The following is a 144,179-nucleotide window of genomic DNA, read 5'->3' as shown; positions in this document are numbered from 1 at the left end:
TCTAATTTAAGGTTTCGCGTGCCAGTAATACATTTTAACATTTTTAGAAGGTCTATAATATATAACTAAACTATTGTTGTATGTAAAGTAAATAAGGTTTTTAAAATGTTTAAGAAGCTTAATTTAAAATGAAATTAAAATGCAGAGCCCCCCAGACTAGTGGCCAGGACCCAGGCAGTGTGAGTGCCACTGAAAATCAGCTCGCGTGCCATAGGTTGCCTACCTCTGGTGTAAAGCATCCTCTCTGGGCATTTCATTGAATACACTTAGAGATTTACCACTTAATTTTGCAATCAGGGTAAGAACTCTCTTGGCATCAGGGATTTCATGCACTGCACACAGCCTTTCAAAGGTAGTCAGATATTCAGCAATATCATCTGTCTCCTTGTACACAGGACATAAACCGTCCCAATTGTGGACGTTTGGAGTGGTGGGAATCGTTGGGGTCAGTGGGTTCTGGTTCTGCTTCTCTAGCAGGTCCAGTTGGTGTTTTCGCTCTCTCTCTCTCTCTTTCTTCCTGCTTCTCCTTTATCGGCAGTTCTTTCAGTTGCAATAGTCTCTAGTGCTCCCTCTCTTTTTCTGCAACCTGCAGTCTAAAAATCTCCAACTTCGCAATGGCTTCACTGCTTTCAGTCATTTTCCTGCTTTTCTGTCCCTACTTCCCTTTCCCGAAATAAGCAAACAGAAAATAACAAACCGATAGCCTCCTCCTGACTGTCCTTAGCCGCCAGGCTTAAAGCCTCACTTAATATCTTTACACGAGTGTATGAAGTGCAAATCTTGCTCAGTACAAGCTGTGTATTTTACCCTGCTTGCTGCGCCACTGTGATGGGATCCCCAGGGTGCAGCCTTGGACTGTGGGACCGCTGTGCCCCCTTAACTTTCTCCAGCCTGGGCTGTCTCTCACAATGCCTTGCTAGTGACCAGCAGCAAACCCCTCCAGGAGCTGTGATCACTCAGCACAACAGCATGTGGAGCCCCACACACCCAGCTAGGTTGCATGAATGCTCCCAGAGCCACTCATGAATCTCACAGAGAAAGGCACCAGAGCCAAATCCCCCCGCACTGTACTTCAGGAATATACGGTCTTGCACTGCTCAAGATGAGCAATGCAGGTTTATTAATTAGTTTACCAATTCATCAATGGAAAGTGGATATACACCAGTCTTTGCAAAACCTGAACAGATTTGCCACACACTTCATGCAAATTCACTGGTAAAGATACACAGTAAAACATTTATTGACTACAAAAGATAGATTTTAAGAGATATTAAGTGATAGGCAAAAAGTCAGAGTTAGTTACCAAAAGAAACAAAATATAAGCATGCGCTCTAAACTCTCAAGCCAATTAGACTGGGCAACAACTAAACTAAGCAGTTTTTCTCACCTCACTGGATATTGCAGTCCTTAATATACGGATTTCATCCTTGAAATCTGGGCCAGTCCCCTCAGTTGGAGGGTAAAGCATAGGTGGGTAAAGGAGAAAGGCCCAGCATGTGGCCACTGTGTCTGCTTGGAAAAAACACAAGTCCAGACATGTCTGGGGGCATTGCAAGGTTGAGCAATTCCCCTAGTGTGGCCTCATGCAGGTGAGTCATTAAATTGTAGCTGCCAACTTGGACAATGGCTGTTGATGGGTTGTTTAACACCCCGCCCAGGTGTTGGTTACTTTCCTTGCTGTTGCCTCTGGGGAGCTAATATCTGGCTGATTCCCCAACTTACAGCATCTTTCAGTGATAACCATACAACACAATTCTCATATGCATTAATGATATACATACATGGATAGAAAAATGACTTTCAGTAGATCATAACCTTTCCCCTGATACCTTACAAGGCTCGCTTTATATGTAAGATCACGATTACATAAAAATGAGGAATATGGGGGTTCCAGGATGCTCCCCCAAGGTATAGAATGCCACACATATCTCCACTGCTACAATGATCAATACCCCCCATAACATATCTTTCAAGATCCATGGGTCCTACACATGGCTATCACAACATGCGGTGTACCTCTTTCAGTGCACTAAATGTCCCAACAACAACAATATGGGTGAAACCAGACAATCACTATGCTCTTGAATGAACTCACACAGAAAAATGATAAAAAGACAAAAACACCATATCACCCATGGGCAAACACTTTTCACAAAATGGTCAGTCCGAATCTGACCTCTCAGTCCTCATCCTCCAAGGATGCACAACACCTGCTAAAGATAGGCCTGGGAACTTAAATTCATAACTTTGCTAGACTCTAAAAATCATGGTCTTAAACCATAAATCCAGTGTTTTTATTATTACAATCATCTGTAACCCTCTAACCCCACCCTTTATTATCCTATGACTATGGAGGTGTTTATAGGCCACTTCACCTTGAATGGTCTCAGAATATGAGCGAGACAAGGTGGGTGAAGCAATATCTTTTACTGGACCAACTTCTGTTGGTGAAACAGACAAGCTTTCCAGCTGCCCAAAACTTGTCTCTTTCACCAACAGAAGTTGGTTCAGTTAAAGTTATAGCCTCAACCACCTTGTCTCTCTGATATGCTGAGACCAGTACAGCTGCAACAGCACTGCAAACTAACTTTGAATATGTTTTAATTACTTCTGCTAAACAACCTGTTCCACTTTGTATTTAGCTGTGACACGGAGTGCCTTTCCCAGACCGGAAGAAGAGCTCTGTGTAGATCAAAAGCTGGTCTCTTACCAACAGAAGTCAGTCCAGTAAAAGGTATTACCTCACCCACATTGTGGGTTGTCTCTCTAACATCATGGGATCAACATGGCTACAACACTACTGCAAACAACAAATTTACAACCACGCACAGCTAAACACAAGTCTCATAACAGTTACAGAGCTAAGAAAAATAGTGTCAGCCATTGAATTGAGAAGCTGCAAAATACTCCTACATATGGATTTTCTCAGTTAAATAAAATTCACTATTGGATATATTGAGCTTTGCAGGATTGACATGAGTCTGCATATCTAGCAAGATGTGAGGTGTCCGGAAAGGCACAGTAAAACAAAGTACCAAACTAATGTGCAAACATGGAATCTGGTGGGAACACAAAGACATTACAGAAAACACAGCTCAGAACAGAGTCCTATGGGGCTCCATAATGATCTTGAATATGATTATTAATAGGCACATGAAAATCACGTTACAAATTAGTACTGAGAAGATGAGTCATTTGTTGCTTGTTTACCACCAATATCAGAAAACGCCACCAAATGCTTCAATCATTGGAAAAGGTCTCAAGGCTTATCCAGTGTTATTAAACAGATGACAAATGTATAAAGCTAAAACATCAGAACTGTTTAGACCTGAAGAGAATTATCTCAGTGCTGTGATACCTAAAACTGAACTGCAATGTATCTTCTAAATACGGTTCAAAGTGACAGGACTGGAACCTGCACAACACTTTCAAAAGATGAGTCTGGGAACTTAAATTCATAACTTTGTTAGACACTAACAATCATGGACTGAACAGAAACACACGATATATGGCGTTTAATAACAATCTGTAACCCACTAACAACCCCCCCAACAGCTTCCTCCCCCTTTCCTCCCTATGACTGGAGAAGTGTTAACGGGACACTTCACCTTGAATGGTCTCTTGAAATATGCCTTAACTATTTATGCTAAACAATCTGTTCAAGCCTTGTATTTAGCAATGACACTGTTTTCCAGACCTGAAGAAGAGTTCTGAGTAAGCTTGAAAGCTTGTCTCTCTCACCAACAGAAGTTGGTCCAGTAAAAGATATTAGCTCACCCACCTTGTTTCTCTGGATTTCAATAACATTTTCCAAATCTTTTGAATAGTGTGTGACCTGAATTATTTGCAAAACAACACACAAAGGTTATACTCCACACACAAAGTATCACTAATAAGTCATGTAATGAAAAGAGATACAGGGGCCGTGAAGTTCACAAACATATAAAGGACACAACACAGGAAGCAATTGTATGTTTATTTTTAAACATCAAAGTCGCTGCCAAGAGGAACTTTAAAACTAAATATCACAGTTGGAATCAGAAAGTTGAGGCCTGCAGTATTGTCACGTGGCTCACCCTCTAGGCACAACAATCTTCAAAGTGCAGCAGAGAACTTTTATACACGGGAGCAGGGTCCACGCGGACAGTTAGCGTTTGACATGTTAGTCTGAGGTAGATTTACACCCTAGCTAGGTACACACTAACTGTTCACCTGGACAAGCCCTAAGTGATTTAGAAATGCACACATATTGGAACCACCGCAGAGCAACTGCAAACTCCACAGAAAGAGCACCAGTGCTAGAACTTTGAACACAGAAGCCTGAAATCATTCCAAATTGGGCAGCAATTGCAGCACCTGGCAGTAAAGGAACAGGAGAACACAAAGGGTACGTCTATACTTACCTCCGGGTCCGGCGGTAAGCAATCGATCTTCTGGGATCGATTTATTGCGTCTTGTCTAGACGCGATAAATCGATCCCGGAAGTGCTCGCCGTCGACGCCGGTACTCCTGCTCTGCGAGAGGAGTACGCGCAGTCGACGGGGGAGCCTGCCTGCCGCGTCTGGACCCGCGGTAAGTTTGAACTAAGGTACTTCGACTTCAGCTACGTTATTCACGTCGCTGAAGTTGCGTATCTTAGTTCGAAGTGGGGGGTTAGTGTGGACCAGCCCAAAGTGTTTCTCCGGTTTATATTTCACAAAACAAATTGCTCTGAAAGAAGCACCATGCCAGGAACCCATGTTCTCAGCAATACTACAAACACCACTGAGATAGGATATGTGAGCTCCTGGCACCAGCAGAGAACAAGAGAAAGCTGGCAGTAATCAAGGCTGGAATTTTCCTGCGCTGAGTTTCCATTCATGCATATGGTAGGATTTGTTTTCCTATTGCTAGATGGTGACAACTGGTTTATACAGTATTATTCTGCAAGATGGTACCATAGTCCCCTTCCCCACCCCCACAGCTATTCATAAGAGAACATTATCTTTTACCTTTCCAAGAATCAGTGCCCCTCCTCAAAGCTGTAGCACAGGAAGTGATCACCTGAGAAAATTCGTATCCTGTCCTACCTTACTGATCTTAGCAGAGGAGATTGCCAGTGTACCTACATGTCATTTAGTTTGTGTATATTTAGGGCCTGACTATGCTAACTCTAGTTACCAGAGACAGTGGTTATTACAATGGGTAAGTCCCATAAGAGTCAGTAGAACTACACATCCTAATAAATTCTGGAGCCAGCAGTAAGCAATTGTTGCAGGACTAAGCCCTTATTGCCTATGTTTTGAGCATCGATTATGTATTCATCATCTCCCCCTTCCTGTTCACAAAAAAACATTTGAAACGAGATAACTAATTCTAAAACCAAACAACGCTCTTTTTGCATCTCCATCTACAAAATGTGTTATTAAATTTGTGCTTTTGTTCGTGGGGGAGAAAGAGGCAAGATAGTTTACTTAAAACATAAGAAGAACAAATTAAAATTAAGGGTTCCTGACTTGAAACCAAAAGACACTACTAGAGATGGGTCGAGCCACGAAGTTAGTCTCTGGATGCGAATCTGAACTTTACTGAAGTTCAGAAGTCACTTGGGATCCAGTGATTTGGGTTAGCATATTAGAAAGATAAGGGACACCTGCAAATTTCAGATCCAGAGCTTAAAATCTTTCCCAATATTTGAAAGTGTTTGGATTTGACCCATCTCTATTCATTACCATCTGCAGATTGTTCAGTGCCTACGTGAAATAAGTTGTTTGCTTCTGTACAATTCCTAGAAGATAAGGAAAACATAAAGAGGGAAGAAACAAAAGGGAATGGGAGACTGGGATGAGAAAGAAGAACAACCATTTTAAATTAAATTTTAAATTGGAAACTTTTACAAAATTAAAAGAAAGAATCCTTTGATAATTTTACACAACTGCGCTTTACAACAGCCTCGTTGAATATACAGAGTGTGTTCATTTCCAGGACCACAGGGTGGGGTCAATACATATTGTCATTTTGACCCATTTCTTTAATCAGGAAATTTCATTTTTAAAAATAATATAATGAACTCTAACAACTATTCTGAAAATCCAAAATTTAGCTTCAGACTGATTTAACTGAGGCTCTCCAAAACGGGCTAAGGAATGCGTTAAAAACTTCAGGAATTAAACTCTAAAAATAAAGTCAATTCAAGTTTAGTCAAGATAAATATGAAATATAGAATGGTCACTTTGTTATAATTGCTAATGCTGTCAGAAAATATAATTTCATCAGATAAAGACTTATATGCCTCAGTCAACACACACATTGATTTAATTTATTGGAGCATGACACAAATATTATATTTCATTAGTACAAGAGTGAAAATCTCAGCCAATAGGAAGACATTAGTTTATGAGATTTTGACAAATTACACATTAAGCAGTAAGCCACAATAATGAGATTTTGTAGTTCCTCAAGTTTCACTGGGTAGTACACATCTAGCATGGAATCCTGTAGCACTTATTACCAAAAATTTACTTCATATTTGCCAGATTGTATCCTACTGTCAGTACTTGAAATCATCACAAATTGGAAGCACAGATTTCTGCCAGATCTTAGATCTATCATACACTTTAAATGAGCAGTCTATATGAAGGCAAATAAATCACTACGCTTTAGAGACATTCCATTGCTTAACAGGGAGGATTCACTGCTCAACAAGAAGATGGAATGAGTGAGTTTTACATTACTTTTAGGCATTTAACATATACATGTTTTATATCTCAGTAGGTGAGCTCATCTAACGTATTTTAAATATTTACTCTCAGCTATTGTATTTGATTTCATTCCAATCAACATTCTTGTCAGTGTCAACTCAACGCCAGGGGTTATCTTGTGGGAAATCCTGGTCCCACTGTCAATGAGTTTTGCAATTGACTTCAAACAATAGGACCAGGATTTCACCACTGGCATATGTGCATCATTTAAAATCAAAAGCTCCATAAACCAAGTAGCATAATTTAAACACTATGCTACTGATCAGATCTATTGAGTTTGTATTTAATACCATGTTTAGCAGAGAGTCTGAGAACTTAGAAGGAGGAGGAATAGCAGTTAATATGGGCACTGGAATTAAAAGCTATCAATAAAGGAACGTATAGCTAGAGATAAAGAAAATAATTTGTATCTTCTTCCTAAACAGTTGAAGGTCCGTCGCATCTTACGCGCATTTAACATGCGCGATTTCAGCTTTACGCAGTTGGCAAAAACAAACAAAACAAAAAAAGAGAAAAATAACAATTTTAATACTGTACTTGTAATGTGGGCGATTCCGCCCGCCATTCAACTCAATGTAATTTTGACTATACGCAGTTTTCGCTTTACGCGCTAACCGCGGAACGGAACCCCCGCATAAGATGAGACTCGCCTGTATACAGCAGAACAACTGCCTGAGGGATGAACACATGTACTTGTTACTAGGTATCAGAAGTTATTTTACACATCACTCAGCAGGGTGATGGCTTGGAGTTTCTAAGAATTTCAAGAATGAGAACATGGCTACTATTGTTCCTGCCAATTGGAACTTTTGGGTGGGAAAGCAAAATATTCTGGTAATATGCAAAGACCTAGCTTAACTAGTTATTTAGATTTAAGCCTTGAGTCAAGATCAGATAGCTCCCTAGACATTCAGTACAGTAGCTCTGAACTTAAGTGCTGACACATACATCCCATCTTACTGAAAAAATCAATGCCATAAAGTGTAGTGCCTTAATGGATTGGACTATTGCATCAGTTGACAACACATGTGCAACAGAGTTACATGGTGCAGCCACTTACGCAGAATTCTCTTCCTTTTCCCATTTTAAGGTGTCTAAAGAGAGTGCAATAACACTCCTCCAGCACTGAATTCAAAAGATGCTACAACCACAGAGAAGTTTATACACTCAATTAAAATGTCTGCTGCCCCGCACAGGCAAGATGATATTATCATCTATATTATGGTATCACATAGTGGCCCCAGTCATAATGGACCTCACTACGCAGGGTGCTGAACAAACACAGATGAAGAGACTCTTGCTCCCAGAGAGTTTATGCCATTTTACTGATCCTTTGTGTAGGCAGAAACTTTTCATAAATGCACCACATTATTCATCTGAGGCATTAATCCCAGTGATAGAGGGTACAGGAGTCCTACCCATGCACCAGCACAGAAAGAGTTAACTCCCTGCTCCACACTCTCATGTCCCACACAAGATAACAAACCAGGTCTGGTGGCTAAGGGTCCAATTAGCCCAAACAGCTTTGTGGTCATATGGAGAAATCAAGCGCTGCTTCCCCCCAGAACTACAGGACTACATTTTATTGCTGACCAAGCTGAGCTCTTGTTGCAAGTTGGCCAAGTCTCAGCTTACACCTCTCTCTCTCATTTTAAAAGAAAAGGGACAAATTTGGGAGTGGAAAAATTAAGAAAACATATTTTTTCTAACATTTACTAGCATTTACCCTAGTCATAAAATACCAGTGAGGTAAAAGTGTGCTTCACACTGCTTGCAGGAAACTATTTCTGTATAGCGTTCACTTTCAAAAGTCAACGCTAGCCAGATATCTCCAGCATCATGCCTGAAAATTAAACTGATAAAAATCCAACAACAGCTTTTGACCAACGTTTTGCAGGCTAGCTCGATCACTGAAAAATAATCCATCAAACCAGACTCTGATATTAATTTTCCTAATTAGCTACAGAAAGGGCATTTTTTTAAAAAATGTGTGATTTAGTGCTCTGTTACATAACTGTCCAGTATTAGAGCAGATCTGGAGAAGCTGCAATTTGGTACAAGTCCAGATTCAGACTGATTCAAATCTCCCTCCTCCATAAACACAGCCACACTAGACAGCTGGGCAAAGAGAAAACCTGACAGAGGAGCAAAAACACTCCCTGCCATTTTCTGAGCAGCATCTATTTATAAATTCATTTAGGGCACCAGGAAAATATAAATAGAATCTCCATTTCTCTGCATAACAAGGGCTCTTCTGCATGGGCCTTTGGAGAAAGGAGCTTCCCACAGCTGTGCCCTCATAACATGATTTTTCGTTTCAAAAACTGGTCTCTATTTGTATTGCTTTCCTATCACTGTTGTCTCTGTGACTCAGCATGTCAGCTGTTGACAAGGGAAGGATTCTGTTTATAACTTCATCACTGTTCAATCCATATTGCTGAGGCCATGAAAATGCCAGCATCCCATCTCTGTCCAAAAATGAAGTGATTTACACAGGTTCTTTCCACTTTCTCTGCTAAAGCAACTTCAGTGATGCAAATACAATAGTTATACCCTACAGACAGCCTGAGATTAGTGATCACCACAAAGAACTAGTCTAAAAAGCTGTCCAAAGGGATCAATTTCACTTTTACCTTTAGGAGTACTAAGAAATAATAAATCACTGGAGAATATAGATGTGTTATCAGAAAGGAGACAAACACACCAGTGATATAGATCACAAGGTAAAGTTAAAGGAAAAAATACCCCTACATCTGACCCTAGTTGCACATATTGTTTTTGTTGTTTTTAATAATATTTTCCTCAATCACCTCTTCACCAACTACGTAAGAGTCACTAAACAAGCAACCAAAATGAGCTTCTCCATGCTAATATAAAAAAACACTTCCAATAGGTCTTATTTCTACAGAGTTTTCCAACTTCACTTTGTCTTATTTCCAATATCTCACTTGGATGGGGATGTACATAAACCTATTAAACAATGAATTTGTAAGCACATGGAAGAAAGTAGGGTTATAAGAAACAGACAGCCCGGTTATTTGTCAAGAACAAATCATGCCAAACCAATCTACTTTCCTTCTTTGACAGGGTTAATAGCCTAGTGGATACGGGGAAGCAGTAAATGTGATATATCTTCATTTTAGTAAGACTTTTGAGACAGTCCCACATAACATTCTCATAAGCAAACTAGGGAAATGTGATCTAGATTAAATTATTGCAAGGTGGGTGCACACCTGGTTGAAAGACCATACTCAAAGAGTAGTTATCAATGGTTCACAGTCAAACTGGGTGGACCTATCTAGTGGGGTCCCTGCAGGGGGTCAGACCTGGATCTGGTACTAATCAATACACCTCTACCCCGATATAACGCGACCCGACATAACACGAATTCGGATATAATGCGGTAAAGCAGCACTCCGGGGGGGGGGGGGGGGGCAGGGCTGCGCGCTCCAGCGGATCAAAGCAAGTTCAATATAATGCGTTTTCACCTATAACAGTACGATTTTTTGGCTCCCGAGGACAGCATTATATCGGGGTAGAGGTGTATTTTCATTAATGACTTGGATAATGGAGAGGACAGTATGAATATAAAATTTGCAGATGACATCAAACTTGGAGGGAGTTGCAAGCACTTTGGAAGACAGGATTAGAATTCAAAAGGGCATTGACAAATTGGAGAATTGGTCTGAGTTCAACAAGATGAAATTCAATAAAGACAAGTGCAGAGTACTTCACCTAGGAAGGAAAAATCAAATGCAGAACTACAAATTGGGGAATAATTTGCTAGGTTAGTAGTACTGCTGAAAAGGATCTGGGGGTTATAGTGGATCACAAACTGAATACGAGTCAACAATATGATGCAGCTAATATCATGCTGGGGTGTATTAACAAGGAGTATCATATGTAAGACACAGGAGCCAATTGCCCCACTCTTCTCGGCACTACTGAAGCCTCAGATGGAGTACTGTGTCCAGTTCTGGGTACCACACTTTAGGAAAGATGTGGACAAATGGGAGAGTCCAGAGGACAGCAACAAAAATGATAAAAGCTTTAGAAAATTTGTCCTATGAGGAAAGGTTTAAAAACTGGGCAAGTTTAGTTTTGAAAACTGAAGACTGACGGAGGACCTGGTAATCTTCAAATACACTGAAGGCAGTTATAAAGACAGCGGTGATCAAATTGTTCTCCATGTCCACTGAAGGTAGGACAAGAAGTAATGAGCATAATTTGCAGCAAGGGAGATTTAGGTTAGATATTAGGGGGGAAATTCTAACTATAGAGGTAGTTAAGCTCTGGAATACGCTTCCAACAGAGGTTGTGGAATCCCCATCGTTGGAAGTTTTTTAACAACAGATTGGACAAATACCTGTCAGGAATGATAGGTTATCTTTGTTCTGCAGCACCATACTGTAGAAGCTTCCTATATTGACAGAAGGGTTTTTTCCATCAATTTAGATAATCCATCTCTCTGAGAGGAGGCAGATAGGTCAACAGAAGAGCAATCTAGGGCTATCAACTTTGATTGTCTCAACTGCCAACCCACTGCCACAGGACAATGGACTCTCTGCACAGAAGCTTGGTTGGAGGAAGGGCCTGGAATTTCCCAGCTGGAGAACATGGGCAAAAAGGGACACAGAATGTATTTAGGGAGGGGATTCTCTGAGCCAGGGGGCCAACCGCTGCCACATGCCAGAAGACCATGCTGGGAAGACAGAGAAGGCAGGAGGGACTCTGCCTTGTCTGAAATGCTGACCAGCCCTTGGACTCACAACAGGTTTGAGATCAGACTCAATGGGTGCATCTCAGGACTGTATTATGTTGCAAAGATCGGAAACTCTGTGCTTTCTTAACAGTAAAAGTGACTGTGGTTAAAAAAAATCCTTTGCTAAACCTGTATTCCTTGCTTGCCTGCCACATTTTCCCAGAAGGGGTTAATCGAGAAGCTCTGAGTGCCCGCGGTCAGGTGGAACTCAGAGGGAAAGTGCATACACAACTGGGGGGCTTGGAAAGGCTGAGGTACTGATTTCAGGGTCTAACACAACTGGGTTGCAGAGCCCCACATCCCAAGGAAGGGAGGCAGATAGGAGGTCTGCCACTGAGAGTGTGCCTTTGGGCATACAGCTAGGAAGGAACCTTTGCTCTGCACAGAGCCAGGTAGCTTAAGAGCACATCGAATCCATCGATTGCATCCACTCACAACAAACAGGTTTCCTTCCAGAGGGGGACTCATCCAGGTTGTGACAGTCCCAACTTGAGAGGCATTTGAACAAGAGGTTCCCGAAATAGAGCCTCCTTAAAATCACCTAGTGCTTCTAACTTTTTTTTGTCCACACTTGGGGCTCAAACTCTGATTCCGATCCTCCCCAAACTGATATCAGCATTTATCTCAGCTAGTGCACGGCACCCACTGCCCCTTTGGAGAAGTTATATTTCCAAAGTTGTTGAGGGTAAAGTTTGGAACTGCAGGTCACCAGGAGCTAAACTGTGCCTAAAAGAGTGAAATGTGTATGTCCAGCAAGGTCAGGGTTTTATGGAATCCAAAGGATTTGTAGGCAGTCTGTTGTCCCAGAACTGGGTGACTCAAGGTGACATGCACTGAGTTCGAGCCCTAGCCTTTGGCAGCACATGAATTGTTCTCTGCCAGCATTCTACAGGAAGTTTTGCCCCAAGACCAACATTTTTGCTTTAAGAGGGATACTTTAAAGTGCTCTAAAATCCACATGCAGACTTCTCCCCATCCCCCTAGTGCCCCTACAAAAAAAATGAAACCATCACCCTTCACAGTTCCTCCTCGTGGACACGTGTTTGTCTAACTTGTTTTTAAAAACCTCCACGGATGAGGATTCTACAACCTCCCTTAGTAACCTCTTCTAGTGCATAACTATCTTTATATTTAGAAAACATTTCCTAATATCTAATCTAAATTCCTCTTGCAGAGTAAGCTATCCCTGTCTCCCCTTCAAAAAAATGTCCCCACTGATTCTATGCTAGTCCCTGCACTGTTCCTGCATTCTCTCCTCAACCTGTTGGTTCCATTCCGATATCCATGTCTTTGTGAAGAAGTGGAGTGAGGAGGTAGAACTGTGCTGTGCTGGTCAAGCAGAGTGATGGGAGAGGAGGAGAGGATACAAGGACAGTGAAGCTTCTTAATTCTTTGGCTGAGGTAATCATTGCCAAGGAACCAGAGGCAGTAGAGGTGGTAAATTGGGTTGTGGTATGCTGGTTATTTATTTATTTATTTTAAAAAAAACAAGGAAATTAAATGCCCAAAAACTTTGATGACACAGAGTTAAGGCTGCCCAATGATACCACGAGCCCTTCTAAAAAATCAAGTTGACCTATATTCATACCTATGAAAATCAGGAAATGAAAAGTTAAGGCATCGCAAGCTTTATCTTCTGAACTTAAAACTTCAGACTTCAACTCAGATTGCATGTTGGTCTATCCGACGAAGGATGCAGAATAAAGAAAAACAGGAAGCTCATGACATGTCGGGGATCCACGCTGCTGAGATCAATGCAGTGGGGGGATCGATTTAGCGGGTCTAGTGAAGACCCGCTAAATCAAACACAGAGCATGCTCCAGTCCTCCACCGGAATGAGAAGAGTAAGGTAAGTCGACGGGAGAGCATCTGTGTAGACACCGCAGTAAGTCCACCTAAGCTATGTCGACTCCAGCTACAATATTCACGTAGCTGGAGTAGTGAAACTTAGGTCGACTTACCCCGGTAGTGTAGACAACGCCTATGTCATTAAACCACAAGTCACATCAATACAGCAATGTGAAGAGAGACTACTGTTGAAGATATATGAACCACCTACCCAGCCTGCACAGCAGATGAGACAGTGACCTTGAGAGAATTAGAGATAATCTTTACACAAGGATGAACTGTCAAATTTTCTCCCAGTAGTGTCAGCACATAAGGATTTTCACCTAAAAGAGGTACAGAGGGCTTCTTGTGCTAAAAGTTATTGTGGCCAATGTAGTTTTTCCCTCCAATACCATATTATATTGTGACAGTCATAGAACTTAATACTAGATCATGTTCCAAACACTGAGCATTTCATGTAGAATTTTTTTTTACACTTCAAAACTCAAGTGTCACAAAGTCTCATTAGAATTTAGCAGCTCTACCCACCAGTATCAAAATCATTTAGTGAGGAAAATATTTTCCTCTTCCTGACAACCAAATAGCCACATTCTACAATTTCCAGTGACCACTGCAGGTTTTCAGACATCAACTGGCAATATAGCGCCAGCAGACTTTTTGCAGTTAGTTCTTCTGCGGTATACAAATTAAGCCAACTTCTGCAAAATTTGGCTGTTTATAAACACATGGGCTTGTTTCTATGTGGCGGAAAGCATTTAGGCAAAAGCCTTCCAAGATTTATGCAGTACTTAGCTTTAAGCAGATGACAAGTCCCACTGAACTCCAGGGGACTACTTGGATCAGAGCCTAGGTCTGCACATGCTGATATGATAAAAAGAAAACCCCCTTATGTATACCTGATTCCACACCTGAGTACACAATAACTTAAGTTCGTAATATTTTTCAAAAAGCAAAAGCACTCTCTTGACATCAGAAATTGTCCACATCAACAAAAGGGAAAATTAGCTACGGCACATGAATATCTATGATCAAGACTGTGACTTCAAATACAGGCTTTCCACAAAGACTTGCCAGGCTATTACCCCTAGTTACCATCAAATTCCAACATAGCTGCCCTAGACTACCAATACAGCAAAAGTTGTACCCTGCTCAGATAACTGTGCCATATTACCATCAGTGATTTAGGCTTGCGACAGACATTTAAATGTTTTTGAATTCTTAGAAAAACTAGTATTTATGAAACAATCTTTTCTTATACCAGCACATTCAGAGCTGCATCAAATACATAAAGTGCCTAGCACACTGGGGTTCCAGCTAACATTTGATAGTGCTGTTGATATGTAATTGTTTCTCTTTTAAACATGTGAGATTCATGAACATTTCAGTACAAGCTCAGTAATAACTTTCCCCATAAAAAAATCCTACGTTATGCTTAATTTACCTGATCTTCTCTTTAATACTTTTACTTGGTTTGTGATCAGTCATTACCTCAGATCATACTTTAGCCATTACAACTTTGTTCACCAGAATAACTTCTAAACAGTCACACTCAGCAGTGGCATCTAAAGACAGCTAACCTAAAGGATAACGTTGTATTTCCTGGGTTCTCTTCATTGGCTTTACCATCTCATAAAAACAGTCAATGTCAGTCAGAACCCGCTGTTAAAAATCCTTTATTCTGCTCATAACTTGTGATGCCAGTACCAGCACACATGCTTTAAAACCACAGTGGGATCTGAAGGAAGTCACATGCAACAAAATTGTTTACCACATATTGAATCTGAGACTCTTTCTCATGGAACTTACTCAGCTAAGGAAATATCATCGATTACATGAAAAGAAAATATGCCTTCAAGTACTTTCTTTGTAAGTCATGTGTTTGAATGAGTGGATGGGTCATTACACAAAGTAAAAACTATTCCCCCATGCTAATTTTCCCCCTACTGTTACTCACACCTTCTTGTCAACTGTTGGAAATAAGCCACCCTGATTATCACTTCAAAAGTTTTTTTTTCTCCTGCTGATAATAGCCCACCTTAATTGATTAGTCTCATTATAGTTGGTATGGCAACACCCATTTTTTCATGTTCTCTGTGTATAGATATCTTCCTACTGTATTTTCCACTGCATTCATCCGATGAAGTGGGTTTTAGCCCACGAAAGCTTATGCCCAAATAAATTTGTTAGTCTCTAAGGTGCCACAAGTACTTCTCGTTCTTTTTGCTGACACAGACTAACACGGCTACCACTCTGAAACTGTCACAAACTATGTAAATATTCATAGCACACCAACATCCTATCTCAATGTTTATTACTAGGGCCCTGCCAAGGTCCATTTTGGTCAATTTCATGGCCAGAGGGTTTTAAAATTGGTAAATTTCACATTGTCAGATGTTTACATACTAAATGTCAGGGTGTTAATAAAATAATAATAATATAATATATGGAGATATACCTATCTCATAGAATTGGAAGGGACCCTGAAAGGTCATCGAGTCCAGCCCCCTGCCTTCACTAGCAGGACCAAGTACTGATTTTGCCCCAGATCCCTAGGTGGCCCCCTTAAGGATTGAACTCACAACCCTGGGTTTAGCAGGCCAATGCTCAAACCACTGAGCTATCCCTGTGGTCCTGACCCAAAAGAGGGTCATGGGGGGGGGGGGGTCGCAAAGATGTTGGGGGGGGGGAGGAGACCACAGGATTGCCACCCTCACTTCTGTGCTGCCTTCATAGCTGGGCTCTGAAGACAGCAGCCGCGGAGCTTCCTGCAGCAGGGGAGGTTTCTGGAGGTGGAGGCGAGTTTGCCAACTCTCCAGGCTTGTCCTGGAGTCTCCCGGAAATAAAGATTAATTTTCAATTAAAGATTATGTCATGCGATGAAACCTCCAGGAATACGTCCAACCAAAATTGGCAACCCTACTGATCTCCCCATGCTGCTGGGAGTGCCCTAGCCAGGGGCTTCTAGCTGCTAATCCCATCCGGGCTGGGGAGGGACAGGACTTGCTCTTCCCCTGCATGGTCCTCAGGGGGCGATCAGACCCACCTTTGGGTACCTCCTCTGGCTGCAGGCAGGTCCGCGGCTGCGCTGCCTTCAGAGCCCAGCTTCCTGTAGCTGGGGGAGGTACCCAGAGATGGGTCTGATTTCCCTCCCTCCCCCCAAGAGTGGCCATACAGAGGAAAAGGAAGTCCCATCCCTCCCCAGCCAGGTGGATTAGCAGCTGGAGACTGGTGAATAGTAGGAGCTCCCAGCTGTGGCATCCCCAGTCCTGTCCCTCTCCCTTCCCTCCAATAGCTAGATTTCACAAGGGAGGTCCGATTTCACGGTCCGTGACATGTTTTTCACGGATGTGAATTTGGTAGGGCCCTACTTATTACCCAAACATCACATTCCCCAGTACAACAGCCTCCTTAGCTCCACAATAAATTCTCTTTTGAGTTGTCATATGACCAAACACCACATATATGACCAATCCTTCACAATTAAACAACCTGAACTGTGACCACAGCCAGATTAAGATAGAATTACCTACAGACACACTTGCAGTGGAAAAGTATCAACTGTATTGTTTACATGAAGTCAGAGGCAAGGTTGGGCATTTTAGTAAGACTTCCAGGAATCAACACATAAAACTGTAATGAGGAAAGGGACTGAGGGCATGTGGAGGAACTGGAATATGCAGCTATGGAGGAAGCACATGACTGACAGCTGTGCAGGTGACGGGGGCAAGCAGGGAGAAATAACGAGCTAAGGCACCTGGGTGGAGAGGGAAGCAAGGCTGGAGAGGAATTTCCCTATAGCAAATCTGTGATTCCACTCCTGACACACTAGGCTCAGTAAGGACTACAATTTGCGACACACACTACCCTGGGTGGTGAAGAGAAAAGCCCTGCTGCAGCATTCTGGTTGTGGCTTGCAGCCTCTTTCCCAGTAAGCCATAGCAAGTCTGCTGGGTAGAGAAGACAGGGAAACACTAGTGCAGGGGTTCTCAAACTGGGAGTCGGGATCCCTCAGGGGGTCGTGAGGTTATTACATGGGGGGTCGTGAGCTGTCGGCCTCCACCCGAAATCCCGCTTTGCCTCCAGCATATATAATGGTGTTAGATATATAAAAAAGTGTTTTTAATTTATAAGGGGGGGGGGGTTGCCCTCAGAGGCTTGCTATGTGAAAGGGGTCACCAGTACAAAAGTTTGAGAACCACTGCACTAGTGCTTCCTTGCTGCTGCCTTCTCCTCCTGCCACCATAACCCTATTTCTCCAGGCACACACAGCCACTAACTCCCAGTTCCCTATCACATCCTTACTAACCCCATATGTCCTCCCGTAACTCACCAAAGCCCCCTGGTCGCCCATTGGGGTGGTGAGGCAAAGAGGCATTCTTGGCAGAATGGGAAAACAGAAATAGTTGGTGGAATTTGATAGTTCCATCAGCTTGTCTTTGTGGAGCTAAATGAGTTTGGGAGGACAGAGGACAATAACTCATTTTGTATTTAAGTTAAACATTTGAACTGTGTCTTACAACCAAGTTTTATAATATGTGGATGAAGTTTGGAGTTTGTAGGGACTATGGTTCCTTAGTCAAATAAATTATGGAAAAAACAATTCACCTTAAAAGTGAGTGTGTTAAATTTGGAGATTAAATTCAGTCTTTTTAAAAAGTGAATTAGAGAGATTTTAATCCTGCTAAGTACAAATCTTAAATTACTCCTGACAGAATTCTGCGCTGATGCGGGAGCACAGAATTCATATGGACCACATATTTCTGTGCCCCCGGCGCAGAAAAACGCAAAAGAAATCTGCGCAGGGACACATGTCTCTTTCCCGGCAGCCCAGGCAGCGCGTCTGTTCCAGCCTGCCTGGACCAACTTCAGAGATGCAAATCACTGCGGGGGTAAGGAGGCTCGGCGTGGATGCCTGTGGGGGAGACGGTGATCACCATCAGGGGCGGGGCTGGCCAACAAGGGAGAGAGACTCTGTCCCTCTCTTTGATACTGTGGCTCGAGGGGCGTGAAGGAGGGTAGGTCTTTTTGTTATGCAGGAGAAAGGCTCTGTCCCTGAGGCAGAAGTGTAGCAGCCTGCCTGCCTAGTAAAATGTAACTTCTTGAGAATTGAAAAAACACTTAATTAAATATTAGTATCATGTTACCGAAAATTGTTTGTTTTTAAGTTAAAGAAAATAGCTTTTGTAAAAAACAAAAAAAAACCACATTTTGTTAATGTTGCTGGTTAATTGATCTCATTCTCTGAGGCAGAAATATAGCAACCTGTCTGCATAGTAACATTGTTAATTATTCTCTTGTTAGTTAACTGTTCCCATTCTCAGTCAATTCCCCCAGGAGCATAAAAACCTGTAGACATTTTAAGGCCCCTACATTGCCAGAGTGATGTAAAGTTTTATAAATGACAGTAAGGGAATCAGCTATGTGCTTTCTCACTTTTTTCCTGTGCCAAAGTGGCACAATGGGGTTAGATTTTTACTTACCCATTTAAAGAAAAAGACTTTTGAGGGCAAATAAAACATTTACCAACCAGTTAATAAAATGTCAGGACAATCAGAACCAAGCACTTCCCAAAGTACCAGCTAGGTCCAGGACAATGATTAGCAAAACTGTACGATTTCATGTGTGAAAGTCTGAGCAATTAAAAATGACATTCCATTTTTTTTTCTGTTTTGTGTTCTGTAATGTAATTTAAATAAAAATCCAAGATTATAACTGGAAGGCAGGGTATTAGTTACCAAGTATTTGTAACCTAACTTTCATGTGTTTGCTAAATGCTAAAAATAGTTATTGTGACTTTTTTCTGTATTGTAGTTTAAATAACTTACCAAAACAATTGAAACCGGTGTGATTATATTGCATTATTTTGACAAATAAAATTTGCAGAATTTTGCAGAATTTTTATATTTTTTGGTGCACAATCCCCCTAGGAGTACTTAATGCAGCCCTAACTGTGAGGCCAGTAGCATGCTTTCATAATGTACCAATTCTTGCCTGACAGACTAGAATGTGTGCAATATCTTCCAAAGGAAAGTGACTCAGAATCACATTACTGACTAGACACACCTTTAAAAGGTACAGCAGGCATGACATCAACAGTGATAAATGAAAACATGAAAAGGAAATCACAGTTCTAAACAAAGGAGAGAACTAAATTACGAAATCAATACCACATCTGAAAGAACCTTTAAGACATAGGGATGTTCAAAGCAATCAAAGTGAAGCAATAGCAAAAAAATGGTTGGACAAGTGGAGAGAATGGGAAATGGAAAAGCTGCCACATAGTCCATATCAGGCACCATCTCCACAATAACTGAGTCAAGGGTCTCTGTTGCCACACTGTTGTCGTATGACTACATTACACTTTAAAAACAAAATAAAAAACATATGGTATTAGCGCTGACCTACTGGTGCAGCAGCAATGCACTGAATTACTATGTACTATACACAGCTTCTGATTATATAGGGTTATCAGACAGTTCTTTATCCTTTTTGTTCTGAAAATTGAGTCAGAGCCATCTCCATTGTAGTGGTGTATGGAGAAGGAGTTTGGCTCAACATTTATATATACCTATTAAAATTGGAGGAGATACCATCCACGGGATAAGATCAGTGTCTTCATCTCTGCAGATGACATTTTAATCACCATTTATAATCACTACTCTGATTATATCCACTCAAAATCATAATGATTTTTCCTGAAGAATTTCAGGATGAATGAAGTAAACTGAGAACAACTCCATCTTTTCTGAATGAGTTGTTTAAACTTAATTTAGGAAAGTTCAAATTCTGTAACATGTTGGGAGGGCAGACAATATCCTTCAGTTTTGTGCCATACACACATTGTTTGGTTTTTTGTTTTCTTTTCCTAAAGAGTAAAATATACATTTTAAGGGTCTCCATCAGCTACTTGAAGTAAAAATGCAAGGGTTTTGGTAAATAAAATACAGAAGTATACAATATTAATAAAAATATTTTACTTTAAGTTCAACTGAAAGAGTTCTGTTTGCACTTAAATATTTCCTTTCAATGTTTCCAAATCAAATAGTGCAGCATTGCATTAGTGCACGAGAATCAGAATGTGACACTCCCTACTTTGTTGTCCAAGCAAGGACAAGTACTATAAGTAATATAAATGGTTATTGGCAAATTAGATATTTAAATTTTTAAATTGTAATAATGTAAGATGTTATTAGTAACAGGTAAATATATTTAAAATTGTACTATTAAGCTCACATTGTCCCTATAGGATTTTGTATCTAGTATACTCTAAGTCATTCCCATTTTTTAAAAATATGTTTAATACATTATAACTATCAAGAAAAAGCTATTTCGGAGTATATAACTGTAAATGGAGATCAGACCAATTTACCTAGGTGTAAATTATACCACGCCATAGAACCTCAATTCGATTTGACATTTAAACCATAAAGTAGTTTGGGGAATGATATTCGAGTTAAACATTAGCATTTCTATCTAAGTGATTTAACGCTCCCTTCAATGTAGTACTCATATAATTTGGAAAATTGTCAAGCAATAAGTTTAGTGTAAATTAGGTGTCAAGAGATTTGTATCTAGGAAAGCTTTTGCATTTGGAATAACTCCAAATTGGCAAAGGAAGGATCATGGGTCAGAACAGTTTCTAGGAAGGATGGTAATTAGAGTTATACCAAAAATATGAGTGGCTTGGTCAGCGTTTGATAGATGAATACACAAGGAATAATCTAAAGAAACATAGTAAGGTTATTTAAAGTGTGAGGAGGAATGTGATGCATACACTAGACACTTCCACAGAAAACTTATCTGCTCTAGTTTCAGTGCTTGAACAGACAGGTATGGATCATATGCATAGTAACTGGTACAATTAAATTTCAGTCTACACCACTGCAATGGAGACTTACCCAATTACATACTAGTAATCTCAGAAAATAATGAAATACAAGTCTGCCATAGAATACAACCAAAGGCTACATGACCTGAAGATAGGTTAGAGGAAGTGTAGAATAGCGGAAACTGGTGGGGGTGAAGGGAGATCACAAGAGGAGTAAAAAAAACTACATCTATGACCTGTATATTAGACTAATTAGGTATGCTGCACTAATGGGAGAAGTACTAGAAAAGGAAGATACCATTTTATACTGTACTGATATTTCACTATGTTACAACTGAATCCGTAGAAAAATTCCATAAATACTCCAATTTTAAAGAGAAATATACAAACATGTTAGGGTTATACATAAAACATTCAGTGTTTCAGGGTTAGCTTTTTGAGTAGCTTCATTTTAAGATCAAAAGAAGTTAGTTCTAAAAAGGTGAAATGAAACAACTTTTTTTTTTAAATTTCAATAGATCACAAACCACTTACAGAGTTTATGTTTACACTTAAACATTAAAAATAATGCCACCAGTCCAAATCCAGTCAAGTCAATAATGACCAACACTCGTTACCATCTGAGAACTCTCTGGTATCCAAAAGAAATGAGTGTGATGTTCTGTCCTCTGAGAACTGGACTCTGATGTTCACGTCAAAAGAAGTACCACAATAACTGGTACTAACCGACAACATGGATGGCACTTTCAGCAAAAAGGCCAAGGAATGAATGGGCATGAGATTGAATTACCTTCTTTACCTATAGAAATGCTCTCTTCATATCTAGGTTAGTCATACTACATAGCAGTATTAAGAAACTTGCATGGCCACTGCCTTGCTGTACTTGCACTGTAGATATGCAGAGAACTTCAATGTCCAAGACTACCAATCAAACACCATTCACAGGCACTAAAAATTCACACAAATTAGAAAAACCTATTTCAAGTCAAAAGTAACTCTTGCAATGTTTTTTTGAATTCTCAACTGAGGTCTTACCAGGTGAAAAAGAAGTGGATCTTCACACACCTCTCTCAACTGCCAAGACCTGAGTTAAGGACTAAGTTAATTGCCAAATGACATCCCAAACACTGAAGCCCCATGTTTCTCTTCTCTGCTTTAGTTGTTAGCAGTGTCATTAATTCTTGCAGGGGAAATACAGAATCTCCAAATCAGGTCTTGGTATAAAAGTGTAAGGAGCTGATTTAAAACCTTTTTTAAATATAAAAATTAAATTGATTCCTCCCCACCACCATCACCCCTAACTTCTCAAATTCTATTACAGACTTAGGCTCTTAAACAGATTCCTCTCCCCCTCCAAAAAAAGCTTTCAAGTTCACCTATAAGGGAAAGGCTGATGAGATAACTGAACTGACTCACTCTGCAAACAGCTATGAGCCAATGTCCTGCTTACAGATCCTTCCAGGTTTGGGCGGGAGAACCTAGACAGTGGTGAATGCATCTGTCTGTTAATCCTTGGTTTATAGATATAGGAAGTGGAAATCTCTTCTTTTGTATCAGTGTTACTGATTTAGCACTGAGCCATCTGCAGTGCTGTAATGGGATTAGTTGGCACTTCTAGCATTTAACAAGGCAGGAAGAGAAAATAAAGGGTTATATTGAGCAGACAGCTATACTGGGCCAGCATTAGAATTGAGAAACTGAAGCTATTCAAGGAAAGGATGTGATCTTGTGGCATTAACTGATCACCTATCCTTCAGAGTTATTAGAGGCGTAATCCATTAATGTTTGTAAAGCAACTGGAATATGGAAAACTGATAAATGGTTTGTTAGGCTTAAAAAAAAAAAAGAGAGAGAGAGAGAGAGAGAATGTACATATGTAAAGAGAAACAGTTTGTTACATTAGTTAGAAACCAAGAAAAAGATTGCACTTTCCCAAATGTCTTTTTACAAACTTGGGAGTAAATCCTGAGGACTTCCCTCATTTTTACTCAGAGAAAACTTTCATTACAGTAAAATCTGTAATAAAACACAAATGTATGTGTATAGTGTTATGCAAAATAGATTACTGAAGTCTAATGCAAGAACAGCAGTGCAGCAAATCCTGGCTATTAAATTACTTTAACTTCAGAGGTGACGTTGAGCAAAGTTGCTGTTGGGCTCATGAGAAGAAGTGAACCTTTAAAAACAAGAAACACGTAACTTTTTGCCACACATTTGAGCTCAATTACAGCAACTAACAGATAGTATCAATTCAGAACAATAAGACACAGTCACCTGGGACATGCTAAATTCTGAGTCATAGAGGAACAGCCTGTCTAGATTTTTATAAAACACATGCTAGTGCACGCTCTACTCATCTCAGCTCATTATCTTGGTAATCCCCAGAACTAAGTTTTAAAAAATGGGGTCAGACGACAAGGAAAGACACACATCACCCGTAATACCTTGGCCTGAGCCCCAGCATATTGAGGATCTATCCCCATTATTCTTTCCATCCTCAGTGGTACGTTCCTTCTGCTCCCAACTACTAATTTTTTTAATATTATGCCATTTATTCTAGCTGCCAATTTTTACCTGGTTTATTTTAATCTGATGACCCATTTGCACTGGCATGTAAAAATAAGTGTAAGACAAAGGCTGATTCAGTCTCACTGCCTTTCACCTGAAGATACGTAGACCCTGTGTACATGGAGACTTGAAACTGCATTTGCAGCCTGTCATAGGGTGCAGGGGCCTCTACTGAATACCAGCAGGCAGTGTTAAATCCCCATGTAGCTCTCCCACACGTGTACAGGGTAGAGGAGTGAAGCAGGGCTGGGGCTGACAGCCCAGCCATGCACTCTGAGAAACATCAGGCAACCTTATAAAAGCAGCTCCCAGGTAGAGTAAGGAGCTGCTTTTATAGGGTTACCTGAAGGAACCTTGTGGAGGCAGAGCTCTCCACCTATTTGCTGGAGGACTTTTTCCGTGTAACACCTTTGTTCTGTTTAAAACATCTTGTTTTGTCTCCTATGATCTTAAGAGCTCCACGCCTTGATAAAGCCCCGAGGATCAAAATGCGCTTAGTTATACACTTTGTTGCTGCACCTAGAAGCACACTCCACTAGCTGACTGCACCTTGTTTAGCTAAATTTCAGTGTTAATGAGTGGAGTTACTCCAGTTTAAACCAGCATAAACTGGAATGAGATTCTAGTCCACAGAGCCTAAGAGGGTCTTATAAATTAGGAAGAGTAGCAGCGATCCTCAGAGCTTCACACTGCATTAGAAGTGACTATTTAAAAAAATAATAATAATCTGTTTGGATTCCCAATCCATTTCTTTCAGTGCCATATTTCAATAAATGATTCTATTCCTTTTCCTCACAAATACTGTATATTCAGCTACTACCACCAAGTCAATATTGCTTTGCCTTCCAATATCTAAGGTTGCTGTGGCATGAAGCCCATTATAATTAACAGATGATAAAAAACAATATTACACACTGACATTCAACATGTGCTTAGGTTTCTTTTTGAAAAACTATGAGCGATTTAAAAAGAAACAGACAAAAAAAAAAAAAAAAAGAGACCCTGTCCCAAACAATGAAACCATCATCTGACATATTTGGAAGAATCTTGTTTATATTACCAGTCTGGATCAGTATAAATCAAAACTAAATTTACATTAAGCCTTGGTACAAACACAAAGAAACTGTATATCCATATCAAAAGGTTTCAACTGTATTAAAACTAAGAGCATGAAACAAGGCAACATATTACACTTACTTTAACGTACATATAGTCTAAACCATCTACCATCACCCAGTACCTCTGGTGGTACAAACTTCCAGCACCTTGAGAGTCAGTCATGGTTTCCTTTACATGTGAAACAGATTTAGTCTGAGTGAAGAATAAATATTTCCACGTTGTTTGCACTTGGTCTGCAGTAACACCTAGGCCAGCCCCAGCTTCTCTCTCTCTCTCACCTTTGCAGCATAACGACTAAGGTCATCTTCTTTTAAAACTATGCATTAATAACCCATGAAAATCTGCAAGGATAACGTGTGACAAGCCATGCTGGGGCAATGAATTCCCTCATTGTTAAAGTGATTCACAATATTTTAGCTTATTTCTCCAGCGGCACAAAGAGTGAGAGTGTTTTAATTTAAGTCACTAAAAATAATGGCAGAACCCCACTGTCTTGTGATAATCAAATGGAAAAACTGAAAAACATAAGTAATTCCAGTAGCAACGAATTATTTATTTGTCTTATCCACAGGGGCAGCTCTATGTATTTTGCCACCCCAAGCACGGCAGTGAGGCAGCCTTCAGCGGCATGCCTACGGGAGGTCCGCCGGTCCCGCGCCTTCAGCGTACCCACCGCCGAATGGCCGCTGAAGTCACGGGACCAGTGGACCTCCCGCAGGCATGCCACCGAAGGCAGCCTGACTGCCGCCCTCACGGTGACTGGCAGGCCGCCCCCCGCGGCTTGCTGCCCCAGGCACGCGCTTGGTGCGCTGGTGCCTGGAGCCACCCCTGCTTATCCGCTTTCAATAAGGAGCCCATATGCAAATCTCTCAAATCTTATAGCAAATACGGATGTTGCATTTTCCCTATTTAAAACTACCACATAAACTCAGTTTTCATTTACCTACATTGAAAACATGGATACCGTAGGGACCTTCACATGGCAAGATAACTGGAGTCTGTTACCTGAAATTGGGCCAGCTAGTAAGCTTAGGAAGGACTAATGACCCACCAGAGTTTGGCAGAAAGCAGCACGTTTATTATACTGATAGCTAAGCTCAAAAGAAGGGGGGGGGGGTGTCACACTCACATACTCACGCTCCCAGGACAGGCACGGCACTGGAGATGTCAGGATCCTTCAAGATAAGTGTCCCCCGGCGCAGCGATGGATGGTGTGATGATGGTAAGTCTTCCCGAGGTACGATGGAACACAACGTGGCGAATCACTGGCCAGGCAGTCCGGGTGAAGGGTCTTTACATGAGGTACAATCTTGTGAGTGCACCACTGAGCACATGGTCCCTTCCCCTTTTAAGGACCTGCTCCTCGTGGCCTGCGACTAGAGATGACTTGGCATCTGGTTGGTCGCACTCCACCTCCGACAGTGTCCATGCAGTATCCAGGCATTGGGTGTGTGATCGCTGCCTAATTAGAGTTCCAGACACCTTGTCTACCTGGGAGCTCTTCTGATCTTCCAGCTGTTCAAGCAGCCCACTCATCCCACAAGCATTCCAGGAGGGAGGGGGAGGGGGAAAGCCACTTCACAGGTATTCAAAGAGGGAGAGGAGACAGAAGGGTGATGGGGGGGGAGTGTAACAGACCTTTTGAGCATACAGGTTATACATAGCATACAGAACAGAGTCTCATTTTTCCCCCTCACCTGTTCCACTGAAGAATAAAGCAAGGTATGAGATATACAGTAGCATTGCTTTCACTTTGCATTTAATTTTGTAATCCAGACCATCATTAGACCAGGAGAATAAGTAGTTTGGAAGGGTCTCTATTGTACAAGTTGTGTTTATGCCATTCATCTCCCCCATCTCTCAAAAACTAAGCTAACTCCATAAGCCAATTATCCTATTAATTATTTGTGGCAGTCTTTGTTCCATCTCAATTAATTAATGTGCCAGCCGTAGGTCTAGCCATAGCTGAGGTCACTATTTCATGGGAGGTTAAAAGCCAACTGAAGGTGAGAGACTTGATAAGCAACCTGGGAGAAATAAGGAAGGTGTTAAAAGAATTCATTAAAAACACTTTTACCAAATAGCATGATGATAACACACTTGAATATACACCTCTACCCCGATATAACACTGTCCTCGGGAGCCAAAAAATCTTACCGCGTTATAGGTGAAACCGTGTTATATCGAACTTGCTTTGATCCGCCGGAATGCGCAGCCCCGCCCCCCCGGAGCGCTGCTTTACTGCATTATATCCGAATTCGTGTTATATCGGGTCGCGTTATATCGGGGTAGAGGTGTATTACTGCAATTACACCTGGATTAGACCTGTTCTGGTCCATATCTGTCCCCTCATTCTCAAGCCTATATAAGGAGTGTACAATGTGAGGCCTGCAACCCAGAAGTATATACAATTCAACATGTGGCCACGTAGATTTTAGAGGGGTAGCCTGAGAAGACTCTGCTCCTACTTTGTAAGCAACTATAATGGATCACAACCCACATTAAAAGGGGGGGCAAATGCAAGTCAGGTGCTGTCCTCAACTCCTCTTAAGTTACCAATGAACTCCACAGCCAAGCAAAGTTTCAGCTTCCCTACTCTTACACCATTGCCTTTTATGCTTCAGTCCTTCCAACACCTGCTACCATTGGCAGGCACAGATATCATTTCAGTAGTTAGTGATGGCGGCTGTTTTCAACACAACTCTGTAGTGCTTTTCCCCCAAGGGTAGCAAAGCACTTTAGAAGCATTAATTAGGCCTTAGAATATCTCCCTGAGATATACATTACTGCACCCATTTTACAGATAGGAAAAACAGAAAGAGAGAGATGAAATTACTTGCCCTAGGTCACACAGCAAGTTAGCTGAGAACAGAATTCAGGAGTCTTGACTACTAATCTCCTGATTTAAACCACTAGATACTGCTCTTGTTTTCTCATTGATACATGGCTCTTTGGACTTATGTTACTGTCTTGTTTCCTCCACTAATAAACTTGAAGGAGCTGTAGCCGAAGCACCAAGACATGATTACTATTACCACAGAACTTCTCTTGGAGTCTCTTTCTCTGTTTAATTTGGGCCAGTATGTAAAACCTGCATCATTGGCCAACCATATGGCATGTTCCTGGAGCTCCTACTAGCTGCCCTGCTATCCCTAGGAATTAGCCAAATTTATCCTCTCCAGAACCAGCTTTACCATGTGTGGGTCCTCAGATAGGTATTCACGTTTAGGATTTGCAGTCCATAGGCATACAGTAGAGCCAAATCCTTAGACCTCTCTGGCAATATGAAAACCTGGCCTAATGTTTGTGTGTGTGATAGCCATTTGGTGCAATTACAGTACAAAAACACTCCTCTTGTTGACTACTGGACCCTAAGCAGTCACCTGCCTTGTTTGAGCCTCAGGCCATCTCTGATCCTCTCATTTTCAGATTTTCTCACACAGATATGACAAGAAACAGCAACAAAACTAAATGATGGTGTCAAATGAGAACACACAAAGATTAAATATTTTTCCAATTGAAAGGCCTTAGAAAAAATCCAGGTGGCAGGTTGCTCCTGTGCCTCAAGCGTGTAGTAACTAGATGCATCAAGATCACCAGCTCAAAAGCTCTGGATGCTTTTGTGTTGGCAAGTAATTGAGGCATTCAGTGTCTCACAAAGTCCTGATTGACAGTGTGTGCCACACAAGGCTGCTGCTTGCACTCAGAGTGCAATTCAAAGAGTGGTCTGTGTTATCAGTAGCTGAGCCCATTAATTATGTGATTGACTCAATGGGCTGTCTGAAAAATCGGACACCACTCTCCAAAATGAACTGGTTTTGCTATAAATATTAAATACATTTAAATAGTCAGAGCCCTTCCTGGCAGCAGCAGCAATGTATTTACACACATGCTACTCACCATTAAGGAATTTATCAAGGAAACATTTTCATTTGTTTCCCATGTAAATTATGCCAGGTGAATGGGGACCGCAAAGTTATCCCCCTAAAATTAAACAAAATACAAATTAAGGCCCTGATCCTTACACGCATGCTTAACTTTACACACTGTAATTACTTCCACTGAGGCAGTGAATAAAGTTAAGCATGTGTTTAAGTCTTTGCAGGATAAGGGCCTAAGCAATGTCAAACAATACCCTGAGAATAAGGTGTATTTTCAAATAGCTGGAGATCACACAGCCTTGAGCCCAATGACAGCAACAGTATATATTAAGGTCCCAATCCTGCACTGTTAAAGTCAATGGGAGCTTTGCTATTAACTTCGATGAGCATATGATCAAGCCCTAAGAACCCAAACATGCCAACTTCCATATTGGGTGCAGGTCCAATGTGAAATCAGCAGAAGCGATAGAAAAGTTGTCCAATCCCACAAACACAGAGGGGTATATTGCTTACTACTGTAAGATCAGTGGTTTGAGCATTGGCCTGCTAAGCCCAGGGTTGTGAGTTCAAGCCTTGAGGGGGCCATTTAGGGATCTGCAGATTGGTCCTACTTTGAGCAGGGGGTTGGACTAGATGACCTACTGAGGTTCCTTCCAACCCTGATATTCTATGATATCCCAAATTTTTAACAAATAATTTTTTAAAGAAATTACTCACAGTAACTAGCAAACATTATCCCATAGTGAGTGTTTGCAGGACTGGATCTGAGGTAACCTCCAATTTTTTTCAAACATGCAAACAACAACAAAAGTAAAGTAAAGAAGCCCTGGAGTTCATGGTCTGCCCTTCCCAAGCGCACACACAAGCTAAATCGCTAACTAATCAGGAGAGTTCCTGATTTCCGGAAGCTTTCGGGGTTCACAGTGAACTGGTTCAAATACTGCTGTTACCGCCATTCACCCACGGGAAAGTCCCAAGACACCAAAAGTCAGGGATTAAGGGAGGGCTGGGAGGGAACAAAACACACCACAGAATCCATGACTTCTGTAAGAAACATATATCTCCTGACTACACCAATGGCGGACCAACCAGAGCACCTGCTCGGCCAGATTTTGCTTCTCAAAGTGAACTGCCTGTACACATGCCTATGTTCCTGTTAGGTTCCAGTGTTCAGGACATAAGTAAGGATGCAAACAGTTCTATTAAGATTAGGTTTTGCAAATTAAAAAGAGCACACACACACTAAACTAAGTTCCATCACTGTCCCTTTAAAACAGTTATTAAATGACTGGCACCTCTTAAGTCCACTGAAGAAGCTATCATGGCAAAAAAAACAAAAAAACAAAAAAAAAAGTCTAACAGCCATAGGGGATAGCCATCCCTGTGGGGTAGCCTTTTCTTTACAGGAAACAATTGTCAGTTATGCACTATTTCACACATACAGGGAAAATCATGCTGTCTACATACAATATTACTGTCACCTTTGACTTTTTGTGGAAGTCAACTGCACTAACACATAAAGCTGGTGAAATATATTTGAGGAACCAGACCACCACATATAGGAATACTGTTTTAATATTGTGAACCACTGCTTTGATACAAGCAGTTCAGTGTGTAATTTTTAGTAGCAAAAGTGATTCAATGGCGCATTAGAGATATACATGGAGATTGATATTAGTGACATGACCACTGTTAGAGATTTGCAGTCCTATTGAGGAGACCCTGAAAACCAGGTAGGTTTGCCGGATTTGCTTCCCCTATGCCTCACCCCTTAACATGGAGCATTTTGTGGTGGAAGGAGCAGTACTGACTCTTATTCACACTTACTTGTGTAGGGCCCAGTAACTCGTCAACTAGAAAAGCTATGATTTATCTAGCTAAAAAAATACTAACTAATTATCTAATCCCATCTGGTGCGCATTACAGAGTCACTGCAGCAGAAACACACATGATAACTTGGAACAGCTAAATATATAGACATTATTATTTTGCAAGGATTTCTGGTGATGCGTGGGGGGAAGGGAACCCACCGCACTCCAATAATACTATTAAAGGGTAAATTTTTTAATACTGTGGATGAGGAATTAGATAAACAAAACCAATTATTAATAGGGGCTTCATGCTTAGTCCCCACATGCGACAAAGGAAATGTACCCTCCCCCAAGATTAGGTCTGAAGCAGCAATGAATAATTTCCTTTTCACTACAGAGCTGCTTAAAAAAAAAAAACCGCTTCCAATGATGCTACAGTTCTTCAGTTTGCATTAGGCTTGCATAATACATCCTCTCAAAGCCTATTTGTGGAATGAGAAGAAGCTTTCACAAACCGATTGCTACCTCCCAGACCACACAGAGCCCTACCCAGGATGTCGTCATTTCCTCCCTGGAACAAACTCAGTGTTAAAATGAACAGTTCTGACTTAAGAGGTCTTGGTTTAATACTCTTTCTGGTCTTCAAGCACAGAATACAACTTCATACTTACTCATACACTAATAAAAAAGACTAACAAATCTTGCTTGGAGGGCTTCAAATTTTCTATTAACAAGAATGGTAAAATCCTGACATATATAATAGATATAAATTGCTTACAGAAAGATGAGACTTTTTCAGTTTAATTGGCCACAAATGTAACATCCAACCATAGAAAAAGATTACAAGAGAGAATGCATAATAAATTAATTGTTTAAGGCAGCGTTTCCCAAACTTGGGATGACGCTTGTGTAGTACGTCCCTCGGCCCGCACCGCTTCCAGCAGCTCCCATTGGCCTGGAGCAGCGAACCGCAGCCATTGGGAGACGCGATCGGCCGGACCTGCGGACGGGGCAGGTAAACAAACCAGCCCGGCCCGCCAGGGGCTTTCCCTACACAAGCGGCATCCCAAGTTTGGGAAACACTGGTTTAGGGCATAACCATACACTGATATACAACAGGTAATGCTATATTACGTGCCTTTATTTTGAAGACAACAGCAATAAAGTCAACTGCTCAGAATTTTGCATAGCACTTACCCATAACGTTTTTATTACTTCTATTTTAATAATACAGCAGTCTCTTAAGCAGAAATGAAGCTAAAATATTTCCTCTTCTGTTTGCAATTAATTTTTGGCAAGAAGACAAGAACATAAGATACGTTTAGCAAATACAAAATAAGAGACACCTTGCCAACTTACACATGTGTCTGCTTAAATCAACAGCAATAGTATATGTTTAATCTCCCTAATAACCTCCCTATTCAGAGCTGCAGTGATCCTACACAGAAACGAGCTTGAATACTAAGTATCTCTCTCTTCCTGGTCCAAGAAGCACACTGCACAATTTGTATGTTGAATGACTACCACCACTCTATTATTCAGTAGTACAACCCTGTCAGAAAACTTTTTTTTCTGAGAACAATTAGTTGTTGTTTAATTTTTAGAAAGCTCCAAAACAACACACAGTGATTCATAGCAGCAAAATGAATGTCTTTTTAATTTAGCCAGCTAAAGGATTTCTCCAGGCTTAAGGCAAACAAAATTATCACATTTTTTTTTTAAAAGTGAGCAAATTTTCAAATCACCTTTCACTATTATGCTATTTGTTTGCTATTTTACATTTGTCTTATCTTGAACCATTAAAATATACTAACTAGATAGTTTCTAGTCATTTTCACTTTCATAGTCTCAGCATATTAGCATAGTGTTGTGTTTGGGTTGGAAACATTGCAAGGGGATCTTTGTTTATTTTAACTAAGGCCCTGCCCCTGCCCAGAGAACTGTAGTGGCAGACCCAGAGCCTGCACTGACCCCCACTGAAACAATGGGGTTCTTGAAGTACCACGGTCTGCTCATGCAGTTATCAATACAGGATAAGGGCCTGATGTTTCTTTTTTAAATTCATAAAAACATTTTTATTTATCTTGGGAAATTATTTTTACAAATAGTACATACAGGGTGAAATTTCAACAAGCAAAGAGAGTTCTGGACCCAAAGCAAATCAGGACACCTCATTCCACAAAAACAAGTGAGGTAAGTGCACACAATGAAAAGAGCCAAGTAATGAAAAGAGCCAAGTAACAAAATATGCACTAAAACAAAGAACTTTGAATTGAAACAAAGAAGTTACTTCCATTACTATGTAGTTTCCCAAATACCACTAGAAGTGAAGGCATTTCGGGTTACTGCTTGCAAAACCCAAAGCTGAGAAGCTCCAAGGAGAAGCTGGCAGAGTTTAAGGTCAACACTGCGTGCAGAGTCACATGATCTAAAACTGAAGCTATCTACGGAAAGACCCAATATAACTTCCACTGAAATCAATGGGAGTCTTTTCATTTACTTTAATAGAAACTGGATTGGACCCGAGGTCAGCAGCACTAGCTACTTGAAAGGTGGGAGACTCGGGAAAGGGAGGCAAGAGAAACAAGAAGTCCCCAAAAGGCAACACTAAATGCTCTGAGAAAACAAAGGTTCTATCTTGGAATATCTTTTTCTCCACCTTTATTAATAATCTGGTCATGGGTGGTTACAAACAACACAAATTTTTTGAAAACCACAGTCCCCAACGTAAAAAAAAAAAGTGTTTTTGTTATGTGACTGTGAAGATGTACACAAGTAACTGTACAGATAAGGAAGTGTCTCAATCATACAAAAAAGAAAAAAAAAAGAAAAAAAGAAGGGGTAGAAGAAGGGGGACAAAAAAAAGTTCCTAATGTAAGCTCTTCATTTCAGTTTTAAAAGAAAAGGAGCAGAAGACAATTTCTAACCTGCTTTGTGAATTTCCATATGTAAAAACTAATTTTTTGTGCAGTTTTATAGATATTCACAAATTTGGCAGAAAGAAAATTTCTAAAAACACCTGGGGCAATGCTGACATCCAACACTGAAAATGGTTTTTCATTTGATGGAGATGAGGTCAGATGAGTGCTACATCCACGACAAAGTGTGCTCACTTGCCCTCTACTTCAAGCAAGCATAAACCTTGATTAACTCAACCGATGTAAAACCCAGCTTGCCCTTGTTGACTCTTAGGGTATGTCCACACAGGGAATAAAAAATCCTGGCTGGTCTGGGTCAGTTGCTTGGGCTCGCGGGCTGAAGAGCTGAAAAATCACTGTGTAAGATGTTCAGGCTTGAGCTGGAACCTGCGAGGATGGAGGGTGCCAGAGCCTGGGTTCCAGCCCGAGACTGAATGTCTACACTGCAATTTTTAAGCCCTGCAGCCTGAGCCCAAGTCAGCTGATCCAGGCCAGCCGCAGCCATGACACAGATCTTTTATCTCTGCACTGGTGATGTACCCTTAAGGGCCAGCACCAGTGCAGCTACACCAATTGCTGGCAACCAATTGCTGAATCAGGGCTATCCCTGAGTCTAGATAAAGACAAAAGGAGAATCCTTTCACTTGTAAGGTGTATTATCAGGGCCGGCTCCAGGCACCAGCAAACCAAGCAGGTGCTTGGGGCGGCCAATGGAAAGGGGCGGCACGTCCAGGTCTTCGGTGGCAATTCGGCGGCTGATCCCTCAGTCGCCGAATTGCCGCCAAAGAATGAAACGGTGTGGTAGAGCTGCCGCCGAAGTGCCACCGATTGTGGCTTTATCTTTTTTTTCTTCTTTTTTTTTTTTGCTTTGCCGCTTGGGGCGGCAAAGAAGCTGGAGCCAGCCCTGTGTATTATGCCTTAAATGCCGCGCCCCACCCCCAAGTAACATGTCAAAGAACCAACATTTCCACAATTCATTTACGGCAGAATACTACTTCCATGTCATTGATGGATTTCTGATTGCACCAGTAAAACAAAGATCATGTATACATTAAACTTCTAAAAAAATCCCACACCTGTCAATGGTACCCAGGAAACAGTTTTTAAACTAAATAGGGCCTCCAGGGGGAAGATAATACCTTAAAGCAGAATTTGCAGTTGACCCCTCACTGGTGCAGAAATACAAAACATGGCATAGCTCAAACATTCTTCACACTTAACAAGTTATCATTTTCTTGTTTTACAGTCACTCAAACAAATCCAAAGTTTTGTTAACCACAAAAGCATATAGTAATGTCTATACAGGTCACAGTGTCTAAAAACAAACCAACATGTGGATAAACAAAGTAGATTTTTCAACAGCAGCGATCACAAAATGAATGGAAGCTTAACTTTGCACAGTGGAATTACCCCCATAAGATTCTATAACTTAGTATGATAACTTGAGTCATCATAGTATTCTAGCTTTGCTGCAAACAGATATGAATTTACAAACAATTGTTTCTATGGTGTGTTTTGCAGGGAAGTGGGAGCCATTGACAGTCTAAAATATGAAGAGATAATTTAGAAATATGGCCCAGCGTCAGCCTGAGTGGGGAAAAAAGGTAGCTATTTTACAGCCTTGCAGCCCAAGCCCCGTGAGCTTGAGTCAGCTGACCTGGGCCAGCCATAGGTGTTGAATTACTGTGTAGATGTACCGTAAGCCTCCTACCAGGGTGTTGCCCCAGGATAATATGGCATTCAGTCCTTTGTATCAGCCTTTTAGAGGTGTCTAGTGAAATTTTCAAGCCCTGCTACAAAGAGTGTGAAGAGTTTGTATTGACTATTTATCTTCAAAGCAATGCCCCTTATATCTCTGTTTGTGGGTGGATACCTCAAACAAGGTAAAAGATTTCAGCCCATCCAAAAAACAAATTTGCTGTTCCATTTCATTCTCCCTCCTTAAGCAAAGAACTAGATTGATCATCATCAAATATGTTCAAAAGTGACCCCAGATTCAAGATTGGGCATCTTTCAAAAAGACATGATTTAGCTCAACCAGAAGTTAGAGACTTAATGCAGGAATCACTTGGTGAAATCCTATGGCCTGTGTTCTGCAGGAGATCAGATTAGATTACCACAATGGTCCCGGTCACCCTTAAATAAAGTAAACTGTGGAGCATAAATTTTACCAGGTTTTATTTTTTAACATGCTCTCTCTCTCACTCTCTAATTTATTGTTAATACATAACATGTCCATTTCAACAGACCTTAATTTGCAATCTTTCCTGTCATCAAAATCTACATACTGCTTTCACACTGATCTTTCCAATGCATGAACTGATGAGATACCAAATTACAGGACCTAAAAACATTAGAAGATGATGTCTGCTTGACTAGTGTACCCTACTAAAAAAAGTAGTCTACTGCCTCACTGCTGGCACTAGAGATTCTGAATCAAATCCAAGAGTCAATATAATCTAAATGTGAAGTGTCACCAAAAAAGTTAATTTTAATCAGTGGTGCTGAAACTAGGGGTACTGCCACACCCCCTGGCTTGAAGTAGTAATAACAAACACCAATACATGGTTTCCATCAGCAGCATTCCCACTATAAAATTTGTTTCAGCACCCCTGGTTTTAATACTAGAGAGCCTTCTACCTTGTATGTTTCAGCAGAAGGTTTTAAGGAATTGGACAATATTTTTAGAAACTATGATGATAGCTGAACAAAACAGACCAATGTAAATCAATAAAAGTCATTTTAAAAATAACCAAGGCCACATACCTAGAGTATTGATTGTTCAACTATGCTGAAATGGTTGTTCTAATGTGGTTTGTGCTATGTCTGATATGGGAAGGCTATAAGCAGAATTTACGTAAAAAAATCACCAGTATGAATCTCAGAGCCTGACTTATTGACAATGGAGCATCAAGGTGACTAATGCCTCTTCCTGTGAAATCCAGGTTTATATCTGTCTCTTCACTCCATTAGCATAACCTAACTATCCACTGCCTCCATATCCTTACAGAAGAACAGAAACAGAGGATGAAAATCCATGTATCTCCTAAACTGCAATTCTTTAGCTAGCATGTGGAGTAAAACAAAAGCCATCAGATTATAATCAAGTCAGTGTGACATCCTTAGCCAGTGAAAATATATTAGAAAGTAACTGTTCAAGCAAACATGCAATGGAGATTATGAATATTAGTCCTTTTTAAACAGCCGTGTATCCATATTGGGAAGGAACAAGGTAAGAAGAGGTGGCCGTGTGCATGATAAGGAAATGTCCACAATGCTACATACACCGATGCTATCCCTTCCTCTTCCTGAGCCCTTTCACTTTCAGGTCAGAAAAGGGGCACAGACGAAGTGGGAAAGATGCTGCTGGAACGGCTCATTAGCGAGGTTCACTCCCTAGCTCCGTCACTTCCTGGCTGCCCAGCGCTGCAGAGCCGCTGGTGTGCTGTCCACGGGGCTGCATGAAGGACAATCACTGCCCCCGGCGAGTCACTGAGATAGGGAGAGTCAGGAGGAAGTGGACAGACGTCCGCTCGCCTCTTCCCCCACCCTCGGAGCCCCCCATTTGCCTGCCAGCCCCCCCCCTTCCAGGGGCCGGCCGCCACCCCTCCCCCACCCTTTTAATTCATTCATTCATTCCCCCGCCAGCCCCGGGCGGATGGGGAGGCTGGTGCCCGCCGCCGGGGGCTCTCTCCCCGCCACCCCCTCCCCGGCCGCAGCGCGGGGAGCCCGGTCCTTACCTTTGTGTAGAGCTCGGAGACTGCCATCGCGCTGCCGCCCTCGGCTCCCGTGCGCGGCTCGGCGGCCAGGCAGGCGCAGCCGCTCCCTGCCCCGCCCTGGCCGCCCGCACCGGCTGTGAGGCAGCGGGGGGATGCTCAGAGCGCCGGCCCGGCTCGGCTCGCCATGTTGTTAGTTACCTGTAATGCGGGGATGGGGCTCGGGCTGCTCCGCTCTGTGCATTGTGGGTATGAGGGATGGGACGGGAGCAGACAGCCCCGGCTCAGCCTCTGTCAGACGGGCCACTGCAGCCGCGGCTGCTGCTCGGTACGCCCTGCCTCCCGCCGGCTGCACAGGGGCGGGGGGCCACGCAGCTGCTGTACGGGGGAGAGGGCTGGAGGCTGAGAGAGCAGCCAGCTGCGGCAGAGGCGAGGGGGACCAGGTCCAGGGAGCAGCCAGACCTTCAAGCTAAAGGATGACCAGTGGAAACAAGGATTGGCCTTCATTTCATTTTTCTAATTAATTTTGTCCAGGTGGGGGTCGCTCCCTCCTCCTCCTCCTTACAGGGGGGAATTGTCCCTGCCCACTGCGTCTAAAACGTGACCACTCTCTTAGGCTACGTCTTCACTACGGGGGGGTCGATTTAAGATACGCAAATTCAGCTACACGAATAGCGTAGCTGAATTCGACGTATCGCAGCCGACTTACCCCGCTGTAGGGACGGTGGCAAAATCGACCTCTGCGGCTTCCTGTCGACGGCGCTTACTCCCACCTTCGCTGGTGGAGTAAGACCGTCGATTCGGGGATCGATTGTCGCGTCCCGACGGGACGCGATCAATCGATCCCCGAGAGGTCGATTTCTACCCGCCGATTCAGGCGGGTAGTGTAGACCTAGCCATAGATGTGTGTGTGCTCTCCTCTTCCCAGCCATCCATCAGCAAGGGTGGTGGGAGAAGAACCAGCTCCTCTGACTGCCTAACCGCCAGGTTAGAAAGAAGGAGAGACTCCCTCAGTCCAGCCTCCCAATTTGGAGAGGCTAGGTCTACACCACTACTACCTAGGGAGTGCCAATCTCTCACTGGTAGGGAGAGCCCTGTCTGGGGCAGCCAGCCCTTAGGTGGTGGTGGCTAAAGGGAAGAACTTAGACCAAGGCACCAATCTGACCAGTCTCAGCCAGGGAGGGAGGGAGGGGGGGCAGGAAGACAATGCGGGGGGCTTGGCTGGGCCCCTCCAGGCAAGTGCGTCTTGAGGGAGCCCAGCCTGGCTGATTGCGCCCCTCCCAGCGGGTTGGAGCGATTCCTGGCCCCAGGACCAGCCTTGGCTGTACTGTTGGCTCAGCCCGGCAGTCACCTCCCAGCAGGTCGGTGAGTGCGGCCAGGAGGCAGGGTGTGGGGGGAGTGGGTTGGGCTGTGAGGGGATGGGGAAGATGTGTGTGTTGGGGCACTAGGGAGTCTGGGTTGGGGGGGGTGCTGGGCAGTTGTGGTGGGGCTGTGGGCAGGGGTGGTGTTGTGCAGGGCACTGTGCATTTGTAGGCGGGTTGGGGGGCCACTGGGCATAGTGGGTCCAGGGGGGGCCACTGGCCATAGGGAGTTGGGGAGTGTTGGCCTGGGGAGTGTTGGCCTGGGGAGCTGTGTGGCGTGCTATGGGCCCACCCCCAAGAGGAAGGGGTATGCTGCCAGCACAGGGCCAGGCAGGCCACCGTGCAGCTGGCAACTGCCAGTTTGTAAATAGTGCTCTTGTATTGGGCAAACCCCTATGCCATGCCCCATTGCCTCTGGCTGGTCCCTCACTCCAAGGCCTGACCTCCCCCTCGCCCTGCTCCATTGCCTCCATGGGGGCCACAAAAATGTTTGGTGCCAGGCCCATAAAAGGTTAATCCGGCCCTGCCTCGAAGGCAGACTAGGACATTGTACCTTGTTCCCTCACTTCTGGGAACTGCTCTGTAGCTTTTCTTCCTTACGCCAATCGTGTAGTGAATGGGGACAGACAAAGGGATAGATAATGCCCTGCCCCTTGCTTTTGGCAATCTCTGTTATAGGCCCAAATTCTTAAGAACCTGCATGTACCAAACCTAGGCAAACAAATCCCCCCACACAGGCAGATCCAGATAGGGATATGCACATCTTTGAAAAACTGAACATCTGTTAGATTGTAACAGGAAGAGAAGGCAAAAGATGGCCCCACATGGCCATCATAATATGGACTTGCATCTCTGGCTTCCACTGTGGAAGTCAAGAGAATCATCCCAGCAGCAGTGAAGCCTGTGCACAGCTGCTGTTGCTTTGGCACTAGAGTCCACATTCAGGTTGAGTCTTGGGAGGGGAGCTGCAATGCAGTACACACATACTTGCTTATGGCTTAATAAATAGTTGGAGTCTCTTCCAGTGTTGGTTATGGCAAAAGTTCTTTGGGAATAGAAATAAAACTATACACCTCCCAAGAACATTTTTCTTCCCTTTCCTTTGGAATGCACCACATTGTTCAAAATGGCCTGTTATTAAAACACACCCTCTCACTGCTTTAACCACCACCTTAACGGCTCTGCAAACTTCAAACACTTTAATCTTTTAAATGGGACCTTTGGATGGGGTGGATAATTGTTACACAGCTGTTCCTCATATCTGTTCTGTGGATAAACAGCAAATGTACTTTAGGACTGTCAAACACCATTCATAAGCAAAAAACCTTACAAGTTAGTGTTTTTCTCAGTCTAATTTTAAACTGTCCTTTCCTTTAAATTGTCCTTTCCCTCCCAGCATTTCCTATGGGCCTCTTCTTGCCTGTTTATCCTATATTCTTCACTGAATTTCTCACTCCCTTGGAGCTTGTGTCTTCCTGAGCACAGGACATGCCCTCTGGTGTTTCCTATTCTCTGTCACCATTGCCAATATACTTGTCTCCTCTCTGATACTTTCGTCTTTCACTCCATCTGGGTACATGAACTTACTGATTTTTAAAAGGGACCTGAATTTGCTCTCTATGCACTTGCTCAGGTATAACATCTATCTTGTTTCTTTGGGATGATGCGTACGTTAAATGCAATCCAAAAAACCTACTTTGAGGAGCTTGATTGAACAGTGGATTATTGTACAAGCCATTTACAGTTGGAGCCCAGGATCCAATTGTAATTACAATTACAAATAAAAAATAAATATTTGCCTGTACCCAAAACACACTAGTGGCTGGGCACAATTCCATCTGAACTAGGATTTCAAGACTGTTAAGACAAGGATTTAGAGGCAATGACAGTTTTTAGGAACAGCCTGCCTGTAATATACCTAGATGCAGTCAGTCACTTGACAGAGTTCTCATTACACTATTTTATACTGGATTTCAAATCAAAGCAGAGGAAATGTTGCAAGTTATCTTTCCAGACATTTAGAATAAGAAAATACAGTAGTAGAATAATTTTTTTCCAAAAGATTAAAAAAAGCATTACCCAGTCATTTAAAGCTCTCTTGCGTATACCCATTTTGTGATCTGGTTCAACTGTTGAAGAGAAATTCTGCTCCACCTTCAGCCCCATATAATTCCATTTGAGCCTTTAGGCCCACATCCTGGTGTGCAGGGTAGCTTTCTTTGTGCCACACTATAACTTTTGGATTCTTTAGCTGGCCACAGGACCACCCCAGGATAGGGGGAGTCATCCCGTGGCACTGAATCAATACATGCTGCTGGCATAGGTGGCATGGAATGGCTTGTCTACCCCTGCTGATGGACTGGGCCCTTGGAGTCAATGGCAGTTTAACTTAGAACAGCTTCTCCAAGGCTATGTCTACACTACAGACCTTAGTGGCACAGCTGCACAGGTGCAGCTGTAAGATTTCCTGTGTCACTGCTCTATGCTGACAGGAGAGAGCCCTCCCATTGGCATAATTAAACCACTCCCAACGAGCAGCAGTAGCTATATCAGCGGGAGAGCGTCTTTGTTTCTTCTGCAGAGTTGACTATGTGTAAGTCCAGGCCCATAATGTAACATAGGCTATGTCCACCCTAGCACTTTTATCGGTGAAAAGCATGTCGGCCAGGGGGGTGTTTTTTCACTCCCCTGACCAACAGAAGTTTTACCAACAAAAGTGCTGGTATGGACATAGCCTACACTGCATTATGGGCCTGGACTTGCACATAGTCAACTCTGCAGAAGAAACAAAAAGCAGAGGCTACATTCCTCCCTCTCCTCCCCCATATATTAAACTCATCATGCAGTCCAAGAATCTGTGCTACGGTCTCTAGTTGTGGGAAATAAGCAAGGACAGCTTCCTTCTCACCCAGTACCCACATGCCAGTCATAGTTAAAAGCCTCTCTGACTACTAACTAGAGGAGGGAGGAGGTTTTACCATAGGATACAGGCAGTAAGAGACATGCTTTTATACATCTCTCACCTCTTGAGACAGAGGTAGCCATAGGATGTGTTGAGCAGTCTGTACTAAGTTTGGGGTTTCTGTGAGCTTTCAGAAAATAGACGTTTAAGCTGCATGGGGGAATATACCAGCCTTTTGAAAGCTTGTCTTGACTCTGCTATGTATGTTCTAATAGGAATTTATCACATCTTTAGATTGGTTTCTATTTAAGCAAAAGTGCTAATAGCCAACAGCACCCCTTTGAGCTTATAGAAATACTATCCTAGAGCTCTGACCAAATCTTCACAAAAGTTCACAGCCCCCATTTAGACACCTAAATGACATGGCTAGATATTCAAGAATGCTTAATAACTGGAAACTGCTACATTCTGAAGTGTTGGACATTATTTTCTTAATGTTCGTTTCTCTCAAATCCAGCTAAACACAACTATAATGGGAATTCTCTTTCACAATAAAGAAGGGCTTGTATTCTAGACAGGCTGGACTTCTGCCTCCATATCATCCAACTAACTCCACGTCACCAGGATTCTCCACTGGTAGTTATTTCACAAACAGAGGAACATCTTAGCAGCATGCAGTAGAAAGGCACAGTAATGTCTACAGCTGAACAACTACACAGGAGCAAAGTTTTAAAAGAAACGCTAGTTACTTTTAGGCTACATAAAGATTTAAAACAGGCCACTAAAGTTTGTTTTTATTTGTAGGTTTTTTAAATACATCGCTATTTCATAACTTAACAAATAAAAACATTCACAAGACTCAAGTCCTTCATCCAGCTTCTATAAAATGTCATTGCAAGTCTCCATGCCACACTATTTTGCTACTGGGTAAAGTAGTATTAAAAATAACTCCTGAAAATATCTGCTTTTAGTTAGGTTGGGACAGAGCCCAAAGCAACAACAGCAACAAAAAATGCTCCGTATTCCATTGCAAGCCAGATTCAAATAAAGGAACATACACGTTTAAGTTTGGTAGAGGTTTGTTTTTTTCAAAATGAATAAACAAATCTCAGTGCATACTGTGAATATGCAACTATACCCAAGGGTGTAGATCAAGACAAAAGTTGTTCCTGGAGTAAGTAACTGAACATACATTTAGTGCCTAGTTTAGCTTTGCGTAGGAAGAGTGATGCACCTTTCAACATTCAGGGAGAAGGCTCAAGCTGTGGTCAACAGACATCCTTTGCCAAATGAAAGCCTCAGCTGGAAAACTGCATGGTGGAGCTCTACTTAAATATTAAGTAAAATTGCAGCATGAGTTCACCCTTTAATGGAGTGGATTGTTTTAGGCTTTTGTACACACAACTTGGTTTTCACATCACTTATGGTCTTGGATGCAAGGCCTCCATTCATATTTGGTCCCACCACCTCCAAAGCTGCAATGCCCATCAGACTTACTGGGTAATCAATACCTCTAGGTATGGATTATTTTGCCAATACGAGTACCAGCATTCCTTAATAGGATCTTTTCAGCAAAGCTGCAGATGGGGTCTTTAGCACAGATATTTTGGTCTATAGGATCTAAATGAACATAAAAAATGAAGATCAGTACACAGAACTGTAAACTTTGTCCATAGCAATATGGTTGTTTAGGAATTAGGCTAAAACATTTACATTCACAGGATATGCCATTATTTACAATTTCAGAGCAATCTGTATTCTGACAGCAGAAGTCTAAACTGTCTGTTCTCGCTGGTTACCTACTAAAAGGGCCTGAGGATTGGACTGACTTTCAACGGGAATGAAGTCGCATCTGTTTCAGCAGGGGGGTGAAATTGCAGTACAGTGGAAGAATTTTAAAATTTTGCTGTAAAATAGTCTTACAACTGGAAAGACTTGCACCCTGCCTTTTGTCACTCTCTTTGACCAGTTCACTGACACGTCAGAGGTTTCATACCAAAGGCTGTATTTATGTGGGAATGTGATTGGCACGAGATGTCCAGTAGCCCACAAATACAACCATGAAAGGTCAGTATTTGCCTTAGTTATCAAGGCACACCATTTGAGTGACTAAATATGAAAATATTCTTGGTTTATGGAGTAAGTGAAAATTGAAGATTGAGTGCCTTTAAAAAGAGGAAGATTGTTTATATTAACAGTTTGGGGGGGGGGGTTAAGAAAAAACTATCAACGAGCCATCAAGAGCAATCTGCTACAGCATTATCAGGCATATAGTAAAATAGATTGGTTTAAGGAAACAGTTTTCTTCTAAATCAAAAAATACTACCTTTCAGTGAAGTCAGTTGATTTCTCGTGCATGGACGTTAGTCTGCCTTTTGCGAATATTCTGAAAGCCTTCCAAAAGGAAGGCACATTAAAACATGGTTTCAGCTTACTGGATTGGTCTTTTCCTATTTAAAGTTACTAGTAAAACTTTGGACATCAAAATTTGGGCGCTAAGGGCCAAATTTTGAGGTAAGGTTACTATCTATTGCAGTGCTGTCTTCTAGATGCAAAGTTAATTCCCACAGAAATCACCTTCGCTCAAAAATGCAAGGCATCGAAACAAGCATTTGTTAAGGAGTTAAAATTTCCATACAGTACGTTTTAATTGCCTATGTTAGACAAATAAGTGCTGATATATAAACATGGTCACATTAAGGTAGTTCGGTAGTCCAACATACTAGAAACTGAGGCCCAGTCATACTTTTAGTGATACAGAAGAACAAGATTTGGGTTCTAGAAATTCTTCATAAAGATTACGATATGTAAAATGGTTTAGGAGACCATGGTAAAGACAAGACAAATTTGCACATCACAATAAAAACTAAGTAGATCAATTTATTATGTATACTATACAATGTGTATGTTTGTAAGAAGCAATTGACATTTCGTCACCTTAACTTCTTGAGTGGGTATAAAGAATATGTCCAACAAAACAGCACTCCTGGGGCCTTTGCACAAACACTGTCCTACAGTACCATGAACAATGAGGGAAGCCTTCAGTGCTATAGGTTTGGGGACATATCTTCGAAGCTGTTAATTAATCCACTTGCAACTATTTTGAATAAAATGTTGGTGCTACTTGCTAATGTATAATAAACCTACATGAGTACTACTAGCTAATCACTGCCTATCCTTAAAGGCAAGATAGGAAAGGGACTACCAGGCTACAGGGCAGATAGATCTCTGAAAAAGGTTATTTATCAAATGGCAAAACTCATATTATACATTATGTACACTAGTTTGGATAGCTTAGTTATCTTGCTAGAGTAAGATGAAGGTAGGTGTAGATTAGCAGTCAAGTTTGATCTACTGTGAAGCGATTATTGGGCTTCATCATTAAGTCTTAATTAATGTATATAATCAAACTAGCTGTGCCTGCTGCTGAGGTTTATCAGAAGAGGTTAAGGCTCACAATCAGTCATTCCCTGGTTAGTAAAACAGTACTTCAAATATATATTTCTCATGGATCATCTATAATGGCATTTGTTACAACTTTAAGAACTGCAAGCCACTGAATGGACAAGAAGCATTTGGTGTCTAATCAATGGTACAAAATAGTGAATTATAGCTGACTGAATGGAATGTTAAATTTAAGCCATTTTTACCTCCCTAAACGTCAAGACAACTCACCCGGTGAATTACTGTGTAGCGTCACCGACAATGCACATTGAGTCACTTTCAATTGTTAGAATCTTGTTTCAGACCAAATCTTAAATCCTATCAGTAGGTCTAATTTTTCATTTGCTTTCAGTCATACATACAAAAATAAGGAAGGATTTTCACATTAGGACAGACATCTATAAAAAGCAGTTTACATCTATATATCTAGATATTTCCTTGCTATTGTGGTATACACTTATGATTTGATAAGACCGTTCTCCTTTCCCAGATTAACTTTTTACTTATGGAAACAGGGTATCAATTTTACTGTTTATTCAGTCTGTTCCCATGAAAAATATTCACAAATTTGTTATAATCTTAATGGAAGATAAGGAAAAAGTGGACTGTAATTAGCATATCCTTAATGAATTAGTAGCAAAAAGACCTATAAAAGACACGTAAGAAGGAACAGATTTCTTTGTGATTTGGAAATTCTCTGGGATGAGTGTCCTCCTTTGACCATAATGGGGGAGGGTCAAATAAACTGACAAGATTATGCAAATTAAACCTGCACCAATACCCTTATATCATCTAAACCTACCATACGCATAATTAACATATCTACCGCTACATCTTTTATGAGAAGAGACCAGAATTTTCAAAATGGGTGAAGTCAATGAGAGCTGCAGGTGCTCGGTGCCTATGGAAACAATCAGGCCCTTTGGCCATAGCGCATGGTCAAATAGGTCTGAGTTAAGCTTAACTAAGTTTTTCCTTGTTTGTTTTCTGACCTTTTAGTTAGTCTTTGGGATGGGGCATTGAAAAGAAGAAAGATTAGTCTAATTTTTCTTCAATGGTCATTTCCCCCACAAGCTTTTTTTTTTTTTGGATGATTACAATACAGAAGATTTTTTAAATGCACATTGTAATTAGAATATTCTTTCATGAATGCTTATGATGGGGCTGGGTTTACACAAAGGAATTGTGCTGCAGTTTTCCTTTAAGAAGTGAATGAAAAAAGCAAGCTATCCAAGACTCTTGTCTTCTTAGAGAGGTGATTTTTTGGGAGGGGGAGGAAGGAACAATTCTGAACTCCTCCTTTCAAAAGAGGAACTTATAGCCTTGTTGTTAATTGGTTTTTAGTAAGCATTATAGAGCAAGCACTACATTAACTAATACCTGATCCAGCTAAAAGAGCAAGTTCTGATTCATATTGTGCCCATGCTCAGCTAGCTTTCCGATATCATGTAATTACATTTATATTTTGGTAGCTTCCAAGTCTTCCCTGCTGTATCTAGCAATTTAGGTCCCCACATGACCTGCACTGTCTACATAGAAAGTGAAATTTATCCTTATTTACCGAAATGACGAACTACAATATTATCTATCAATAGACACATCTTGTGTTAATCAATAGATCACAGTGTATAATGCAAGTTCCTATTCTTGGTGTTGATCAAAACCAGTTAGGGTTTGTTGTGCAACACAAAGAACTAAGATGTCCCATCAATAAGTCTATATATTATATCATCACCTTAAGAGTTCAGCAAAACAAGATTTCAAATCCTTTCAATTAAAAATGTTAAATATTCCAAATGCATTAATGCCGGTCTAATTTCTTAGTAACCCCTAGTAGTTTTGAAGGCTGTCATCAGGGGAACCCCCCAAGAACAGTATAGGTTTTCATACATTTATTTCCTCTATATTCCAAATATCCCACAAAGCATTTAAACTTTAAAGGCTATAGATTTAAAAGTTACTGAACAGAATGGACACCTGCCTTTGAATGCCCATAGGTACATAATTCAGATTACCATATATGAACATTGGAGGTTGTTACATACACAAAAAATACAGCTGCAAAAGCATAAGGTTAAGACCAACTCAATCAAGTGTCTATATTAAGTGTTTCATGAATCCTGGGTATACAAGTTTGTTACGTTCAGCAGCAAGATTCTGAGCACATAATTTCAGGCTGTGACTTTCAAAGGTACAGAATCACTTGTGTTTCTAGTTGGCACATTCTGCTTTTTAAAATGTAAAATTAATCGACAATTGCAAAAGGTTGTGCAAAACTATTGTATTTACAAAAATGGCACAAGAGTGAATTCAACAGTCTATGCACATGCACACTTCATTCACATCTTCAACAAAAGTGTGTTCTACACTACAGAACTGAAAAGAATACCAGCTTCAACAGGCAGTTGTAAATAAGCACTAGGTTCACAAGAGTTACATGAGAATGGGCAAATATTGCCCAAGTAAAAGTCTATTGTTAAAGCTGAAACAGGTTTAAGGCCATTCAAGTTCAAGAGCAGATACACAAATTCATTCAGAGCCCCGATATTGTTTTTAGACATGCTTTACCTTCTAGCAACTTGTGGTCTAAACCTCTATTTTAGAGAACAAAACAGAAATCAAACACAGAAGAAAAAGTAACACAACAGGTAGTTATTTTAAATACAAACAGACTATGTTGCAATTAAGGTGAAATAAGGAAAGCAGAAACATTAAAAATTGTAAAACTTGCTATGTCACTTGCTGAAACCAGTCCTACACTAGGAAATAGGCAATATGTACATTTTCAAGTAAATTACTTTACATTGCTCTAACCAAACCTGTCCTTTTTATCAGTGCATCGTTCTCAACTAGTCCAAGTACTACACATTTTACTCTCAACAGTACTCCCTTACAATAGCAGCACACGCTACCACTACCTGCAAAGCTGTCAGTCTCAATGACTTAGTGTAAGGGGGAGGGGGAAGGGAAAAAAAAAGTGAGGAATAACTATTCAGGAGAAAACGGGAATGAGAAGATTCATGCAGTTCAGTCATTCTAGTCAGCCAGCCAGCTTGCTAGCAACAAGAGATGGTTTCCGCTGAGGAAGGTCCTGTGGAGTGGGAATGTGATCACCAGTCACTTCTGTCTTGTCAGGAGCTGCGGTAGGGAGTTGCTTGTTCTTCATTTTTGCTTTAGCCATGTTGTAATCCCCAGAATCAAAGTATTTTTGCTAGAAGACAAAAATATTTAAGAATTGAAAAGTTTATCCAATACATGAATGAAATTACATCAGTTATTGAACCAAAGCCCATTTCAAACTTCAGAAATAGGTAACTGAGTGGGAAGATTAAAGCAGCGCTCTTAGAAAGGAGAAGAATGAAGAGTTAAAAAACAAAACTATTTTCTACCCCATTTGGGGCACAGTAGCTTTATTAAACACTCCAAAGGAAAACAGTACGTTGAGAACATTAAGACGGCAGAGTTAAATATGGCAGGTGAAGAAACGCTGATGTTAAGATTGCACATGTAACCATAGGTCTGTCCTGTTGCACACTTTGCTACTGACCATAGTTTTCAAAAGAACAGGAGGCTTCATTCACTCCCAAGGACTTCAACCCAGGGCCTGAAAAGCATGGTGCGCTAAGTGAACTACATAACTCCGAATCATGTGCCTCGACAACCAAACTATCTTAGAAAGTCCAAAGGATAGACAGTCTACTCCAGGAATCCCAGAGCTGTGTTCCCCTTAAAAAAAAAAAAAAAAAAAAAAAAAAGTGCACCCAGCATATTTAACTAAACTTCACATTATACAGCTAAATTAGTTACGGACACATTCACAGAAAATCCTTCCTGAGCTGCATGTACTATGGTTAAAGTTAAGATTTTGTCACGGTTATTTTTAGTAGAAGTCACAGATAGATACACGGGCAACAAACAAAAATTCATGGGAGCCGGTGACTTGTCTGTGACTTTACTAAAAATAACCGGGGGACAGAGCTAGGTAGGAGGGAGGAATGACAGCTGGAGTTCCATGGGGGGGACTGACAGGCTGAGCCCCACCCCCATGGGGAGGAGGGGGAAGGGGGGACACAGCCCCGCCTCCAGCCACAGGGGAGGCATGAAGCCCTGGCTCTGGAGGCTGGCTGCAGCTGGGGGGCAGGGGCACACAGTCCCCGCTCTAACCCCAGCCACAGACACACAGCCCCGGTCACAACCATGGAGGGGCTGGGGGAGGAGAGAGAGACGGCTCTGGGAAGCCGCGGGGCAGGGGCACACAGCCCTGGCTCCAGCCCCAGCTGCAAGGCAGGGGAGCCCATGGGCTGGGTTCCAGCCCCAGCTGCAGGGCAGGGAAGCACAGTCCCACCTCCAGCCCCGGCTTCAGCCATTGACAGCTGAAGTGGAAGAAGTCACAGAGGTCTCGTAACAATCACAGAATCCGTGACTGCCGTGATTAAATCGTAGCCTTAATTATAGTCTTAGGAAAAACAAAAAACAAAACAAAAAACTACTGAGTGTGTGTGTGTGTATTATATATATAGGACACTGAGTCACCCCCACACCAGAATATCCCATGGTTAGGGCACTCACCTGAGAAGTAAGAGACCCAAGTTCAAATCCCTTCTCCATGTCAGGCAGCGGGGGAAATTGAGCCCAGGTCTCCCACATGCCCTAACCAAAAGGTGATAACAAGGATGCTACCTCTTGCTACAACATTTCTTACACACACAAAAAACCCACCACACACAGCAGCTTCAGTATCTAACTCGAGGAGAGAGATCATGGCTGCACATCCCAAGTGGAGCTGGCTGCCTTCCTCCAGCCCAGACTTGCGCACCTAACCCTCTTTGAGGAATGGAACTTAGGCATTGGCATTTCCTACTGGCTGGTTTAGGCAGCTCCCCACTCAGTGTGGTGGTTTGTGCTAGTCCCATTCTTAGACACCTAACTCTCCCCATCCATTGTAGGGAGTCCGAGCATCTAACTCAGGGTTGTAAATTCCACTAGGGCACCTAGATCCCTTTGTAAATCTAGCCCTAAGTGTCTTTGTGATTCCCCCCATAATACTAGTTTTCGCTCTTACATTTCTGTAACAGAAAAGGACAGTGTAGAGTTTACTACGTTTATGGACGGGGCGGTGTTCTTTGGTTTTGGCCAAACGAAAATGGTGTCAGAGAGGAAGCAAAATGGACATAGAAGAAAACTGCCTCCTGAAGACTTTTGGCAGACTGTAGAAACAATTGCTTCAAAACTGAGCCACTGTGCCACATGAACAGAAGTCATAATATGCAGTGCCATATTTTAGCCCCCTGTATCAATGGGCTAACAATGACTATGGAAATGTAAACATGTGCCCCATCCTCCAAAATCGAATTACTAACAAAAATTTGCTTTATTTCCAAAGACAATTCAATTTAAGTGTCTTCCCACGCTGCATATTAAAAGAACGAATGAACAAAGAAGGGAAGTGATTATAAAGTGAAACCCGCTACACACAGAACACTAACGCAGAGAATATTGAAAAAAAAGCCAGTAAAATAAAACAGTAAATAAAACAAATCTGACAATTAAAATTCAGAAGTGTGATTTAAGTTGTTAGTGTCCCTTTAAAAGTGAGACATGTAGATGGTTCAAGTCTACCAGAAGTGTCAATACATTACAAGACTGTTCTTCCCAAATATTCATTGGCTGTATAAGGATGGTCTTTGTTTTACTTATAAAACAGACAGCTGGGAGTGGAGAGAATCTGCAATGTCAACCCCGTTTCTCAGTCCGGTTACATTTTGAAGACTGCAAAGAAAAAGCTAGAGATTTACAACTTTGATATTTAAACCACAATTTGAGACCTAATTTTATAGTGGCTGCAGCAGGCAAACCAAATTTTACTGCTACCCACTAGGCCTCAGCTAATGGTGTTTAGTAAACTAAACTTTTCATCTTTTTCTGGCTTTATTTTTTGATGCAAAGTGTCAGACATAATTCAGGAACCTGCTGTCCCATTCACGGCATATATTGTAAAGGAGATTCTCTACTTCAGCCCCAGATTTGCGAGTTTTGAGGCTTATGTGACTATTTTTAGGTTATACAAGGAGGCCAAAAATCAGACTTAAAATTAAGCTTCTAGTAATGGAGAAAGTATTCCTCCATAATCCATATCACCTCTGGAACGGATTACCCTATTTATAGGTTTATAAATTCAAGTCAGTTGGAAGTTAAATACTGTAGAACATGTAACTCACTAGTTAAGTGTTTAATACAGAGAGCACATTACACCCATTCTCAGTGTTCTGTATTAACTACTAATTCATTTCTAGGAGAAGTTTAAGGTACTGGTTTCAACTGTGAAGCCCTGAACGGCTTGAGCCCTGACTGCCTCTCCATTAAGTCTGATAGCAGCTGCAATATACAGTGCCTGAGCTAACAGCCCCTGAATTAACTGGGAAGGGCTGGTGACAGGGAGCTCTGGAATTTGCATCCCGACCTTGGATTGCCAATGCATTACAGTCACCAAATCTGTGTTTTCCCCGAGAGTCTTAGGCCAGGTCTACACTTTGAAGTTAACTGGAAAACCCTCCTAGTGCAGCCTTTTTGCCAGTCCAACATATACCAGTTCCCTAAGTGAAATAAACTATAACCAGCAAAAGCATATCGACCATAACTTCTTTCATACTGCAACATTATATTTAACCGCAGTGAATAATTCAAGAGATACATGAGCACATATTTAGATATTCTGTTTAAAAACAAATGTTTTCTCTGAGTGTAATAATTGAATGAACATGTTAATTGTACTCTAACAATCATACAAAAAACCCCAACAATTCAGATTCTGTGAGGATAATCCAGGAACACACCTCTGTGCACTTACCTTACATCTATGGATTGCACAGATGAACTATAATAATGTGGTTAACCGTTCCCAATTCAGCCTCATTTATACTGGCTTCATCTACTGGGCAAGATCCTGACCCTACTCTGGCTGATCTGTGCTGCTCCAACAGCAAAGCACCAAAAAGCGATCTTAACTGCTACCTGAGAATTCCACTCATGTGGCAAAGGACTCAGGGTACAGGGAAAAAAGGACATTCAGGAAGTTGCTGTCACAGAGTCACCAGGGCGATGCTCTGGAACTACTCCATACGAAGCCAGCCAGGACTCTGGGGGAGCATGCGTCCTCTCTCTGAGCATACTGTCTCCAGGGCAAGAAGCTTACACAGCTTAAACCTTCCTGGGTCTGACCTCGGAGCATTCAGCATCCCCTTCCACATTGTGCACTTCCTGCAGTGAGTCCGCCCGGGCAGGCCTCCTGGGGAAGCCAGAGGGCCCTGCACCCTAACTACGCAGTCAGACGTGACTCTCTGCCAGCCGGTAAAACAGAAGGTTTATTAGTCAACAGGAACACAGCATAGGACAGAACTTGTTAGCACAGAAATCAGTGACTTTCAGCCAAGTCCATCTTGGGGGGGGAAGGGAGCCCAGACCCAGGGCTCTGGCCCTCCCCCTGTGGCCTGGCCCTCCCCCTGTGGCCCGGCCCTCCCCCTGTGGCCCAAGCCAGCGGAGACTGACTCGTTTCCAGCTGCCTGACCCCTGCCCGTTGCTCCTCCTCCAGCCTTTGTCTCACTTCCCAGGCCAAGAGTCATCTGGTCGCATCCCCCCCTGGGTCTCAGGTTACGAAGGGGCGGCCATAGCATCCGTGCAGGCAGCTAGAGCAGCCCCCACAAAAGTCACACACCCTTATTCCCACCACCTAGACATTGGTGCAATATACAGGGAAACTGAGGCACACGCAGCATTCATGCAAATCAATAAGACTCTCACAGGCTCACATACAACATAACAAGGGAAAATCCCCACTACGTCACAGCTGCTACCTCCCACCAATTTTGGGGGGCCATTAACTGCCAACAAAACTTTGCATTGGCTGGTAGGTGGGGGATTAAAGATGGCTTGAAGTCACTTTCATATGCCCCTCCCAATTGAGCTGCACAATAAACAGTAAAAGCTAGGATGCTATAGATCTGAAGGTGTATGTACTGGCAGGGGATGCAGAAGGTTGCACAACACCTGGCATACCATGACTGCTCATCTAATCACAGAGGACACTTTACATAGTGCCTTTCACGCAAACATATTGAACAGTTTACAGATGGGTAAATGAAAGCACAAAATAGATGAGACACTTGCCCAGTGTAAAAAATAAAACAAATCACTGGCTGAGTTTGGAACAGAACAAAAGTGCTGACTCATTCCATACTACTCTATCCATTAGATCACTTCTCTACAGGCTGGGGTATACATTTATGACTACAATACCTGTGATGTCCACAGTACATTGGCACAAATTTCAATGAACCATTATGGTCTTCATGTAGTTACTCAGAATTTGGGTGAATATTTTTTAAGAGCAGCCACTAATTTTGGCAATCCTAAAACAGGAAGGATGGTATAAGAGCAGTGCAAAGCACCTGTAGCAGGGACCGGGTTCTGGCCCTAAATGTTTACCGCAATGGAATGACGGTTGATTTTATCAAAGTACTGTTAGGCAACAAGGGGCCACCTTTTGAATTTAGTCTTCTCAAAAAGTTTGAATGAGCCATTGAAGCTGTATTCAGTTACAGTGCCAGCCTGTTAGTGTTTGTTTTGTGGGCATGATCTTTGAACAAACATTTCCCATGGCTTTTACTGCTTGTGACGTTATCTGATTAAAATAGGACCAGTGGTTTTCAAACTTTTTTCCTGACAACCCAGTTGAAGAAAATTGTTGATGACCGCAACCCAACGGAGCTGGGGATGAACAGTTTGGGGTGTGGGAGGGGCTCAAGGCTGGGGTGCGGGGGGTGAGGGCTGTGGGGTGGGGCCTTGTGTGGGAGGGGGCTCTGGGCTGGGGGTGCAGGCTCTGGGATGAGGGGTTTGGGGTGCAGGAGGGGGCTCCGGGTTTGGGGGGGCTCAGGGCTGTGGCAGGGGGTTGGGGTGCGGGAGGGGATCAGGGCTCTGGGCTGGGGCCTGGGATGAGGGGTTTGGGGTGCGGGGTTACCTCCAGCAGCTCCCGGTCAGCGGCGCAGCCGGGGTGCAGATGTAGGCTTCCTGCTTGTCCTGGCACCGTGGACCACGCTGCACCCCGGAATCTGCCAGCAGCAGGTCCAGCTCCTAGGTGGAGGCATGCAAGCAGTTCTTGCCCGCAGGCACCATCCCGGCCAACGGGAGTGCGGAGCCGGTGCCCCGTGACCCCCCCACCTAGGAGCTAGACCTGCTGCTGGCTGCTTCTGGGGTGCAGCGCGGTGTCGGAAAAGGTAGGGACTAGCCTGCCTTAGCCGGGCAGCACTGCCGATAGGACTTCTAAAGGCCCGGTTGGTGGTGCTGACCAGAGCTGCTGCGACCCAGTCCCTTCCATTCTGTGACCCAGTTCTGGATCGCGACCCAGTTTGAAAACCACTGATATAATCATTATTGCAACCACTGTTATACATTTGCAACAAATCTTGTACAAAAGTTGTCAAGTGAGGCGTCTATGAAAAGCTTATGAGTTGCTGGTTATGCTTATGCATGTATCATTTTTCTATTTGAAGTTATGAGTATTGGCTCTATACCTGTATTTCAAATGTTTGCTCCTGGGGTAATTAACAAGGGAGTTAGCCAACACATCTTGGAGGGACTGTTCAAATTGAGTGGCCCATCAAAAGGACACAACTTACAATGGACCATGGGAGATGCCCATGTACACTGAGTGGACTGTCCTGTAAACATGCTGTCCGGAGTATAGGTAATGGCTTCCTGCAATGACAGAGTGAAACTGGGCAGGGACATGTGACTTGTCCATATGACTCCAAACTCCCATCTTTTACCTGTAATTTTCCACTAGCCGTGCTGAGGTTTTTTTTTTTTTGAAACAATGGGTTTCCCTCCATATGGCAGAGGATATAAAAGGCCCTGGAAACCCTCCATTTTGCCTCTATCACGCTCCAGCCTCTTTCCTGCCCAAGCCTCTGGACTATGAACTTATCCTAATTGGAGCATTCTAACCAATGGACTGAGAACCTTACCATGATTTGGAAGCAGCCAGAGACTTGACTTAAGCCAGCAGTTTATTCCATCATTGCTACAAGCCTGAACCAAGAACTTTGCAATTACTGTATGTATTTGATTCCTTTAGCCAATTTTAACTCTCACCTTTCTTTCTCTTTCTATAAATAAACCTTTAGATACTAAAGGATTGGCATCAGCATGATTTTTGGGTAAGATCGGAGTTATATTTTGACCTGGGTGTGTGGTTGGTCCTTTGGGATCAGAAGAACCTTTTATTTGATGAGACTGGTTGTAAAGAACCACTCATCTCTAAATCCAGTGTTTTTGGTGGTAATACAAGGACTGGGATGCCCAAGGAAACTGCTTTTATGACTTCTTGTTAGCCAGTGTGGTGAAACAGAAGTTTACTTTTGTTGCTGGTCTGGTATAGGGGAGATTAGCCACCAATCTTAGGGTGTACCTGCCCTATCTTCTCAGCAGTTCGTCCTGAATTTGGCATCCTCATTTGTGACCGACTTAGGCACGGTTACACTGCTATAGTGTAAAAAGTTACTGACTTCAAAAAATAACATTAAAGGATTTTGAACACTGCATGGCTTTTGTCATAACTATAAAGGGAAGGGTAACAGCTCTCCTGTGTACAGTACTATAAAATCCCTCCTGGCCAGAGACTCCAAAATCCTTTTACCTTTAAAGGGTTAAGAAGCTCGGGTAACCTGGCTGACACCTGACCCAAAGGACCAATAAGGGGACAAGATACTTTCAAATCTTGGGGGGGGAAAGGCTTTTGTTTGTGCTCTTTGTTTTGGTTGTTGTTCGCTCTTGGGACTGAGAGGGACCAGACATCAATCCAGGTTCTCCCCATCTTTCTAAACAAGTCTCTCATATTTCAAACTTGTAAGTAAAAAGCCAGGCAAGGCGTCTTAGTTTTACTTTGTTTTCTCAACTTGTAAATGTACCTTTTACTAGAGTGTTTCTCTCTGTTTGCTGTATTTTGAACCTGAGGCTAGAGGGGAGTCCTCTGAGCTCTTTAAGTTTGATTACCCTGTAAAGTTATTTTCCATACTGATTTTACAGAGATGATTTTACCTTTTTCTTTAATTAAAAGCCTTCTTTTTAAGAACCTGATTGATTTTTCCTTGTTTTAGATCCAAGGGGTTTGGATCTGTATTCACCAGGAGTTGGTGGGAGAAAGGAGGGGGATGGTCAATTTCTCCTTGTTTTAAGATCCAAGGGGTTTGGATCTGTACTCACCAGGAGTTGGTGGGAGAAAGGAGGGGGATGGTCAATTTCTCCTTGTTTTAAGATCCAAGGGGTTTGGATCTGTACTCACCAGGAGTTGGTGGGAGAAAGGAGGGGGATGGTCAATTTCTCCTTGTTTTAAGATCCAAGGGGTTTGGATCTGTACTCACCAGGAGTTGGTGGGAGAAAGGAGGGGGATGGTTAATTTCTCCTTGTCTTAAGATCCAAGGGGTTTGGATCTGTATTCACCAGGGAATTGGTGAAAGGTTTCTCAAGGCTTCCCAGGGAAGGGAATTAGTTTTGGGAATGGTGGCAGCGGACCAGATCTAAGCTGGTAGTTAAGCTTAGAAGTCTTCATGCAGGCCCCCACATTTGTACCCTAAAGTTCAAAGTGGGGAAGCAGCCTTGACATGGTGGCATAGCGGTGGGAAATCATTTTTAAACCCAAAAGCCAGTAAGATTTTTTTTTTCCTTCTAGCTGCTTGGAAAGCAGAGCTGAAGGTAGATGCATATCTTATCTCTCCTTGCCTGAAGGCAGAGGTGTTAAATTTTTTTTAACAAGGGCCTTTGTTAAGAGAAGGGTTCAATTAATGAGCAAACTGGTAAAAGGAATTTACAAGCTGAAGTTTTTTTTTCTTTTTACATCCTCGGGAGTAGCTAGTTAGAAAGTCTCTGTTAACTCAGCAGCAGCCTGAGCTGAGTGCATCCCAGTTTCAGTCAACTGCAGAGGGGTGTGACCCAGCACAAGAAAACAGGAAAATGACTACAAAAGAAGAAAAAGCCAAAGAGGAGGCCCACAAGAGAGCTATGGAGCTGAAAGAAAAAGAGATGGAGGAGAGAGAAAAAGAAAGGAAGCATGAACTGGAAGTAGCAAGGGCTAGGCCAGATGCACCAGCCAATCCTAGCAACTCCTCTCCAGGTACCACTTCCCATCCCAGAAAATTCCCCACCTACAAGGCAGGCGATGATACTGAGGCCTTCTTAGAAAATTTTGAAAGGGCCTGCCTTGGATACAGCATCACTCCAGACCAGTACATGGTAGAGCTGAGACCGCAGCTCAGTGGACCCTTAGCAGAGGTGGCGGCTGAAATGCCTAAGGAACACATGAACAGTTATGAACTTTTCAAAAACAAGGCCAGACTCAGAATGGGGCTAACACCCGAGCATGCCCGTTGGCGGTTCAGAGCCCTAAGGTGGAAACCAGACGTGTCATTTACCCGGCATGCCTACCACATTGACAAAAATTGTGATGCCTTGGTATCAGGAGCAAATGTTAAATCTCTGGAAGATCTGGTTTCCCTAGTAAAAATGGAACAGTTTTTAGAGGGTGTTCCTGAGGAAATAGAGAGGTACATCCTAGATAGGAAGCCCAAAACTGTAACCAAGGCGGGGGAGATTGAAGCCAAATGGGTGGAGGTGGCAGAAAAGAAAAAAACTAGTAGCAGTTGGAGCGAATATCAGAAGGGGCAAGCCGAAACAAAACCTTACCACCGGGGACAACCCAAGGCCCCACCCACATCCCAAGGGAAACCCCAGACGCCTTCTCACCCCACCCCACCAGTCTCCACCAACCAACATCGCCCCGGTGATACCTTAGCAGGGCGATGTTTTAAATGTAATGAACTGGGACATATAAAGGCTCATTGCCCCAAGAACCCCAACCGATTACAGTTCATTACACCAAAATCACACCAAAGATCCCCAGACCCAGATGCCTCTCTCATACCCTCGGAGCGAAGGGAAACCTTAAAAGTGGGCGGAAAGAAGGTTATCGCTTGGAGGGACACTGGGGCACAAGTGTCAACTATCCACCAATCCCTAGTGGACCCCAAACTCATTAACCCGGAGGCTCCAGTGACAATTCAACCCTTCGTGTCACAGTCTGTAACCTTGCCTACAGCCAAGTTGCATGTCCAGTACAAGGGCTGGTCAGGAATGTGGACTTTTGCAGTCTATGACAATTATCCCATTCCCATGCTGCTGGGGGAAGACTTGGCCAACCAAGTTCCTTGTTTTAGATCCAAGGGGTTTGGATCTGTATTCACCAGGAGTTGGTGGGAGAAAGGAGGGGGATGGTCAATTTCTCCTTGTTTTAAGATCCAAGGGGTTTGGATCTGTATTCACCAGGGAATTGGTGAAAGGTTTCTCAAGGCTTCCCAGGGAAGGGAATTAGTTTTGGGAATGGTGGCAGCGGACCAGATCTAAGCTGGTAGTTAAGCTTAGAAGTCTTCATGCAGGCCCCCACATTTGTACCCTAAAGTTCAAAGTGGGGAAGCAGCCTTGACAGCTTTAGTCTAGGGTAAGAGTACAGAGCATTACTCTCTGGCTCAACAAAAAACCTTTGCAGCATGTATGCGTTATCTGCATAAGTATGGTGGGGGGGGTGGGGGGGAGTCACAGCAATAACCATTCCACATTTACTTTTCCATGCTATGTGCTTGTATCAATCAATTTATAAAACAGAACTCACTCCTTTCTGAAGCCTCTTCCTCAAGAAATCTGAACCCCCAGGCTTTTGGCCTAGATGAGGATATCTTGCTTTCAATTTTGCTTCTTCAACTTTTTCTGGACTGATCACCTTATCTTCCATTTCCTGAAACATATGCAATTAAAAAAATTATTTCTATAAACACCTATGCCAGAACTCCCCCACTAAGCAATTCAATAGCACACTGATCCATGTTAGCCATCTGATGCCACAAACTATTAGAGAGGATTTGACTAGACACTGTTCAGCATTTTTCCAAGAGCGTTGATCGCAGCAACTATAGAGCGTGTCCCCCTCCCATCATTAAATATACAATATAAATTAAATATATCTCGCAGGACTCCAATTTTACAAATAGCTGATAACACTATCAGCCAATATATTCAATTTCATAGAGCAAGCTTAATTTCTCAATCTAAAATTGGTGGTACAAAAACTTCTGAAGTCTATATAAGTGCCAGTGGGACCTTTTCCAAGTATCCCTGATGCATCCTACTTAACGCTGCACAAGAAAAGATCTGTGTAGATGTTAGTTTGTGATGAGACTCCTCTTTCATGACTGTACTATAGCTATGGAGTATTAGCATCACCCCACACTGCATACAAATATCAGAATAGTACAGCTCTGAAACCTTACCTCCCATTGTAGATACTGGCCTTTTATGGAACACTAATGAATCTATAAGTAGTTTGATATACATTCTAACAGATTTCCACAGGCTGATACAGTACAAGTTTAAGATTGAGTAATGTCCATCGCACCGATGGAACAGACTGATGCATACCACAGCTCAAGTGATTCAACATTTTAAAGATCTCTATTCTACAGACACAAGAATTTATGGCCTCTTGTTTTTCAACATCACCCTCTACTTTGGTTATTTGCTCGTATTGTATGTATATATGAAAGAGCACGTGCATATCTTCCATAAGCATGAAATCATTATCAGACCAATCATTTTCAGAAACAAGTATTTTCTTCTATTCAATACTGTTATGTTGATGTTACTTTCCAACGCAGAGGCCAAGCTTAGACTACTTCTGCTAGTCAACCATGGCAAGTTTTTGGGGAGGCCCTTTTGATTTAGGCTGGTTGCTGCTGCTTTTAATCTGTAAGGCTGGCTAAATGCTCCTCTTGTGAAAATGAAGACACAGCAAGACTTTTGGACAAGTAAAGGGATGAGAACTCTCATTGAGATTGTCACCCAACTGCATCCAGCTTATCTTTGAACGTTACCATAATTAACGCCTTTCCCTGGTATCATCCTTCCCCTTGTTACCTCTTTGGAAAGCCTGAGGATTTATCACATGAAATATTTTTCTGTCCAGACAACTCAACAGTGGAGAATTGTGAGACACTCCCAACTTAAATACACTGGAGAACTAGATTACACAATTACATTCAATTCAGTTTGTTAAGATTGTGCAAAAAGACTGAACTTCCTCACATACTGATGGGCTCCGAATTTGCAGGATCTTGTGAGGAAGGACTTTGGAATCTTCACAGAAAATTCAATGACAGCATAGGCACACCATGCAGGAGCACTTGAATCAGTCTATTTCAATACATTAATGAACAAGAAAGCAGCCAGTTGGTAAATAGATATGAAAGACCTATCAAGTCTATCTAACCCACCTCTCTGCCAAGGCAACATTGTACCCTCCAGTACAGTTTTTTGTTTTGTCTAGTTTTAACAGTCCCACGAAGTTGCATTTAACAGTAAATGGTATCTCATTTAGAGGTTGTACTAATCAAGATATCTTTTCACATACAAAGATTACTTCCAACAACAGTGCTGTGACACTGACAGATCAGCTCAGGCCAGAGCTATAGGCCAATTCACTTGTGTGTGAATATCAAAAGATTTAAATGTAGTAGTATATATTCAAGGAAATTCACTTGTGAGTTAACAGAGATCAAAGGAGATGTTAATTGTATTGTTTTCGCCTGTCTATATCCTGTTGTTTACTATTACATTACATTTACATTATACATGCCTGGTCATTAAATAACCCTAGATCAAATTATGTGTTAATGAAGTATATTCAGGTGTTAGAACTTCATGAAAACTAATGGAATGTTACTTGTATTGTTTTCATTTATCTATTCCTATTATAATGTAATAGCAGGCATTCACATTATGCATATCCTACTCCTGGGGGAATTCTGCACCACTGCGCACTGCAGAATTTTGCAGAAATTAATGTGTGCACAGAATTTCCTTTCCCCCCCACAGAACTGGGCTGCAGTGCTGCTGGCCACCACTAGGGACCACTTGACCTGGCAGAGCCCACTTCACACATAGAAGAGACAGCTGGGGAGGGACCTACAGGGTTCCCAGCAGCTGCAGTTCCCAGCATGCCCGGAGGGAAGGAGGTGGTGGTGCACAGGAAACTCCCCACAAGCCTGGGACTGAGCATCAGGCTGTTTCTCCCTCTGGATCCCTGGGCTCTGAGGGGTATGGGGTGGGTGTCTGGGCTGGGGGGAGCCCGCAGCTGAGATCTCTATGTGTGGGTAAGGGGGGGGCCTGCAGCTGGGCTCTGGGGGAGAGTGGGTGGGTGTCTGGGCAAGGGGGGGGCCTCTCCGGCTGGGCTCTAGGGGACGTGTGAAGGGGTTGCGGGTATCTGGGCCAGGAGGGCCCCGCAGCTGGTCTCTGAGGGTAGGGGTTGTGGCTGTCTGGCCTCCCAGCTCGGCTCGGCAGGGGGGGAGGAGGGAGGAAGAGGGGGCAGAGAAACAGGAACTGGTTGTCACAGGGGTTTCTTTAACTCTCTACTCCTGGGGAAATTCTTTGTGTGTCTGTATTGTCACAGACATACTTGCTGAAAGGCATTTTGAAATAAATTACCAAAATAATTGAAACTGATGTGATTATGTAGTATTATTTTTGACAAATAAAATTTGCAGAATTTTAAAATATTGTGTGCAAAAAAAAAAAAAAATTTTTTTTTTTGGGCACAGAATTCTCCCAAGAGTAATATCCCTGTAAGTGGAAATGCTAATTCAAAGCAATTGGCCATTATGTGAGTAAAAACAATCATCAAATTGTTGTACGGAGAAGAAGCTATAAGTACTGAGTCAAAGGAAGATCCTTAATCTCTGGACTGTTTAGATTCTAACAGGGTAGAACAACTGAACAAAAAGATGGAGATCCCTAGAGTTATTCTGGGTAGCCCTGAAAAGACTTTGGGACACTGGCAGATTACTAGATCTCTGCTATCATTTTGGATTTACAAACTTTGACTCACAGGTTAATGTATTTTACCTGCTTTAACCTCTCAAAAACTCATTTATTTTTCTTAGCTAATAAACCTTTAGTTAGTTTATTAGAGAACTGGCTGACAGCATTGTCTTTGGTGTGAGATCCAGAGTACGAACTGATCTGGGGGCAAGCGACTGGTCGTTTGGGACTGGGTGGTGTGATTTTTGGTTTGTGAGACCATTATCACAAAGTTCAGTTTGTCTGGGGGGCAAGATGGGCTGGAGAGGCTTGGTGAAATCTAATTATAGAATATACCAGGTTGGAGTGCCTGCGCTGTTTTCTGACAGTCCGACCTAAGACTGGAACTAACAATTGTGAGCCACTCCAGACAGCATGACAAGTGCCTTCTATCAGAAAGAGTGTGAGTGTGAGTGGACAGACAGAAGTGTGATACCCAATTGAACACAATACCATCACTGTGTACAAAACCATGCGTTTTCCCAGGAAGTCTTCCATGCAAGTTCTGACAGCTAATAGCTTGTGAGTCCTGGTTATTATAGCTATAGATTGTTGATGTTTGGTAAACGTGCCCCCTCACACAGCACCTTTACTCAACTTAGAGCCAGAAAAGACAGAACATTTAAGACAAATATGACATTTAAGACAATATGCACACAAATATCTCCATACCGTGGCATTAATAAATGAGGCCCAACATCCAACATCTTACATAAATACACTGTCTTGCTGTCTCTTAAAGGAAACTCAGCTTGTGCTAGTTTACATGTTGACAAGCTAGCATATTACCATGAAGTCAAAAAACGTATAGAATTTGCATTTATGCTATTGTAGCAAAACTAATTAAGTGTATTAATACCTGAACAGGATGTAGAATATGGTTGTCTATTACTGATTAGAACAGTGGAGACCCATAAAAATCAATGGCATTAGTGAATTCTGGAAAAGGATACATTCTCTAGACATGTTACAAAAAGCAAAATCCAGACAGATCTTTGACAACTTATTTGGGGGAAGGCCATGTACAACTGACACGTTTCTATATTAGGCAGCCGTAGGAAGCATGCAAACTCTCTAAAGGAATTAATTCTGCAACTCTTCATTAAGTAGGATAAACCAAGATGGCTGACATACAATGCATTCTCAGGGCTTGTCTACACTTACCCAGGGAATCGATGAGCGATGCATTGGCGGTCAATTTAGCAGGTCTAGTGAAGACCTGCTAAATCGACCACAGATCGCTCTCCCGTCGACTCCTGTACTCCACCAGATTGATAAGAGTAAAGGGAGTTGACAAGAGAGCGTCTCCTGTCGACATTGCGTATTGTGGACCCAGCGGTAAATAGATCTAAGTTACGCAATTTGAGTTACGTGAATAGCATAACTCAAGTCGACGTAGCTTAGATAGACTTTTCCCTATAGTGTAGAGACAGCCTCAGACAATGAAAATTTGGAGCAGAGATGAGAATGCATAGGGAGAATGTCCCTTACCAGGACCAAAAAAAAAAAATCTAAATATGTAGCTGTACAGTTTCTTCTAATAAATTATATGACTCAAAGAAGTGACTATCAGTTCTTCTCAAACTATAGTCTGCTCAATGGGAATACCAGAAAAAACATCAAGGAGAGTGCTCCAAAGGGAGATTTTACAAAAATAAGAATCTGAAGACCAATACATTGAATCCAAGATAAACTGCTGTGGCAAAAGCAGATATTCAAACAGGAGTAAACTACAGCTTCTCAGGAGAGGCTTCTTGGACATATGAAGCTCTGAGGCTAGACAAAATGAACTGACAAAGCCCATTATCATTCTTTGGCAAATGACAGGTATTTTGTGATAGGGAACCCCCTTCCCTCCCCCCGCAAATTTTACACCAAAGACAAGAAACTGGTCTGGCTGTATCTGAAGTTTCAATTTATTTTCAGCCCTTATTTAACATTTTTTATTCCTCTATTCTAACAAGCATACAGTAAAGGTTTCTAAAACTTAACTCTTTCAACTAGAAAAAACTTCTGATGATTTAACAACCCCTGCCCAGTTCAGATTCATTATCGGGCTATATCTAAATACAAGAGTTATTTGAAAGTCAGATTTTCACAGAAGATAGTGTTGCAAAATAAAAAGTTTATAATCTAAAGAGTTGTCCGAGTTTCAGTTCTAAGTGTTTACTGAATCAGGGTTTATTTCTGTGCTTCCAGAGCTCTGTAGGATTTTTCTCTCTGGGTGCATAACTTTAGTAAGTGATACAGAGATACAGTACTAGTTCTAGACTGGATTATCAAAATGTTATTGTATTAGAACAGTGACATTTTCCCAGGCAAAACGTTGCTAAATCTTTCAAGCAATATTTCTCATTTCCTGTTACAAAAGACAGCATTTGATTTGCCCTGTGGAAATACTGGTCGTGACTGTGCAAACTGCTTTCCTGTCTTGTCACAGGGTTCCTGCGTTTGTTCTTGGCACATAAAACCAGTGAGAGACTGAACATCAAAGATGTGACAATACGCACAGATTTTAAAGCAAGTAACCCTGAAAAAGTTGTTAATTTACTATTAGTTGACAATTGGGAAGAGGACAGGACAAGATGTTCCCAGCTCCCAAATGAAACAACTTGAGGGTGCACCAATTAAACTACCAGTCAATAAAATCTAGTATGCAGTTTATTAAATGTTTTTAATTCCATTAATACAAGTTTGTAACAATTACATACAACATCCTAACAGGATGCAAATAAAATTCGAGTTCAGTTTTTATAATTCAAAGTTTGTTCTTTTAAATTTCTTTGACTTGGACTGTTGAACTAGATTGGGTCTGTTTCAAATCAATTTCACAGTGGAACTACAGCACCAGAACAGTGATCCAGTGTTTGGTTAAAAAAAAATCTCCATTAAGTGTTTAAACTTTGAAGACTTCATATTGATATTTGGTTAATATCATAAAGTTTTCAGCCTGTGTCAATTGCTTGAACTAGAACTCTAAAAAAGAAATAATATAAGCTATATCACTGCATAATTTAGTATTAAGAATACTCACATATACAGAGCTATTCTGATAGCGATGCATAGTCCGAAATATGTGTTTTACTACATTTTGGATAGCAACACTGTCCCGTCAATAGTTTTTCCACAAATGTTTTCCAACCTTAAGAACATTAAGCTATTGAACACAGAAAATTGTACTTGTTTTAGGAAGTTTGAACTAGTAAGGTCTTCATTAAGACATTTCAACCAGCCAACATTAGCCCCAAACCCTTTCTACCTGTACAGCTAGTTCAGGTCAGACACAAGAAAATAGGTGGATGACGGCAGAGCTTTAGGCCATGTCTACACTCGAGAGCTTACAATGGCAAAGCTGTATCTATGCAGCTGTGCCACTGAAAGGTCCTCCATGTAGCTGCTCTATGCCAATGAGAGAGAGCTTTCCCATTGGCATAATTAAACCACCCGCAATGAGCAGTAGTAGCTATGCTGGTGGGAGAATGTTCCCTGCTGACATAGGGATGTCCACACCGACACATCTGTCAGTGTAACTAATGTTGCTCAGGGGTGTGCTTTTTTCACACCCCTAAGCAAAGTAAGTTATACCAACAAAAGTGCTAATGTAGACATATATTTGCTCTCTTAAGGTTATCACCTAAATTTAGACTGTTTGGGGTAAAATGTTACAGCACTTCAGCACAACAGAAGTGATTCCATAGCTTAAGTCCAATTAGGAAGACCAAAAAAAAAAAAAAAAAAACCCACGTAATGTTTGCAACACAAGACCATATAGCAATAATACAAGCCTAAAAAGAAGAGAGACCTTTTTGTAGTCCAAATCAAGAAAAAAAAAAGCGAAGACAGCATAAAGCTAGGGAAGCTAGATTCCAGTTTTCAAACTCCAAGATGCTATAAGTAACAGAAGTAATGTTTTAAAGTTGGCCAATTATTTCTTTTAAAATGGCCATCTTCAATGATGACAGGTCATAAGTATGGTACAGCAGTTTTGTTTTGGATGCTGGTAAAATACCAGAAATTGGGATGCTGGTAAAATGGTGGATAGTTTCCTACCACCAAGGCTGCACATGAAGACCTTAGACCCCTAGAACATAGACGACTACAGAGACTAGCTGGGGGAAGAGGGAAAGGCCCTGGGAGTAATGAGGAGAGGGAAAGTGATCATTCCCCGCAGCCCAAGGCATATTACTAGTTTATTGGTCAGAAGAATTAAATTCCTCTTTGTGAAACAATGTGCAAGAGTCAATATCTTAGCGTTTTTCACCTCTCAGCCATGTTAAGCTATGGAGCCGGGGGCCTGCAACCACCCTGCCCCGCTTACAGTCACACATCCCAACTGCCCGCAGCCAGCAACACCCCCCGGGACACAGAGCTCAACACGGGTACAAGCGCCCTGATCCTGCAATGGGCCGCAGCGCTTCAATGCAGGAGCCAGGGCAGGGGGCCGCGCGCCACTCCACCCTTCCTGCGGGGAAGCAGCCACCGAGCCGCTCCCGGGGCGCCTCCCCAGCCAGGCTCGGCGGCAGCAATGCGCCACTGAGACAATCCCCGTCCCGCAAGGAACCCGGCCTGCTGCGCGGCAGCGGCCAGCGCGCTTAGGGGGCTCCCCTCAGTCCCTGGCCAGGAGCAAAGCGGGGCCTCCGCGCGGGCAGAGCCGAAGGGCAGCTCAGGCCCGGGTCACCGCGCCCCGATAGAATCAGCGGCCCCCGCAGGCCGGGAAAGGAGAGCGTCAGCCGCCAGAGACGAAGCACGCTGCTGAGCCAGCCGGGACGCAGCTGACCCTGCGCCGGGCCCCGAGGGCGGCCGGAACCGACACAGCTCCGGAGAGAGTGGCCGCCCTCCCCCACGTGCCCTGAGGAGGCACGACCCGGCCGCCCACCTTCTGCTCCTCGGCCGAGGCGGGCTCCGGGCTCTCGGCGGACATAGCACCCCCAGCCGCAGCTGCTAGAGAAGGCGACGGCAGGACGTGGGAAAGCGCAGCCGCCTCCGTCCTTCGCTACCACCACCGGACCCCGCACCGATCGCCTCCCGCACAAGATGGCCGCCACGCTTACGACGGCGAGCCGGCAGGATCAGACTTCCTCCGCTCTCACGCTCCCCAGCAGCTCAGCCAACCCGCTGCTCAATCCAGCGGCAAGAGAGAGCGAATAAGCAGAAAAGAACTTTCCAACTTCCGCATCTCTCTACCTCGACTTCCGCTTTTTAACGTCATATCCGCCCCCCTCTGCAGATGTATAGTGGGAGTTGTAGTATAGTCTTTTGTCTTGGCCTAGTCTAACCTTTAGGGTGGCTACTACTCCCTGATTATACTATTTCAAGAGGCGAGAGCAAGGTGGACCTGTATTAAAACGGCATGCTAGCTAGGGTGACCATATTTCCCAAAGGAAAAATGGGACACTGCATGGGGCTGGCCCAAGCCACTTGCTAAAGTTGCCAGGCATCTGGTTTTCGACCGGAACGCCCGGCGGCTCCGGTCAGCACTACTGACCAGGCTGTTAAAAGTCCGGTCGGTAGCGCAGTGGGGCCCTGGAACTAAAGGCCTCTAGGCACATGGGCATCCAGGGAAGCTCGGAGTGCCAGTTCTGCAGCTCCCATTGGTCAGGAACCCTACTGCTTGCCCAAGCCCTGCCCCCTCACCCCCTCCACCGCACATGGGGCTAACCCAAGTTGCTGGCCCGAGCCCTGCCTCCCCCACACACATGGCTCTCATTGAAGCTCTGCCTGCTCCCCTGTGGGGCGGGCATTGCCCCTCACCTGAGCCCTGCCTCTCCCACTCCCCCGCCAACGTGGCTGGCATTGCTGCTCCCCGAGCCCTGCCTGCCCCCCACTTTTGCCAAAAAAGTCAGGACGGCCAGGACAGGCTAAAAATGGGACTGTCTTGGCCAAAATGGGATGTATGTTCACCCTAATCCTAGCACTTTGCCTGCAGTGACAACAGGTCTCAGCATGAGAGGAGGCCTCTGCTCAGGTTAATTGGTGTGGTTCAATTTCTACAGGTCACACCCTTCTTCTAAAAATGAAGGTGGACTACCAGAGAGAGACCACCACAGTAAATGCTGCTGTTACACTGATTATATTGTAAACACATATTTTCCACAGACGGTGGCTGATTATTGGTGTATTTGTATTTCTGCTAACAGATGTGCTAGTTATTAGGATAGAGCACATGGAGTGAGCTAAGATGTTTGTGTGGTGTGGCACAGAGAGCACTGCATACATCTTGAGAGTGGGGGGGAAACTGAGGCTGAAAGCACTTTTATTAAAATAGTGAGATTTTTAAAAGATTCAATCATCTTTTTGGTGTTTTCCCCCAACTTCCCTTGCCAACTCTGACAAATTTATAGTGAGCATGGCTATTTTGGCTGCTAGGATAAGAGGTCTTGCTGAAGGACCCAACTAAGATCAGAGCTATATTGTGTTGGGCACTGTAATTAAAGTAAGAGTAAGAACAGTCCCACAGTGCAGTGATGAATTTGTGATGTGGGAGCTGGAACTGAGACTAACCAAACTCATCATCTCATAAAGGAGGTATCAAATGTGTTAGATAGGAGGATCAGTTTTTAATCCCTGCTGAGCTGAGTAGGATACAAACTGGAAACTTACAAGTGAAAAGCTGTATAGCTCATTAGCAACAGCCAGAGGTAGCCAGGCCCCTGTATGCATTAATGTAATACCTCTGAAAGTGAATCTGCTTTCTGGAAAACGAATTTATATTTCCAGAAATAAAAGTAAATTCTGAGCTTTTTGGAGCTTAGATGGTATGGGTCTTCCACCCTCTAGTCACACCGGCTTGATGGGAGAATGGACATGCCCGCTACAGTGTTTCCAGCTTTGTTGGGATTATCATATGTGTGCGTGAGGTATGGCATTTTAAAGAAGGCCTGGAAGGTTTGTGATGTTTGGTTGTTAAGTTTTTGTTCTGCTTGTTTTTTTACCATCAAAAAACCAGGCATCTCAGATTTGGTCATTCCTGTTTTTGCTGGGAGGCTTCTGGATGCGTTTTACAATGTTCTGGAGAAAGAAAGACTAACAATCTGACTAAAATGTCTGTTCCGTCTCTACTTTCATTGTCTTCGTTCTTGAAGTAATAATTTCATAGTTCTGTCAATCAGCAGAATGTTCAAGCTAGATAGTATCAGAATTTCTGATGTAAAAACAATGTAAAATGATACCAAAGTCTTCATCGTAAGAGCATAAGCCCAATTTGTTTCCCTTTGCAGTTCACCTTTAAAATCCTCTTGCAGTTCTAACCACAGAAACACTAACCCATGAACCAATCACTGTAACAAACCCCATTGCCTTCTCTGTCCCCTTATCTACTCTAGCGACACCATCATAGGACCCAACCACACCAGCCACACCACCAGAGGCTCATTCACCTGCACATCTACCAATGTGATATATGCCATCATGTGCCAGCAATGCCCCTCTGCCATGTACGTTGGCCAAACTGGACAGTCTCTACGTAAAAGGATAAATGGACACAAATCAGACATCAGGAATGGTAATATACAAAAGCCAGTAAGAGATACCTTCAATCTCCCTGGACACTCAATAACAGATTTAAAAGTAGCCATTCTTCAACAAAAAAAACTTCAAAAACAGACTTCAAAGAGAAACTGCAGAACTACAATTCATTTGCAAACTTAACACTATCAATTTGGGCTTGAATAAGGACTGGGAGTGGCTGGATCACTACAAAAGCAATTTTCCCTCTCTTGGTATTGACATCTCTTCATCAATTATTGGGAGTGGACCACATCCACCCTGACTAAATTGGCCTTCAACATTGGTTCTTCACTTGTAAAGTAACTCCCTTCTCTTCATGTACCAATATATATTTATGCCTGTATCTGTAATTTTCACTCCATGCATCTGAAGAAGTGGGGTTTTTACCCACAAAAGCTTATGCCCAAATAAATCCGTTAAGTCTTTTATGTGCCACCAGACTCCTCAAATAAAAAGGGTCTCTCTCTCACACACCCTCACCTGCCCTCACTTATTGTTCTAAACTTTACTGTAGTAGATATGTAAAGCACTGTTGTAAATAGTAGCATTCATATGCTGAGTAAAATGATTCCTTTTTACAGAGCATTACAGTACCCTCAGGCTGAAAGATGCTATATAAGCATGCAGTGTTTATTGTAAATTATGTAAAAGAGCTTGAAGCAGCAGATAGTTTTCCATTTTTGAAAAAGGCCTTACTACCTGTGATCTTTTACTTCCAGAGGGAGACAATGGGAAAAAGACATTTAATGACTGATGCCTTGATTACGTTAAAAGCAACAGAGGGTCCTGTGGCACCTTTAAGACTAACAGAAGTATTGGGAGCATAAGCTTTCGTGGGTAAGAACCTCACTTCTTCAGACTTGCATCTGAAGAAGTGAGGTTCTTACCCACGAAAGCTTATGCTCCCAATACTTCTGTTAGTCTTAAAGGTGCCACAGGACCCTCTGTTGCTTTTTACAGATTCAGACTAACACGGCTACCCCTCTGATACTTGATTACGTTAGCAAACTTTAAGAGATATAATTCACCATTTCTGAAAATGCAACTGTGGAAGCTAATGTGACTTGGACTCTGGCATTTTTACTATGCTACTGGTACATGCAGTGAAGCAAGCATAGTTGGTGAATTTCAGTTCTATACTTTGCAGCATAAACAAAAAGTTACACAAGTATAAAAAGAATAAAATATTGTATGCACAAGCAGAATTGTTGGACTCGTGTGGAATTTATGCTTCATGACATGTCGTACACTAACTCCTCTGAAACATACTCTATACCTGAACAGCAGATACAGAGAAAATAGGACACATTCTCATTACTATCCCAGAAAGTAGTTATGTACACAGTACAGCTCCAGCACCTGAAGTTTTTGCTACTAACAGGGAACCTTTCCACAACTTCCTTTACACTATTTGCACATGACTGAAAGCTGTAGCTAGAATGTGATTTTCTCACATCTCTAGAAAGAAGTTTAGTTTTAATCTTCAAGACACTATTATAACAGAAAAAAAAATCCTGCCAAGGTTATAAAAATTAGATTCTGCAAGCTGTGCAACCGTAGCTCTAAGACAGCTGAAAATGTGTGAAATATCAGGAAAGTATAGTCTCCCTTGGTTTTACTGGAGGGCCTCTACAGGGTCTCAGGCAAGGTGTATTGAGTTCTTATCTTAATTGAAGGGTCTGGAAGTTTAATAAAGACTTCCTTTCTCCCAAGTGTTTATTGTGCATTGGAACTATGCTCCTAACAAACACTAAAATGTCCTTTTTCTACCACTAAGAGATACATTGATGTCAAAGAAGCTGTGTGGTACAGTGGTGATCAGATTCATTGAGCAATTAACATCTAAAAGCTTTTGCCAAATACTGTAAGGATTAGTATTCAACATTAATAAAAACGAGAACATTTAGGTATACAACTTCAAGGTCAAGGCAAGCAAGGGAAAAATGATAGACTGATGTGTAACTGAGCTAGTGAGAAGCTAACACTTACTGTACTTCTGTTATGTAAATATTATTTTGAGACATTGAAAGCTTATTTTCATGAAAACAAATAAAATGATGACTGTAATCTGGGAAAGTGTTTCGTTTCAGGAATACATATGTACTGGAGAGTATTTCATGTGATTGGTTGACTGTTTACAAGTATTTGCTAATGCAATACAATATACAACTTTATGTAGCCACCTAGTGGCCTAAATGGAAAAATCTATCAAATATACTTTTGAGCTTACATGAAAATCCTCATCTAAAAAAAAAACCCAACTACAAGTTTAATAGTTTTTGCATATATTTAAGATATAAGTACTAATTTGTTTTCACAGTACATTTTTAAACAATTGAGAAAATCAGGTATAGGATAATAATTTTGTGTGACATTTTTTACTAACTAGAACAGAACCAGAAATGTTCTTAGTAGAGCATCCACTCAGGGGGGGGAAAAAAAATTAAAGGAGCAAAATATGAACTGGGTCAATGATTTGAACTAGTGAGTAGCTAAAGAAACACATTCTGTATTATGGCTGCATGTGCTATAAAAGGACTTGTGTGTGGGAAGCAATGAGAATGGGGTGTCACTAAAATTAGAGAGAGAAAACAAGGAAAACCACATGCTTGCATAGTATGATAATGTTATGGAAGTTCAAAATTTCATCCTAATTTTCAATAACTTAAATGAATATCACTTAAAAACACATCACGCAAAATTAAAGACTTCTGTATATATTTCAGATTTCAATATTATTAATGTCAAAAATACATAATATGATTTTACATAGGATTTGTGCTACATTAGAACACTAAAGACAAACATCACTTGAGTATTAAATGAAACATTAAATATTAAATAACTGAAAAATAAAATAAAATAAAAGGTGTAAACACTAAACTAACTTGGGAATTTGCGATTGCAACACATCCAATGAAGTGGTTTTAAACAGTACAAAAAGATTAGATTTAAGTATTTGTTTCCAGTCTACTTGGAATACACAAAGCTCATTCCAGAAACCTTTTACAAAAACTGGTCCAGGATCACAGAAGAGTATTGACTCTCACTTGAGCACTACTTTCATTTCTTTACATATTTAATTTTACACTGTATTCCATGCCAAAGTTTTGCTTGTAAACAGTAATCTGGTAATTCAATTAATACTCTGATTTTCACTGCTTGCTAACATCTTGGTGAAAACTGAGGGTTTGTTGGAGATTCAGTGTAAGATTTGAGTTCATACGCAGCACCACTATCAACTTCCATTGATTTCCGAGAGAACAGGAGCCTTACATCTCTGTGGAGGTAGATCTTTCCAGATTTGGAACTCTGGAACCTAAGAAGACAATATATATATATATATAGTAAATAGTTTTTAAAAAATTTACTATCTGTAACTTCTAAACATCAAAACAGATTCACCTTTACATGATACTTCTAAAAAAGTGTGCATAGTTAAGGAATCAGGGCTACAGTGTTTGAACACACAAAAGTATGCATTAGCTGAGTAATGTGGCAAAATGAAAAAGTGCAGGAAATGAAAGTTTAAGGTCACGCAATCTTAATTCAGCTCTTTTGCTCTTTGAGCAAAAAGCATAGGCCAGCAGAGAGGACAAAAGCCTATAACCTAGCAGACCCAACATTGCTTAGCTACATAGGGGAGAGATATTAATGTGGGATACCAAAGATCCACACAGAGAGTTCTCTGCAACCCTGTGTGCCAAATCCTGCAGCAGCCCACTCTAGAGAAACATAAAGGAAGATGATTTAGTAAGAGCACATCCAGGAGTGACTAATGAGTCCAGGAACAGCTCAGAACCAGTAGCCCCCCCACACACATTGGGTCGCAACAGCTCATTGCCAATACTTGGCCTATACCCAGCAATGGTAGTCACAAAATGGTGAGTTTTGCCAAATGAAGACAGTAGAGTGACATTTTCTAAGAGGAAAATCCAGCCTCCTCCTCCTCCAACTGTGGAAGTTCCTCATAAAGCAGAACTGACCATTTCTATTGCACCTGAAATTTGGATTTGGGCCTTTTGGCTGGTGGGTGGGATGGCGACAAAGGATCTGCTGCTGTGCCGCTTCAGTAACAGGGTGGGTGAATTAATTTCCACAGAGCAGCTCAGTGGTCTCTGCAGGAAAATTCATTTTCCTATTCCCCTCCAGAGATACCCAGGCCCCACTCTGCTTCATACAGGAAATGCAGAATTACAATTCTTACAGCAGCTGAATGTAATGCTATTGCCCATACCATACAAACAAAACAACACACAATTGCAGCTCCTGTGGGAGCAATAACCGAACTTCTTGCTGCTTGTGCATGTAAAACCCTTAACTATGTGACCACATTGAAATAAAAGTACTGTGCCCATTTAAATGAGGAATAAAGACAAAACAGATAGACATGCCTTAACCAAGAAAGTGAAATCCTAGAGGTATAAAAAAAAGCTGAAGGCTCTTAATGTAGCAGAACCACCAGCTTAACTGCATGGGGGCAGTCAGGATATAGAAACAGACTCTATCCGATATTTGCATGGGGATAGTGGGCATATCATCATTCATCCACACAACTGTACTTAAGAGAATAAAGCTGCTCCCCCATCTGAGGCTGCAGAGGCCTTAACCACAATGGAGCTGCAGGACGTGGCTCCTGGCTGCTGCAAAGTTATGATCCATTACTATCATTGTGTATTTGAACACACAAACATATTGCCATGAGTTTTTTTTCATTGTGGGTAAAGAATAAGGTAATGAGATTGTCTCAGTAGTTCACTGTGCAGTGCAGTATGTTAGTGCCTAATTTGAATTAGGATTTATATTAAAGAGGGAACTGAAGGAACTTCGCTTGAGATATTGTGGCAATGGTGGGTTGACTACATAGATGCATCAGCTGCAAATTATTTATGTCTTGAAGTGTTCCTATGAAGTATTATCCCCATTTTACAGATGGGGAAATGGAAACACTTTTTCACTCCTCAAGCTTCTTGCTCTACAGTAGGGAGACTTATTTCCGCATTCTCTTTGGGAAACATTAATCATAAAGAATAATTTTGAATAGCCTTATCATGGGAACTTTGCTTCCCACATAAGCAAAGAATCTGACTGAAACATTTATACCCCATGCAAGGGTAGAGTGTAATGTCCAGGATGGGGCCTACCTCACACTATGTCCTTAGGTAAAATTCTTGAAGAGCTGTGGAAGTTCCATTATAAGGAATGTGTCATGATAAGGAACCAAGTTAAAGCCAGCAGAAATTCTGACAGATGGTATCTTTGTAGAGATATCAATATACAGGAAGCTTAACAGCAAAACAGGTAAACTAGAATGTCTGGCAGCAAAAGAGGACCTTAAATGAAAATCATTACTGGACCATGGAGGAATGATACATAGAGAACACTGTATTACTTGAAAAACTCAAAATACAGAAAGATTAGGTTGCAGAAGGGGGGATATAGTACTGTATCTGTAAGATTATATATAAAAAAAAATCTAGTGTGGTAAAATTTCTAAGGATCTTACAGTAGAATATAAGCACAAATCCCGTATCAGAGAAATACAAATATCCTAGTAGGACTATACTAACAGCCTCCAGATCTGGAAAAATCCTGAGAGTGCAATGCTGAAGAAGATCAACGAGACAACTAAGTCTAATAAAGCAGTAATAATTTGTGACTTCAGCTCCCCACCTATAAACATGTCATGTCATATGTCAAATCAGGACAATATTTAGAGAAGAAATTTCTCAACACTTTCAACAATTGCTTCTTTGAGCAACTAGTTCTTGGGCACACAAGATGAGAGGCTATTCAACTTAATTTTAATTAACATACAGTTCCAAGAAATAATTACAGCTTAGCCAATAAGTAATATAGTACTCATAACCTAAATTAAGTTCCATTCGCAAAGGAGAGGGATGTTCCAATATATATTACTGTGGCACCCTTTAGAAAGGGTGGATTAAAAATAGTAAATTAAAAAATGAATCAATAAAAGATATGCTGTGGACAGGTTACTCTTTAATTGACAATTATAGAAGCCTCTGAAGCTTCTGGTACTGGCCACTGTCAAAGACAGGACACTAGATTAGCTGGACCCCTAGGTCTGATTCTTGCATCCCTGCATTGCAGTTCTTACATCCCTGTAAGTCTGAATATAATACAAAATTCTGTCTGTCTTGAGACTTGGCAGGCAAATATTTTCAAAGGCTTCTAAAACTGCAGGTACAACTGAGATTTTGCATAGGAAAGCAATTTTACTTTTCTCTTCAAACTGCGTTTTGGGCCTTCCTAGATACTCTATCTGCAAGTACAAATACACTCCATAAGGGTACCCAAGAGTTTCTGAACACACAAAAACATGGGCGTGAAACACTGCATAAGCAAAACTAAACCTGAAGTTTTAAAGGATGCTTTTAAAAATTTGACTGTGTGTCAAGTTTCAGCCTTGGGCAAATGTTTTTGCTGAGTTACAATCACTTGAAAAGAACCTATTAGAATAGAAGTGCTGACACAACCTTAATTAGTGCCTCACAAACAGATGCTGCCACAATGCAGTTTACAGTTCTGTGACTTGATTTGTTTTTGAGCAAAACACATATATAGTTTCAGCAAGTAAAATTAAGTTACTTGTTTTCAACCTACTATTACTATAAAGAAGCCAAACATTTCCAGGCCAACTTCAACTATGAAAACAAAATGAATGTGCTTTCTTTTTTTTATATAGATGTTTTTGGTAGAACTAGTTTAAAGGGAGGCACATTGTTTTAAACAAATCTTTAAAATAACGTATCTATTTTTATATAAATGATAGATTAGTAAAAATTCTTATTCTTGCATCTCTAACAAATCTTTACACATCAGTCAGCAAGAAATATGATCTACTGTAAAATTTAGAGTATCCTCTTTTATACCTTCTACTAGTTCAACATTGTTGGAAATTAAAGTTAATATTTTGAGAAACTCCATATATTTCTCTTATTAGAATTGCCTATTGCTTGGGTCTCAATCTCAAGCAGAAAAGACTGGTGATATAGCCAGCAGATGGTCACCAGCAAGTTGAACATCTAACCATTATAGATGAGATCATACAGCCAACTGACTACTCATTTTAGTGGGTTTTTTGCAGTACACCAATTGCAAATCCATAACTTCTTCCCTACCATAGATCCAAATGCTGAGCCCAATTACATGCGTATTCTAGGGCCAAATGCAGTAGAAATGCTGCCCTTCTGATAGGCTAAGTAGTGGGGAAGACTCTATATCTCCATGTATGACACAGGTATGATCTACACAGCAGCTACCTGGACAAGACCATAGAGAAGGGAAAAAAAGGGCATTTTACTTACTGAACAAGCAAAGCACAAATCTATGAATTGAATTGGAAGAGGAACCAAGAAGTGGCCCGTATCTGCTATTCCTCTACCTCCACACCCCAAAATCACTTGGCCACCATTAATTGGCCACCTTAGAATTTTATGTCCCAGTTCCTTTGCATCAATTCAGCAATTCATGTAAGCAGAGCCCTTTTACCTGGGCTCAGCTGACTTTTTCAGGACTGGTTCCGCAGAGAAGTTTATTTTTGGAGAAAGGCTAAGTGATGCGCTGTGAGTTAGTGAGCGCTGGTGGACTGAATGCCAATCCAGACTACAATTCACACCTATAAAAATTTGGTGATCTCATTATGATCTGTATTTGTCCACTTCAGGAAACCAATATACAATTTATCAAGTGTTTGTCAACTTCTGTTTATGGGAATCCCAGGGCTAGACTAGCTTCCACAGACTTAAAATGCACAAACAAAGCTGTATAAGAAAACTGGCTTGGGAAAAAGCTGGTGCTACTAAGCAGGGGCATTCATGAGCATTACATTAAGTAATTACAAAATAATGGGAGCATAGCTAAAATAAAAGTTTGCTATATGAGTAAGGGTAACCTTTGTTAAAGATGCAAAGCAATGGAAAAATATTTCTTAATTAGGCCCTAACATTCCTTATTTTTAACTCCTTTGGTGCTTAAACCTGAAATTATAAATGGACACTATATCTCCTTTTGACATTCTTTATTTTGTTATACTAATTAATCTTAAAGTGTCAACTATTATCAAGTTTGAAGAGCTGCAATCAGATAATCTTTGCATTTCTAGGTGGTCTTTTTTACTGCAGTGCTGCAGGTACAAAACTGCAAATAGCATAAGGACAAGGTGCATCAGAGCTGGCATTCATCTCATTGACAGGATAGACAAATATTCCTCCCTTTGGCTTTATATAGCAACCTTAATTACAGCCAGAGTAACAAGAAGATAGTGTTTGGTTTCAAGCAGCCTTTAAAGTATTCAAACAATCGTCCCAAAATTCTTCACAAAGTTAAGAATGTATAAGTCATAGAGTAGTAAGTGTGTAAACAAATGAAACAGTTATTTTGTTTTTATCAATAGGTTAGAGAGTGCCTTTTATGTAAGAACCCATTTTACGGAGAAGGAGGCATGGATCAGGATACTGGGGTTATCCTATATTCTATTCAAAAAGAGCCACATAGGATTCTTAGCTTCTACTTGGACAACCACCACAGACAGGATCCTACTGTTAGACACCTTAGAAAGAGATACATTTATCCAGTGAAGACTGTGTCTGGATCAGTATGTAAAGGAATTAGTAATATGCAAGACTGCACCAATGGCTGGAATGCCAAGAAACAGTCTTAAATTTAACCAAGTTTCTCCTCAAAGTCCCAATTATTTACTATCATTTTTCCTCATAGTCTCTACAGTTAACTACAAATTCTCATTGAAGACAAAGTTAAAAGTATTCTATTTTTAATAAGGCTGTATTGTTTGCATGGCAGTTATGAGTTCAGGACTGAAGTAAGTGAATTATTTTGTTTTACGCTGAGGATCTTACCTCAGATGTATGAGGTAGCGTAGCAGCCTTTCTTCAGTCTGCCGAATGTTTTCTTTATTGATACTTCTCTTTACTTCTCGTCTCACAGGAATAGAAAAAGTCCTTTGCCGTAGGAATGTTTGATGATTGGCTGGCATCTCTCGTAAGTCATAGATCACCACAAACATTTTCACCACAGTCTTATTAGGGTTAAATAAGGTCTGAAAAAGACAAAGAGTTATTTTAGAAAATAAAGCTGATTCATAGAGTTGCTGAATAATAAAGGGTGACAAGATATGAGAATTCAGTGTGCCAACAAATAATCATGGTTCAGATTCACTGGATGGCTTCTATGTGCTCTGTTCCCTTGTTTTATATAGGAAGTTAATTTAAAGATTATTGTTTAGCCTGTATTTCTACACTTGAGCTACTGGAAACTGAACTGTCTATTTTTTCCCTTCACATTAACATAATTAAAGGAGGTCATTAGCACAAACTAGTTCTTTATGTAAGAGGCAGACTCTTACTACTTTGGTAATCAACACAAACTTTTGTTTGCTCCTTGTGTCTGCTTTCTGTTTAGATTATTTTCTGACCTTAATGCTGTGTTTCCAGTAATTACAATGGTCTGCTACAGATTTAAAGAATCCTGAATTCACATGTGATCCTGCACTGGATTCATCAAGGAGATGCAGTGTTGGTTTTAGATTATGCTGTCTGGTTTGCTTACCAATTTCTGGAGTATAGTTCTAATTTCCAATTTTTAACATTTATAGAAAATTAGGGCTTGTTGAAATATTGAGGTGTGATATTATGCTTAAGCACAAATATGGATTTGATACAAATAATGAAAATCAAAAGTAATTAGAAATATGTTATAATTCAGATAATGGACTAGATTTTTTGTGTTTTTTTTTTTTTTTTTTTTTTTTTTAAATTAAAGGCCACTAAGAAAGCTGTTACAAATTAGGGGCCTGAATCTTGGATAACTTACCTCAGACTCTCTCATGGGGTACGTTTAAAATGTATGGTGAATTTGCCATGAGTTACTAGCATGCACACACTTATGCATTGAAAAAAAATCACAATATTATAGTACCTACACAGCTTCGTATTCAGCAACCCCAGTCCCAATCTGGTGGACATCTCTTTAACCAAATAACCTATTTTTTTTTTCCCCACCAGGGAGCTCCTTGGTGCCAGTGGTTTTGGTGTGTCCACAGGTGGCATCTGATATTGCTCCAGGAAAATTTAAGTCACAGTGAGAAATGATTAAAATATATAAAGATTAATCCCACCATCCAAGGCCCTCCATCCCACTAAAAAAAACCAAACAAACACCCATAGCAAAAATCCACTGATCTCTCATGAGATCCTCTTAACACACCTAAGAGATGTAATAACACCAGATTTTAGCCACATGACTATATACTGTAGCATCATGCACTGTGTTCTCCTTTTTTGTTTCTATATAGGAGTACATACACACTAGTATGCATCTTATTATGCTGTATACACACTTGGCATGTATAACACACCCATACAAGTCATACATTTCACACTTGTTTAATGTAACACACATATACAAGCTCCCCACCCAATGATGTCTCCAAAAATCTCCTTTTGTAATCTGTATTGAGTACTAAGGAAATTCAGAACTTCACAACAAAATATAAGCATTACTGGCCAACCATGTTTATCTTTAAGAGGCATTTTTCCTGGCAGTAATTATCATATAACCACCAGTCTGATAAATTCACTTTAGTGCTTTTCCTCTTTGAGAGCTTACTGTGGAAAAACAGGGAATCTTCTAGCAGAAATGCAGTCTGTTACTTACCAATGCTACAGCAGCAGCAGCAAATGCTTAGTTGTGTATATGTTTGGGAGAGAACTGTTATGCAAGTGTATGCTATAAAATACATACCACTTGTATGGTTCCTGAAGGAGGTACCCGATAACCCCTTTTACCAAGGGATTCTAAAGTAATCACACCCTTAAGGAAAAAAATAGATGACAAGTTTAGGATATAAACACTTGTAAAATGTTAACATATGAGAATGCTTTATCCATGTAACTACAGACATTAAATATATTTACAGTTATTTTTTAAACTGAACTAATGAGTGGGGAGGCCACTCCATCCACGAGACACTATTACAATCAGCACCATGGATCTTACAGCTGTCAACTGGAAGATTATAATCAGTATGACAGGCCCAAATTTTCAGTTTAAGCCAAACTCTGATGTTCCAAATCATACTCGTAGACTTCAAGGCCAGAAGAGATCATGATCATCCAGTCTGACCTCTTGCACACTGTAGGCCACAGAACCTCACCCATAACCTCTGACTGAGTTACTGAAGTCCTCAAATCTTGATTCAAAGACTTCTAGTTACAGAGAATCCACCATTTACTGTAGTTCAAGCCAGCAAGTGACCCGTGCCTCACACTGCAGAGGAAGCAACCTCCGCCCCCCCTCCCCGCCCCAGGGTATCTGCCAATCCAACTTGGGGGGAAAATTCCTTCCCGGCCCCAAATATGGCAATCAGTAAGATCCACCAGTCAGACACCTGGGAAAGAATTCCCTGTAGTAACTCAGAGCACTCCCCATCAAGCATCCCATCTCTGGTTGTCGGAGATACTGTATTTGCTAAAAGTAGCCATGGATTGGCCATCTTCTACTAGCAAACAAAAGCTATGTTTAATGGCAGTGTAAGTTATGGTAGGATACAAACTATTGGCCCAAAACTTTGAAAGAGTGGAAATAAGTTAAGGGGAAAGAACTGTGCATTTCTTTCCAGCTTCTTATTGTCTACAGCACTATCAATAACAAACTCCAACACTCCATATGACTTTCACTTCCCTCTTAAACCGAGATCAAAAATATTCCCCAATTTCATCAAGCTTGCATTCCAATGCAAAATCTTATCAATTATACCAACAGGACCGCACATCTGACCAGCTCTCATTCCATGCATTTGGGAAGTTGTTCTGTTGAGATCCCTGTTAAGGTTTTGCATTAAAGTGCAAGTTTGATAATGTTGCAGTACGCAATGTTTTGTGGGCATGCAAAATAGCACAGCAGCACTGAAAAACTGGCCATAAAGACAGAAACAATCTTTTTGATAGTGGAGGCATTAGATCAGTGGTTCCCAAACTTTAACAACCTGTGAACCCTTTTCACTAAAATGTCAAGTCTCCCCTCCTAAAAATGAATGTTTCCAGGGATTTTCTCCTTTACCTGAGTATGAAATATAAAAGCAGTGATCTGGGAAATATAAAATTTGTTTTTATGACATAATAATTAATAATAAATAGTGTGTAATAAGTATTGATCATTAAAGTATTTATATTACATTATGAAAACAGCAACACTCTTCCAAGATCTCACTTTCGTAGCTTGTATCACTTTGAATAAGTCTGTTCTAAGACAAGACTCCTATGTTTCATCAAGGAGTATCAGATGTGAAACAGCATGAAGGTATTTCAGAAGCCAACTCAAAGAGTTGCTCCTACACAATCATTCACGTGTTGAGCAGTTCAGGCAAACAACGCATGTTACAACAAAGCTTAAACTTGTTCTTCATAATAATTTTAAAACCACCACTAGCTGCCTATTAAATTTTAAAAACAGCAAAAAATATCCACCTCCTTTTCCATTTCTTATAAGGAGTCTTGAAGTTTGAATCTCCTCAATGTGATAGATAGGCTTGCTTTGATCTGCTTAGCTCTTGGAAGTCCAGGGGCTCCGGCCTGCTGGCTCCCTGCTGTCTGGGGTCCCTAGGGACAGTTCTGTCCGCCGTTAGGGATTTTTTCCCCCTAAGAACCCCCTGTAACATTTTGCGAACCCCCAGGGGTTCACGAACCCCAGTTTGGGAACCACTGCATTAGATAAATGTTGTACTAGTTCTGTGATGCACAACCATAACATTACATGATTATTTACAGCATGTGGAGAAGAATCAGAACAATGAAGTCCAGCTAATAAAACAAGCAAGGGTGCTTTAGCCATCCATGGGACACCAGAATCCACTGCATGACCTGAAAACCACTATATGAAATAATCCTAGGGAGATGAAAGCAAAGGAGAGGTGTTTGTTTTCAGTGAGATGAAAGGAGGGGGAAAAAAAGGCAAAAAAATGTAACTACTTCCCTGAAGCTTAAAACAGAAAAACCAAAAAGATTCCCCTCTCTCATTTTCTAAAGCCTTTTCATATTTTTCAACATCTTGTTCTTGAAAAATACACATTATCTAAGATTTATTCTTGAAAATACACATTAGCTAGGACTTAGTTTAAAGAATGGGATTTTCAGAAGGGCTCCTAAATTGCTAAATAATTTACATAAGCCCTCAAAGATCTTACTTACCATATGCACACTAAAATCTGTATCTCAAAATTGGATCTGTTAACCCACATAATTTCAACTTTTCCTACCAAGGAGCCTATAACAAACTGAGACAGGCTACTATATTTCTCCAGAAAACATTGGCATATGTTAGGCCCTTTTGCTTTTTAGCATATAGGGTTTTGAAGTGTACAAAAATATTGCTGTCATAGTAGAAATGCAGGGCAGAGGCACAGTGGAACTTTGCTGTTCATATCCACAAATTAAACCAGGGGTCGGCAACGTTTGGCACGCGGCTCGCCAGGGTAAGCACCCTGGCGGGCCGGGCCAGTTTATTTACCTGCTGATGCGGCAGGTTTGGCCGATCGCGGCCCCCACTGGCCGCGGTTCGCCGTCCCAGGCCAACGGGGGCGGCGAGAAGCGGTGCGGGCGAGGGATGTGCTGGTCACGGCTTCCCGCCGCCCCCATTGGCCCGGGACGGCGAACCGCGGCCAGTGGGGGCCGCGTCAGCAGGTAAATAAACTGGCCCGGCCCGCCAGGGTGCTTACCCTGGCGAGCCGCGTGCCAAACGTTGCCGACCCCTGAATTAAACCATGGCTGTTAGGGGTCATTTTAGTTTCCCAGCTTTGGTAGTACAGTATTCTTTTTAAACCATAGGTCAATCAACTTTTTGACTCCAAAGGGTGTACCAGCAACTGGCTAGGAGCATGAGGGCCACATGCATATATTAACACACTTGCATAATGAAGTGCACAGCCTTAATGTTTGTTTGTAGGTGCATATTTTTACTAGAGAAATAAGTTATGCAAGTTCACCAAGAACAAAAGCCTATAGTTAATCAGCTTTGTCCTCATCCCAGAATTATAGGAATAAAGTAGCTATAAAGTGTTATATTTGGCCCTCAAGCCAGACTTCAAGCTGCTTTAAACAGAACAGATTCTAAGAAAGAGCTAGTCAAATTCTCTAAAATGTGCAGACATTTCCATTAGATTTTTGCAGAAGAAAGTAGAAAAAAACCAAACACACACATACCATATAGGGAGAGGGTGCATTATCATCTGAAACACTGTAGAATGACACTTCGACTGGAAGAGTCATGTGCGTGGGACAGAAGACTCCACTTGCTCCCACCTCAGCAGTGAAGCCATCAACAATGCCTAGAGGATCTAAACGATAGTTCAAGACAGACTCCTGAAAGACCAAAATGCACACACGCCTCTGGTTAGGTATACAGCATAGAAAACAGAGCAAAAAGTTATTGCCGAACTTTTCTGTAAACTTTAATTTGTAATTAAATTATTGCTAACTATCATACACAGCTTTCACAGTCATCTTCCTCATTCTTTTTAAAATCAGGGGTAGCAAGAGTGACTTTCCCCTGCATAGATGTGTAAGTAAAGACAGACATAACATGGTGCAGAGATCTCCTTTGTCCCATTCTTCTGCTGTGTGCTGGGCTTGGGCGCAATAGCAGCCACTACACTTACAGAACTTGAGGACTCCACAAGGCTAGTACTGCTGCCTGCACTAGCCTCTCCCACGAGAGCCCCAACTCTGCACATGCATAGAAAAGCTTAGGGTTGCCATATTTTAGTTTTAAAAAAGGAGGACACTCCACAGGGCCCCGGCCCCACCCCAACTCCGCCCCTTCCCCACCCCCAGCCCCGCCCCAACTCTGCCCCCTCCCCTGAACACTCCGCCCCCTGCTCCTCCCCCTCCCCTGCTTCCAGCGAATCAAATGTTTGCGGGAAGCCTGAAACAGGGAGGCAGCAGGTAAGCTGGGGCTGGGGCGGAGTGCGGCTCGGCCCAGTCCGGCCCCCCTGGCCGAGCGGCTCCCTCCGGCGGCCGGCCAGCCCAGGCCAAGAGGCTCTGGCCCCGGTGTCTCCCGCCCGGCTCGGCTCGGGCCCTGGGGCCCCGGCCGAGCACCGCCGGCCCCGGGCCCGGGCCCTGGGGCCCCGGCCGAGCACCGCCGGCCCCGGGCCCGGGCCCTGGGGCCCCGGCCGAGCACCGCCGGCCCCGGGCCCGGGCCCTGGGGCCCCGGCCGAGCACCGCCGGCCCCGGGCCCGGGCCCTGGGGCCCCGGCCGAGCACCGCCGGCCCCGGGCCCGGGCCCTGGGGCCCCGGCCGAGCACCGCCGGCCCCGGGCCCGGGCCCTGGGGCCCCGGCCGAGCACCGCCGGCCCCGGGCCTGGGCCCTGGCCCAGGCCCAGGCCCGGCCGAGCACCGCCGGGCCCTCCCTCCCTATTTTCCCGGACATGTCCGGCTTTTTGGGATTTCCTCCCGGATGGGGATTTGAGGCCCAAAAAGCCGGACATGTCCGGGAAAATCCGGACGAATGGTAACCCTAGAAAAGCTACTATAGTGTAGCAAGGAGTGGACACTGTAGTTCTGGCAAGAGCAGTGCAGTGCCTGTGCTCTCTCTGCACTCCTCGGGGCACAGGGAGGCACTGTACCTGCTTCAGGCACAAGGACACCCAGTGTAGGGTGTACTTTAAAAGACATAATATAGCCCATAATGGGCCAAATCCTGTAATCCTTGCTCAGGCAAAACTTCCAGTAACTTCAAATTGGAAATTTGTGAGCATAAGAACTTCATTGTTTGGGCTACTGTGAGGGGACTTGGCCAAAAATCATAACCAAACCATAAACATACCTCCAACTTTTAAACATATAGTGGAGTGGCATTAGTTCAAGAGTAAACAACACATGAACCCCAATCCTGCTCCCACTGAAGTATGTGACAAAACCCCTGAAACACCCCAATGGGTCTATGCAATAATTTTCTTTGGCATATAAAATCTACAAAAAATAAAAATCAATTTACCCCTTTTAAGTGAAATAATCCCATACCAAAAATTCACAGCTAGAACTAGCATTCTATAAATAGGACACTATCTGGTCACTTAAATTAAATTTAGAAACACAAGTTTCCTGAAATGAAAGGCTAGTGCCTTAATATCTGCCCTACACCATTTTCACTCATTCCATTTACATTAGCTTGTATGATACTTTAAGTGTCAAACTGTGAGAAACTAGTTTTTTTAATTACTTCCACAGGATCTTAGTATAAGCATTAACAATTAAAAGGTCTGATCCCTTAAAACTGGAATAAAAGATAACAGCATTCCCACCATTTGCTTGATGTTCATGCTTGTGAAGATGGGCTGGGGACCTTTTGTAAGTAGAGATCAGAACAAAGGGGTTTTTGCTCAGTTTAATAATGAACTTAGTGAATCACACAAGTATAATTAACCCTTTATAACACACTAAGTAAGTATTATAAGTATGGGACTTTTGGAGCACATACAATACCTCAAAGTTTCCTAGAAGGCTAAGACTTGTTATGGGTGGAGCACTGGAACTCAGAAATGGTTTCCCATGGCCTTCTGGGTCACTGTCTGTGTTTATACATTGCTGTGGACTATTCAAAAAAAGGCATAATAATTTAATGACATTAATACTATTTGTTCCTTGTTTTCTGTTATGCATACAGACAGCTGTGGAGAAAATCTTTTTTTTTTTATGCAAGCATCACAAAATATAGTCCCAAACAAATAATGACTAAAGAATTATACTGACAAAGTCTTAATATAGCCATTTTCTAATAACCTGCACTGGACAATGCTTTCATAATTTGTATGCTAAAAATAGATGAAAACACAAGAATTTATGTTGTCCATTCATTCTACCAGTAGTAATTGAACAAAGTGTCAACATTCTTTTCTCTTGTATACAGGTGTTTTATTTCGACATGTCTTGAAATCTCCATTAACTAGCTTCCACAATAACAGATTTTCAAGTTATGCATACTAGTCTATGAGAAATCATAACGAACCCCTTAACTTCTACAGAGGAATTAAAAGGGTAACATCCTGGCCCCGCTGAAGTCAAGGGGGCAAAGATTTCACCAAAATAATCCAAATCTGATCCCGCATGCCTTTGCAAAAATTTGAAAATATACATGACAGAATGTAAGGAAAAAATGTTTCAGAGATAAAAGGAGTCAAGCAACTAACTTCCTTTGCTTGAGTGGGATATTGTTGGATTATCAATCTAAACTACTATGGGATAGATTCCCCCGTTTTCTCTGGCAGCTTTGCAAGTCTCCAGCAATGCAACGCAGCTGTAAACCCATCTGAGCCAGCTGTTACAATTAAAAAAATATATATATATATATATGTATCTCCAAAATGGAAGTGAAACTCTTTTCTTACTAAAAGTGCCCTCTGTTTTACATTATGAGCTATGAACTAATTATTTATTGTAAAAGGAAGAATTATGGTATAAAATCTCTAACTGATTTCAGCACATTTCAAATGTACATCAATCTAGTGCTACTGCAAAGGAACTCATCCCAATTGTTACAACTATTTAGAAGACAGAGTACTTCTAAAGAAGGGTTCCTATGAATGACACCCACATTTTGGCTTGGTTTAGTTTGCCTCACCCACTTCGTGTGTTATTGCTTACATATTCACTTGCTTACAGACACAGTTTATATATGTAATTATTCCACTGAATACACTCCCACACTTTCTTGTAAGTAGAAAAGGATGAATACCTTCTTGTAGACAAACATTTCAATCGCAGCAAAGATGAGTCCAGATCAAAGCACCCAGATTGTGTTTTTCTCTGTGGAACCTAAGGAAAAATAATATTTTATTACTTTGAAGACTGCCATCACAAATCCTGTGGTCTGTGACAATTCTGATATAACAAATTACAAAAACAATGCAGAAATATATACGATCTTAAACTTTTTACATTCTACATTTAAGAGTGAATTTTTGAACTAAATATTGATAAATCCTTGGGAAATAAAAACTGGAAATGAAGGGCATTGTCTATACTACAAATTGCTGTAAAGTTAACCCTTTGTGATTAAGATGCTATATCATCAGCTCTCAGACATTTTCTTTTTCCAAATTATCATTCTATTTCAAGTTTTACCTCAAATTTGCCGTACTAACTTAGACTGAAAAATATCTATGAGCTTTTATCAGATTTTCTAGAACACCTAGACATTAAAATATAAAATTATTTAATCTTTCTTCAAAAAAACAGCTAAAAAAATAATCACAGTAGTAACTTACAGGACTTGAAAGTAGAGGCAATCCAGTTCGAGGATGGAAAGCCTTGGTTACAGTCCCATCCATAGAGTGAAAATGGTGTTTCCGCCATATACTTGAATGCTTGAGTGGTGGTATTCTCTGTAAGTAAAAGACATTTACTCAAGCTATAATAGGATACTTCAGGTGGCCTATCAAGTTAAAATTCAGTTCTGAATGTTTCTCACTTGTCTTCAAAAATTGAAAAGTTTTTCCAGTTTCCCTGCAGCATATTTTAAGATTATACCTTGGTTCAGAGAAATTAGATCTATGGTATTACTATTTTAGGAAACAAAGTACAACAGATTCATGCATCCTCTAAAGAAGCGTTTCCTTTTGGTGCCAACTTACAGCCACTATGGACTAGCTCGCTTGTTATTCACCATATTGCATAGTTAGATATTGTTCTACTTATAAAACCAAGAAGTCTGACAAATGAAGTAGGACTGTGGGAATATTCATTAACAGCTCTGTTATGTGTGAGGCCTGGCAGTTTTCCTCTAAATATTAAATATAACAGGAGGGGGGGGGAAAGCACAAGACCAATCTTCAGACCTGAAAGCAGAGATTTTAACTACACTGTTTCATATAAGAGCATGATTAAATCTATACATCTAGAGATTCTTTCTGAGTAGATCTAGAATATACTCTAAGTTATTTAAATACCCACTCCCCTCTTGTCAGGTAGGTACTTACCAGCACATCTGCATTCTTCAGTCGTTCACACCTAGCCAAATAGTCGTCTACAGATTTCTTCTGGGAATTGCTTTGAAATTCATAGTCAGTTGGGTCTTCATTCTCATCATGTGCAGTTTTCAGTTTATCTTGCTTATTTTTGCATTTGAAATTGTCATGGTCTTTATTTAAATAATTTTCAATACTAACAAGTTGGGTATTTTGCTCACATATATTTGGTTTTTTTGAGTCTTTGTCTAAACACTTAAGCTCATTTTTGTGCAAAATATTAGATGCCTGCATTAGTGTCGCTTTTTTTGTACCTTCAAGTATTTTGGATTTATCTAACTGTGGATTGATTAAACAGTCTCCATGACTATTCTCACTCGTGATTGTTCTTTCTTTAAGTTTATTTTTGCAAATCTGTTCATCAGTGGTGTTGAAATTTGAACACTGTTTACTAATGCCTTTGTTGGTCATTTGGTCTTTATGTGGACAACCTGAAAGTATTGTTTCCAGTTTATCTGGCAGTTCAGATTTATTTTCTTTGCTACATGATATATTTATGCTAGTAAACGAATTGGTAGTTTTATTTGGAGTCTGCTGAAATGTGTTTTGGACAACTTCACTGGGTTTTGCTAGAATCAGTTTTCTTCTTGCTTGGGGCTTTGGAGAAGCCTTCAATTCACCATCAAGTCTACAAGCTGTCAGAGGGGTATCAGGTGTTCTGGTCTTTACTTTACTGCTGTCTTTTATGGTAACGTCAGACTTAGAGAAAGAAATAGAGGATGTTTCCTTGCCTTTCTTCAACAAGTTTTCATCTTCATGTGAACTTTGAAAAACTTTAGAAGTGATTGAACTGCTTTCATGTACATTGAGTGGACGCCCAGTAATGTGTGAAGTAGCTGGATCACAGTGAATCAAGTGTTGGGCAATCCTTGCTATAACTTCCTGTCGCTCCAGAAGTAAAGAACCTATTAAAGGATTAGTCTCTCCTATGGACTGACGAGAACAGTGGTTCATAGGAACATGGGAATCAACCAATGGGTTCTCTGGTATTGCTCTTGTCTGGTCTTCACTGCAGTCTTCTGATAACATAATATCTGTGTTAGCAGTAGAAACAGAGGATGTTTCCTTGCCTTTTTTCAGCAAGCCTTCATCTTCATACATATTCCAAAAAACTTTTGAAGTAACTGAACTGGTTTCATGCATGTTTAATGGACATCCAGTAACACGTGAAGTAGATGGATCACAGTGAATCAAGTGCTGAGCAATTCTTGCTATAACTTCCTGTCGCTCCTGAAGTAAAGAACCTATCAAAGGATTAGTCTCTCCTATGGGCTGACGGGAACAGTGACTATTTGGAACTTGGGGATCAACCAAAGAAAAGGATTTAAAAGTTCTGACTGATGTTTCATGTGGCTGTGTCTTATTGTCCCCCATAGCATTATAGCACTGAACTTTAGACTGTGATGTCCCAAAGGCAGACCCAAGACCAGTTGCTGGATAAAGTTTTACGTTTCTCACCGATGTAGTAAATTCAGGGGATATTTTTGCATTAAGCAAGCCTTCAGGTATCAATGTCCATGTTTGTTTTCCACATGAACGCTGTGAACTGGACACACTGCGCTGCTCTCTCTCAATGGAATCACAGTGCTGATGTACATTATGTTCTTGTATTCCCTTTTCATAAAAGCCCAGGCTGGTGTGAATACTACAGGTCAAAACCGGATAGTTAGATTGTCTAGGCAAGGACTGGACACTGACTTTCAAGGCCACATTGTGAGAAACATTAGGAACAGGAAACACATGTTCAGTTGGCGTCTGGGAAAAAGTCCATTGCAGGTCCACATCTGCAGCACTTACTCTGAAACAATACAGAAAAGCCTCTGTATAAATTTACATTATATGCAGATTTTTCTAAAGACAATTATATTAAAAAAAATACAACGAATACAATTCATTAAGGAAACTGGCAACTGTCATACTTTGCAAAATCCCCAAACCAAATGCTAGAACAAACAACGAGCAAAGCCCATCCATATATCCCTCCTGAAAGTAAATAGCAAAGGGGGAGGGGAATCAATTGTTCTAAGGCTACTTTCTATTCAGCAATTACCCACTAAGAACAAACAAATGGCTCTTTTCTACATCAGACCTACCTGTACAGAATATTACGAGGAACAGCACCATGTGAAACACTCAGCCAAGCGCTCAACTGAGAAAAGAAAACAAAAGAGCGGACAGCCAATAAGAGGGTCTTCTCTTCAATAAAGCGATCTCCACTTCTAAAATGTATTAAAAGAAATAAGCAGGTATTGGTAAGAGCCATTACAAAAAACAGCAAAATAATTAAACAGTTGGAGCAGCTTTGCTTTAATCTTGTTAAAGATCTTAGAAACCAATAATATTTTTTTCAAAACAAGATCCGTTGCTGCAAAATTTCCTTCCACTACTCCTGAACTTTTAAGTCACACATTTTCTAAACATCCTGCAGGAAATTATGGTTCAGTGCACAATTTATAAAAAGATACACAAAGACGCTATGCATCATCAAAACAACCTGCATTAAAATGACTGAAAATAAATTTCCTTTCTAAGTGCCAGAAACAAAACAATATTATTTGAGGTGAACTTTGTGATGAAAGGAGACTTATGTCCTTAATGAAATACATCTAGCATGCTAAAATAGTCACAGGGCCTGATTCTCCACTAACTTGCACCGTATGTAGTTATCTATACCTCTTCAAAGTGAGTGCAAAATGCTACCATTCTAAGTTAGTTAAACTTTACACCCACCTAACTCAGGTGATTACACAAAGTGCTAGGCTGTGGAAAAATCAAGCCCAAATTTTGAACTAGAATACAATTATTTTCTAAGAACTGCAATAATAATCTGGGATTCAAATCCAAGTTACTAAACCAGCCAGTTGCCCTGCAAGAATCCAGTCACCTTAAATTATTAACTAACCTCCACACCCAAACTTACTGTCGGGGAACTGGCTCCAAAATCCACCTTTCTAACAGCAATGCATCTTGTTTGATTGCAGGATCATTTAAATCACTCCCTTCTGTGGTGGGCCCTTCATCACTATAGCAACAGTCTGGAAGTAGCATCACTTCTATCATGATAGGAATATTATTTTTCCACAGTAGCATAACCTCAGACCTGGTTCGTCTGGCTTGACGACACTTAAAAAAAAAACAACAACAACAACAAAAAGCACAATACGAGTTAGATTTAAAATCAGCTTTAAGAGTACATTCAAAAAAAGTAAAAGCATTAAGGGCCCGATCCAGGAAAACACATCTGAGTTTTTCAAATCACAAAGAAGGCTGCAGAGCCATTACCAATGCAAGATGTAATAAAGCTCTAAGGTGGCAATTTAGAGAATTTGTGGGGAAAAGAGAGATCATATAGAGGAGCTTCCCACCAACTGTACTCTGCTACTTGTACTTTTCTCACTCTCTGTAAGTCCACCCTTCTGGGGTCCAATATCCTGTTGGAGTTGTTAGAATCTTTGGGCCGGAGCAATTCTCCTGCATGCCAGGGGTGCAGGTTTACTGAGTTCTGGATCAACATCTCTTATTTAGGGACTGAAGAGCCCCAACCTTTCTGCACCAACTCCCCCATCCAAACACCAATGATCAAAACAGAAAAATAAATGTCCAAGATTATCTAAAAATGCAACAAAAATTAGGGAAAAGTCTAAATTTTCTCAAAAATCCCATTAATGCAAATTATGGTTCTATACACCTAGACAATAAAAAACTTGATACCATTCTACTACATAGAAGCAGAAGAAGAAGAAGAACGGTATAAGAATACAAGTACATGTTATGTTCTTCAGCAAAATGCCTTATATAGACTATATAATAAGATGTTTGTTAAGGACAGAATTACGCTGTCAGTACTATTTTCAATTACATATTTGTTTAAGGGAAAAAAAACAATTTATATAGAGAGTGAGTGACTGTCACTAGTGCTTAACTAGAAAGCTACGGGGCAGATTGTCAGCTGATTTAAATTGCCATAGCTCAACTGACAATGGAGCCATGACAATTCGCACAAGTTGAAGATTCCATGGTTTCCCCATAAATACCCCATGGTATTTATCTTGTATTGATATTGTCATACCTGGGCCAATTTGTCGGTGCACTCATGCTTAGATGTTAGTGGCTGACTTGACTGTGCTGGAGGGCAATGGAAACCCTCTGTTCTACCCTTTACAGAAAATTCTGGTGTTCGACCTTCAGTAATCAATAAAGCCAAGGAGACCAGGAATTCCTCAGCTTCATATTCAAAGTATTCATCTAAAGTATCTGTCATTTCACAAGAGAAAAAAAATCTTCATTAGTACAAGTTAAAGACAGATTTGTAAAAAAAAAAAAAACCCATCACAATGAAGTGTTACGCCTCTAGCTTGTTTAAAATGAAAGAACCACCCAGTTTCAGCTACAATATTCAGTATGAAGTTACATGGTAAATATTTTGTTTCCTCTAATCTGCTAGATATCTACCTGCTGCTCATTTAGTCCATTACCCTCACCAATCCATCCATCCATCACAAATGTAGAAATGTTTAAAATTTGTCAAAGAGTATACGGACAATCTTAAACCTTAAAATTACTCTATGCTCAGTGCCAAAATCTATGCCATTTAGATTTTATCTCTAGTAAAGGTGAGAGAAATCCTGAGAATCTAAACATCTTACTTCTTGTGTACCCATGTATCACAAAGATCAAAACATTCGCTTTCCAAGAAAAACACTGGTTTCAAATGTGTCTTTACTGTTCTATTAAAGCATTTACAGCTCTAGCATTTTGCGAGATATGAGCCCTTGCAACTGATACTGGTCCCTTGTTCCAGAAGATGATGAGACAGCTGTAAATGCGTATGCAGAACTAGCATGTAGAACTTAGTATCTTACAACAGCAAGTAAAAATTGTACTGTATCAAACAGAGCAGACAATGCCTGGTCTGCTTACTCTAAGCAACCTTCATTGCTTCAATCAAGCAGTAGTCCAAGACTGACTACCAATGCCTAGATCCAGTGTCATTTTCTGTCTTTGATTACATGAAGTATGTAAGAACATTTCTGGGTGGTGTGCCCCAAACTAAAAAGGCAGCTGATAAATTTTATTTCAGAAACAAGAGCTCTGCAAGAGTATAAATAAAGTTTCTGTTTTCTGTTCTTGGCTTACGAAGGCTCCACGGAGGACATGATTAAAAAGAAACTTCTGCTGGAAAGCCAAGGCTGTGCCCCATCAGGTGGGGAGAAGAATACAGAAAATATGGGGATTGTCACAAACATACAAAACTGAAACACAATCTATTCTTTATTGTCTAGCATCTAAATCATGGGTGCTGACCCAATCTTGGCAGGCTAATAGACTCTGTTGTGGGTGCAGAAGAGGAACTAAATCCAAGTAGCAATTTTAGAGAATTAGCAAGAGCTTTCAGTGGCTGGAAATAAAAACGAATGGTGAAAATGGAAACACAAACAACTACTTATGAGGATTTGTGCAGGGTAAATAATGTAGCCTTTTGTGATAGATTTCCCAGAAAATAATTATGTATAAAATAACATTTCCAAATGTTTATACATTTGAGATCCCTACCCCATAGCTTTTTATTTTGTTTCAATGTCTGCTTTCATTATATATAAAAATATATAAAAAGCTATATAAAAAAGTAATGTTAATTAAATTGATTGTCCTCCCTATCATACCCAAATCATTGTACTACCTTAAGATTTTTATATATTACATTTTTCCTCTTCCCCAACTTTGTTACTACAAATGTAAACTGAGTATGAAGTATTGTAGTTCAAATGCATAAAGTGTCAGTAACAATAAACAACTGTAGTTATCACTCAATTTGCCAGATTGCCAGGGGTGCTCTGAAATTATTGTCTCTAAGAGAAGAAGAAAGAGTTCTGAGAGGTGAACCACTGTTGAATCATACCATCACTAGAATAATACATTGACTGGGTTCTGATGCAGGAAGTTTCAGGGGCACTCTGGCTTGTTGTCATTTATGGCATGGGATAAAGGCCAGAAAGAGGCCAGAATACATAGTAAAATAACCTCCAAAACACTTTGAATAGGAAAAGAGTTAAATATCACTACTTAGAAAATGGAACACAATGTTCTTAGAAATTTTTATTATGAATTCCTGCTGCCCAGAAGAGGAGTCAGTTAAGAGTTTAGTTTTTAAATAGTTAACATCACAGCTTTTACACAATCACACAAAGAAAAGTTCCCGAGGAACATGCGGAATATTGTTCCTCTACAACAGGGGTCGGCAACGTTTGGCACGCGGCTCGCCAGGGTAAGCACCCTGGCGGGCCGGGCCAGTTTATTTACCTGCTGACGCGGCAGGTTCGGCCGATCGCAGCTCCCACTGGCCACGGTTCGCCGTCCCGGACCAATGGGGGCGGCGGGAAGCCGCGGCCAGCACATCCCTCGCCCGCGCCGCTTCTCGCCGCCCCCATTGGCCCGGGACGGCGAACCGAGGCCAGCGGGGGCCGCGATCGGCCGAACCTGCCGCGTCAGCAGGTAAATAAACTGGCCCGGCCCGCCAGGGTGCTTACCCTGGCGAGCCGCGTGCCAAACGTTGCCGACCCCTGCTCTACAAGGTCCAGTCTAAACTAGTACCAAGAATTAAAATTCAACAATCCTCAGTAAAGCAGCAGCTGGCAGTGCTCTTCATAAATGTAATAATGCATAATGTAATAAATTCCCTTGTTTTGTGCTTCTATCACATAACTCCTACTGTGGAACGTTTCATGCATTATTTACATATAGCTTCAGACTAACTAGGTCCAAATATTCCTATTGTAAGAAAAATTCAATACAACTTTAGGTATTAAAATGGTTTAGTTACAGAAGAGGACAAAATCCTCTCCCCACTAGAAAGTAAAAGTAAGTTCACTTCAGAAGTCTACTTCAGATGCAGGAGAGAAATAGGAATCATAACAAAGAGGTATTATTTTTTTATTGCATGGGAAAAAACAGGAACACTACAGTGCACTTTACAATTCTAATTGAAATTTTCTACATTTTATGAAGTTCACAAAAACAGTTACCCATAACGATGAAATGAATATTCTATTCATACTTGCTTTGTACAGTATGCCCAGAGTGCCACTATTCTATTGTTTGTATTGGTCAAATTCTGTTCTGAGAAGGAGTACTGGTCATGTGATAATTATTCTCATCATTATCTTAGCACCATAAGCACTTGGCAAATAGCATGATCGTGAAAGTTCAACAACCAAGGAGAAATCTTCAAACATAGAGGCCTAAGAGTTCCAGACAAAAACCCATGCTTACATGTGCAATTACTACAAACAGCATGTGCAGCATTTATTAAATATAAATAACTAGCTCCTTGTAAGTGTGCTTTTGTCCAGACTATTATACCACTACACTTTTTGCACATGCATTTTTTGCCTATGAATGAAAGGAACAGAGCATGGTATGCATGCAATATCAGCAAGTGGTCTTTTATCTGTCAGAAGTTACAGGTATTAAAAATTGCTGATAAAACCTGCAAACGAAAAAGATTAGTGGAGTAGTAAATAACAACATGCATTTGATTCAGTAGTAAATAAACAACATGCATTTGATTCAATCAAATGCAAGGTCATACATACAGGATGGGGGATTACGAACTTGAAAACAGAGACCCTGTCAAGATGTCATGATAGGTAAATAAAAAGTGTTTCCCCAGTATGATGCTGTGGCTAAAAGGGCAATCACAAACCTTGCATGCACAAAGAGGGGTGAGGCAATATCACCAATGTATATGGCACTGATGAAGTCACTATTGGAATACTGTTTCCAGTTTTGGCATCCATACTTCAAAAAAAGAGGTTGACAACTTGGAGAGGGTTTAGAAAAACACTACAAGAATGATTCAAAGTCTGGAAAACCTACCTTTAAATGAGAGGCCTAAGGATCTACAGTACATCAACTCCTGAAGAGATGGTTAAGAGGTGCCCTGATAATGATCTACAAGTACCTACACAGGAAGAACATATCTGATACCAACAAGATCCAATGGCTGAAAGCTGAGGCTAGAAACATTCAGACTGGAAATTACTCTCACTGTTAAGACTGTGTGCCTTATTAATCACTATAACAGCTTACTGGAGGAGATGGTAGACTCTTTCACTTGAACTTTTAAGATCGGATGTCTTTCTAAACACACATGCTCTAGTGTAGTTCACGTATAAACTATCAGGCTTGATGCACTAATTACTGAGTGAATTATAGGGCCTGTGTTACACAGAACATCACACTACAGGATCATAATGGTCCCTGTTCTGGCATTAAAAGCTATAAAAACTGAGTGCTCAGAAAGTATTTTACAATCTTTAATATTAGTGTGGCTTCATGCTATAGTATAAACTGATAAAATGAACCACATATAGTGTGAACACATCCAAGTGTGAGACCAAAACAGTGAGTAAACAAATAAACTGGGTCTGAAATAAGTACTTGGAAATCAAAATCCAGAATCCCTAAGTGATATTATCAGAGGTTTCTTTAAAATATGTATTGATCTTAACAGAATAAGTATTAAGTCTAAGATATTTAAAAACATTATTGGCAATGAAGAGCATAAGTAATCAACTATTCCTAACATCTACCTATAGTATGTTTTATTTTAAAAGGCAAATAAACTGAACTTTAATACTGGTGGAGAAGTGGAAGGGGAAATAAACATCTCCTATGCATACACAGGCATATGAAGTTCCATATAATTACTGTATGGAAAGTTTTATAAAGATCTGGTTAAGGAACCCTTTACGTTCAAATCCTTTTTAACACTATTTGAGTTCTTAAAATAAATCTAGAACTCTCAAGACTTTGCCAATACAGACTATTAAAAAAAGTTGACAGATTTTGCCTCTCTTTCTACTCCACCTACTTAAGATTTCACCCCCATCCCAGTTAAGTAGGAGGTGAGGAGTAGTAGGGAAACATAAATGGCCGGATGCATAGTATTTGCATTACCTGTAATTACAACAACATTGTGCCACTTCAGTATTAAACCTGCATAAAGTCAAAAGACAACCATTATATTCTTTTAATACAAGTGCAAACACTAAAATAGCTGCATTAAATACTACCCTTTTAATGAAAAAAGCATAAAAAGAAAGGGCAAATTGTTATATTGTACTCTTAATGTAATGTGACAGACTGCAGACATATTTGATCTTATGTTTTACAGACATTCTTTTAAAAAAAATAAAAAGCAGTTTGTGATAAATATCTTAATTTTATATTAGAATGGGTTTGGCACATTGATTTCTTTAGTGCTATTTGATTTCCTTAGTACATAAGAACTTGTAATGGCTTTCTTTAAAAAAAAAAAAAAAAAAAAAAAAAAAAAAAAGAAGACTATAGACACTGAAGAGTATGGTAATTGTTCCTACCCACAGACCAGCCAGCTGATGCAAGCTGATGTAATTGAGGACAAGGGTGGAAAGACAAACTTATAAACACAACACATTAGTATTTAGCTAGAAAAACTGTTAGAATGTCTTTTGTGTGAATCAGTCCTGAAAGAAACAAAGCCTGGTTGCAAGGACTAAGGAAAGAAATTGCTTCCCCCATCCTCAGGTAATCTGAGGCTGGTTCACTTCCCAGCATAGTTTGGCACAGCCTAAGCCTGCCTTAACTTGCACCCAGATGCTACTTGCCCCACAGAACTTGCACATTCAGGAAATAGCTCAAGCACAGTATCATTCTAGCCACACATATTCCTATCCTTTGGACATCTGCTGCTCATCCCAAGAAGCCCCCTACACTGGTAGCTTTTGCAGGAAGGACCCAAAGCCATCTCAGCAACAGCAAGGGGGGCCCCCGTGCCTGGGATTTTCCTGCAGGGCCTTGCAGTGATTTTGTTGCCCCTCTGAGCTGGTGTAGATAGCACAAAGAAGCTGTAGAGCACCAAAGAATTCTCGTATTGACCAGTACCTCTAAGGTAGAAACTCTTGGGCCATGTCCACCTACATCTTACAGAGTTTGGAACTGATTACTAGCATAAATGGCTTTAAGTTGTGTTTGTATCTGCACACTCCATGGTTAAGATTCTGACAGTAACTAGGTCAGCTAATTTCGGCCTGTGCCAGGTTATCTTGGCACATAGTTATCTTTCTGTATCCAGTTTGGCATTTTTTTTTTTTTTAAAAAGTGTAGACAGAACACACTATGTTTATACCTGTTTGTGTAACCACTGTCAGTCCTCCTTTCTCCTCATGCTACGTGTGTGGTAGGATATTCTCAGAGAGCACTTCCCCATATGCTGCAGTACTGATCCATATCCTTTGGATACTCCATCCCCTACAGAAATACCATTGAATAGCCATCCATGTTTTCCTCAAACAGCACTGATATCAATATAGTTAAGTAACATAGTAGGTACAGGCATACACACAGCTGTGATAGCAGAAAGCTGTTGTATACACACAAAGTGAACAGTATCTTTTATAATCAGTTGAACTAACTGTCTCTGCCTGGTTACAAAATCATGATTGAGTTGAACTGGGTCACGATTAGAACAGTATTTCAAGGTGCAAATTGTTTGTTGTCAAGAGTGTAAATTGTCAAATTGTGGAAACCTGGATTAGTGTAAAAAACTTACTTTACTTGTAATTTTCTCTCTCTTGAAGTATATTCACAGCAGTCCCACACTCTAGGTCCATACTCCATTAACATGACCACTGAGAGTAAAATCTTTGGCTAACAGACAATATGATTTGTGCCTGCTCTGTAAGAAGCTCTGGTGACCACGGCATTTCCAATGGTTAATTCCAATATCAGAGTGTGAAACAGAAGTAGAATAAAATATTATACCTCCTCAAGTTTGTGGGGAAGGTAGACAAGGATCTGCTGTAACTGCACATCATCTGATAACAAGAATTCCAGGAAATTCCTTCTTCCTCTTCTGCCCCATAAGGCTTGAGTTCACAGCAGAACCTTAGTCTTGGAGGCTCCTGAAATCTCCATAGACCATCATGCATTTGATGTATTCTGCACCTGCAGCCTGGGGATACCTTTAGTTTCAGGCTCCTCAGAAGGAGAAACCAGTGAGTGGTGTAATTAGATAACCAAAACAAGAGCAAAAGGTGTAAAAGAGCATAAAAATATCCCTAAAAATAACAGATGTGAAAAGAATTTCCTCTTTCAATTTGGGAACATTGATAAGACAAGCTAGAATCACAACAGAATACTGAACTCAATCACATCTAATAAAATTTAGTCAGTCCACATGGCTGCCCTTCAAATCTCTTCCTGGGAGCTAATCTGAACTCAGCTACAAAAGCAGACATTCCTCCAAATAAATGTTCCTTAATATAACCAGGAAGTTGCAGACCTCATAAGGAACAACAAACAATGCCGTCAGACAGCTATTTAGACATGGTTCTCTTGGATACAATAACTAGTAATACAGGGGCAAAAGAAAACAAGGGGGGGAAAAAGAGGGAGAGAGCAACATAGACATTAAAGGCTTTGCTCCCTTTCAAATAACGGCTCTGGGACCTTTTCATTTTAAGCTTACAGAGAACAGCCTTTCTGGACAGGCATGTGGAAAAAACACTTGCAGGGTGGCTACTTAAGTCAGATTAAACCACCATCTTTGGAAGGAATTTAGGATCAAGTGTACAACACTACCTTATTCTTATGAAAAAGCACAAGGTAAATTAGTAACTAAGACCTGAATCTTACTAACTCTGCAAATTGAAGACACTAGGAGTCTAGTTTTCATTTTAGAAACTCACATTTCTGGGTGGTAAAGTGGCTTAGTAAGGATGGCATTACTACCCCACAAGAAAAAGGTATTTTAATGGGGTTTCTTCAAATTCCCATCTGATTATTATACTAGAGGCTATAGAGGAACTTTAATGTACTTATACAGTGCCAAAAATAGTAGCCAGATAAATCTTAAGGGAGAATTCCTTTTACCTAGACTGACAGAGAAAAATGATAAGCAAGTAGTTTTCATGTGGGGTAAGTAATATGAATTCCTATTGGGCCTTCTCGTGACGGTCTACAAATGTTTTCCACTGACTTTGGTAGTTATCTTCTGGTAAGACAGGACTTCACTGGAGAAAGACCTTTTAGGAAAGAAAACCTATAAGGGCTCTAGAAACCCATATCCATGCCCTCTTGAAGTTTCTTTATCGTTTTCTCTTCCAGCTGTTTCCTTTGCCTTTAAACACACACACACTCAATTCAATAGACCTCACTGAAACGATGCACGCTTTCAGTTGCCATTGTGATAGGGAAAGGGGATCCTAGGTCAACATGCAGAGAGGTTCTCTGGTTCTGTTTGATCATACATAAGATTTCAGCCTGATGGGACTGGATACCACCAATACTAGCATGAGTGGGACCCACATTTGCCTCTGCCATTAAAGAGCTATTAATTTTGTAGAACTTGTCTCTCCAACTTAGTTAGGACCTTTGCTGTTAGAGGGAAAGACAAGTGTGAAAATGCATTTCTGTGGGCGGATAGTCATTCTACTCAAAAGAAACTGGGCTATGACTTATTGTGTCCAATAGAATTTTCCTTTCCCACCAAGCAAACTGAACTCAAGTTTCAGTGCACATAACCTTAATCAGTTGTCATCTTTTCAAAGAAGTAGAGTTGTTCACGAAGACATTATTTTGAATATTGTAGCAGTTGAGATAGCTGAAGTCCACGACGGACCTCAGCCCTTCTGTGTTTCTAGATATGAGGAAGTACCTAAAACAAACATCTGAGTTTTATGACATTTATTGATTTTTTTAGCAGTCTCTTCTGGATAACGCACTTATGGAGAGCATCTTCATATGGGCAATTTGGAGATACTTCTCTGAAGGAAATTTTGTAGCCTTGCTTGAAAACACAAAACCCCCAGATCTATATATGATATAACCAGGGACATAACCCTTTACATTCCTCCTACAAGATCCAAGGTATATGCTGGCCTATTGGCTGTATGCACGTAAATGCTGAGGTTTTCAAAGCTTAGCATTTTGGAGCTGAAACCCTTCTGTCTCAGTTGATACTCAATGCCAAATGTCCTGAGTCTTTAAGCACCAAGTGTCCTTGAGTCTGGTCCTGGAAGGGTGGGCCAAGTTCTGTTTTTCCCTCTCTCCTCACCATGAGAGGATGGAGCCAGAGGACAGACCATGGAACAAAGATAAGAGAATGTGGCCTTTATTCTTTTTAGTCTTCATAAGGTAAGCCTTCACTTACTCCACAAAACAAGTTTATTTTGTCATAAGTTTTTACAGTAGTTCCTGTTGAAGACCAAACACTTGCAACAATCGCCTATTTTGGAGGCAGCTACATCACGTCAAAGGCGTTCTCTTACTCGGCCATCACCAAAAGGCTTTTGTCATTTATCACTTTATAGTTTTGGGGAAGAAGATAAATCCAAGCATGAACAAGCCACCCTCTAAAGGGTGGTCTGGTACCTATTCACTTGAACTGGTAACTCCTTATGTGGGCAGCAAGAATGGAGGGTTAATAGATTTTCCATTCTAGAGTATGGGATCACAGTGCAGGGATGCTCAGCTGTGAGTCTTGACTACTTATAGCTATCTCATGCACCAGACTCGAGGGGTGTTAGGTTTCCCCTCTAATCTCCTGCAGCAGGGGTGCAACTCAATGTAAACTAGGATTTCAATGCAGGATATTTGGGGGTCTACAAAATAAACAAGTCCTCAGTCATCACAGTGATCAAATCAAGCTCAGATCCCACGAGATAATTTAGTTTATTGCTGACCACACTCCCCAGAAAGTTCTTTTGAGTGTCAGAAGACTTGCGACTCATATATACAAGTGACTAGAGGTTCTTACCCCCATCATCCCTTTTGTTTCAGGTGGGAATCAGGATGACAAGTATGCTAACTCCAACTGCACTGAGATGACCAATGTGGATGGCATCATTAGTGTTCCAAGAACTGGTATGAAGTACATTGAGGCACCGGTAACTAGGATGCTGGGACTGATGCCGTATACTTGGGACACACGATACCTGTGACCTTGAGCAGGTTCTGCTGAGATAATTACTCAGTCAGTAAGATGCGACATGTACATTTAGGATGCAGCTGAGGTAATGTGATGTGGTGCTTTCCCCTCTGGTCACAATAAGACTAGATAGCTTGATGCTTTCCATTGGTTCCAACAAAGAGGATACAGCTAAATGCTTTAAAAATGTCCAAGCACACCATTTGGATTTTTCTTGCCACATATGCAGCAAGGCATCCACCACAGGAATCGTATCTTGGTACATTTGAAGACTTGCTCTTTAATGTCCTTCAAGTCAACTGTGTATTGACCATTCCCTAGTCAACAGATACCTTCAGAGTTCCTTGATGCGCACTTTAAAAAAGTGATCTTGGCACTGATCCAGTACCAAGCCCATAGTTCTTTCCCAGCATTGTTATATTTGTCTGTTAGGGGCACCGGGCATTGTGTTATTTCACCAGGCACTTACTAAAGCTGCTGAGCTGCTTTCTCTCAAAATACTTGCAAGATAAAAATAGAGGGAGGGAAACAAGATGACAGTGCAGTAGCACTGTTTATAAAAACCCTTTAAAAACTGTTAAAAGGAAGTTCTTGAAAGGAGAAGAAAAGAGGACATTTGTGCTTCAGATGTCTCGGTCACCAAAAAAAGCAAGTTTTTTTCTCTCCAATAGACAATTCATTAGAGAAAGGACACTTAGCAGACAGATAGTATTCAGGTTAAGTATGAGATAAGAGACTCAAATCCCTTGAGCTATACTGAGGCAGCCTTCGTGGCACAGTCAGAAGTAACAGTTGCACAGAGAGCTCCTTCACGGTCAGCTGTTAGAAAAGAACTAGCAACAAGAGGTACTGAAGTCACCAGGAGGAATGAGTACAGAGAATTAACTAGGTCACAGGGAATTATCTAGGTAGACCACGGACCCCATTGTTTGCTGCAATACCCATTTTTAGAGAAGAGAGCTACTTTCATCTTTCTGAATTTCATCTTACTTTCTACTTTCATCTTTCAACTTCCTTTCATCCTGGCTCCCCATCATCCCCCCTCCCCCAAAACCTTCTCTAGTGTTACAACCTATTCCTAACTTGTTTCAGTCTATAACTGATCTGTGGCATCCTTCTGGACAGGAGTCTTCTCAGAACAGACTTCACACACAAAAAATCCTCTTACTAGCCACCCAGGTTATGTCTATAATACAATTAAACACCCGCAGTTGACCCATGACACCTAACTTGGGCTCGCAGAGCTCAGGCTAAGGGAATGTTTAACTGCAGTGTAGACATTTGTGCTTGGGCTGGAGCCCGGGTTCTAGGATCCTGCAAGGGAGGGGAGGATCCCAGAGCCCAGGCTCCAGCCTGAATGTCTACACCCCAATTAAACAGCCCCTTAGCCCAAGTCCAAGTCAGCTGACACAGGCTAGCTGCAGGTGTTTAACTGCACTGTACACATACCTTCAGGCTACATTCAGATTCAGTAAGTTTTATTTAAATATTTGTAGTTTACTCCTGTCATAACTATAAAGGGAAGGGTAACAGCTCTCCTGTGTACAGTACTATAAAATCCCTCCTGGCCAGAGACTCCACAATCCTTTTACCTGTAAAGGGTTAAGAAGCTCGGGTAACCTGGCTGACACCTGACCCAAAGGACCAATAAGGGCACAAGATACTTTCAAATCTTGGGGGGGGGGAAGGCTTTTGTTTGTGCTCTTTGTTTAGGGGGTTGTTCGCTCTTGGGACTGAGAGGGACCAGACATCAATCCAGGTTCTCCCCATCTTTCTAAGCAAGTCTCTCATATTTCAAACTTGTAAGTAAAAAGCCAGGCAAGGCGTCTTAGTTTTACTTGGTTTTCTCAACTTGTAAATGTACCTTTTACTAGAGTGTTTATCTTTGTTTGCTGTACTTTGAACCTAAGACTAGAGGGGAGTCCTCTGAGCTCTTTAAGTTTGATTACCCTGTAAAGTTATTTTCCATACTGATTTTACAGAGATGATTTTTATCTTTTTCTTTAATTAAAAGCCTTCTTTTTAAGAACCTGATTGATTTTTCCTTGTTTTAGATCCAAGAAGGTTGGATCTGTATTCACCAGGAGTTGGTGGGAGAAAGGAGGGGGATGGTCAATTTCTCCTTGTTTTAAGATCCAAGGGGTTTGGATCTGTATTCACCAGGAGTTGGTGGGAGAAAGGAGGGGGATGGTCAATTTCTCCTTGTTTTAAGATCCAAGGGGTTTGGATCTGTATTCACCAGGAGTTGGTGGGAGAAAGGAGGGGGATGGTCAATTTCTCCTTGTTTTAGATCCAAGGGGGTTGGATCTGTATTCACCAGGAGTTGGTGGGAGAAAGGAGGGGGATGGTCAATTTCTCCTTGTTTTAAGATCCAAGGGGTTTGGATCTGTATTCACCAGGAGTTGGTGGGAGAAAGGAGGGGGATGGTCAATTTCTCCTTGTTTTAAGATCCAAGGGGTTTGGATCTGTATTCACCAGGAGTTGGTGGGAGAAAGGAGGGGGGTGGTCAATTTCTCCTTGTTTTAGATCCAAGGGGGTTGGATCTGTATTCACCAGGAGTTGGTGGGAGAAAGGAGGGGGATGGTCAATTTCTCCTTGTTTTAAGATCCAAGGGGTTTGGATCTGTATTCACCAGGGAATTGGTGAAAGGCTTCTCAAGGCTTCCCAGGGAAGGGAATTAGTTTTGGGAATGGTGGCAGCGGACCAGATCTAAGCTGGTAGTTAAGCTTAGAAGTCTTCATGCAGGCCCCCACAGTTGTACCCTAAAGTTCAAAGTGGGGATACAGCTTTGACATGGTGGCATAGCGGTGGGAAACATTTTAAACCCAAAAGCCAGTAAGATTTTTTTTTCCTTCTAGCTGCTTGGGAAGCAGAGCTGAAGGTAGATGCATATCTTATCTCTCCTTGCCTGAAGGCAGCGGTGTTAAGTTTTTTTAACAAGAGCCTTTGTTAAGAGAAGGGTTCAATTAACGAGCAAAAGACTGGTAAAAGGAATTTACAAGCTGAATTGTTTTTTTTTTTTCTTTTTACATCCTCAGGAGTAGCTAGTTAGAAAGTCTCTGTTAACTCAGCAGCAGCCTGAGCTAAGTGCATCCCAGTTTCAGTCAACTGCAGAGGGGTGTGACCCAGCACAAGAAAACAGGAAAATGACTACCAAAGAAGTAGCTAACAAAATAGAACTGGCCAGACTAGAAGCAGAAGAAAATGAAAAAAAACATCAGAGACTGCTTCAATTAAAAAAACTCGAGACAGAGCAGAGAGAAAGAGAAGAAAAAGCCAAAGAGGAGGCCCATGAAAGAGAAGAGAAAGCCAAAGAGGAGGCTCACAAGAGAGCTATGGAGCTAGAGAAAGCCAAAGAGGAGGCTCACAAGAGAGCTATGGAGCTAGAGAAAGCCAAAGAGGAGGCCCACAAGAGAGAGATGGAGCTGAAAGAAAAAGAGATGGAGCTGAAAGAAAAAGAAAGGAAGCATGAACTGGAAGTAGCAAGGGCTAGGCCGGATACAACAGCCACTCCTAACAACCCCTCTCCAGGTACCACTTCCCATCCCAGAAAATTCCCCACCTACAAGGCAGGCGATGATACTGAGGCCTTATTAGAAAATTTTGAAAGGGCCTGCCTTGGATACAGCATCACTCCAGACCAGTACATGGTAGAGCTGAGGCCGCAGCTCAGTGGACCCTTAGCAGAGGTGGCAGCTGAAATGCCTAAGGAACACATGAACAGTTATGAACTTTTTAAAAACAAGGCCAGACTCAGAATGGGGCTAACACCCGAGCATGCCCATCGGTGGTTCAGAGCCCTAAGGTGGAAACCAGACGTGTCATTTACCTGGCATGCCTACCACATTGACAAAAATTGTGATGCCTGGGTATCAGGAGCAAATGTTAAATCTACGGAAGAGTTGCCCTTCCTAATGCAAATGGAGCAGTTTTTAGAGGGTGTTCCTGAGGAAATAGAAAGGTACATCCTAGATAGGGAGCCCAAAACTGTAACCGAGGAGGGGGAGATTGGAGCCAAATGGGTGGAGGTGGCAGAAAAGAAAAAAACTAGTAGCAGTTGGAGCGAATATCAGAAGGGGCAAGCCGAAACAAAACCTTACCACCGGGGACAACCCAAGGCCCCACCCACATCCCAAGGGAAACCCCAGATGCCTTCTCACTCCACCCCACCAGTCTCCACCTACCAACATCGCCCCGGTGATACCTTAGCAGGGCGATGTTTTAAATGTAATGAACTGGGACATATAAAGGCTCACTGCCCCAAGAACCCCAACCGATTACAGTTCATTACACCACAATCACACCAAAGATCCCCAGACCCAGATGCCTCTCTCATACCCTCGGAGCGAAGGGAAACCTTGAGAGTGGGCGGAAAGAAGGTTATCGCTTGGAGGGACACTGGGGCACAAGTGTCAACTATCCACCAATCCCTAGTGGACCCCAAACTCATCAACCCGGAGGCTCCAGTGACAATTCAACCCTTCGTGTCACAGTCTGTAACCTTGCCTACAGCCAAGTTGCATGTCCAGTACAAGGGCTGGTCAGGAATGTGGATTTTTGCAGTCTATGACAATTATCCCATCCCCATGCTGCTGGGGGAAGACTTGGCCAAACATGTGAAGCTAGCCAAGAGGGTGGGAATAGTCACCCACAGCCAGGCTAAGCAAGCTTTCACCCCCATCCCTGTTCCTGAGCCGTCCACCAGGGCCCCGTCTGTGTTACCAGAGACCCAAACAAAGGTGGTGGAACCGGATCCCCTGCCAACGACTGCAACAGCCGTAGTGGATCCAATCCCAGAGACCCAGCCAAAGCCAGTCCCAGAACCGGAACTGGCAACGCAACCAGCACCAGAACCATTGCCAGCACTGAGTCCAGCGCTTGCAAACCCGTCTACAACTCCAACGCCAGAGGGCACCAGCGAGCCTGACCTGGCGGAAGCAGCAGATAACCCTACCCAAGAGGCTCAGCCAGAGCCTGAGATACCACATAGTGCACCCGCGGACAGCGGTTCACAGTCAATGGAAACAGCCCCAGCACCTGCATCGCTTCCAGAGGGACCAAGCCGCAGTCCACAGTCCAAGCAGGAATTGAAGTCTCCAGCATCAAGGGAACAGTTCCAGGCCGAGCAGGAAGCAGATGACAGCCTTCAGAAAGCTTGGGCGGCGGCGCGGAGCACCCCACCGCCTCTCAGCTCTTCTAACCGATCCCGGTTTGTTGTAGAACAAGGACTTTTATACAAGGAGACTCTTTCTGGTGGGCACCAGGAAGACTGGCATCCTCAAAGACAGTTGGTAGTTCCCACTAAGTATCGGGTAAAGCTCTTGAGCTTAGCCCATGATCATCCCAGTGGCCATTCTGGGGTGAACAGAACCAAAGACCGGTTGGGGAAGTCCTTCCACTGGGAGGGAATGGGCAAGGACGTTGCTAATTATGTCCGGTCTTGTGAGGTGTGCCAATGAGTGGGAAAGCCCCAAGACCAGGTTAAAGCCCCTCTCCAGCCACTACCCATAATTGAGGTCCCATTTCAGCGAGTAGCTGTGGATATTCTGGGTCCTTTTCCAAAGAAGACACCCAGAGGAAAGCAGTACGTACTGACTTTCATGGATTTTGCTACCCGATGGCCGGAAGCAGTACCCTTAAGCAACACCAGGGCTAAAAGTGTGTGCCAGGCATTAGCAGACATTTTTGCCAGGGTAGGGTGGCCCTCCGACATCCTTAAAGATTCGGGAGCTAATTTCCTGGCAGGGACCATGAAAAACCTGTGGGAAGCTCATGGGATGAATCACTTGGTTGCCACCCCTTATCACCATCAAACCAATGGCCTGGTGGAGAGGTTTAATGGAACTTTGGGGGCCATGATACGTAAATTCGTAAATGAACACTCCAATGATTGGGACCTAGTGTTGCAGCAGTTGCTTTTTGCCTACAGGGCTGTACCACATCCCAGTTTAGGGTTTTCACCATTTGAACTTGTGTATGGCCGCGAGGTTAAGGGGCCATTACAGTTGGTGAAGCAGCAATGGGAGGGGTTTATGCCTTCTCCAGGAACTAACCTTCTAGACTTTGTAAGCAACCTACAAAGCACCCTCCGACACTCTTTAGCCCTTGCTAAAGAAAACCTAAAGGATGCTCAGGAAGAGCAAAAGGCCTGGTATGATAAACATTCCAGAGAGCGGTCATTCAAAGTAGGAGACCAAGTCATGGTCTAAAAGGCGCTCCAGGCCCATAAAATGGAAGCGTCGTGGGAAGGACCATTCACGGTCCAGGAGCGCCTAGGAGCTGTTAACTATCTCATAGCCTCCCCCACCTCCAACATAAAGCCTAAGGTATACCATGTTAATTCTCTTAAGCCCTTTTATTCCAGAGAATTAAACGTTTGCCAGTTTACAGCCCAGGAAACAGATGACGCGGAGTGGCCTGAAGGTATCTACTACGAAGGAAAAAAGGATGGTGGCGTGGAAGAGGTGAACCTCTCCATGACCCTTGGACGTCTGCAGCGACAGAAGATCAAGGCTCTCCAAGATTTTGATTTTGAAATACAACACATTTCGGGAGCTTCTAACAAAGTGGCTGATGCACTCTCCCAGGAAAGTTTCCCAGAGTTAACTGGTTAACAATTGTTCTTGGAATGAAACATATTGTTAGTTTTTATATAATCAGTAGTATGTCTAAAGGTACATGTGTCTTATTAACTCTGTTTTCTCCTAGCACTCCAGGAAGAAATCACAGCCAGTGTGGAACCGAACGTCCAACACTATCTGTGATTTGGGGGGCATGTCATAACTATAAAGGGAAGGGTAACAGCTCTCCTGTGTACAGTACTATAAAATCCCTCCTGGCCAGAGACTCCACAATCCTTTTACCTGTAAAGGGTTAAGAAGCTCGGGTAACCTGGCTGACACCTGACCCAAAGGACCAATAAGGGCACAAGATACTTTCAAATCTTGGGGGGGGGGGGGGGGGGGAAGGCTTTTGTTTGTGCTCTTTGTTTAGGGGGTTGTTCGCTCTTGGGACTGAGAGGGACCAGACATCAATCCAGGTTCTCCCCATCTTTCTAAGCAAGTCTCTCATATTTCAAACTTGTAAGTAAAAAGCCAGGCAAGGCGTCTTAGTTTTACTTGGTTTTCTCAACTTGTAAATGTACCTTTTACTAGTGTTTATCTTTGTTTGCTGTACTTTGAACCTAAGACTAGAGGGGAGTCCTCTGAGCTCTTTAAGTTTGATTACCCTGTAAAGCTATTTTCCATACTGATTTTACAGAGATGATTTTTATCTTTTTCTTTAATTAAAAGCCTTCTTTTTAAGAACCTGATTGATTTTTCCTTGTTTTAGATCCAAGAAGGTTGGATCTGTATTCACCAGGAGTTGGTGGGAGAAAGGAGGGGGATGGTCAATTTCTCCTTGTCTTAAAATCCAAGGGGTTTGGATCTGTATTCACCAGGGAATTGGTGAAAGGTTTCTCAAGGCTTCCCAGGGAAGGGAATTAGTTTTGGGAATGGTGGCAGCGGACCAGATCTAAGCTGGTAGTTAAGCTTAGAAGTCTTCATGCAGGCCCCCACAGTTGTACCCTAAAGTTCAAAGTGGGGATACAGCCTTGACAACTCCATCTTGGGAAAACCACAGGCCAAAGGACGTTGTAGGACATATTATTAGCCCATCAGGAATTGAGAGACTCATGAAAGAATAGATAGTGCAGTATCATGAAGCTCCTCAGGTAAATGATTTTTCCACTTCCCAAAGTTCTTTTCAAGCAGGCACCTAAAAGGCCTGCTTTCAGTTTTGGTGGAGTAGAATTATTAATGATTCAGGAAAAAAATATACCAAATCTTTCTACTTTTGACAAATTGTCAAGGCCATGATTTTTTATTTGCTTTGGAAGCTTTAGTTATGAGGATGAAGGAAAAAGTTTTACATCCCTAAAAACTAGGAAAAAAACCTTAATTTTAAAATAAGCACCAGCGCCTATTATAGAAGTATGAGTACACAGAACATGTCTTTTAACAGCTACAGAATAATAGAATTGTGTGTGTCACAGTGCATAATATAACTATTTTACAAGCTGCTATGACATACTGATTAAATTATAATTGGCATTTAAAATCTTTTAGTATTCAAGAGGACTAAAATTACATAGGATCAAAAATTTCTACTGCTTAAACCAAATATGGGTTTTAAAGATTCTATTTTACCATATTTTCCTTATCCTAAGTTGTTATATATGTGCAAAACAGTGGATATTAGGTTAATAGGTGTCATTTTTAAATACAGTACATTTACAGAATGATTTTGAGTAGTTTTATATAATATAATATTAACTCTTACATGACAACGTGATTTATGTATTATTGGGAAAAACTAAAATTAAATTGGCTCTGCTTACCTGAGGGGTAGCCATTGTCTCCTGCCTTGGTTAAATTCATTTTTATTACATCTCAATAACATGTCTAAGCCAAGTATTAACATTCCACTTGTAGTTAGTTCCCCAGTACTTTATCTTCTGTCCTCTTTTTCATTGTCAGCCACCCTCTATGGATAATGAGTTTTGACTTCAGTAAAACCTCATTTGAGTTTCTTTTTCTATGTACCAATGTCCCCTCCCCCAAATTCCCACTCAATTTAATCTATAATTTATTTTATTTTTATATACATATATGATTTAATTTAAAAATGGTCAGGAGACAGAATTTTAAGGATATTAACAGCATGCAGTTTCTTTTTATAAAGGGTTCTGTTATGCTACACACCGATTACATTTGTGCAGTATTCACAAGATACCCAAAACACTATTATGGTAAATATTTGTAAATACAGATATTAGTCAGGTAAATTAAAAGGATGGCAAGGTTCACTGAGGCTTCTCTAATTTTCTCTACTACTCTTTCCTAGAACAATACTCCTCAGTGAATCACAACAGATATCCTTACACAAGCCACAAGATTACACCAGTGGGACTATTCCTCCTCATTCCTAAGCGGTGGATGAACATTTAACTCAAAAAGCTTGCTTAAAATCAGAGTTCTGGCCCATTCTACAACATCAGTAAGTCCAACATACAGAACAAGAATATATGTAATTAGGTAATCTTTATGCCATTGCCAATATTTTGGAGAATCTTTTACTACGGGGGTTTTCAAACTGTGGGTCGCAACTCAGTACTGGGTCGCGGAATGTAAGGTATTGGGACGCGGTGGCTCTGGTCAGCACCGCCGACCGCACTTTTAAAAGTCCTGTCGGCAGTGCTGCTCGGCTAAGGCAGGCTAGTCCCTATCTGTTCAAACACTGCGCTGCAGCCAGCAGCAGGTCCGGCTCCTAGGCTGGGGGGGCCACGGGGCTCCACACATTGCCTCCGCCCCGAGCACCAGCTCCGCACTCCCATTGGGGGGGCGGTGCTTGCGCGCCTCCGCCTAGGAGCCAGACCTGCTGCTGGCTGCTTCTGGGGCGCAGCACAGTCTGTGGTGCCAAGACAGACAAGAAGCCTGCCTTAGCACCCCTGCTGCGCCACTGACTGGGAGCCGCCCAAGGTAAGTCCGCACCCATACCCCACACACCAATCCCCTGCGCCAGTCCTGAGCCCCCCCAAACCCAGAGCCCCTTCCTGCACCCCAAACCGCACATCCCTGGCCCCACCCCAGAGCCATGACCCCCTCCTGCACACCAACCCTCTACCCCAGCCCTAAGCCCCTCTCACACCCCAAACCCTTCATCCCCAACTCCATTGGGTCGTGGGCATCAACAACTTTCTTCAACTGGGTTGCCAGAAAAAAAGTTAGAAAACCACTGTTTTACTACACACAGTGAAAGACACCAACATCCTCTATTCGGCACTTGAGCTAGACCAGTTATATTATTAAACAGTAGTTTAAACACACAGCATAGCTATAGCTGAACAGCCAATGATGACTAGCTATTACTTCGCCAAATATTAAAGTCTGCTTCTCTAATTGCCCAAGTGGAGACTTATTTGCATAAACTTTATTTGCCTAGGGTAAGCAAATCATTACAAAAGACTGACAATACTGTGATGCACTCAACTAGTAGCACAAATGAAAGCACTGTAATAATTTCCCTGTGTTGTTAAAGGAACTTGACCTACATTAAAACAAAAACAAAAACAAACAAACAAACAAACAGGACACAAAAGAAACACACATTCAGCTAAGTCTTGTATTTTCACTCCAAATAAAAAAAACCAGAGCAGTTACATATGGCTATAAAAACTATTCCAGGGCTATTAGTACACATGACATTATATCAGATGTCCACTTTAAAATGCCACAAGTAGTAATTTCTCTTCCTGCTCCTCAGAGATATATACGGTAAATTAATTTTTAAAAAACCTCTCACCTTCATTTCTCCGGATGCATGTATCATTGGATCCAGGTATAAAATGAAAGGGAGAACATATCTTCAGTAAAGTATATATTTAATATTTTTAAACAATATTTTGAAACTTTTAAGTTCAAAATTTAATTCTCAAGCTCATAACTTGGGAAGCAAAATTTTCAATAAGCTAACTTGTCACCTTGTCAAATTTAGTACCAATGGAGTCTCTGAAAAAAGTCTAAAATCATTGAGAAACAAGTTTGTGCTATAATAGGAAGAATTTATTTGTTCCAGTCCCTCTCCTCAGCCCCATCTCACTATTTTTAAAACCTTATTGCATTAAAGGAGCACCACGGTGTTTGACAGGCCTTTCTTTCCTTTCTTGCATCCTGCCTGCCTCCACCCCCTTTTTTGTTCAGATCAACAATATAATTAAAATTGTATTTCTAGTATGATTTGAAGAAAAAGAACTACAAAAACGTTGAATGTAAATCATGTGAGTTTAATATTTTCAAGCTGACACTGTTAATCACAAGTGTGTAAAAATTCTATGTCCATTTGAAAGGAGAACCCACCTTCATAAACATTTAGTCAAAACTGGAAAAAAAATTAAGCATTTAAAATTACTTCCTTCAATTTACACACCTTCTCTATGCAGCCCTTTGTTTCCACTGTAAACCATACTGGAATCCTTGTGTAAAGGAAGTTGCCTCCTAGCTGCAAATGGGCTACACTGGCAGTATCTGAGAGATCCAGATGTCTGCAGTGGTTAAAACAAAATGTTCAGCTTTGGGTGCATATTTAGCCTCTCCGTGCAAGACATTTTTTCACAAAGAAGGCAGAGTAAGAGTGCACATAGCAACAGCACTCACAGCTGATTGGGTGGAAGGCGTGCTTAAACCCTTTACTGCTCCTAAGGTCTACTACAGTTTCCTGTCTGCTTGGCAGCAGTATCTTGTTTTCTTTTCTCCTCTTGTGAACTCAGCTGTGTTTGGGCAAACAGAGAGGAAAGAACAGCAGAAAGACCAGTACAAAGTATTAGAAGCTACTAAAAATGGTACTAAAGTGCTATTAAAAATAAAAATATGCAAACTGACCTAATTATTTACACACACACACACACACACACACACACACACACACCATTGTATGAAGGGTGAAGTGTCAGGGAATTCATTTGTTACACTGTATAAAGATTTCACAGTATTACATTTACACAGAGGAACTCTTAGTGCAAGGAAATCATTCACAATTAAAAATAACCCTACCAAATAAGAATATCAATCGACAATAAGGACATACTATATCACAGTAAACTGAATATTAGATAGGTAAATTTACAAAATGCTGTGCAATGGGAAAAATATATACACACTGTACATAGAAAACCCCTGTGGTTTAGCCAAGTATATATATGGACATTTTACCATGTGTATCAATTAACTATGTATTCAGAGTGTGTGTAGGAAAAGTTACCCAATTTTCACATATCAACAGATCTCTGAGCCATTAGCGATGATGGAGGACAGAAGCAATCCCAGAGTACTGGGAAATGGCAAATATAGCACCTATCTATAAAAAGAGGAATAAGGACAGCCCAGGGAATTATAGACCACTCAGCTTAACTTCAGTACCCAGAAAGAAAATGGAGCAAATAATCAACAATTTGTGAGCACAAGATAATAAGGTGGTAAGTAACAGTCAACATGGATTTTCAAGAACAAACCAAGCTAATATCCTTCTTTGATAGGGTAAAAAGACTTATGGATAGGAAAGAAGCAGTATATGTGATACATCTCAACTTTAGTAAGGCTTTTGATACTGGCTCACGTGACCTTCTCATAAACAAACTAGGGAAATATAGCCTAGACTAACCTCCTTTAAGGTGGGTGCACAATTGATTGGAAAAACCACACAGAGTAGTTATCAATGGTTCACAGTCTAGCTAGAATGGCATATCAAGTGATGTCCCGCAGGGATCTGTCTTGGGTCCAATTCTATTCAATGTCTTTATAAATAATTTGGATAATGACATAGAAAGTACATTTATAAAGTGTGCGGATGATACCAAGCTGGGAAGGGCTGTAAGCACGCTGGAGAACAGGACTAGAATTCAAAATGAGCTTGATAAACTGAAGAAATAGTTTGATATCAATAGGATGAAATTCAATAAGGATAAATGCAGTGTACTACACTTAGGAAGGAATAATCAACTGCACAAATACAACATGGGAAATGACTGCCTAGGAAGGAGTACTGCAGAAAATAATCTAGCATTTATAGTGGATCACAAACTAAATATGAGTCAACAATGGAATACTGTTGCTAAAAGAACGAACATCATTCTGAGATGTATTAGCAGGAGTTTTGTGAGCAAGACGTGAGAAGTAATTCTTCCACTCTACTCAGCACTGATAATGCCTCAATTGGAGTACTGTGTACAGTTCCGGGCACCACACTTTGGGAAAGATTGGACTTTCTCCAATTTGTCCATGAGGAGAACAACAAAAATGATTAAAAGTCTAGAAAACATGACCTATGAGGAAAGACTGAAAAAACTGGGTTTGTTTAGTTTAGAGAAGCGAAGAGTGAGGAGGGACATGACAACAGTTTTCAAGTAGGTAAAAGGTTGTTATAAAGAGCAGGGTGATAAATTACTCTTTGTCCTGTCCTCAGTGGATAAGGAGAACAATGGGCTTGAATTCCAGCAAGAGAAATTTAGTTTAGACATTAAGAAAAACTTCCTAACTGTAAGGGTAGTTAAGCACTGGAAAAAATTACCTAGGGTACAACCATGCTGCAAAGAAAAACCTGGGGCACCAAGTGTCAGGGCCCAGATTAACTGACTCAGGCTCACTGATTTTGGGCTGTAGAGCTAAAAAAAGCAGCATAGACTTTTGGGCTTGGACTGGAACCCAGATTCTGAGACCCTCCCTGGATTTCAGTTCCTGGGCTCCAGCCCAAGCCCAAACGTCTACACTGCTATTTTTAGCCCAGGAGCCCAGGCTCAGAGAACCCAAGTCAATTGACCCAGTCTCTGAGACTTGTTTTCCTTTGCAGTATAGACATCCTAAAGTCTACATTCCAGCCAATGCAAATTTACTTCCTAAAACAGGTTCTAGTTCTTTGTCTAGTCCAGTTTTAAAATGACTCAAGTGAAAGACAATTACAGTCTAACAGTTCTCACCATTAGAACACACACACTGGGTGAGGAAAATTTTCATCCCATTATTCATTTTCATACCTCTTTGCACTACGTACTCTAATTCTTAGACCTACTTGGTATTTACATTCTTTAAATAATTGGTGTCTTAGTAGCTATCTGGCCATGCTATACATATTTTGATTTTAATCTTTCCTCACAGGTCAGTCTATTCAGCCCTTTAATCATTTGTTGCTCTTCGTATGAATCCAATTTGTTAAGATATTTCTAATGTTGCAGAGCCCAATAATGCATGCGGTAGTCTAGATGCAGTCTCAATAGTAACTTTGCTATGTTACTAAATTTTACTGTGTTGCAAAACAATTATGAAAAACTAAAATTAGCTGCCATGATACTGGCCATGACTTAGTAGTCAATGTAGACCAGGCCTCATTGTGTGCATCACGTCTGCAACTGCACATCAGGCAGCATACTTTAACTGTGCCTTCTAACGCATCCACAATATATCTCATAACACCACAGCTACTGACATCTCAATGCCTGAAAGTATACCCAAACAAAAGAAGTACAATGATAGTCAGCCATGCTGAGCTTAGTGAATTTTAACCACTCAGCACAAGCATTTTCCAAAAAAGGAAAAAAAAGACACAAAAACTGAACATTATGGAACAATAATTGACAAATACCAACACAAGGCTATTAAAATGAAACTGAAACGTTTAACCTTGAAGCGTTAGATTAATATTAGACTGCATTCAGTTTCCACTTCCCTATTCTTTCTTTCATCAAGCTCCTTGCCCTCTATCTTTAAATACACGACTGTCTCCCTTATCCTATAGCAGGGATCGGCAACCTTTGGCACGCAGCCCGCCAGGGTAAGCCCCCTGGAGGGCTGGGCTGGTTTGTTTACCTGCCAGGTCCGCAGGTTCGGCCGATCGCGGCTCCCACTGGCTGCAGTTTGCCGTTTCAGGCCAATGGGGGCTGCAGGAAGTGGCGCGGGCCGACGGATGTGCTGGCCACCGCTTCCTGCAACCCCCATTGGCCTGCAGCGGTGAACCGCGGCCAGTGGGAGCCGTGATCGGCCGAACCTGCGGACACAGCAGGTAAACAAACTGGCCCGGCCCGCCAGGGTAACAGGCCGTGTGCCAAAGGTTGCCAATCCCTGTCCTATAACAAACTTCCTGCTCTTCACTTCCAAATTCCTTGAGCATTGTAATCCACTCCTGCTGTTTCAACTTCATAACCAGTTAGGCCTGGTCCACTCTAGAAAATTAGGTCAGTTTAACTACGTCTGTCAGGGATGTGAAAAATCCACACCCCTGAGCAGTGTAGTTAAGCTGAACTAAGTCCCTGTGTTAGTGCTAGGTCGACAGAAGAATTTTTCCATCTACATAGCTACCACATCTCAGGGAGATGGATTACCTACACCAACAGGAGAGCCCCTACCATCAGCATAGGTAGTGTTTACTCTGACGCACTATAGCAGGGCAGCTGTGCTACTTAGGGTTGCCAACTTTCTAATCACAGAAAACCGAACACCCCTGCCCTGCCCCTTCTGAGGCCCCGCCCCCTGCTCACTCCATCCCCCCTTCCTCTGTCGCTCACTCTCCCCCACCCTCTCTCACTTACACTGGGCTGGGGCAGGGGGTTGGGGTGTGGGAGGGTGAGGGCTCCAGCTGGGGGTGCAGGCTCTGGGGTGGGGCCAGGGATGAAGGGTTTGGGGAGCGGGCTAGGGTAGAGGGTGCGGGCTCTGGGCGGCAGGCTCTGGATGGGGCCAGAAATGAGGGGTTCAGGGTGCAGGAGAGGGCTCCCGGCTGGACCAGGGTGCAGGAGGGGGTGCGGGCTCCAGCTGGGGGTGCAGGATCTGGGGTGGGGCCGGGATGAGGGGTTTGGGGTGCAAGAGGGGGCTCCGGGCTGGGACAGGGGGTTGGGGTGCTGGGGAGGTGACGGCTCCGGCTGGATGTGTGGGCTCTGGGGTGGGTCCGGGGATGAGGGGTTTGGGGTGCAGGGGGTGGGGTTTGGGGTGCAGGGTCCTGGCGGCACTTACTGCGCCTTCCAGGAAGCGGCCAGCACGTCCAGTCCCTAGGTGTATGTGCAGCCAGGGAGGCTCCACACACTGTCCTCGCGCCTGCAGGTGCCACCCCCACAGTTCCCATTGGTCGCGGTTCCTGGCCAATGGGAGCTGCGGAACCAGCACTTGGGGCGGGAGCAGCGTGCGGAACCTCCCTGGCCGTCCATGTGCATAGGGGCCGCAGGGACCTGGCGGCCACTTCCAGGACCCACACGGAGCCAGGGCAGGAAGGGAGCCTGCCTTAGCTCCGGGCCACCGTTGTACCAGACTTAACAGACCAGTCAGCGCCACCAGGGTCCCTTTTTGACCGGGTGTTCTAGTCGAAAACCAGACACCTGGCAACCCTGGTGCTATTATAGCACTTTAAGTGCAGACAAGCCCTTACTCTATTCTTGAATTATTGTAATCTGTCTTTTACCTTTACACTTCAGCAAAACCTCTCTCTACAAAGGTCATTAATGACCATTTCTTAGTCAGACATGGGCCTCTCCTCGGCCGTTGGCCTCCTTGAATTACTATATTGTATTTTGTTGATAGAAAATAAGTTTTATTAAGTTATTTGCAGGTGAAATAAGTATGGTTCAATGCTGTACAAGAGATACATATTACGTAACAAGGCCTCATGAATAGAGTGTGTGTGAGCTTCTAAACAAAGCTCATTTCATGGCACAGCATTAGCCTTCAACAATTATACATTTTTTGCAGCGTTAGAACATAACAGTGGTTTTCAAATTACATTTTTTAAAAAATCCAAACACTCCTAAAGGAATTAGAATTAAATTTTCCTTTGAAACTAGAGTCTTCAATACTCTTCCTACCTCTATGGCCCATCTGCAGTTGTTATATCTGAACATTCCAAGTACTGCATGAGAATAGTTATTACTGTAGTTATGGCAGCAACCGTTGTTATTCACCCCTCTCTTCATACTCCTAACTTTCCAGATGTATTCTTTTTGGGCTTCAATTTTCCATGTTTGGTCTCTGCTCAATGATGGAATTTGAACAGAATCCCGTTGACCCTTTTTGAGTTATAAGTACTGCAATGGAGAGGCGAGGGAGAAACATTTTCCCCCTCAAAGTAAAAAACCCCTCTCCAATCATGTTTTTATTGAAAAGTAACATCTGAAGTAGTTTGAAACCTGGCCTGAATAATATCCTTACTAAAATTGGTGTACTTTATTAGGTTTGGGGGAAGAAAAGGGCAAATTAAAGTTAAAATCATTGGGGGGCAGAGAGGAAGAGTCACTCCTGAGCAGGCTCAGTAGGTATCTGCTATTATTTTAGCTGAACGGTAATTAATCTTATCATCCTTTGTGATCTCACTACCCATTCTCTGTTCAGGCTGATCCCGATAGTCTAGTCCCTACTCAGTGACTACTGGTGTGAAATTCCCTTCCCTATGGAAACACAGTAAAATTCCTCTTTAATCCAGCAGAAAGAAAGCAGAGACTTTGGGGTGAGGTCGGGGGTTTCTCTTCAGCTGTGGATGCATTTTGAAAATTCAGACGAAACAGACAAGTAAACGTACTGCTGCCCTGTTTACCCAGACTTACAAAAAATGCTCAGACAAAACAACTAGACATGGTGAAAACTAACCCATTTCCCCTTGCCCATATATTTCACATCTTCACTGAAAAAGTAACTCAAGTGTTTTCCTTAACATTCCTTCCATCCACACACAAAACCCTCTTGCCTGAGTTTAGTGGCGCTTTCAACCCAGGAGAACTGGTACAGTTAGTGGTCTGAGCTACAGCCTGGGTTCTACTTTCACTAGAGCTGCTAGCCTGTCCATTTTGCAGCAAGGATGCAAGCTAAACCACTCAAGTGCTGATAGTCCTCCAATGCCTTCCCACAATTCCCCCATGTGTTTAAAAAGACAGACAAGTTTTCCCACAATTCATTGGGAAAAATCAGAGTGTCTCAGCATAAAGAGCCATGGGATATGCCCCCAGAAGTCTAGCAACACACACGAGTGAGTGTAGTGCCAGTAAGGACCCAGTATCTTGGGTATGGCTTTAAAGTGTGGATGCTCACACCCAGGCTAAGATGAGTGCCAATCACCCAAGTTAACTCTGCAGTGAAGATATATTCTGAGATGTGAACTTCAAAACCTAAATGGGATCACTATGGTCCTAATCCTGCTGCTGCTGAAGATAATGGCAAAATCCACTGACCTCAGTGGAAGCACATTAGGGCCTTAAATGACATTAAGTAGAAACTATTAAGGAGATTAATTTTTAAAATGCTAATGTAATATTAAAGCAGAATGGTTACAATATTTCCTGGAAGAATTTAAATATTTAAAAATCATTCTAAGGTCTAAAACATGCATGCCTCTTGCCCCTCAAGTATTTACAGAAGGACTTCTGAAAGCATAGTAATAGAAATATAGATCTGTTGATATCTCCAATCTATTATTATATTTATCATTTGTATTATGATAGCCCCAAGAAGCTCCATCTGAGATTGGGACCCCATGAATGAGGTCTTGTACAAACAAACAGACACATACGGTCCTTGCTATGAAGACCTTACAGTGAATTTATCAAACAGACAAAGGGTAGGAAGAAAAAAAATAGAGGCAGAGAGGGGTGAAGGAACTTGCTCAAGGCCACACAGCAGGTGAGTGGCAAAGCCAGGAACAGAAACCCAGGTCTCTTGATTCACAGCGTTATGCCCTATCCACTAGACCAGTGGTCTCCAAACTTTTTTGATCGCGCACCCCATCAGTACAAAATTTTTGAGCACGCAGTCCCTGCTCCCGGCCGAACTGTCGAAGCAACAACAACAAAAAAGCCGCTCGGACTCCCAGCCGAACTGCTGAGGAAGGGGGCTCTGGCGGTGCTCCTCCTGCTGTGCACCCTGAAGGATCCTCTTGCGCACCCCCTGGGGTGCGCGCACCCCACTTTGGAGACCACTGCACTAGACCATGTTTCTATACCTTTTTGATTGTCTAATATGAGTGAGTAAAACATCTATGCTTTTCCTCACCAACCAACACATTCCAACTTTTTCTTATTCTTACCAGAAATTAGCAATCTTTGACTTTGTTTTAAGGTGACTATAAATCTGAATCTTTTTGCTATACTAATGGTATTAAATTGTAAGTCAAATCATATTTCTATAACTAGAAATATATCTAAATATCTTACCTCTTCCTTCTGTCCAAGTGTAACCCTAAGGTTTTCCCACCCCTCCTCTTGGACATTCTCACTGAAACTTTAAAAAAAAAAAAAAAAAAATTGCACTATTAAATAGACAGTTACCAACAAATTAGTTAACATTGCTGTCAGGTCCCTAGCTTTTGTATGTCCTGATTTTAACAATGCAGCATTAACTTTGCATTAATGCAGTTTTCCGCAGCTAGTATCACAAGCATATTAGGTTTAGGATGTTAGAACTCTAGAGAAATAACAAATTAGGAAACAGAGCACTGATTAGTAGTGCCAACTATTTCTTCTTCACCCATGAGAGATTTGTTATGTAGCACAGAAAATCTTGAAAGATTGCATGCTATTAAAGTATTCCAGAGCATGTAACCAAAAATATTATGCACCCAGTGGTGCAGTTAAATAGTTCAGATGGAAACAGTGTTATGGAAACAAGCTCCATTATTTTGAATTTGTTCTTTTCAGAATCATTGCAGATAAAACTATACACACACCAATGATTTTGGATTTATTTGCAATGAGACTGTGATCATGTTCAGAACACAAATTAGGTTTTCCCCCAGTTTTGCTACCTGAAGTGCTTTATTCACCTCCCTGACTGCATACGTAGTTATTCTCTCTACATTCCCCAAGCCCTTCTTGGAAACTGCTCCTCTATTCACCATTATTACAGTTTCATTTTTTAGGTCTACATAATTTTAGAAGGCTCTCTGGCACAGTGTCCGATAGTTTTTTCCTAAAATTGTTTTAAGCTGCTAACATTAAAAGTCAGGCCAATATTCATTGCTACAAAATCTACCATAACAAATTAAAACATATTTTATACATATAAGCTATATGATGAGCAAAATTATAAGTGTCAGAATTTTGATTTGGTCAAAGTAACTAGTATAATTACATGAAAGTGGTTGGAGAACATTTGTGATGGTCATATTATTTAATTAAATTACTGTTTATTTATAGGCAGCCTTTTAAAAAGTCTCTTTTAGAATTTTAGTATCAGCAAATTGTATATATAATCCAAGTATGAGTGTACATTGTTTACTGTGTATAACTGCATATATACCAAAGGAAGAATGAAAAGGCCAAAAAGAGGGGGTATGGGATATGATATGAATAGAGAATTTTCAGGAACTGGAAGTGAGATTGTACACACACACAAAGCCCCATATTGCTCCATTTGCATTCACACAAATTATTTACATGCTTAACTGCCTATTTATGCATGAAGTCAGATTTACTTGAGAAACTACAAGTGCAAAAGTGACCATGGAACTGTATGTGCACTTCTGAGACCACTACACTACATGTTTGAAGACTTAATTTGGCCTTAATATATACTCTTGGGGGGGGGGGAGGGGGAAGCCCTTAAACACAAGCAGTAAGTTATGTGAAGAAAGTAAAGCTAAGAAAGAACACTTTCTATCATACCTTAAAAGCTATTTCAAGTCATTGGTTTTCAAATTTTGAAAGACTTTAGCTAGTAGTTACTGCATCAAGATGGAGGAAACAGTTACTAAAAAGTAAATTGCAATGAAAGTACATTGTTCTATTGACTAATTATTGCACTGCTAGATAGACATGCAACAAATATGTGTTGATGGTGCAATTAGAGAATAAGTCCGTTTTTAGAACCTTTCTAACGGAGGTACTGAGGTAATCCTTTATCAAAACTAACAGAGAAACACACAGTTTGCCAGCGTGAAGTGCTGAAGGGACAAACTCTTTTAACAGAGGTACTGTAGTAAAAAGTGACAACACAAAGTGATAATCAGGTGACACTATTCCTATTCCAGAGAATACTGCTGATTTTAGGAAGTGGAATTTTATTCTATAGTGTACTTTAAACTGAAGTCAATCAGCAAAAGTTGTAAGGCAAGTAATTTGGGCCTGGCAGGCACTCAGCTCTCCTAATGACTTAAATGTGACCTCTAAAATCAAGGACAGGATAGCAATGCCTAAGATTCCATATATGTTGAACCCTAAGGATCTGACCCAGTGAAAAGTCTTACTTGACTTCAGTGAGTGCTGGATCAAGTCATAAGGGCCAAATCCACAGACCAGTGTACAGCTCAGGCCACATGACAGGGTTTCTGTAAGATCAAGGCTCTACTAGAAACTTTTGCCAATATAGTTAAATCATTTAGGGGTGACATTTTTTATATTGGCAAAAGCCCTAGCGTAGACACAGTTATACCAGAAACAACATACATTTGCCAGCCTAGCTTCTACACTAGACTGGCAAAAGCACTCTCATACTGCAAAAGCTGCATCTACACTAGGTGGGTCTGCAGGTATACCTAGTGTAGACTAGGCCTAACAGTGCAGGGGAAGACACTTTGATGTGGAGACTTATTGCCTTTGCACCAGTCACTGCACTTCCTCCAACATGGGGGGGGGGGGGGGGACGTGAATAGCCAGAACCCATGTAGTTGCAGTACCATCAGCCCCACCATCCCCATGCTCTCTTCCAAGATAGCATGAGCTCAACTCCACCCCTAGACGTATAAAGTGAAACCACACCAGAGCAGCTCTCTCTAGGGCTCTGGTGAAGAGGGAAATTCTAAATTCTTAAGATTTTCCACCTCACAGATGAAGTTATCAATTGCCTTTAGTAGTTTGCCTTTCAGTACTATTAAAATTATTCAATTTTAGGCAATAAATGTTTTTATTTTTATTTCAACTATGTAAGTTTTCACAATAGGAAACATTTTAATTAAGTCCATTTATAAATAACCAGTGTTTTCTTCTTAAAAGTCTCATTATTAATACAAAGAAAACCATCATCTGATGGTTAAAATTTTACTTAAAGCATACTTTTATAGTAATCTTTCACTACTAGAGTGTACAGTCTTGTTTTGGCAGCAAGGGGGTGGATATTAAAGAGAAAAATCAAAGAAACCAGAACCCAACTCCTCAACAAAAAGAAAAAAGACCTTGATTTCTAACACCATGTATGCATAGGTACACTGCATACTACAAGAACAAATCTGTTTTCCCCATAGATTAAGGCTAGACGGCTTCATGCCTTATAAATGGAATTTCAATGTAATATTCTGACCGCCAATCAATGCGTTTTTCATCCGAATCATCTTTTTGTTTTAAAAGATTACTCTACAAAAGTAATCTTAAGATTAGGAAAAGCACACCCATGCCTCCTCCTCTCTCCAACCATCTTATCCTCACCCTCTCTGCATTTAACCATGGCACCAGAGCCACAACTGATCATTTTCAAAATTATTTCTCCACTAAACAGGAAGCAGCACCACCTTCAGTTCAATCTCCCCTTCCCTGCATTTACCTGTGGCACCTATAGCCAGAAGCATAATTGAAACATATTTAGAATGATAGTTTCCTTATTAAACAGGAAGTAGCATCACTTCCACTTTTTGTTTACGTTGTCTGCATAACTTGTATTATTCATTTTAAACTGCAACATTTTAATCGGTCAGCTTCCAAAATGTAACAATATCAAAAATTAGTATTTAAGACACCATTTTATTGGGGGAGTAGATATTATAAAATTAAGGGTTCTGTATTACAATGTTGTATGGGTAGGGCTCTTCATTTTCAGTTTTTATTTTATTTAATTTTTCCCAGGAATTTATCAGTGTTTATTACAACAACAAAAACAGGTGAAAATCAGTGCAAAAAAACTATTAATAATTTTTCTGGGTAAATATTGGGGTTTATTTTGGTGGATGGAAAGACAGGAGAAAAAAGTATTCAGTAGATTAATGCTTTGAATTCCGTTCATCAATGTGGTTTGCTGCAGAACTGTAAAACAGAACTCAAAACATAATGCCACTTCTGAGTTTAAGAAAACAATATATCTCTAATCTCCAAATAAATGTTTTCATTTGAATAAACAGTTTACTCTTGTAGACTTGGAACTATTAGCCTATAAAGATTTACATTTAATAATTGGACCACACCATTTGCAGCACATACACAACTTCATCCTTTTCTCCTGTTTTTGTTTGTTTAAAACTTTTGAATACTTCCTTGTGTTCTGAAATGTATTCTGATACAGATTTCTGTTTTCTTCCCATTTTAGTGTGTAAAATCTTTAAACAGTTATCTGCTAACAGCTTGAAATGTGTACGTGGTGGGCGTGAGATTTATCAGTACATTCAGATGCACATGCTTCATAGCTTGCATGTGTGCCTGTTTGTTTGTTGTGTGTACCTTCTAGACTAATACATAGACTTACTTCAACAGGCAGCTATGCATATACACACAAATATATTATCGTAATACATATACAGTATCTCATGCAATGTATTGTATTTTCCTAATAAAATATACATATATACACACATACATGTCTACGTTTGAATGATAAAAAAGTAGGGTGAAAATCATAACTGAATAATACTTTGTAAAGCCCAGGAATTTTTCAGTAAAAATTGGTTTAAACTGAAAATGAAGGGGCTTATGTATGGGACACTAAAATGCAATTAATTACACATCTCTTTTTTTAAAAAAAGGTCTGTTCATTACTTAATCTATTTGCTGTACTATTCACCACTTGTTAAAATACTTGCCAAGGACACCCCTGTGAAGTTAAAAAAAAAAAAAAAAAAAAAGTACAAATTATACCTGAAACAAAAGTTTCCCCCTTAACAATGTCCCCTTAAAAAAAAAATGCACTCAGTATCAGTTAGCTAGGGGAAGAAGTGCTCATGCAGACAGGCTCCCAACTGGAATTGGTTGGGAATTTTTCAGCAAAACTTTTCTCTTCAGAAAATGTCAATTAATTAAAAGCAAAATATATCTGTTTCAACAAAACTTTCATCTGGAAAGATTTCTCAGGTGCAGGATGGGCTATCTGCTATTCTGTTTTGTTTCTTCCCCCGCCCCCACAAAAAAAATGTCAAAAGGTCTCAGTTTCATTCTAATGTAAAATGAAAAATTCTAAAACCTCAACATTTTTCACAACACTAAATTCTTGTTTTGTGGCCAGCACTATTCCCAACTTCCTGTAAATCCCAGTCTTCATCCCCTCTCCCTACACTCACTGGAAAGTCTTTCATGTACAGCCTCAATGTGACAAGGCTGGCCAAATTTCTATTAAGGCTGAATTAGCAGCTTTCCCCTCACTGATCACTGGAAAGAGACATAAGGGGGTCTCTCAACCCAACTGCTAGGAACAGACCACTGAGCACCTCCAGTCTTGATTTCTCTGGAAAGGAGGAAGGAGAGAGGAGCATAATCTTCAGCCTGATGGTCTCCTCTTTTTTTGCTTGGATGACAGGATAGAAGCGAGTCAGCCAGGAAAGCTTCCCCTTTCCCTAAAGCAGGATGGTGTGGGAAGGAATTAACACTTAAAAGTGCAGATGATTCCTACAGAACTTACAGTCTAATTCTAGATGGGTCACAAATGAGCCACAAAAGCGTAACAAACAGTGGAGAAGAAAGGGGTAAGGAAAGAGAAGGGTTAATACATTAGTAAGACCAAACAGCAACTCAGTGTATATGTACACATCTTGTTGGAACTTGGTTCCATTAAATTATACATAAAATACTAGTTTATGGAATGCAATAGGCAGGTACCTATTGAGAGCAAAAGAGGCCGAACACCATCACTGCAAGAGAACAGTATATCTGTGCGAGCAAATTTCTGTACTTGCAGACAGGACATTACACAGACATGGTTTTGTCAACACTGGAATTTGTTTTCTCTTAAAATTGCACACTGTAGCTTCTGTGATTGGTAATGAAATCTGAGATTCTTACTTAATTACATGACTCCAGGAAAAACACCAAATATTGCAAGACTTGTGATAGAATTGTGAGACTTGGCAACAACGTACCAAGTAATAATGCTAGTGCAGACAAGTGGCCATCAATGCTTTAACTACCATGTAATCTAGACCTAGCAGGGTTAGGTGACAGCAGTTAAGGGGCCAGCTGCCTATCTACATTAATGCTCCCAGTGGTGGAGCTGCAGTGAAATTTAAGTGAAAAAGGCTAGTGAAGACACAGCCAATGAGGGCTCACATTTAACTGTGATGAGGCTACATCCTTCCTTGCACTTCCAGATCTACGAACGGTTTCCCTAGTTTCCAAGACTGCTCCATGAGCTTGTCTTTTGGAGGTCCATACTCATGCTTTCCCAGCCACTTCCCTTGAAACATTTCTTGTCTTTATCCTTTGCAATTTTCAAACTTCTCTCATTATAAAGCATACTGTGTATTTTAGATCCTCTATCTGGTATAAACCTCTATCCCACATAAACCTTCCCCCCTCAGAGCTAATGTCCTATGAAAACCCCACTGTTAGTAAGAGTGGGGCATCAGAATTAGTTCCCCTCTTCTTTCCTTCCCTGTCTGCCATTCCTCTCTACTGGTGACTCTGTAACTTGTCTACACTACAAATGCTTTGCTAGTATAGCTACAGCAGTACAGTTATACTGGCAAAGCCCCCATGTAGGCACAGCATAAACCAACAGTTTGTCAGCCAGTATACCACCTCCCTGAATGACATTAATTATGCTGATGCAAGCAGTCTTCCGTTGACATAGTTACGTCTACTCTGGGGCGTTTGCCAGCATAGCTATGTTGACGAGGGGGTGTGGTTTTTTTCACACCCCTGACCGACATAGCTATGCTGACAAAACTTTGTCGTGTAGACCTGGTCTCTGTGAAAAGCTCATAATTAGGTACTGTGATAAAGGTATGTCAAACAATCATCCTCCTTCTTTCCCCCTCAAACATTTGTATCTTTCAATCCTTTTGGGTAAAGTCTTAGTTAAGCATTACCTTAATTAAAAAAACAAATCTTTTCTCCACTTGGTTTTTGAAGGCATATACATCTACAGAAAAAAAAATCCAGTTCAAATGACCCGCCCCATTCATCCAATTCAGAAATGCAGAAGTACAGTATTCTTCTGTGCACAGACACAAAGGCTCAAACATACAGACTACTAACCACCTTGAAAATACAGATTTTAAAATTTCTCAACAGTTAAACTGGAGTTATCAACAATTGTGCAAAATAAGTTTATTCCATATCTTTTAAATTTCCTTCTTTCCGATTACCTATTGTGTGCTCATTATGGGTCTTTGTCCAACATGTTGGAGGTCCGTACCACAATTTAGGCCTTGGCAAACTGACAGCAATGCTTGTTTTGTGTCCTTCACTATTAATTTGCAACAAATGGAAGCAGGTGATTGCTTGCTCTACTGTGGTGCAGCTGCTATGCAGAAGGCAGCACATGTAAACATTTGCATGATTCGTGCCTCTGTAAGAGCGTCTGTGGGCTGCATGTGGCATTTAGGCAGCACTTTCATAACCCCCTTTGTATATGGTATTACTCAAGTACATTAACAAACAGCACACATTTAAGCTACAGATATTCGTTTACTAAAATGGCTATTCACTTTCTCTATTTGTTGTGAAAACAGCTATGACTGTTTTAAAAACCCCAACTTACCTTCATTTGCTGTTGATCTAAAAGCAGTTTAAACACTTTACTGAACATTCTATACTGTCTTTAGATTCTTAGAGATTACATTTAATTATCTCAATATACTAAATGCCAGTTTCCATGAAAAAATTTTACCACTCTTACCACTCTTTTGTTTCTCAACAAATCCACTCATCATATTGATTAAAAGACATTAACCATTTCACAAGCATCTTAAAATATGAACTAGACAACTGCATTTTCCTATCTGTTATGAGTTACAAAAGCATAGACAAAGGTCAATTAGAGCTTTTAGAATAGTTTAAAACAGCAAATATTGACTCTCTGGTTTTATCTGATTATTTATTTTGAAATTTTGAGTTCACCTTGGTGGTAGACAGCTAAGCTTTCAAACTTCAGTCATGTGATCTGAAGTCTAAAGATGCACACTACAAACAGCTTGCTTTGCAAGTCAGCTTTCAAAAAAATAATAATAATGCTCCTTTGCTTCTTAGTAGCACCTACCTGTTTTAAAGTATAAGCAATTGTTTTTAAACTGTGAATTTACATATTACTAATCAACCCGTGCTGTACATTTTTAATATACGATCGCAGAATATGATGTCTACAAAGGATGTTACAGAGTGTGGAAAATAATAATAGGCATCTATGCAAGGTCCGTATTAACAATTGTATCATAAAAAGCTCAATGGAAAGTAGTTACTGCACATGCATATTAAATGTTTAACACCTCAATATCTAGACTATTTTAAAGCACTTCTCAAATACCAAAAAAGTTATTCATATTACAGGAAAATAGAGATATATGTTTTTCAAAACTAAAAAGCAGTTAGGTTAAACAAAAAATAGCAGCAGGAAAAACAGAAAAAAAATAAAAGAAATTTATACAAGCAACTATGCAAGATTTTTTGAAAATTCTTTAGTATGACAAATAATAAAATTTGCTCACAGCCTGCTTGTTGGCTAAATGAGGCAAATTTTTACAGCAATATACCCCAATAATATGGTTTAGAAGAGAAGCCATGACATATTTTTAACTCTAGGGGCATCAGCAGCTGTTGTTGTACTGTATACAAGAGCTGAAGTGGTAGAAACAGATACATTCTCAGTGCACCTTATTTTGCTTATGGATTAGTCATACAAAAATATGATCAACATCAGCAATGACCTTTAAACAATATGTCTATTTCAACCTGCTGCTTACTGTTTACCTGACTTTTTTACTAAAAAGAATCCCATGTATCAAACCTAAATAAATATTCTTTAACAGTTATAGTTGTTTTAGATGTATTTCTGGGCTGCACTTACCTGCATTTATATATCCCTGATTTATGCCAGGATTGCCCGATGGTGCCTGACTGTATCTGTGGCTGATTTCTTTGTTTAAAATGTTGCAATTGTATGATAATAGTCTGAATACAACTCTATTTGATGTTTAACTGATACTATCTCCCAGGGCAAAAGGTGTTACTACAATGAGTTTCTGCTTCCTTTCCCTGAGCTCTACTGGTAAAATTAATTAATCCATTTAAACAGCAGAATTTAAAAAAACCCCACTAACAATATCCAATTCTGCCTAATCAATTTCAGACTACACCTTACCTTATATTATACCCTTTTCAGTATTTCCTGGACTGAACCAAAGCAGCAGCTGAATTCTCTCCTTCCCCCTCAACCAGAATCAGTGATAATATAGGAAGGCCTTAAAAAACAGGCTGTTTCTAAAATTAGAAAAAAATAAACTCTTAATAAATCATTTACCTCGTTCTGGCTTCATTTTCACTCCCAGTCCGTTTCTTCCCAGATCTCTGAAATGAGCTTATAAGGTTTTTCGTCCTTTTTCTTCAGAAGACTCTCTGATGCTCTCTCTGGCTAGTTTTATTTATTTGTGTGTAAAACAATAAAATAAGATAAAACCCAGTACTCCACTCCTTAGGGCTTACAAGATCCTGCTGCTAACAGCTAGGCCTCCTCCTTGCATTCATTGTGGTGGCAGCAGCTGTCTGCGGAGAAAAGCTAAACACAGCCACTCTCTCTCTCTCTCTCTCTGGAACTTGCCAATGTGTCCTTCCTTGACACAGCGTCTGAGCAGGTCTATTTATAACCTGCCGGGGTAAAATCCCACACCACTGCCACCTAAACTCACCCCCCCAGCAGAAAGAGCCTCTGAGTCACAGCCGCCACAGGCAATGTCGGCCCAAGCTGCCTGGAGTCCACTCCTTTTTACCTGCTCCAGGAGGGGGAAGACGCCAGACCCCTCCAACTGCCCTCCCCCTCCTCTACACCAGTGCTCCTGACTAGCAGCAGCAGCCCCTCACACCATCGATCGCAAAAGGGGCTGGAAGAGAGGGCAGCCCCATCCCCGCGCCCCCTAGCGCAGTCAGTGCCCCGGCTGATCTCGCTGCCTCCTCACCCAGCCAGGGCTGACCTGGATTTCGGACTCGTCTCTCACACCCTCCGCTCACGAGCGACCCCGCTCTGCCTGCCCGCCTAGCCCCTCTCCTGGCATACTGTGATGGGGGAGGAGGGGAATTGTACCAGCCGGCACAGCCGCGTCCCGCCCTACCAGCTCCCTGTCAGTGCCCCCCACCTGCCCGCGTCTGACAGGGCTTGCGCAGCCCGCTCCGCCTGTCACACAGACAGCCCCTCCAATCAACGCCCCCTGCGGGGCGGGCTAGCCCTGCACCGGCACCTGGCTAGCGCCGGGGGCGGCCGCATGCCACACTCATCTCCCCCTCCGCGCCCGGTCACAGCCGCTGCTCGCCTGCCGTGCCCCGTCCCCCTCTCCCTCCCGGGTCCGAGCGCGATGTCACAGGCTCATCTCCCTGGGCGAGGCCGGGGAATGGGGCGGCCGCTGAGGGGAGCGGATACCTGCTCTGGCAGCGCCACGACACCCCCCCGACACGGCACCGCCTCTGCCCTCCGCTCGTCCGCCTCACTTCTGCCTCCCCCCCGCCACGGCCCACTCCTCTCCCTGCTGCCGCAGAGGGCTGTTGTCCATGGCTCTGCCTCCTGCCCGCCCGCCCTCCTCTCCGCGCTGCTGACTAACTCTCCTCCTCGCCGCCTGGCACTTCTCTGCCTCCGGCCAAACGGGCCGCACGCATCACATCCACCCCAGCCGTTGCCAAGCGCTGGAGCAGGGCTGGGGGGAGGGGGCGTGTGCTAAGCTCAGCGGCTTCACCTGAGGCCGGAAGGGAGGAGGGCCCCGGCGGGGACAAGTGTGTCCCGGCGGATGGGCAGCGCTAGGACCCCGCTAAACCCCTTCCTGCGTTCCCTCCGCACACTCATCCCCCTGCCCGCCCCGCTCCCCCTCCTCCCAGCTCCGTTTGCCCTGTCAAAACACTGCCAGGGTCACATGGCCCAACAACAGCCAATCTCCTCTCGTCACTTCCTCCTTGGCCCCGAGCCCTGGAAGGAACTCAGTTGTTATAGCAACAAAGCCCAAGAACAACTTAGGCCTGATTGCTGCCTAAGGGTGACTCCGCTCCCCTCCCCCAAATCCCACCACCACAGGTGGGGAAGGGAGCTGCAGCTGGCTTGACTGACAGGCTGCCCAGCTTAATGTAAATATAGTTAGCATAGGCCAGGACAACAGCAAAAACCCCTAAAGACTAACCGATTTATTTGGGCATAAGCTTTCGTGGGTAAAAACCTCACTTCTTCAGCTGCATCTGAAGAAGTGAGGTTTTTACCCCCGAAAGCTTATGCCCAAATAAATCGGTTAGTCTTTAAGGTGCCACCAGACTCCTTGTTGTTTTTGTAGATACAGACTAACACGGCTACCCCCTGATACTTAACAAAAACCCTATGATCAGGGTTTCTGCAGACACCCCCTCCCTGCCACTATGAACGGCAGTGATGCAGACACCCACTCCTACTACTGTAGTCAGCATTTATGCAGATGTCATTTCCTCATTAGTCCCAGGATTTAGGCAGATTATACCATGTCCCCACTATAGTTACAGGTTGTACAGATAGTCCTTCCCCAGGGTGGGCAGGATTTATGCAGGAAACCATCTCTCCTTCTTCCCCTGTCCCAGATCAGAATTTATACAAACACACCCTTCCCGGTATGAGCAGGATTTAAATGTACACACACACACACACACACACACACACACACACACACACACACACACACACACACACACACACACACACACACACACACACACACACACACACACACACACACACACACACACACACACACACACTCTCTCTCTCTCTCTCTCTCTCTCTCTCTCTCTCTCTCTTCCCCCCCCCCACTAGGGCAGGTTATATGCAACCATTACCCTGACCATCTGACACAAGTACACTCATTATAGTCAGGATTTATACAAAGATGCCTCTCCCAACCCAAGCCTGAACATCTACACTACAATTTTATAGCCCTGCAGCCTGAGCCTAGGAGTCCAAGTCAGCTGATCCATGCCAGCCACAGCTGTGTCGCAGGTCTTTTATTGCAGGAGGGAGTTGACATACCCACACATACACACATCCTGATTTTCCATTGTCCTGCACCTAGTGAAGCTATTTACATCAGTGCAAAGTGAGTGTTAAAGGCTATCCCATCAGAATGGTAGCATTTGGTGCCTACTTTGCATTTACTTTGCACTGGTGTAAATTTTATTAAAGTTAATGTTTAAAATTAAATATACACAAGTTAAGAGGGAAGGTACTGTACATCTGGGGTCAGGCTTGAGTTACGAGGGATTACAGGTTACAAGGGTCACGAGATACATACATATCACATAACCATCTTAGACCCAGATTGGGGTGTGGGAGTTTTTAAAGCGTCAGTGGATAAGTGGGCTCGGGTACACCACTCATGGAATGTATTAAGAGTCCAAGTCAGTATCAGTATAGCGAATAAGTACATGGGTGGTGTGTGTCCCTTGGTTCGTCAGGGAAGGAAGTGGGTTATTTCCCTGGTCGGTGGTCTCGATTACTCAACCTGGTATTGACGGTGTCCCGTGATGTGTTCCGTATAGCTGTCTCTGGACCACCTGATGGTGTCGGACACCATGAGTTGTCTCATGAGCTGGGCGTAGAGTCGACCAACTCCGCACGCTCTCAGTACCGGCTCGTTGTGGGGGTCCCACGAGCCCAGGGCTCCCACGATCAGGGCGTGCAAACACTGAATTGCAATCAGAGTCCTCTGCTAAGGTAGGAGAAGCTGAATCTTCCCTCCTCTGGGACAGACCCCTGAAGACAGGGAGCAGTGATCAGGTGAAGAGAGAAGTTCCAGCCTGTCCCAATGAGGGGACTGCATGCATAGTTCAGCAGACAGCTCTTGTGTAGGTGGCCTCTGCTTCTAATACCTTTTACAAAACTTGGCCATTGCCTGGACCTCATGTGAGCACGTACCTTGGTCCCCAAATTGCCTTAATCTGGCCCTGCAGGTCCAGCTAGGATTTATAGACAACTCCCTCCTTCATGATGGGCACAGATCCCTGCACAGATACAAAAATGTGGATCCACAACCGCCAGAATCAATGTGCATCCAACCCACAATCTGCTAGCTGTCTTTTATGTGTATGCACATCCACACTGCACCCGCAGCAGCAAGCCGTCTCACAAGTCTAGCGGGGGGGAGGTAGGGGGGGAGATAAGCGAGCAGGGGGGCGGAGTCTTGTAGGGAAGAGGTGGCGCAAGGCCAGGGTCTGGGGTTAAGGGGCAGCGCAGGGGCGGTTTCTTGAGGAGAAGGGGTGGTGCAGGGGTGGGGTCTGGAAGAGAAGGGGCAGCGTGCGGGCGGGGGCTGGCCTGGGGGGAAGCAGAGTCGCATCGCGTGCTGCTTCCGGGGGCTCACAAGTGACAGCAGCAGCAGTACATGTTGCATCACAGAGGGATGGAGGGGTGGGGCGTCAGGGCCCCATCCACCTCAATCGCTGGGGGTGGCACCACTGCCCAGGAGCCAGCAGGCCAGGCCATGGTGGGGATGCTGGTGCTGCCCGAGGGGCCCGAGCTGCTGGACAGGAAGTGGCGAAGCGAACGGGAGCTGGACAGCCCCGACTCCGGCCTGCCACCCAGCCCCAGCCACTGGCTGCTGGCCCCAAGCACGCTGTGCCCCCCAGGCCGGATGCTGTGAGCCAGGTGCAACGGGTGAGTAGAGCCCTGCACAATTGTATCCACATCCGATCCACTATCCGCAAAAATGGTCCACAGATATCCGCATCCACACGGATGTGGACATCCGCGGATATGAAGTGGATTTGCAAGGCTCCACTTATGGAGACAACCTCCTCCCACTATGGTTAGAACTTATATAGACACTCCTATCCCCTCTAGGACTCAGTCTTGTGTGGACATCCCATCCCTACTATGAATTTACATACACACACACACACACACACACAATGCAGACAACCCTTCCAACTGTGGCCAGGATTAATGCAGACACACACACACAGAGTTAGGACCTATGTAGATGTGCCCTTCCACGCTACAGCCAAATATAGGCAGACACAATCTCCCTACTATGGCCAGGACCTTTGGATTTGTTACAGAAGGTAGTTCTATCTCTTCTGTATACAGTACCTATTCTGCAGATTCAGTACCAGATTTTCATGAACTGGCACCAAGTACATTAGTAAATATGATGGATTCCAAGTTCCCTTTGTCTGCCAAACGAGGGGGGTCCCTAGTTTTGCCACATACAACTTCTCTCCCCAACTTCCTCCTTATAGCGTGGCAGCCCAACTATTGCAAGGTACTCAAAATCCCAGAGCAACTCAGTCTTGTGCTATTTGTCCTACATAAACTGTACCTATTTTCCTCTCTCAAATATTGATGGAGGCACTTCTATATCCTGCAACTACAGAGAGTAAATTGCCTGACAAACATCCTTGCCTCATTTTGCTCATAGCCCAGGATACATAGGTGAATGAGAGAGTGTTACAAGCAGAGCTTTGATATTTAGACTCATAAATAATTGGGGAAGCGTCACACTCACATTGTGTGCGACTGCCCTAGACTTGCTTGGTAATTACAGATCTCAAAGCTCTTTACCGGATGCAGAATAATTGCAAAGGTGTTAATTTTGCAATATAAAAGGATTGGAGATGTACAGATATGTGGAGTTCATCATGACTGCATAAAGTATGACTCAGCCAGAGTTTTTATCCTTCTACTTGTGGTAGCCAATTTAATGAAAATTTACATCATTTTTGTCACTATATATAAGATACGCAGACCTTTCTGCTCTAATACTGGCTTTACAACCAAAATAAAATCTTTAATTATCTATTGTTTACATTAAACCATAACTTTTAAAATAGTAAACTTCTTTTAATGATTGTTAACTCAGTACTAAAGTGGGATTAAGACTTTTAAAGTCTTTTTACAACAAATGGACCCAACCCTTAAAGTTCAGACCCAGAGCCAAACTTTCCCAAAGTGTGGGAGTGCTCAGATCTTGGAGTTTTTACAAGGGATGTTACTTTTCAGAAAGACTGCCTGCTACTAGCACCTGGCTCACAGGAATTTAAAACTCTATCTTCAAACATGTTTTATTTATGACAATAAGTTCTTCTTGATTAATGGGCCAAATGCTGTGCACGCACAGCCCCCGTTGTTTTCAGTTATCATGGCACTTCTTAGGATTTGAAGCCAATGGTAGCTGTGAGTATTTTGCACATCATAGCATTTGAGACCTAATTCTGAGAACTTAATCCCTGCAGGCTGAAGATGAGGGAGAGGAACTAACTGAGGCTGCAGGGAAGGACATGAATGGAAAAACAGGGCAAGAAGAATTGTGAAAATTGGGGAAAAGGAGATGGAGATATGGGAGAATGGGAGAGGCATGAGGGCAGAAGGAAAAGGAGAGGTTAAGGATACAAACAGAGGAAAGAGAATAGTGTATGAGAATGAGAAGAAAATATTGGAGGAAGGGAGAGGAGACAACTGAGGAGAAGAAAACAAGAAATACCACAGGATTAAAAATGAGGGAGAGAAAGACAGGCATTCAAAGACAGAGAAAATCTACACATCCAGCAACAGCCCCCACCTTCTGCCACAGGCAGGAAGTACTATGAGGAGCCTTAAGGTAGAAAACCTGAACAAATGTCATAATAAAGACAAAGAGGAGGAGAAAGGCCAAAAGAAGAAGATAATAGCAGGCTAGGCCTGAGTTGTGCAAAGCTGTAAAATACCATCCAGGAGATCTAGGCGAGTCAGCTTCTTGTCCTCCTAGTTTCATTCCTTGGCTCAGCAGGGGCTGGGTGCACTTGGGAGGATACCATTGAGCCCTGGTTCAGGGAAGAGGAAAGAGAAGAAAGGGTGAGTGTTTCGCCTTTTATGGTGGATGTGAGACACAGACCAGGAAGTACTATGGCAGGAAACATATAATGATTTGAGACACTTTTTAAAATAAAAATAATATATTTCAATAGCTTCAATTTCAGGAATTAGCAGTTTTAGCAATGAAGGTGGTAGAATAGGACAGCCCAACAATCCCTAATTGAGACCCACATTTACTTTCATTCGAGATAAGCAAGAAAGGGATTAAATGAAGAAAAGCCTGTTTAGAAGTAAGAGACAGGTGAAGACCGCATACCAGTAAGATATTCTCACTTGGTATAATATAAAGATGGCTAAAGAATGGCGATGATCCTTTTGCCCATTCCTTGGACAATCACATACCAAATGATGAGCACTGTATGAATGCCTCGATAGACAGAGCGTGTTGAAAGCCCCTTGGCACAAACTTGTTTAAGGGGAAGAAGGCAGGTGCATATTAAGGTATCCGGGACTTTTGCTAATACAATACCATTAATAAAATTTGTTTCTGACTTGAGAAAACATAAATGGGGTTAAAACATCCTAATTCAAATTTTTATGGCTGAGTTACAAATCTCACAAAAGCAGATTTCGTTTGGAAATGCTAGCAGAATTTTAGCTATTTTAGCACTACACAGTACAAATAGAATAAAAATAAACATCACATGTCCTTGGGGTGAATGCATAGCTGTATTTACTTTCAGAACTCTTGCCATCAGGACAGTCTCTGCAATCTTAATATTTACTCCAAGGATGTCCATTAGTCTGTATTTATCAGGGCATGTGCAAGGAAATGACGTCTGATGCTGCAGATCAAGATTCCTGTAATTCCAAAGTGAGGTGGCACTACTGTTTTGGGATAGCTGGTAATGTGCTATAAGACTTCCATAAGGTACTCAAAAATCACAGCAATAGGCATGGTATGACAACTTAAATATAAGAGAATAGGAAAAACAACCTATTGAGGAAATGTGTTTTCTAGCACACTGTACAAATCTGCTATAATTTAATCATCAGCTGTAGTACTGATCAATTTTAGAAAAAGCATTAAACAAGAGTGAGCATTGCAATATGTTTGTAGAAACCTATGAGTCAATCAGAATTCAGGAGCTAGCTGTTAGTTTATCAGAGCAAATGAATTATGACCCAATAAACTTAGAGCAACAACATATTCTGACTGTGTAGGTTTGAGGGGCTTATAGCTAGAGGGTATTTTGAATTCCTTGATACCTATAAATAACAAATGTGACTAATTTAATGGAAGCACTTTGTCTGATATGACTCTCTCATGAAAGGGTATGGACACCTGTCACTGTAATAAAATAATTTAAAAAAGAAAATAAGCCTTGTCTTTCCACCGCTATGTGCTGGTACTTGTGGTACTGTTGTTGGCCTCATTCCCTAGCATTTTACAATTCACATTTCAGCCCTACTGTCTCCATTACACATTTTTTTCTATTCCAGATATTGCGGAGTAGAATCAGAGTAATACACATTCAAAATACAATTATATTTCTGGGCACTGATTATTACCCATCCCTAGTTAGTTCAAGGCTTTGCAAGATATATGTGTTGAGCTACATTGCTAACAATCTTCTTCCATGCTACACTCTGCTGTGATGACTCGAGCTTGTTGAGGAGCAGAATATCAATTGTGTGAAAAAAATTCAAAAATTTGAAATAATTTTTATTCCGAAATGGAAGTGTCGAGACTTCATAATTTTGTGCAAAATAAAAAATTCTCATGGTTGCAAAGAGAAGACTTTCAAAAGGGAAAAGTGCAACATTTTAGGTTCAACTTGAATGTAATTTCATCATTTCAACTTAGAACAGAAAGTCCCGTTTTGTAGTTGATTCCTCAGTGTGTTGGTTGGCAGGGGAAAGAAAGAAAAGGTCCTCTGATAGGCAAAAAACTCCCAAACAAAACAAAACCAAAAATAATAAAATAAACCCCAAGAAGGAGAGATGAGAGCAAGGGGAGAGGGAAAGTGGTGATGGGGTGGGAAAAGCAACTGCATCCTCTTAATAACCCAGGGGCAGTAGAGGGAGAGGGCTGCATTCTACCCACTGGGACCATTTCTCTTTGATAGCAGGGAAGCCAAATTTGACTTCCTGAAATCACTACAAAGGTGTGGGGGAGGGAGGGGAGGAGCAGAGAGACTCACATATTAGAAGGGCCAGGAGTTAGGGACCAGTACCTTGTGGAACCACCTCCATAGGGTTGAGGGGTGCTGCAATGGCCCCAGAGAGCTACCAGCCCTCTTCCCCAGTCTCCTCGATGGTGTCCCTAGTCTCTGTTTGCCAGAAGCTGGGAATGGGTGACAGGGGATGGATCACTTGATGATTACCTGTTCTGTTCATTCCCTCTGGGGCGCCTGGCTTTGGTCGCTGTCAGAAGACAGGATACTGGGCTAGATGGACCTTTGGTCTGATACAGTATGGCTGTTCTTATGTTCATCTTCCTCCCTTTCCAGGTGCAGTTCCCATCAGCCTCTCCAGGTCCACTTAGAGGCCTGGTATACTTTTATAATTTAAGTTACATAGCTAAAGGCTCGGGGTGTGAAAAATCCACCCCCCTGAGTTCTGTAGCCATGCCTACCTAACCATTGGTGTATATGCAGTAAGGCTGTGAAGAATGCTTCCATCAACCTAACTACCATTTCTTGGGGAGGAAAAATCCCTTTCATTGCTGTAAGGTGTGTCTATACTATGGGGTTATGCCGGCATAGCTACAGTGCCATAGCTATGCCGCTATAGTTCATCTAATGTAGACATGGCCCCAGTATAATGAGAGCAGGCATTGCTGCTCCTGGACTCAGCCATAGGGACCATGATATGGAGTTGCTCAACTTCTGGAGTAAGAGGATGGCTCTGAGAGAGGAAAAGGGGCTTTTGGAGGAGAATAGCTGCAATGTTCAGTGTCAGAAATACCAGCCTCAAATCCCTGTTCCCTCCCCACAAATATTCTGCAGGCAGAGGATAGTCTGGCAATCCTACAGGGGACTCCAGTAGCTGTCAGACAGCCCCACAATGCGTAAGGCCTGTGCAGAACTCCTTTGTATAAAAAACACTAGCCAAGAAGCTCCAAATTTTGCAATGGTCGGTGAGACAAACACCAGCCCTCATCCATTCCCTCTACCCAAAGACTGGAGTGAACTCAGGAGACTTATAGCTCAGCAGCCCAAGAGACAATCCCACAAGCAGTCAGTCAGTAGCCTAGCTCCAAGGCCTGTCCCAAAAGAGAGCAGTGGTTCACCCTCTGGGACATGCCCATCAACTGAACCGATTGCACACTCTCCCGGTATATATAGGTAGCCTCATCCAGTCATGAAACATCACGTGGAAACATGTGACAAAACTCAGTTTTCAGTCTCAAGTTACAGACCATCAATCATCAGTGTCAGAGTGACGGGAAAAAAATATTTTTTCTGCACAATTCCTCTTCTCCCGCCTACCTCCCAAAATAATCAAAGTTTTGAAGACAAGTAGAATTTGCACGAAAAAATGAGAAATTTCAAGAAGTAAACATGATTTTGTGGGGCATTTTGCTTTCTTCTAAGCAGCACTTTTAAACTGTTTTTTGTTCCCATCTGAAAATTTTCAACCAGCTCTACTGATGACTTTTGCAACATAACTGAGCACATTTTCCAGGAGTTGCAAGTGACACTATAGTACGGTGGATGGGCAAACAGGCTGGCTGATCAGTATAGTATTACTGAAAATGGAGAACTCGTGACATTTTGCTTCATAGAAAGGAATGGGAAAATGTTATTTTAGGGGAATACTTTATTAGAAAATCCCACATTTCAATATCTCTGGCATCCCTTTGGTCTTTTTCATTTGGTTTTTAACTTAGAAACATTTATCATCATATTCTTATATTTATTCTTTGTACAGTATAAACCTAAATAGATTTACTCTGGATAATAGTAAATTTATAATAGTATTTTAAGTAGTTTGTGTCCTAGTTTACCTATGCATTAGGGTTACCATATTTTAATTTAAAAAAAGAAGGACACTCCACGGGGCCCCGGCCCCGCCCCAACCCCACCCCTTCCTCGACTCTAGCCCCGCCCCACCCCGCCCCTTCCCCTGAACGCTCCGCCCCCTGCTCCTCCCCCTCCCCTGCTTCCCGCGAATCAAATGTTCGCGGGAAGCCTGAAACAGGGAGGCAGCAGGTAAGCTGGGGCTGGGGCTGGGGCTGGGCGCGAGGAGGCACGGCCCAGTCCGGGCCCCCCCGGCCGAGCGGCTCCCTCCGGTGGCCGGCTGGCCCCGGCCAAGAGGCTCTGGCCCCGGCGTCTCCCGCCCGGCTCAGCTCGGGCCCTGGGGCGCCAGCCCTGGTTCCGGCCGAGCGGCTCTGGCCCGCCCTGGCCCTGGAGGCTCCAGCCCAGCTCGGCTCGGGCCCGGCACCGGCCCTGGCCGAGCACCGCCGGCCCCAGTGGCCCGGGCACCGCCGGCCCTGGTCCCGGTTCCAGCCGAGCAGCTCCGGCTGAGCACCACCGGCCCCAGCAGCTTGGGCACCCCCGGCCCCGGTCCCGGTTCTGGCCGAGCACCGCCGGCCCCAGCGGCTCGGGCACCCCAGGCCCCAGTCCCAGCGGCTCCGGCCTAGCTCAGCTCGGGCCCCGGTTCCGGCTGAGCGGCTCCGGCCCAGCACCGGCCCTGGCTGAGCACCGCCGGCCGGCGGCCAAGCACCGCTGGCCCCAGCAGCTCCAGCCCGGACCCAACCCCACGACCCCTCCCTCCCTATTTTCCCGGACATGTCCGGCTTTTGGGGATTTCCTCCCGGACGGGGATTTGAGGACTAAAAAGCCGGACATGTCCGGGAAAATCCAGACATATGGTAACCCTACTATGCATCCATAAAGGGCCCAATACTGCTCCCACTGAAGTAAATGGGAGTTTTGATCATGTGAGCAGTTTATACATTTCTCTCCCATTGAAATTAATGGGACTACTCACATGAGTAAGTTACAAAACAGGGCCCTTTACAGGCAAGTTAAATTTGGTCATAACACCACAGATGAAAGTCTTTCTAAGGTGACAGAAAGTGCACAGAGCTCTCTGGTCAAGTGTTATTTGTTTTTGAAAATTATGATACAAAATGGGCCAGATCCTGTGCTATTTGCACCACTCCAGTGGTACAATGGGGGTGGACAGTTGCCCTAACTGGATTTCCCTGACATAGAGAAATCTTTGAGAGGTATAAAACCAATATAGCCAGCATTCCACCACTTGCTTCACCCCACCTCCCATTAAGGCACAGGGAAGGTTCTATGTTCAGGAGCATGGCTGGGAACAAGGCCAGAGCACACTGTTCTTTGGTGAACTCCAGGCAGTGTAGCAGTCCCTAGGGGACAGTGTAGAAGTCTTTAGGCTTCTCTCAGTTATGCTGAGGGTCAATCTCAGGCTCATGGAGAGTGGAAAACTAGCTTAGATCCACCTTTCCCCTCGCCCCTGGATCCTAACACAAGCACAGCTCATGACCCCCTGGAATCTAGACCCATGTCAGAAAGAGTGACAAAGTCATGCTGTATTCACAGATATAAAATATTGTTTATGAGATCGCTCTGCATACTGGATAGACACAGTTCTGATGTATGTGTATATGGAGATGGTGAAATCAATACTTTCAAACTTGGGTAACTAAAGTTAGTATTTTAAATCCATATTTAGGCACCTGAATAGTGGTCTGATTTTCAAAGGTTCAGAGTATCTCTAATTCCCACTGACTTCAGTGGGATTTGTGGGTCCTCAACATTTCTGAAAATCAGGCCACTCTATTGTGATGCCTAACTATGGAATTAAGAGCCTAATTTTAGGCACCCGTGTTTGAAAATGTTGGTCTGGGGCCCTGCTCCTCTGTTCATTACATCAGTTTTCCCTGTTGTAACTCCACTGAAGTCAATTGAGTTACACCAGCATGGAACCTGTGTAAAAGACTGGAAGATCAGGTTCTAAGGCACCACCATTCCCTGTCTTGGGTTTTGTTTTCTTTCTTAAAAAAATATAAATAATAAAATTTGTGTTAAATGTTTTTCATGGGAGTAAGTGAAACTGCCCAGGCTGAATCAATAGATGGCCTGGCATGCAACTTTTGTATGTATTGATCTACAAGCTGTTTATCTTCTCATACAATCATTACCAAATTGTTTATTACTTAAATTTACTGCAGTTTGACCCTCCTCAGCCAATCAAAATATATAACTATTATCAAGTTATCACCTCCATAAACTCACTTCTAGGAGTTAATAAACTGGCAGCTGATGAATCTTTTATTCCAAGTGCTCCCATCAATTTGTTTCTTTTCTGACTTGCACTTTCTGATGACAGATACAATTCGCCACTGACAAGCTAAAGAGAGGTTTAACTTACAATACAGTAATGGCACCCCCAACATAGTGGAATTTATCACTTGTCGAAAAGAATTTCCTAGACTCCACACTTTGCCATGAAACCTCAGTTTATGAGCAGAAGGTTGGTTTGTTTTTGTGCACCCAAGGCCAGATCCTTTGAAGTGCTAAGTGCTCCTGCAATTCCCATTGGCCACATGACTGGGAGCCTGATGGTATATGATGCTAAATGCCGTCAATGCTCATTGAAGTCAATGAGCGCTGAGGCTGCTCAGCATCCTCACTTGATCAGGCCCCATATTCTTCAAGCATTGATTTTCACGGTCCCAAAGGAAGATATAGATCAATCACACTCACTTTTAGCCATTTGAAAGTAAGCGCTCTTGCTGGATTTCCATAAACTCACAGTTTGGAAATAGCTTGACAGAAGCTGCAGACTGCACTGTGACTATTTTTAGTTCTCACTAGGCTTTACTATCATCTCACTTCTAAAATCAAGCATGAGTGTGGATAAATTGATGGACTTTCAAGATCTCTGACAGGGCTGCTTGATATCAGAAGTCATGGGGAATTAGCATTTTCCTTTTTTTCCTTTTTCAAGAATTCACATGGTGATACACATGTGATTACCTTAGATTACCTTTTTGCACATCATCTTTGTAACTTATACAGCCTCCGCTCGCTCTGGACCAACTCATACGGAAGCATTGTATGCGCTCTTCTATGGATCATTTTGGCAGATGAGCTGGCATGCATAATTGGATACTGATTCAAAACAGAAAATTGAAGTCTAACGTGGATGAATGACGACAAAGGGTGAGGCTCATGGAAGCAGAGAACTGCACGGGAGCTCAATTACAAGTATATAAAGATTTGGCTTGCCTAAAAAAAAAAGGATGAGTCATCTGTATACACCTTAAGTCTGTGTGAATCCTTCTTCAGTAAACTAGCAGCAATAATCTTTCATTGCACAAACACAATGGCACAGTAGGGAGGTTACACATCAGAC

The 144,179-nt window shown here is 42.0% G+C and overlaps 2 protein-coding genes across 5 annotated transcripts; both read right to left on the bottom strand.

Annotated features, from left to right (window-relative positions):
• Positions 1 to 47,164: 47,164 nt before the first annotated feature.
• Positions 47,165 to 66,991, bottom strand: ARPP19 (cAMP regulated phosphoprotein 19). Of its 2 annotated transcripts, none has more exons than XM_065411566.1 (3): positions 66,725 to 66,991; positions 58,613 to 58,735; positions 47,165 to 48,109 (listed from the first exon to the last, which is right to left on the bottom strand). In XM_065411566.1, exons 1-3 carry the CDS (start codon positions 66,767 to 66,769, stop codon positions 47,939 to 47,941), a joined length of 339 nt encoding a protein of 112 aa, XP_065267638.1. In that variant the 5' UTR covers positions 66,770 to 66,991; the 3' UTR covers positions 47,165 to 47,938. The 2 variants fall into 2 exon arrangements, with proteins under 2 accessions (XP_065267638.1, XP_065267639.1); XM_065411567.1 differs by lacking the exon at positions 66,725 to 66,991 and adding an exon at positions 60,083 to 60,174.
• A 4,665-nt stretch (positions 66,992 to 71,656) lies between these two features.
• Positions 71,657 to 92,566, bottom strand: ATOSA (atos homolog A). 3 transcript variants are annotated; one of them, XM_065411758.1, is made up of 11 exons: positions 92,482 to 92,543; positions 91,333 to 91,535; positions 90,506 to 90,631; positions 88,365 to 90,210; positions 87,654 to 87,770; positions 87,122 to 87,201; positions 85,873 to 85,981; positions 83,595 to 83,753; positions 80,140 to 80,208; positions 78,237 to 78,436; positions 71,657 to 72,673 (listed from the first exon to the last, which is right to left on the bottom strand). In XM_065411758.1, exons 2-11 carry the CDS (start codon positions 91,500 to 91,502, stop codon positions 72,520 to 72,522), a joined length of 3,030 nt encoding a protein of 1,009 aa, XP_065267830.1. In that variant the 5' UTR covers positions 91,503 to 91,535; positions 92,482 to 92,543; the 3' UTR covers positions 71,657 to 72,519. The 3 variants fall into 3 exon arrangements, with proteins under 3 accessions (XP_065267830.1, XP_065267831.1, XP_065267832.1); XM_065411759.1 differs by lacking the exon at positions 80,140 to 80,208 and having other exon boundaries at positions 92,482 to 92,566; XM_065411760.1 differs by lacking the exons at positions 85,873 to 85,981; positions 87,122 to 87,201 and having other exon boundaries at positions 92,482 to 92,566.
• Between the last annotated feature and the right edge of the window lie 51,613 nt (positions 92,567 to 144,179).

This window comes from Emys orbicularis, chromosome 10 (genome assembly GCF_028017835.1).
Source record: "Emys orbicularis isolate rEmyOrb1 chromosome 10, rEmyOrb1.hap1, whole genome shotgun sequence".
NCBI lineage: Eukaryota > Metazoa > Chordata > Testudines > Emydidae > Emys > Emys orbicularis.
The sequence above is the reverse complement of the archived record's forward strand: the minus strand, read 5'-3'. Positions and strand labels throughout refer to the sequence as shown.

Excerpts from the sequence above, each read along its gene's own strand:
- ARPP19 (XM_065411566.1), bottom strand. The coding sequence starts at position 66,769 with ATGTCCGCCGAGAGCCCGGAGCCCGCCTCGGCCGAGGAGCAGAAG. Across the intron at positions 58,736-66,724 it reads CCTCGGCCGAGGAGCAGAAG|GAAATGGAAGATAAGGTGAT; the intron begins GTGGGCGGCCGG and ends CATATGTTTCAG. Across the intron at positions 48,110-58,612 it reads GGAAGAGGCTTCAGAAAGGA|CAAAAATACTTTGATTCTGG; the intron begins GTGAGTTCTGTT and ends TTTGTCTTCTAG.
- ATOSA (XM_065411758.1), bottom strand. The coding sequence starts at position 91,502 with ATGCTACTGTGGAAAAATAATATTCCTATCATGATAGAAGTGATGCTA. Across the intron at positions 87,771-88,364 it reads TGAAGAATGCAGATGTGCTG|AGAATACCACCACTCAAGCA; the intron begins GTAAGTACCTAC and ends TTTTACTTACAG. Across the intron at positions 85,982-87,121 it reads AAATGTTTGTCTACAAGAAG|TCCACAGCAATGTATAAACA; the intron begins GTATTCATCCTT and ends TTTTTTGAATAG.